Genomic DNA, 144179 nt, shown 5'->3' with positions numbered 1-144179 from the left:
TCCACTCATCTTTACCACCTCCTCTCCTATCCTATACCCCCCAGCCTAACGTCTCCTCCACTTCTCCTGTGTATGACCTCATCTCCTCCACCCCACCTCTCCTCTCCTCGCCTATCCTCTTTGAGAAAAGAGGATTACTTGGGATGCAGTTATTCTCTGTTTGGTTTGTCTGGAGGGTTTGGATACCTTCGGCTTGACACTTATTCTCCAGCAGTCTCCGTGGCATCTGGGGCATGATTAGGGTTTCTGCATAGTGTACCTTTTCCTGAACCTGTAGTCCAGTTTCCTGGCACCACTCTGGGTTTTCCCTCTGTGAGAGAGAGGAACTATGGGGGATGTAGTTCTCACTTACTGGCTTTTCTAAAACGGTCAGGGTGCTTTGGTTTGGACTAATGGTTTTAAATATTACAACTAGTGTTATGCACCTGATGGTGGCACTCCCAGGCCTTTGGTATGATAACCATGGGTTCATTTCATCACACTACAAAACATTAAAACATTAAAACCTTTTTCACTGCGTCCCTACTGTCATCAATTGCCACAATTGATGCTAGTGGTGCCAACATCTAAGAAAACAAAAAGAAATACTGTTGCATATTTAGAAGGTTTCAGAGGACAATAATAAACCAATATGTAATGGAAATGCCCAAAACAGCGAACATCTGGTAATGTCATTGAATAGAGCAGTAAGGAGAAGGAAAAATCATCTAATACATCTACAGTAGATCCAGCGATTCCCAGCGATTCCCTAGTGGAATGTTAAAATACAGAACAAGAAAGAAATGCAAGAAGAGACTGCTAAGAAAAGATTTTGAATTTGTTGTTTGATAGATAAGACACCAATCAGACAATTTCATTTAACAACTGAGAGGAGAGATACAAGATACATCATCCCATGTACAAATTGCATGCCATTGATTCAGTCACTCCACAAAACTGTACATATGTTACAGATCCACAACTCACAAAGGTAAAAGGGCAAATTTATGGACTGAATATGCATTGACAAAATCCTAGCAAATCAGCGCTGGCCTTGCAAATGCTAAACCAGAATTTGTGATGAATAAAAGGAAAACATCGTTCTTTAAATAGCATTTCAAACTGCAATGTTCACATAGCAAACTCTTGAGAGTTGCAAGCGGAAGTGTGCTGGAAGCGGGAATTATTTTTAATATTACAACAGAGTTTATCAGTGGTTTGCGACCTGCACGTGCAAAGTACTGAATGGTTATTGACTGCTCCTCACAGGAGGTAACCATTCGCAATCTAGAAGTGGTCCATGGTGTACCGCTTGCACTATGCGTTCAATAGTTTGGAGCAGCGGGTGTGCAGGCAGTGGTCTTGCGAGACTGCTGCATGCTTCACTGAAGTTTGTTTTTGAAAATCAGGATTTTTATGCATTGCAACCAATGTCCCTGCAGGCTGCACCGGTCAAAATGCAAACCTGTTTGCAAATGCAAATGTGGGTATTAAAGCCCTGCTGCCCTTTTCTGTCAGCTTCTGTACACCTATTCACTGTTGTGCCCAATGCTGTACACACCCTGCTACAGCCCAATGCATATGAATGAGTCAGTCTATGCGCTTCTTATTGTGCACTGCTCAGTAGTAGAAGGGGTCCCCTTTTGTACAAGTCAACATTTTGAAAGATGGTCACACCCCCTGCTTACGGTCTTTGTCCCTCCCCCTTGATAGGCTGAATATAAAGTGTTTTCTAATTTATATCAGTTTTGATTTGAAGTGGAAGAATGGGATAACACCCTCCCCCCGATCTCATCCAGACCATGGCCTAGGGGATCACGGCCCAGGCACCCCCCACAAGAGGAGTTTGCCTATTTACCAGATGACAAAGTACCCTGCTTCAAAAACATGCATATACAAAGACTATGCCCACTAGTATGCCCGGGTCAACCCAACGCCTGCAACATGGATCAGCTCGACTAGAACAACAGCCACAAGTATTCACATCATTAGAGATGCCATGACGACATAGCCAACAGACAAGAACACACGTGCCACCATGCACACTGGTCACTCACACACCAACCAACACGAAGAATATACTCAGTGCTATGATGTAGCGGACTGACATACCCACGGACATACATCATTGTTTTTTTCACATAGGCCTTCTACAGCACCGCAGAAATGCAAGACGCCTGAAGAGCTTGTGTATATGCTTGCTGATGCTTTTTTGCTACCTATCACTATGAAGATGCCACCATGTATATCTAATGATGCATATGACACTCTGTCACCCTGCGACCCCCACTGTATGGATTATGTGGCGGCACCCACGGACTAGGCCCAAGTAGGCCGCAAGCAAGAGTCCCCAGGCAGGAGCCTCGCAAACAAAAATCCTCTCAGAACGAAATACAAGTGCTGCCCATGCAGAACGAGCCCCAACGAGAGCCCGCAGCCAAGGCCACGATGTTGCAACTTGCATGCTGCGCGCACAGCGCCAAGGTTATACCTAAGGTGCCAAGCCCTCAGAGACAAAATCCAAAATCTAATGCTCATGATTATACTCCAGCTACGGTCTCCCCACACGTCACTAAGCCGACTGACAAGGTGCCAAGCCTATAAGACAGAGAACCGCCAGGGTCCCACGTCTGGGACACAATCTGCAACAACGAAGCGGCAAGTTGAACACCTACAGCGATGGGAAAGACCTGCTCACCAGCCCGTAAGCAGACCTGTCCATTGTCCGCACAAACAAATAGTTGCACATTGTTGCTAATGTCAGGTACACCGCAGGAGAACCAATCAGAATACAGGGGGGCTCATCACTGATGCTATTACTCTTAGCCAATCACCAAAGGTCCCCTTGTAACAATTCCAATGTAACAACTGTTAGGGACATCCCAAGTTACCACCTGACCCATCCTCATACACTAACATTTCTTCCCATAGGGGATCTATACTAACCCTACCACTCGGGGAACCAACCCGAAGTGGCGATAGGTTTTGTGATGATTTTCCCAGGTGACGCAAGTAGTAAAAAGGGCCTGCGAGCCCCGCTAACGACGAGAGACACTCAGGATGCATACGGACTGAGCGTATCCCTGCCGTTACTCTAATAAACAGCAGTAGTTGCCTTGCTCCTTGTGTGTGTCTCATACTCCTTTTGGGACGCGGGAGGAGTTGGGGCCTCCCCAGCACCGGAGGTCTGTGGACGGCTTTGCCGGCCCCCGGGAGATCACCCCGACAAGTTGGAGGCACTGCTGAGATCTGTTTGAGGTCTATTACCCTGAGAGCACCACTCCAAGACCTCTTGCAACGAGGAGACCCGGCAGCGCGGCCCCCTCTGCCGTTGCCCTCTTTTGAGGACTACAGGACCATCGCAGAACGGCCAGAAGACCGGACAGCGCAAACCGGATATTGGCCCTCGGGAGCCGACTTGAGAAGTATCCCGCCCGCGGTTGGCGAGTGTCCAGACGTGGTCCAGACGAGGGGAGGTGGTGAGCTGCTTTGGAGGGGTGCACACAGTCGTGCGGCCCTGCCACAAGAGGACTATGCCATATCAACAACTGCTGAACCACTACAGCAGACACAGCTAAGGAAGGTGACAATATTGGGTCACAACCCTTACACAGGAAGCCCACAGATGTTTTTGATGTGTCGCATCCTATCAGTAACACCTAATACTGTGGAGGAACCATGCATACAGGTAGCGATAGGTGACAAAAAATGTTCCTTCCTAGTTGACACTGGGGCCACTAGGTCCTGCATAAGGGAGGGTAAATTTAAGGTTTCAGGCGAAGCCATGCACACTCAAGGATTCTCTGAGGCTCAAGGGTTGGTTCCCTTCACTGATAACATCTCTTTATCTATAGGATATCACGACATGTCTCTCCCACTCCTGTACTCGAAGGAGTCACCAGTTAACATACTTGGGAGGGACATAATGAGCAGGTTGAATATGACCATCTCCTTCACGGAGAAGGGCATAATTTGCTCTAAACCAGGAATTAACATGCTCACAGCATGCCAAATAATGCAGGCTTACTGTGGCCAAACAGTGGCCCGGGCTGAGCCTGTAGATGCAGAGATCTTCCAATATGGGACAGACATGGCAATTGCATGGTTGCCTGGAATTGAGGGCAACATTTGGAGGAGGCCAGCAGCATACTTATTCAGACCAGAGACACCAGCAAGTGAAATTGAGGGGAAAATGATTTCAGTGAGCATCGAGAGCATTATGGCAACTGCTGACTACATTGCAGTACATGGCCAAGACAGGGAGAGGGGAGCTTCGAGAGCTGTAATAGCACTGGCAGAGGGATGCAGGCTTACACAGGTGTCTGATGAGGAGGTCTTCTCAGACGACAATGGAGAGGGAGAGATGGTGTTTGGGATGAGCATTAACATTTGGTTGAAGGTAACCTACAAGCAGGTGGCACAGAAAATGGCATTGGCACTCGAGGCACCTGCACCTACACCAGTGCCATTTTACGAGGAAGACATGGCAGCTGTACCAGCATCACTGTGGACCACTAGTCCATATGACGTTGGCTGCATCAAGAGCATTGGTGGCGTAAAAATAAAACTGAAAAAAGGAGCAAGGCTACCAAGAGTGAAACAATACCCACTATCAAAAGAGGCAGATGAGGGCATATATAAAACAATAACCGCCCTAATAAACAATGGTATACTAGTGATATGATATGGTATGATAGGTTATTTATAACGTGCTTAATACCCAGAGGTTTCTAAGCGCGGACCCGGGGATCGAACCTGTGTTGCTCCATGTCATCTTGCTTCCAAGGCGAACACGTTGATGCTGAGCTATCCTCCCGTGCCATAGGAGTCACCTTGCAACACTGCTGTGTACCCTGTACGCAAAGTGAAAGGAGGATCTTGGTGTTTTATCCAGGACCTAAGGCCATTGAACCACATTGTAGAGGCAGTGTACCCCATAGCAGCTAACCCGGCTACCATACTATGTGGGATCCCAGCAGAGGCATCACGGTTTACCGCGATTGACCTCAAAAATGCTTTTTTCTTGATACCTCTGCACCCAGACTCACAGGATCTGACAGGCTTTACATACCGCAACACAAAATGGAAACACACAAGGTTGCCCCAAGGGTACTGTGAGTCACCATTCGTCTTCAACAGAGTGATACAAATGGATTTGGGAAACATCGAGATGGAGAGCACGGTGCTGCAATACGTAGATGACATCATTTGCAGCACCACAGAAGAAAGGTGTAGGAAAGACTCAATTAAGATGCTCACTGTGTTGGCTGAAAAGGGGTACAAGGTAGACAAGGAAAAGCTACAGTACTGCCAAGAACAGGTAATGTACATTGGTCAGCTCATCTCACAGAATGGAAGGAGCATTGCACCACAAAGGGCACAAGCAATAACGAACACACCACAACCACAGACAGTGAGAGAACTGCAGCAGTTCCTGGGCCTATGCAACTACTGCAGGGCATGGGTTTTTGAATACAGCTCATACATAGGACCCCTGCTCGAGGCCCTCAGGGAGACACAGAAGGGGGACAAAAGGTTGGGGTGGACAAGAGAAATGAAAGAAGCATTTGATGAATTGAAACACGCCATCTCAACAGCACCAGTACTAGCCACTCCAAACTATGACCATCAATTTTTTATCTTCTCACATTGCGACTCAGCAGTAATGAAGGCAGTACTGACACAAAAGACAGGCATGGGACACAAGCCTGTAGCATTTTACAGCGGACACCTGGATCCTGTAATGTTAGGTCACTTCCCTTGCAAACAGAGTTTGGCCGCCGCAGCCTTTGCAGTGGAAAAATCATCATCCATAACGATGGGGTGCCCCACCACACTATTTGTGAACACGCCCTCTTTGCAATATTGAACAAGCCCAAATCAACATTGACCACACAGAGAGCATCAGGCTACAAAATACTTTTATCTAGGCCAGAATTAGCAATTGTAAGGTGCAGCAATGTAAACCCAGCCAGTTTTATAGCGGAGGTAGTTGAAGATGGTGACTACGCACATGATTGCACACAGGCCATCGAAATTTACTCCAGCACAAGAAAGGTCGAGGAAAATGCCCTAGGGGGGGGATAATGTACATTGATGGGTCCTCAACAATTGACCAGAGTGATGGGGCTAGAAGGACAGGAGCTGCAGTGGTTAGGATGACAGAGGATTGGATGTATGTCCCAGTAAAATGTGTACAGCTGCCGCAACATTACTCGGCCCAAGCGGCAGATCTAGTGGCCCTAATATTGGCACTAAAAGAGAGCTCTGATAAAAGAGTAACAATATATTCAGTCAGTGCATATGTCACATCAACGGTACACTCAGGATTAATAAAATGGCAACGAAGGGGGTTCAGAAGAGCTGATGGTACCCCAGTACAACATGCCCTACTACTTGCTGAACTGATTGAAGTAATTAATGACCCTAGGGAAATAGCCCTGGTGAAGTGTCAAACACACACTAACGGGGATGACCCTATCTCAAAAGGAAATGAAACAGCAGACGCACATGCCAAGCATGCTGCATACTTTGGTGAGATCTGGACCCTCCCAGAAAAACAAGAACATAAAGAGCGGGCGGGAGCAAAACAGATGCTAATGAAGGAGGGATACGTTCACATCCCTGAAACACAGATAATGGAATTACAGGCAGCAGCACCCATGGCGGAAAAGGAGATATGGGTCAAAAGAGGGTGCACAATGTCCCCCACAGATGAATTATGGTGCCAGAATAATACAGGCAATGTAGTGATGCCCCTAGCCCTATTGAAAATAGCCATGGCTCAACTACACCATCCAGCACACACAGGAAAGGAAGTGATTGCAGCACGAATAAAGGAGGCCTGGTTCTGTCCCGAGTTAACAAATTCCCATGTTGCAAACTTTATCAGCAAATTCCTAACATGTGAACAGTTCACAGCCGGTCAAACGCTGCAAGTGATAAAAGGGACTATACCCCGGCCAGATGGACCCCTCCTGCACCTGCACATTGACCACGTTGACATCATCAATGTATGTCAAGGACACTGATACATGATTGTAGTAGTATGCCCATTTTCAAGGTGGATAAAGGCTGGGCCCTGCTGTCATGCAGATGCCTTCAGAGCAGCAAGATTTCTAGTGAGGGAAGTTTTCCCGAAGTGGGGAGTTTGCGAAGTGCTGCGGTCAGACAATGGCCTGCACTTCGCAACCGAAATGTTCGAACGCATAACTGCACTACTTGGCATCAAACACAAGTTTGCATGCAACGGTCTTTGTGAACGCCTGAACGGCCTCCTGAAAGAAGAGATTGCAAAAATCCAACAGACAACTAAGAAAAGCTGGTTGTACTGCCTCCCCTTGGCTATGTTTGAGTTAAGGAATAGGCCAGGGTCAGATCACCACCTCACACCCCACGAGGTGGTGACTGGACGTCAGATGCGCCTTCCACTTACGCCACCATCAAGGGCCTTGACCGACTATGACAGCTCTGCAAATGTTCTTGCTGATGAAATGTATCAATGTGTGTCTTCCTTGATTACAAGTGTCACCTTTATCTCTCAACAGCTCAAGCGCACGCGGGGCGGGTCGAAAACAACTGGACAAGAAGAAACAGACGTGGAGCAAGGACAACAAGCTTTCTGGACTATTGCGGAAGGAGACCACGTTCTCCTCCGCAACTTCAACCGCAGGTGGAACAGCCACAGATTTACTGGGCCCCACCAGGTTGAAGAAGTAGCTCCTCGAGCTGTAAAGCTCCGTGATAAGAAAGTGTGGAACCACTTACATGACGTCAAGCCCTACAAAGACCAGACCCGCCCTTGCGTTGACGACAGGGCCAACACTGCAACAACCACAACAAAGGAAAACACAGCAGCAGCTACAACAAAAGATAATTGCGACACTGCCCCTGACCCCTCCCCAACCACAGACTATAACAACATTGGACATTTGCCCACAGCCCACCCCATGGTCACGCGATCCCAGGTCAAACAAAACTCTGCCCCAGCAAGCCCGCCCCTGCCACTACCCAAATAAAGGACATTGCCCAACAAATTGTTACATTGCACCACACTTGTAGATACATGCATGTTTTCTCTCTCTTTTTTGTTTCGCACATGCAGGTACTGCGCACAACTGTTTCTGTATAAGGAAAAGTGAAGAAACTAACATTGCGTTTTTCCCAGGGGTAAATGCTACCCACAGATGATAACATCCCTGAAGCTTTGTCACACCAATTTGTATGTGCTATAAAAAGACCAAAATATCTAAAGAAGAGAAGGACACGTGTGTATTACAACACGTTCATTTTGGCCATAGAACAATCATTCCCACATCTCCACGAGCACTTACTAGCTCTGAGAGATAGGTCGCTGAGATTAGCATGGGAACAGCTTTTCGCCTGGGCATTAAACGACTACCTGATAAGGAGAGCTTAACAACTAACAGCTTAACGCAATCTTTTAGAGATTTTCAGGCGGGCACCTGTAGCATCGCAAAGAATTTGCTGCAGGACCCCAGCAAAGTTAAGAGCAATATGCCGGTGATATTAGCTATTGTAATAAAAATTGTAGGAGTGTTGGTCATCACTGGTCTACTTGCTGCCTCTGTCTGGCAGACATACTATGCTTCTCGAATTATGGCTGTACCTAAAACTAATCTCCCCCCTCCCACAGCTGCAACAGGTACTGTGTCAGATGGTACAAGTAACACAAGAGGTAATGGGAATAGGGTTAAACGTAGCACATATGGAGATAATAATGGGATTGACACATATCTCACAGATTCAGCACACGTCACGAACAACATATGGTATCAGCACATGTCCAAAATTGGTAAGCAGACAACAAAGGACAACTGCTATGTGTGCTCGTTGATCCCATACGCTATGAGCGTGTGAAGGACATTTGTAGCTACTGAAGTACCGGCAAGGACAGTTGAATGCCTGATATATATGGCACTGTTCCAAACAAAAGGACAATTTAAAGGGACAGTGGTATCATTGCAATGGAAGACAAGAGACTCATACCCATATGAAAATAACTTCATCAAAACACTTAATATGTACAACAGCTCCCACCTACACACTCAAGGGTTCAGATACGTAACGGATGGCCCTGAAAAAGGAGAGACGAAGAAAGTAACATTACAATACCGGCCGTTTGATTGGTATGCAAGTGAAATTGCTGGTGAACAAGGTTGCTGGGAAAGAGCTCTCATTGTAATATATGGGAAGATATGCACAAATGAGGGATGGACAGATGGAGTGGTAGTGAGCAATATGATAACAAACGAAAATGCAAACTCAATAAACGAAACAAACCACAAGTGTTGGATAGAGTGGGTAAAAAGTGTACCACTGTTAACATGGCTGAAAAAAGATGAGGATCCAATAAATATACTACCGCAGACTGCACCAACACTGTGCTATCAACGCAACGGCGATGTTGATGTTGGGAATAACAACAACTGTAAAAGTACAATATTGATATCAGAGGGGGGTGCCAGCACAGCAGTTCTAATGGACCACTATTGGGCCTGCGGAGATAGAGCATACCACACATTACCTCCATCATGGAATGGCATATGCACTATGGTACGCATCAACGTACCATCTCTGGTTGTGCCTCGGAAATATGTCAACATGGCCAACTTCCCCAAGATGGACGAAGGAGAGAAACGGAGGAAAAGATCTTTGATGTTTAAAGAAGGTGACAAGAACGACGACACAAACATTCTGTCAAGAGTGAGAAGACAAGGAGAACCACTAACGGGAAACAATCTGTGGGGCAGATCGGAAACAGCTCTCACTGCCATTCCACCAGAACACAGACTATTTAGCAGAGCAGCAGTGTTCTTCTCATCAATAATACACCCAGGACTGCAGGCATATTTGAATGCAAAGTGGCTCCAGATAACACGATGGGAGCTAATGATGACAATTAATTCCACTGTCAATGGATTTAATGCAATAAAAGAAGAACTGAGTGCGGTACGTATGGTAGCTCTACAAAACAGATATTTGCTAGACCTCCTCAAGGCAATGGAAGGAGGAGTTTGTGCAAAAATTGGGCAATCATGTTTCACATTTATCCCTGCTAATGACGCAGACAACGGAACACTTACTGAAGCAGTATCACAACTTGCCCTGATGCACTCGAAAATGGTTGAAGAAAGTAAAGGAGTAAAGAAAGATGACAGCTGGTTCTCCTTTTTATGGTCATGGATGCCCTCATGGCTGTCAGATGGACTGAAATTGATAGTTGGCTGTTTATTAGTAGGAATGGCCTTGTTAATTGAAATGAGGGTTTGGAAGGCAAGAAAAGTATGTAAAACGGATGACATGAGGGAAATGGTCGGCATGTACGCCCTCCTACCAGCCGAAGACGACAAGCACATGGACATGATTATACAAGAAAGAGAAAGGTTGCGCAAACAGATACTTGAAAATCACCTAGACCCGCCATCTGTGAAGGTGGAGAACCCGAGGAACCAGAGGAGCTATGTTGGAAGATGGGTATATTGTAAACCAGGCAGTGGATGCATTAATATGTACTGTCTCATGATGCCCGCTCCCGGGGAGCCGGTTCAAGCCCTGTGTCCCCGAAAGCGGACATCCAGTCCCCAAGGAAGGACCCAGCAACCCCATATAGGGGCCCTTTGGACAGTGTCCTGGCGCCTATGGCGCCAGGCTCATAAAAGACATCAGTCCTGGCGCCATAGGCGCCAGGCTCATTATGGGAGTGCTTGGGTGCACTTACCTGATGCAGACCATGCTGCAGGATCCCGGCCTCCTTGAGGCCTGAAAGGAACTACTTTACCTGTGGGACTAATTTACCATCCGGGCGTGGTCAGGGAAGGATACATACCTGATTGGAGGAAGGATACATACCTGGAACGTCTTCCAAGGATATTTAAACCCCACCCTAACAGCCACACGTGCTTCGTGTTGATCTGCATCTAGCAGCTGGACGCTCACCGTGTCTGCACCTGCATCCTGACTTCTGCCACGCCTGCCAACATCCTGGATCACCTGCAAAGGAAGAGAAGAAGAGAACAGAAGATGGAAAAGTTCTTACCTGCTAAATCCGCATCCCGGAGACATCTCGCCGACAATCCTGAAAAGGAAGACTTTTATTTAAAAGCTCATCACGTCGATCGCTGCAGCGCCGCATTCCACTCACCTTTACAGGGCACCTCCATGTTCAGCAGCGATCATCCGGATTCGCAGTCACGCCCCAGCGCCTAGGGAGAAAAAGACAAGAACAAAAGGTGAGAGAGAGAAGGGAATAAGGAAAGCTAAATCTCCATGTTAAAGACTTACCTGTTGATTCATTCCCTCTTCATTTCGGGTCTGCGCCGCATCCTGGCATTTCCGGACCCCAGCCCCTAAGGGGAAAAAAACACATCAGCGTTAATGAGCGAATGAAAAGACATTACTAAAAAACGCTCATTAAAGACTTACCTGATTTCTACAAGGATTTCACCTCTCATCTCGGGTCGGTGCCTGTTCCCCGGCATTCCGTACCCCGGCCCCTATGGGGAAAAAGACACTAGCATTAGTACATTAATGCATGGACACAAGGGGAACCTCTTATCAAAAAACTTACCTGGAAGCCAAGCAAGTTTGGTTCTCACCAATCCGAAAATCCAGTGATGTTACTGGATACCAACACGCCCCTGCATCAGAAGCAGAATGGAGAGCTCGTCCTTCCAGACCCTAAGGTGAGACACTACGGGGAATCACAGAAGGGTTTCGAGGAGGGTGAGAGGGAAAAGCGGGAGGCCGATTGCATTACCCTGCAGACAGTTAATCCCCTATTTTCGCCTACAGAAGGATACTTCTTCGAGCCAGACAAACCAGATTTGGGGGCCCGGTCCAGTCCGTCTTCCGAACCCTGCGCATCACCTTAGAAGAGGTCACAGCAGCGCGAACCAGGCCAGCGCTTCCGTGGGAGTCAGGTGAGCGTTACATACTGGTCATTTGAAGATCATGTCAACCACTATGGACACCTGGCTGGAATGACGAAAGTATGGAGAGTAAAAGGAGAGAAGGAGAAGGATGATTTTGTGGTCGACAATTCGACCAGAGGGGGGACTGAAGTGGAAGAATGGGATAACACCCTCCCCCCGATCTCATCCAGACCATGGCCTAGGGGATCACGGCCCAGGCACCCCCCAGGAGAGGAGTTCGCCAATTTACCAGATGACAAAGTACCCTGCTTCAAAAACATGCATATACGAAGACTATGCCCACTAGTACGCCCGGGACAAGCCGACACCTGCAACATGCATCAGCTCGACTAGAACAACAGCCACAAGTATTCACATCGTTAGAGATGCCATGACGACATAGCCAACAGAAAAGAACACACGTGCCACCATGCACACTGGTCACTCACACACCAACCAACACAAAGAATATACTCAGTGCTATGACGTAGCGGACTGACATACCCACGGACATGCATCATTGTTTTTTTCACATAGGCCTTCTACAGCACCGCAGAAATGCAAGACGCCTGAAGAGCTTGTGTATATGCTTGCCTATGCTTTTTTGCTATCTATCACTATGAAGATGCCACCATGTATATCTAATGCTGCGTATGACACTCTGTCACCCTGCGACCCCCACGGTATGGATTATATACCGCCACCCACGGACTAGGCCCAAGTAGGCCACAAGCAAGAGTCCCCAGGCAGGAGCCTCACAAACGAAAATCCTCTCAGAATGAAATACAAGTGCTGACCATGAAGAACGAGCCCCAACGAGAGCCCGCAGCCAAGGCCACGATGTTGCAACCTGCATGCCGCGCGCCCAGCGCCAATGTTATACCTACAGGTGCCAAGCCCTCAGAGACAAATACAAAATCTAATGCTCATAATTCTACTCCAGCTACGGTCTCCCCACACATCACTAAGCCAAACTGACAAGGTGTCAAGCCTATGAGACAGAACCGCCAGGGTCCCACATCTGGGACACAATCTGCAACAACGAAGCGGCAAGTTGGACACCTACAGCAATGGGAAAGACCTGCTCACCAGCCCGTAAGCAGACCTGTCCATTGTCCGCACAAACACATAGTTGCACATTGTTGCTAATGTCAGGCACACCGCAAGCTGGGAACGATGATGGTCCCAGGCTTGGGGGCTCGCAGGAGAACCAATCAGAATACAGGGGGGCTCATCACTGATGCTATTACTCTTAGCCAATCACTAAAGGTCCCCTTGTAACAATTCCAATGTAACAACTATTAGGGACAACCCAGGTGTACCACCTGACCCGTCCTCATCCACTAACATTTCTTCCCATAGGGGATCTATACTCACCTTACCAATCGGGGAACCAACCCGAAGTGGCGATAGGTTTTATGATGATTTTCCCAGGTGATGCAAGTAGCGCGTCATACTGCTGTAAAAATGGCCTGCGAGCCCCACTAACGATGAGAGCCACTCCAGATGCATATGGCATGAGAGTATCCCTGCCGTTACTCTAATGAACAGCAGTAGTTGCCTTGCTCCTTGTGTGTGTCTCATATTCCTTTTGGGACGCGGGAGGAGTTGGGGCCTCCCCAGCCCCGGAGGTCCGCGGACGGCTCTGCCGGCCCCCGGGAGATCACCCTGACAGATTTAAAGTGAATATAAATTGTATATAAAATCTATATATAGATGGGAGCGGCTGGGAAAGGCTGGGAGTGGCGCTCAATGATGTTGCTCGGTCTAGCGCAGAGAGCGAAGTGAGCTCTGAAGACGGAATGTGAATCTAGGGTTTCATAGAGTGATGCAGTGATGATGTCACAGAGGGGTTCCGCCCCGCTGTGATAGGAAGCGGAAAATAATATCAAGCTATTTCGCTATCTTATTTATTATAAAAATGTATATACAAATTAGCATTTCTTAATGTAAAAATGTATATACAAAATTATATTAAAAAATCATATTTTTATTTCGAATTTTATATAACAAAAATATAAAAAGATGTTCTGATATATAACAATTAATATAAAAATAATATTAAAAAAATATTTTTATATATAATTGTATCTAAAAATTTATATTTTTTAAAATTAAAATATCAAATCATTTTTTATATCGATTTTGATGTAAAAATGTATATCAATCTTTTATGAACTGGCTTTCATACAGAGTATAATTAAAATGTGCTTACCAGAGCCTCTACAAAAGTTCAAACTATTGGCATTGAAATTACCAAAGTGTTTTCCCCGGAGACCATGAAAAAATCAAAGTATTGCCTTGATAATCCGGCAACCTACATGTGGCCCTGTGCCTCTCAGTGGCCCAATAAACAGCTGCGAAGCAACACTGCCGGGGGTATTTATCTACGACAAGACCTAGGGAATCCCAAGCATGTGGGGACTCATAGAGAGGTATTCTAGCCGCATCAGCAGAAAACACAGATACTCTTTATATTTAGCTGACTAGTATACAGGATGTTCTGTGCCAACTGTATGAACACAACCTCCATGAAAATACACAGAGCATTGTTACATTTTAGATGTTGCTATAAGGCTACAGGAAGCTAACTATTCACAATCTAAGGTGCCACTCTGTAATTCCTGCCAAGCATGCATGGAATCTGTGTGTGTTGATAAGAAAAAGTGGCAACAGGCCAGGGAAACAGCTTGGACACAGGAAACAGTTACAATTTGATTTGTTACAAAACCCATACATGAGTTCAGGAAATCTGTGGGTGTTGATAAGAAAAAGTGGCATTGGGCCCAGGGAAACAGCTTGAAACCAGGAAACAGCTGAAATTAGATTTGTTACAAACCCTGTACATGAGTTCATGAATTCTGTACTTGTTGATAATGAAACAACATTGAGCTTTCACCCTTTAAAAGGGGTTCTCTGACTCAAGCAGGGGTACTGTCAACCCAAGTGTCAGAACAACAGCCTAATGATCCCCTGCAGTGGCAACTAATAGACTTGGAAGCAGTGAGTGCAATTCAGCCCAGTTTGAGGTTGCTTTTGAGCTGGATTTGATCATAAGTCTGTAAACACTGCAAATCCTGCTGATTGGAAACTGGCCTTGCTGTTTAGTCAGTTTTATTTCAACAACAGCAAAAAGGTGAGTTTGGTGTCTATTTCAATACTTTAATGTATTGTTTTTGTGGTGTTTACAACTTATGCGGTTTTATTCAAGCTTGAAAAGGTTTATTTTTAACTGTATTTATCGATGGGCAGGCCCTTTCTGCGACAGGCTGTGCATTTTTAAACTAAAGAGCTATGTACTTTTAATGATGTATTTGAAAATGTATTGTTTACTTAGAATGCTCTGTGGTTTTGCATGTTGGCCAGGATAGCGCATAAATGTTGGTTTGCCGGATTCTATTTCTATGCATGGAGTGGATGTTCTGGAACTGTTTTTTATATTTTTACTACAGCACTTGGGAAGAAGTTGAAAATGTGGTTATTGGGTTTTGTAAATGTTTATGGCACTCCTATACAAACATTTAGACACTCACACAATCATTCAGACACTCGAACAATCTTTCAGACACTTCATTTTTAAAGCTTGGAACCTGCAGCCCTTATTACCATTCCCAACATTACATTAAACATTAAATAAACCCTGACTGCACTTTTGGTGCACTTGTCTTTTTTTGATGCAGCATATTTTAATGCGCACAATGCTTTGTATCAGCTTCACAGCGCTGATAAAGTTAATGAAGTATTTCATGCAATCTGATCTTGGTATTTGAATATTTAAGTTTCTGCCAAAGATCACTGCATGTTGCGCAAACAGTGCAGCCACGTTTTAATGGTACAAAGTACTATAGTTGATTAAATGTTAAGGGTGGCAAATACCAGGGTGTTATACAGGGCTCGAGATGTTTGCGGATGTGTACAATGCAAGCGAAGCACAGAGTGCTGGCACACATCTCTACATTTGAAAACTACAATGTGTACTTTTAAAACACAATTGCAATGTAGAAGTGTGTACTAGGACTTTTAAAATACAGTTCTAACTTTGGGTTTCTTTTATATCAACCTCTTATTCTTGGTACCATTGGGGAAAGCAGAAATCTTTTAAAGGGTTAAAAACAGCCACACACAAACTGGGCATTCCCAAATAGGAAAAGGAAGACTGACAACAAATAAGTCGTAATAATTACATTAAAATGGAGAAATGTACTAAAATTTTGTATTCAGGTGCCATTGTGCAGTACTACGCATATACAAGGAAAAATAAATATAATTAACTGAACTAAAAATAAAAAAACAAAAAATATTGAAGAATTTGGATCTAATATTACAAAAAATAGTAATACTGTAATATTATTAAAATGAAAGCGGTAAGAAGGTCTCAAGTGGACAGTTCGCACTAATGTCTGTTACTGGATGTTATGAATTTCAAGAGAATGGGTTAACCAGTATGAAATTGTACTAGGAAAATGTATTTCTATCCAAAAACATGGCAACCACTGCTATCTAATAGAAAGCAACGACGGCCACACGTGGTAACCAAGGTAACGTGAGAATACATTAGCTTTGCAAGTCGGCTACTCGAGATTGATACGAGAGCTGACACGCAGGCACACAGCCAGAGTACATCAAGCAACCTGACCATCAGCTAAGTTTACCACATACACAAGTGTGTGGGTACATACATGGGATTATTGTGAATAATTGACACAGGCCACAAGAAAATTTGATAATAGGATGGTCCGTGCGGTGGAAACGCAGGGTGGATTTTGCAAATAATAATAATGCGCTGGAAGAAGTACAAGAAGGATTAAAGGCTCAAACCAATGGGGAATCATTTACATGATGTTTCTTTGAATAAGACATGCTATACAAATGTGGACAAAATGAATAGAAAATATGATCCAGCACATTTGCACTTATGACCAATTATGCAGCCCATTCCAAAATATTTTAAGAAACGTTACGAATTGAGATTAAGGATGAATAGCACCTATGCGGCGGTGACACGCTGCATAGTATTCAACACATTACAGCATGTTGTCAGTGCTTTTTTGAGCATGGAAGTGTAATATGTTACAGGTGGGATTATCCCACGGATATGCAGCGCTAAGAACCAGAACAAGGATATATCCATTCCATGTTTGGTAAGATGTCATTATATGGTATGCACTTAAATAAAAAGGGAAAAAAGGGGAATATAACAGTAGTAAAGAGAAAAGAGTAAAGGGAACAGGGGGACATTGCTGAAGTAGGCTATGCCTTATACTCATTTTAAATGGAAATGTGAAACACAATACACCAATGAACACTATTTGTTTATACGGGATCGAACTTGGGGGTGTGTTGGTTTGGGGTTTCATTACTGGTTTTAATGCATTACCATAATATAAACGCATAACTGACACAATGTTTTCTGTTTGTTGTTTGTAATTTTTGTTTTTTGTACCTAACATAAAAAATCCTCCCTTTCACCACTCCTTCATCTCTGTCATGTTTCAAATGTACATAGATGTTGTTTCAAGAAAGTAATGCATGTTTGTTACAAAATTAATGCCCAGATTGACAAAGGCACGAGGTGCTGAAACACATCTAATCACAATGGGCCTATCCACAGAAGTGGAATCACAAAAATAAAAATCAGAATGATTTGAAAGAAGTGTGGTGCAGTCATTTTTGTGAGACAACCAAATTCTTTTATATAATCTTGACACATCCCAAGATGCAGTGGATTTGATTTTTTGCCAAAGATCACACCTTTGATGAAGTGATCTAGCTGCGATTCTTTTATATAAGCAGATTGAAATTTCAATTTCTTAGGGGCCCTGTATCTGTTTGTTACATTGGATTTAATATGTTGACGCTGACATTGCAACATGCTACATGGTGGAACAGTTGCAATATCATTGATGAATATTGTAAGGCACTAATGCTCACTGTGTAAAAGATGCTTTATTCTGAATCTATTGTATACACCAACAGATGGATGGCACAGCCGGCAGAGTCTCTGCATGTGGATTGTGGCAACCAACAACTGACAGCAATTGGATTTATGGTGAATGATTCATCTAACGCAACACACCCTAGGATGAGAGACTCAGAATGACCTATAGTGGCACTTAACATGGGTGAACGCGGATGGGGCAGTTCAAAGATGGAGATTGCGTTTTTTTGATTTCTCAATGGAGCTCGGTAATCAGTGCTGCAGGGATGTCTGGGCTTATGGAAGCTAGCCCATGGAACTGCCACAGGTTTTACTGCTCTGTTGTCACAAGGGGTTATTCATTTGAGACAGCACAGCAACCAGTGTTCAATCATGGTGCACTATAGATAGTGGTATTGAACCCCAACCACTGTTGCTGGGTTGTGTCGGATGCCGCAACAGTTTTTAAGTGTGAAGCATTGTCCTGTAGGTTTCAACCCCTCACTATTTCACAGCCCCCATGGCGTCTCTACCTTTAAATCATCTAGGTCACACAAGCGATGTACCTGTCCTAGCTGAGTGTCTGAGAGCTGGTTGTTTGAATCTACATGTTTATTCTTCGTTGCATTCAAACCTTTGCTCTCTTCATTGACCTGATTGTGCACAATCTTTATTCCTTTCTGTATTAAATATGTCCTTCTATATAAATAAAATATTTTGTTGAAAATCATAAAATGGGCTGGTACTTTATTGCATGTTTCTTTTTATTATGTATAATAACACCCATCGCTGGTTGATTTTTGAAAAGTTAGTCGATTCAGAGGTGTAACGGTAGGATGCACAGGGGCCCAAGAATCCGATACGGGCTAGAGAAACAGTTTCTATGCTTTTAATGACATGTTGTAAATTAAGACACAGAGTAGAACTATATTGCTTTTCCAGATGCTGGATTTTTTATTTTCACAATTTATGCTACAAGTTCTTAACAGCCTTGCATACCTGTCAACGTCCCTTTTGTCTCAATATATTGCCAACGACTTCATGCCCGGACATGTTCGCCCATAACAGCTGAACATAAAGACTCAAAATGGGTGTTATAAACAATACATTTTTATAAACATTTAAAACAACAATTTTTATTCAGGTTTTATACACAACAGTTATCAGATGTTGTACGACGATCTGGTCCGCTACAAAATGCGCGGTAGCAGCCACCAAATGGCATGTTCCTGCTGCATTTTTATTTTTAAAAAGCCAACCTTGTTGGGAATTTTAAGGCCTCATTCATTTCACTAGGCTGCAAACTAAGTTCAGAACTCTAAACTTTTACAAGTATGTAAACTTAAAAATTGGTGCATTTTGTGCAGACTTTTGCTTAGATGTAATTGTGCATGCGTACACATCCTCCCATAAATGTAAATGTTTTTTACAGCTTTGTGACATGGTCACACATTTGGGGCAGGCGGCTTATGGTTAAATGAAATAAAGCTTGTCTTCAGAGCTCACTTTGCTCTCGGCGCTCGACCAAGTAACATCGTCGAGCGCTGCTCCCAGCCGCTCCCATCTGTATAGATTGTATATAAAATGTATATTCACTTTATACCAAAACTGATATAAATTAGAAAACACTTTATTATAACACATATACATTTGATATAAAATCAATATCAAACATTTTTTATATCCTTTTTATAACCGATATATAATAAGTTGAACTCAAAGCCTAGCAAAAGGGGGAGAAACGTAGACCGGAAGCAGAGGGCGTGATCATCTGTCAAAATCTTGACTTGTGCAAAAGGGGCTCCCTTCTACTACTCTGCTCCTTTGGCCCGGCTAAAATGCATAAATCAGTTCTGGGCGAGTTATGCCACATCACTGTACAGACACAGTAATGTCCTGTGACATTGGCATGTGACAAAGCTGGCTCAACATCAGGTGGAAAGACTGTTGAAGATTAGTATGCAGTGCACATGGCATGTTAATACTGGAAGACGTTCTGGACTACTGGAAAATTATATTTCTTTGGCCACTACTGATCTATTGTTAGTTTTATCTGCTCGCTGTAGTCTTACACCAGCTATTTCCTAACTGCCTTTTCCCTTTAAACCCTATTTCCCTTAATTTTAAACCCACACATCTTCACCCTCCAACTTACCACACCGTACTCACACTACCCTCACTACCCTGGCACTATCTCTTGCTTCAAACCTATCTAGCCTACTAGTCTATGTCCTGGTATGCGTCTGTCTACCAGCCACTCACGCCACTCTCTCTTAGGACCTGCAATGCAGATCACGCTGCAATTGACATAAGAAGAAACAACCACATTAGGCTAATAACATCCTCTGTTGAGGTTTATGTGGAAAACGTGCAAATGGAATGAAATTTCATATATTTATGTTCTACATACTTAAAATGAATGTACAAATAATACAACATGGAGCATCTAACGAATCAAAACAATGACCTCTACTTGTGACTAAATACAACAGTCAACAGATCACTTGGACACACGCCACTTGAAACTCTCTTTCTTGGCAATCACTGAAACATGGACGGCATGATTATTCACCCATGCTCACTGTCCTCCACGCAGAGACTGCCTCTTTCTCCCACTCTCATTGAACCAGTAAGAGAGTTGGAGTACTTGGCCTACTAGTCAGCCAGGTAATCCCTTCTACCCATTTCCACCATGTGACTTTAAACCTAGCTCTCTTGCAAAGTGACTGCCGTTCAACTCCTAGCTCCCACCTCTCTGACTGTTCTTCTAATGGACAGACCTCCTGGTTCCCATGACTCTTCACTCCCTGCCTAGACATCCTTTTTACCTCTTGGCCTACTGAAACGCCTGTCACTTCCATGGAGGGATGTGGACCTTCCTGAAATGTCACCTGCCCACTGTCTCAAACATGACTCTGATAACTCTCTGGCCTACCTCCGCAATCAAACAAAAACGTTGAAAACATTGCCAGTTGCAATTAACTGGCAGAGGTGAGCTCTCTGCAGACTAAATCTAGATGGTTGAAAGCTCTCCTCTAGTAAAGCATGATCCATGACATTTTGATATATTAACAGAGCAGTCGGACAGGGGCACTAACAGCCTCATTCCGAGTTGGGTGGTAAACAGTAAAAGTGCTGTTAATAACGTTTATCAGCACTTTTAACAGACCAGTCAACTACAACTTTGCCGGAGATGTTAAGGATTTGCCTCCGGCTAAAAGCTGGAGGTAAATCTGCCCCCTACTGCCAAAAACAACCTTTATTACCATGAAAAGAAAACATCCAGACACTAATGCGCTGTGGTTCACAATTTATAGTAAATCAATTAACATGACTAAAATATCCTTCCATATCCTACATGTCCATTTCCTACAGTAACTGATTAGACAGCATGTGCCAATGTGTTGCCCATCTGGGCTTTGTTTAGGTAGTTAGATTCATTCCTATAGTTACAAACATAACATACAGTAGATATTTTCTACAGAAATCACATTCCTAATTTACATGTACAATGTATCTGTGTCAATCCTAATAATACATTCACTGTGCTAAATCCATAGCCTTTAAAGATAGTTATCCAGCTAGGATGCCTTACCATTTCCTCAAATTGACCTACGTTTTAAATAGTTTCCACCCTTGTTCTATCCTGTGGTCAATTTGTGCTGGCCAAAGCGTGCTGCCAAAGCCAATGTGTATTAATTAGAATATTTCATGATCTGCATGCTACATTCTGTCTCCTGATTAGGATTGCTTAAATGGCTCATGAAACTTTTAATCAGATTTCAATCACCCATGGTGGCGGTGCCTTGATCCTAAACAGGAGAAGCCGCTGCCTTTGGTGACTGAACTCCAATGAAATAGTTTCATGAGCCATATATGCCTATATATTTTTTCTTTTTTCTTTTTTGTCTCCTGGTTGGTGCCCATCCAGCTCAATTTCATTCCTTAGGGAGTGGGCACCCTGGCCTCCACCTCCATCTTTGGGTTGGGGGTGTAGCATGGTGCCCCCATTCATTCCTTCTTTCCAGGGTCCCTGGGGTCCTCCCCCGACTCCCCTCTTGCCTTAAGACTGGAAGTGAATGAAGTTAATTTTCTAGCAGTAGAAAGAAAAGAAAGGTTCAGTACTTTTTTACGCAACATATTTCCCCAGAAGATGTACATTGCATTCGAGAGAAAAAACAAAATCACATAGAAAATACATAACATTTCAGAACATTAATTCTTTTTCTTAACATTTCCAAACAATATGAATTAAACTACTCACCTATTATAAGTCTCCATACAGGGTTTTCACCATTTACTTCCACTCCTCGGATGATGCCTCTGCTCAACTTCCACTTGACTCCGCAATCAGTCATAAAGCTTTTCGGGGACAACTTTTCTACTGATTGATGGGGACCCATTTTTCTTCTGTCTGTTCTGTTTTTGGTATGCAGATCTTTTAGGCAACAGGTGATATTTTATCTACAATTTCAAAGGCACCACGCCAAGAAGTGGGAAATGTCCACTCTTTGGTCTGATTCCTTTGGAAATTGTACAGGTAAACCTTGTACCCTACCTCGTACTCCTTCTTGGTGGTCATTCCTTCAACCGACTTTTCTAAATTGCACGGAGCATAAGCAAAAGCATGCTGGAGGTGCTTCCTTAAATTTCCAACGTACTCATGAGTGGTGGATGTACCATTTTTTGTCTGGTCATAAGCTCAAATCGAGACATCTTTGTTGCAGAAGATGGTGTAGACCTAATAGCCAACAGGACAAGTGGTAATCGGATGTCCCTACTGTGTCCATAGTACGCCACAAACTTCTTCAAGATACTCACAATTGTCTTGTTGTATCTCTTGAACCCCCGTTTGATGCCAGGTGGTAGGCGATGTGGAGTTTTCTTTTTACCCCTAGAATCTCCCACATCTTTGCCATCACCCCACTTGTAAAATGACTTCCTCTATCAGACTCAATCCTTTGTGGGAGGCCAAACATAGAGAAGATGTGGTTGATCATTAGTGCGGCAGCTGTCTCCGCCTTACAATTTGTGGCTGGAAGATATTGTACCCACTTTGTAAACAAGCATGTTACAGTCAATATGTATTTGTTTCCTCTAGAGGAGCGAATCACTGGCCAATAAAATCGACAATAAAAGGCAGTGTCATTCCCCTTTTTTGTAGGGGAGCTCTGAATGCGAGTGAACTGGGTTGAAATTGAGCACACACAAGACACCCATTTAGGTAAATGTGTAGGCCCCGGCCCATGTGTGGCCAGTAGCCACCATCAGGCAAGATTTCTGATGTTGTGTTAAACACCCTATGAACAGCAGTGGACGTGTCATGGGCAAGGTTCAACATCAGACTTCGGAATGAGGTGGGAACCACCCACTGGTTACAGCCATATAGGCTCTCCTTACCAGCAAACTATCTTGAATCCAGACCATCTTGGAAAACTTCATCAACACCCAGAGATCCTCTTTACCCATATAATCCGACTCTGTTCGTGGAAAATTCACAGGTTATTCAATGTGTCCATAGACTTTTTCAATGATCCGGTCCTCTTTCTGTGCAGTGATTAAGTCTGCATCTGGGGTATCTTTACTCCACTGGGCAGTTAAAGTTCACTGTTAGTACAAGATTGTGACCTTGAGACAGCAGCAACTTGGATTTCTCCTCGCAGGGATTATGTTTCTATGGAATCCCCTTGCAGGTCTTCGGTTTTAGCCAGCTGGTCAGCCAGGTAATTGCCAGTCTTATCTGGCCTCTCTATTGTGGAATGGCCTCTTATTGTCTTCCAATAGATGGTCATCTCAGGGGAGGTCCCAGGATTATCAATTGACTGGATCAGTTTGGCATGCTTTAATGGTTTGTTGCTGGCAAAAAGCATGCCTCGATTCTTCCAGTTAATCAGGTGCTCCACAAACCCATTTCTGACATAATCAGAGTCAGTGATTATGACCAGTTCATTCAGTTGGTGGTGCCTGCAGTGAGGATGGATTGATGAACGGCCATCAACTCTGCAACCTGACTACTTTGGGGTATTATTTTGTAACCAGCAGAGGGTTCTGGGGTATCATTCACCCAGGCATTCCCAATGCAAGCCACTTGTTCTTTTTCCCCATGGTTATCAACATGATAGGAGCATACATCCACATACACTATGGGTATCCCCTGACATGTGTCTTCTTCATAGACCTTGTTTGGAGAAGTTAAGCACTCCTCCATGTTGGTGTTGGTCATTAGACTTTCGTCACTGAGACAGTGTTCTTGAACACAATCATGCAAGTCTACCAACCCTTGCACTAGAGGACTCTTCTTGTTTTGGCCATAGCTGACCTTCACATTAAAGTCTTGTATGGACATAATCAAGGAACTAATTCTGGAATTACTGATGTTCCCCACCCGAATTCTGTCACTTTGAAGATATTGCAGGGGTTGGTGAGGAGTCTCAGCAATAATGTGCTCACACTGGATGAATGGGTGGTAATGTTTTAATGCCCAAACTGAGGCCAGGAGTGCCTTCTCACAGTCATTGAATTTTTCCCCCACAGAGGACAAAGGGCCTCATTACACGGTAGGCGGTGGACCAAGGTGCTATTAGTACCTTGGTCCATGCCGGTAAAATACCGGCACTGCCTTGGAGGAAAGGGGAATTACCGCCCTATTCCAAGGTTGGCGGGGCGGTAATTCCCCCTTCCCCCATTGCCCTTCCCCATTCCCATTTTTGCCCCATAGGGCATAATGGGAATGGGGAAGGTGCTAATTACAGTACCGCAAATTGCGGTACCGTAATTAGCACCCTGGTCCCTTTGCGGGCTGGTTTTTAACGCCTGCTAAAAAGCAGGCGTTAAAGTACCAACCCGCAAAGGGACCTCGTAATCAGGCGGTAAGGATTAACGGTCACCGTGTAATGAGGCCCAAAGTTTTGCGTGCATACAGGGCTGCTTTCTTGATCTTGTCATGCATTTGGCACAACACCGCTGTTAGGCAAGTATCTGAGAACCCTGCCTCCAAGAAGAACTCCTTGTTCTTTATGGAGTAAGCCAAACAAGGAGCCTGGGAAAGGCTTCTTTTCAGTTGTTTAATTACCTCGGCTTGTTTCTGGAACACACTCCCACTTGACTCTGTCCTTTAATAAATGGACCAAGGGTCGAGTGACCTCTGCCTGCTCTTCAATGAACTTTTGACTTTAATTAGTGAACCCAAAACAGTTTCTTAATTCTCGCAGATTCGTAGAGTCTCTTGATTTCAATAAGGCTTCCACCATCTTTACCAGGGGATTAAGACCCTCAGGGGTGATCTCATGCCCTAAGAAGTTCACTCTGGTGTAACTGTGCCTTCTGAAAGGTCAAGTTTGCTCTGGCTTTCTGCAACTGGGGTAGAACATAGCAGATCTCTGCTATATGGTCTTCCACAGTTGAGCTCTTGATCAGAACATCATTTACATAGGGCATGTTCCTCCTTTTGCCCAAATCGGGCATTGCCTTATGTAGAAAGATGTTGAACTCATCGCTGGAGTTCATGTATCCAAAGTGGGTTTGGGTCCATGTGTATTGCTGCCCCCTGAAGGTAAACGCAAGCTTGCACTGGTGTTCCCAACTCACAGGTACTGTCCAGAAGCCATTGGTCAGGTCAATGACAGTTTACACCTTTGACCCTTGGATCTGTGCCAGCCCCTGATCGATGTAGGGAAGTGGCCATCTTGACACTTGGACCCGTTTGATCAGGTCTGCACATAGTCTTCATTGGCCGTTTTGTTTGAGTATTCCCAGTACCGGATTGTTGAAGGTACTGTGGATTGGAACAATTATCCTACAGTATTGGAAATTCTTAATAATATCCATGAATAACTCCATGGACATGAGAGTTAAGCTGTATCATTTCACAAATACTGGAGCCTTCTCAGGGTCCATGGGTATGGTGGTTGAATGAATGGATGTGCGTCCACAGTCAAATGAGTCGACTGAAAAGATATCTTGGAATTCCAGGAAGACCTGTTTCAGCTGTTTTTGCTCCTCAGTCTCACAGACATCAGCAAGATTGATAATTTCCTCGACCATCTGCTTGAAACCTGGAAAGACCTCAGGCTTGGCAATTTCAGCGGTATCCTCCAGTTGGGTGGAGAGATCTCTTTTGATGGTGTTGACCTGGATAGTAGGTTCCAGGGATTCAAGGAAGTGTTCCTTAACTTTGAACACTACCTCCTCCCTCATGATATCACAGGTCACCTCTTCCACCCCATAGAGGCAAAAAGAGTAAGCCAAAAAATACATTCTCCCCATGCCTAGTAAAAATAATTTCTGGAGGAATACCATTGCGGATTTCGAAACATTCGTTTGGTATTGGTCCCATGGCTTCATTACCTAAATCAATAGAATAATGTTGGGCATCAACTGCCATTCCAATAAAGGTGTCTGCAGCCAAAGTGATACTTCGAGGGTCGCTGTTATCCACCAAATGGTGTGGTGTTCTAGGTCTAATAGAGGTGTCGGATTTAAATACAAACCTTGTTATTGGAGGTGAGAATTTAAATTTATATAGGCGTCCTGATGTTTGAGGTTCTGTCCTCGCTTATTTTTGAGGGGAATGGTCTTCACACCTGTCCTGGGATGGTAACCTCTTCTCACACTTAAACATCAGTGGCATAAGGCTGTAATTGATTTGAATGGAATGCTTTTTCAGTGTTGACAAAGCACATGGAGTTATCCCCCAGTCGTGACCATGCCTTATTGTTAATGTCCAAATTGATTGCGAATCGATTGAGACTGTCTCTGCCCAGATGAAAGGCGAAAGGGGCATCTCTCACAAACCAATAATTATGCTCTATGCTTTTGTTGCCAATGGACATTTTTAGCGTACACCTGCAAGGCAGGAGATGTTTGGAATTTGGGGTTTCCAGACTTACTTCCCATTTGTCATTCAATTGAAATGTGGGAATGGTGTGCTCTTCCGGGAGTTTCCTGAATAATCCTTCACTGATGAAGCTCCTTCCATTATTCAGGCATACTCTGGTGAGTACAGGCTCCTCTCCCTCATTTATCTGAATGGGGAAAAACAACTGTTCAACCTTTTTTTTAATGGCCATCGGACTTTGAGCAGGTTCTTCATTGTCTGGGTTCACGGGACTAAAGGTTTCTTCTGATTTTGGACTGGTGTAAAATGTTAGGGTCTTCCTTTCCAGTGTAGCTTGCCACTTTAAACTGGGAGGAAGATTGATTTTCAAGAATGGAAAAGGGTTCCCATCACCAGTGTGTTCTCCCACAGAGATGACAGTGATGTCTGGGACTTTGCTATTTTTGAAACGGAATTCTACTTTCTCAGAAAGTCTATCAATTAAATCACAGGTACCATTCATGCTTACATAATTGGTACTCATTTTTAATTTTATAGGCTGGTTAGCATGGGTCCCGATGACCGTGTTTAGACATTTTATCAGAGGTGATAACCTCCTCAGTAGATTGTTACCCACTAAACAAGGTGTGCCCTCAGGAGTCACCACTAGCATCGGATGTTTTAATCAATGTTGCCAATTTTTATTTCTAGATCTGCAGTCCCTTCAACAGAAATACCATTGCTGTTGAAATCTTGAAGTTGTCTGGGAAGTGGTATGAGGGGAATTTGGTGACCCTCCCTCATCCTGAGTTTATTTGGTCAACTGCCTTTTTTTTACAGGAGGGTGGATTGGGATTCAGTGTACAAGAGAGCTGATAATTCACACTGACCCTACTGCTTCACCGGTGCAGAGAATCAGCCTTCTTTCTCCTCCAGGGTGCAAAGAAATTGAGAGTCATGTGCCAGCACGGTGGTCCATTTCTTAATATTGCACTCCGACACGTGCAACCTTGAGTGTTTTTCTGTGTCAGAGATCATAAATCTATAAAGAAAATGTTGCAACTGACAATGGGCACAGTTGGAGAATTCTCTTTCTCTCCTGGCTCTTTGCTGTCCCCCTTTGCCTAGAGTCAGTTCCCAGAACCTGTTTAGGGACAGGACACCTTGGTTACTATTCTGTCTGGCTGACATTTCTGGGGTAGAATAGTTTCCTGATCTGTGTGCGAGGTGTCTACCTGATTAGTCTGCGGGGTCTGTCATCCAGGTGGCCAGGACATCACCATCACTATTGGATCCAGTTCCTGGGGTTGGACCAGTGAGGGAGGATCACCTGGATGGGGGGTCCTTGAGGAGTGGAAGTGAGACACTAACTGGTGAGATGTGGTATCCCCCTTCTTATAACACCTTTTCCCCAACCTACCACGTAGGATACTCAAACACCCCAACCTACCATGTAGGATACTCAAACACACGACGCAAACACTTTTGCATATCACGAAGGATGATGGACTAACACCCGAGCCAATTACCTACCATGTCCCAACACAATGGTCAGGCAAAGTCACTGGAATTGCAAACACCTGACGGCCCTTTCCCTTCCCCACAGGGATAAAAGGTGGAGCACGAGAGCACAATAAGAGCAAGGCAGACTGCACGACGAGAGAGCTGAACTCAACACTGCAGTTCAAGAGGAGGAGAAAGATGGCACTAACTGAGAAGGTGACAAGTGAAGAAGCGACGTTGCCCTTTCTGACCAAGGCCCGTGAAACCTCCACAGAAGGAAACGTAATACCGCGAACAATAGCCAGCGTGTGCTGCAGCAGATGTCAATGGGACACAGGATCCTCCTCCACTGATAACTGGGCCAGGGAGAGATGCTTGTGTCTGTGGTACAAATCTTGACTCTAGTGAGAAGAAAAGCCAAGTGATTCATCACAGCGGGTGAGTCGAGGGGAGAGCCGATAAGAAACCGAACTGTGTTGAACAAAAGTAGCAAACGGCTAATTGAACTGTGAAAGTACAAAGAACTGTTGATACCAGAAGGGGGAAAACCTGCAACAGGGGAGTCAGTCACCACATGGGTGCTCACTCAGGAAACTCTGGGTGATTACCCAATAGTTTTTTTTTTCCATAACAACATTTCCATAACAACATTTTATTGGGTTTACATCAGTGAACATTACATTAAGTGCAAGAACAACAGATCAACGATTGTAAATTATGGTCGAGTGTCAGTGTCTCTTAGTAGGAGAGGTGAGTGATCATGTCCGTGGGCTGGACTGCCCTTGGCTGCTGCGGGGGTCCTTGGTGAGCTGGATTGCTGTGGCACGCAACTGGGGGTCAGTGAGGTACGTTGATTTGGAGCCATCTGGTTAATAGGGGTCTTCTGGTGAGAGCCGGATATCTGGCGGCGTAGTCCATGAATGGGTCCCATATATTCAGAGAGCCAGATCGGATTGGTGTGATTTTTTCAGCGACCGCTATGTCCCAGCATTTCGCCCACCAGAGTGCCACCGAGAGCCCTTCTTTGTCTTTCCAAACCCTGGCCATTGCGATTTTCGCCACTAGAAGTAGGTGAGAGCATAGCCAGGGGGTATATGGCCCGAGAGTGGGAGAGCGCCCTCGCCGGTGTCACCCAGAAGGATGATTCTGGGGTCCCAAGGGATGGATAGGCCAGAGATGTCTTTGATATGTTTGATTACCTCTCTCCAGTATCGTTCGGCTTTCGGGCAGGTCCATACCATGTGGAATAATGAGCCTGGGGTCGCATACCCGCACCAACATGACCCGGGGATGTTAGGGTGGGCCTTATTGATTTGAGCGGGGGTAATGTAATACCTATAACAAAGTTTGTAGCCCTCTTCCCTGTTTGTGATACATTGCGAGTTTTTATGCAGCCTAGTCCAAATTTTTCCCCAGATTTCAATGTCGATTTCTTTGCCCAGGTCCTTTTCCCATTCAAGCATGTATCTTTCTTTTATAGAAGGGTCCTCCTTATCTAGGAGTCGGTATAGGGTCGAGGTTCTGCCTTTGTTAGTGGGGGTCGAGAAAGATAGTTCCAGTGCGGTTAGGTCTCTGGAGCATTTCTCTCTGGTCGCTCTGTGGGATAGCCAGTGTCGGATTTGGGCGTAGCGGAATCTCTCTTGCTCATTCACCCCGAATTTCACTTTGCACCTTTCAAATGAGATGGGTGCGCCTGCCTCAAGGAAGTTGCTGGTTATTCGAAGGCCGCCCTCCCTCCATGATTGGAAGTTCTGTGGGGACATGCCTGGAGAGAATTCTGGGTTATTCCAGATGGGGGTTAGGGTTTAGGGGACCCAGAGAACAGCGAACACCCCATCTGCGGGCCGCAGCCTTCCAGCATTGAGCTGTAGTTCTATTCGCAATTAGGGGGCTGCCAGTGGCTAGGGATTTTAGGTTGGGCAGGTGTGGTAGAGCGGAGGGTGGGACCGGGCACCAGGCTTTTTCGAGGTTTGACCATTTCGGTATGTCTGATTCTTGGACCCAAGCGAATGCGTGGGATAGCTGCGCTGCTAGGGTATATCTAGCCAGGTCTGGGACTCTCAACCCGCCCTGTGCTATCCCTCTCATCATTATTCGTTTAGTGATGCTGGGTTTCTCCCCCCCCATACGAATTCTTGAATTTTCTTTTGTAAGGCTATTAGGGCTGGGCCGGGGATCTGAGTTGCTAGTGCTGTGCAGTGATATAGCCATCTAGGGATTAAGTTCATTTTGATGGCTGTAATTTGCCCAAACCAGGAGATTTCCTGCGGTTTCCATCTTTTAAGGTCCCTCTGGAGCTCTCTAATCAGTTGCGGTAAATTGTTGGAGTATAAGCGTAATGGGTCATTGGGGATCTGGACCCCAAGGTAGACAATTGGGCCTGGTGACCATGGAATCGGCATGAGGTATGAAGCCCGTTTGGTCCCGGTTGATCAGGAATGGTAGGGTTGGGCCTAGTCTAGCATCCAGAACTTTGGCGAAGATTTTGCCGTCGTTGGTGAGGAGTGAGATTGGGCGGTAAGAGGTGGCCAGCTCGGGGTCTTTCCCGGGTTTATGCAGCAAGACCGTGAGCGATTCCGCCATTGAGCCGGTGACTGATTTCGAGAATAGGAAGGAGTTGAATAGAGCTGCCATTTGGAGTGCTAGGATTCTGGCAAATTTTTTGTAGAAGTTTGCGGACAGGCCGTCGGGGCCCGGGGCCGTGTTTTTGAGATTTTTAATGACTTCCATGATTTCTTCGCTCGTGATGTGGAATTGTAAGGCTTCCAGCTGGGACGAGTCAATGGAGGGTGTTGTGCGCAGGTATTCTGGCAGATTGTCTAGTGTGGTAGGTTCCCCTGACATGATAGATTTGTGGTACTTGAGTAGTTCTTCGATTTTCTCTGCCTTGGTGTAGTGCAGGTTACCGTCTGCCCCCGTTAGTTTCAGGATGTTGTTTCGGGAGCGAAGCTTTTTCAGTTTTTGCGCTAGCACTTTATTTGCTTTATTACTTCTGCTGTAATAGAATTGCCTTGTATAAGCTAGCGATTTGGCCGTGCGATCGGCACAGTGCATTTCCAGTGCAATTTTCGCTTTCCTCAGGGCTATTTCTGTTTTCCTGGAGCTGTGGGATTTCAATTTGTTCCCTAGTTGTTTTACTTTGTCCTCCAGCCCGGCCAATACGATGTTTGAAATTCTTCTCTGTTCTGTTCCGGCGCTGATTAATGTGCCTCTGACGACTGCTTTCATGGCATCCCAGATGATATTGATGGGAGAATCCGCTGTCGTGATTTCTTTGAAGTAATTGGAGATGTTTTCTTCGATTTCTGCTCTTATGCATATATCTAATAACAGTGAGTCATTGATCTTCCAATGTCTTTGAACAGGGTGCTGTTGGCCTGAGATGGTTAAGGTAGCTGATACTGGGGCGTGGTCCGATATCATACCAGTGTGGATTTCTACATTGTTAAGACAGGGGAATATGACTCCTGAGATTAGTATGAGGTCTATTCTTGAAAATCCTTTGTGGACCGAGGAGTAATGGGTGTAGTCTCTCGCATTGTCGTTGAATAGCCTCCAGGTGTCGACCGTTTCAGTTTCTCTAAGCAGCTTGGCGATGGCCAGGGCATGCATAAAGTCTGCGGGAAGAGTCTTATCCATTTGTGGGTTTGGTATGCTGTTGAAATCCCCACCTATGATGAGGTGCCCTTCGCAGAATGCAGTGATGATGGACTTTAGGTTAGCAATGAAATTAGCTTGAGCTGTGTTAGGGCCGTAAATCGAGCCGATAGTGATCGGGAGTTCTTCGAGAAGGCCCTTAAGGAGGAGGAAGCGCCCATCCGGATCCCTCTTTATAGTAATCTTTGACAGTGGGATTTTGTCGCTTAGCAGGATTGCCACTCCTCTTTTCTTTTGCCCAGAAGAGGCGAAATATTTTCTTTTGTACCTGTTGAATCTGACCCGGCCCTTGTCTTCTTGCAGCAGGTGAGTTTCTTGGAGAAGTATGATATCTCCCGATAGTTGGCCCAGTCTTTATTCCACCGATTTGCGTTTGCGTTGTGAATTTAGGCCTTGGACGTTCCAGGTGAGGATTGTTATGTCATTGACAGCAGACATTGGTTTTTATGCTTGGCGTTAGATGTGCCTCTGTCCATGATTCTACACCGGGGTCGAGAGACTGATGATGAAGGCGGATTGTTGCGTTGAGCTTGTGGAGATGTTGTTGTTACGTCGTACTGTTGGGTTGAGTGTGAGGCCGGTGTCCGTGGGGGCCGGACCCTCCCCTCCATGGCCTGTGGTCAATGAACCCCATTTAAGCCCCCCCCAAAAACAAGAACACGTAGGAGAACTGTCATCCCACTGCCATCGGGGAACTGGTGGCACCAAAGCGCATGATAATGGCCAACTGGACCGCTGATAAGGAATAAGATGGAGCTCGAACGGTACTCCCGCACTGTCGGTGAGACTGAATGTGGTGTTCTTTGTGGGCTGCACCCCTCCGGGGCTCGCGTTAAAGGCTAGTGTGGGTCAGGTGGTGTCCCTCACCTCGTACATGGCTGGCCGCAAAGGCTGCGCGCTAGGGGCTCGCGAGCTGGGGAATTGCCAGGTTGTTGATAGTTGGTCATCCTGGTTTATTATCGTTCTTCGGGGGAACTTGGAGCCTGCGCCGTCTGCCCACTTTTGACCATTCCCCTGTTGAGGGTTTGTCCTGCTGCGGGCGATTCGGTTCTTCAGAGCCGGACTCTCCATCCGAGCCCCCCAGGCCCATGAAATTCGTTGCTTCTTTCGGTGAGCTGATTTGCTTTTGAGATCCGTTCCATTTGAACCTGACCGTGGCAGGAAATCCCCGGTATGGGTTTTGTTTCTCACGTAGCCATTCCGTTAATGGACGCATGATTTTTCGTTTTTGTAGCGTGTAGGGCGCTAAGTCCTGATAGAAAGAGATTGTGGCTCCCCGGAAGGTTATCTGTCGCATTTGTCTTGCCTCCCGCATGATTTCTTCTTTTAGCTGGAAGAAGTGGACCCTGACCAGAACGTCTGGAGGAAAGTTGGATTCCCGTCTTGGGGATGTTCTGTGTACTCGATCCAGCTCCAGGGAAGAGGTATCCGGGAGGGTGATTATGAACCTGAGGAGTTCAGAGATGTAGAGTTTTAGGTCTGCGTCTGTGATGGAGGTAGGTATGCCTCGCAAGCGAATGTTATTGCTCCTGGAGCGATTTTCTGCATCTTCCTGTTTTGCTTCTAGGAGGTTACATTTCGCCTTTAAGGCTGTAATCCGGTCCCTGTCCAGTTCCCCTTCGAATCTTTGGTCGCAGATCTCAGATTCCAATTCGGCCGTTCGATGTTCTATTTCGCCCACCCGCTTGCCCAAGATCGTGATTTTCTTTGTGACCTCTTCTGTGCTTTTGTGTATTTCTTTTGTTAGGGCTGATAGGAGGTCTTGTAGGTCAGATTTGGTAACCGATTGGGAGGGATCCAGGTTTGGCGTGGGGGCTACAGTCGTGGTAATGTTGGCGGGTTCTTCTGAGGAGTCCCCCTTTTTGGATCTATCGGCTGCTGAATTGGCCATCATGGAGACAATGTCCGCTTGCTTGGGTGCTTTGCTGTTTCTGGACATGTTGGTGCAGAGGTTGTCCGGACGGGAGCTTTAGTGTAGCCTTGTAAGAGCAGAGTCCGGGAGCTCCCGTCGCGTAGGCTTGTGAAGATAGAAAGGGTGGGAGGGGGAGATGAGGCGAGTAGAGCCGCCGTGTCCCCAAGGGGTGGATGGGACCGGCACGAGCGATCCAGGAGAGGCCTATGAGAGAGATGGACCGGGGCCCGGTTAGCTTGGGGACATATGGCCCAGGCAGTTCCACTCACCCCCCCCACTCCTCACCTCGTCTATTCTGCTTTGGCGGTGGTAGCGATGAAGGTTGAGACCTCGGGGTGGGCAGCAGGTCGGTGCAGCGGGCTCCTGCAGCGCTGGAGGTTCCTTGTTCTGGGTCCGCTGTGCCGTAAACGCGGTGGAGGGGAGCCTCGGGGCTCTGAAGTTCGAATGCGGAGGTCGGAGCAGAGAAGCCCCGAGAACGCTGTGTTTGCCCTTGCCTCCGCAGCGGGATGTATGCGGGGGGCAGGGCACCGAACCTGGACCCGGTTGCGTTTCGCTGGAGGGTTGCGTGATGTATCTTCCTCAGTTCGAGGCCCCCGGCGGATGCTAGGGCCGGTACCCGGCGCTGACAAGCGCAGGGGTGGGGAAGGTCCGTGAATGCTGTGGTCTTCGTGTGGGGAGGAAAGAGAAGGCTGCCCAGGGCTCCGGGGCCCAGATGAGAGGGCCTGTGCAGGGGGCACCTCGAGATCGATGATTCCCCCCCGCCTCTGCAGTGGGATGTATGCCGGTGCCACGGTGCTTCACGGTGGGTCCGTTGCAGCCGAAGCGCGGCGGGTGCTGCCCAGGGGATCAGGAGCTGCCACTGCTAGGCACGATGAGAAGGTGCTGAGAGAAAGTCTGACAGAGCGGGAGGTCGGGTCGGGATTGCTGGGCGGCTTCAGTTACATGAGTGCGCCTGCCCCTCCCCCCCATGGGGAGGCCTCCTTCGGCTGCGTTGATGCCGCCATCTTGGATTCGATCGGGACCCGAAGAGATAAACGAGCCGAATTGACCTACATCAGGCTTGAGGCGGGAACCCTTTTGGATGATAGGTGCGGCGAAGGTTCATGAGCAATCGCTGTTAGTTTCTTCCCATAACGGGGTCTGGAAGCGGCGTGGATTATGTTGGCGCCTCGGGCCGTGCAGGAGCTCCTAGGAAGCCGAACCAGTCATGGCGGCTCTGAGCCACGCCCCCCCCATTGTTAAAACTACCTTTGCCAGAAGGCCTTGGGAAAGGCGAGAAGGGGGTCAAAGTGGTCATAGAGGGGTCCAGTAAAATCCTGTGTACAGTTGAAAGTGTTTGACTGACAGATGATTGTGAAGGTAAGGGAAGTGAATCCCACATCGTAAGAAATGATTGAGAAAATGTGCGATTGATAAAGTTGGCAAGAGTGAACCCGAAGGAGGGGTGCCGATAAACAGGCGGTGAAGTCTAAAGTCTCGATATACAGGGCCTCATTACAACCCTAGCGTTAACCATGGCACTATTAGTGCCATGGTTGACGCCGGTGAATTACCAACTCTGCCATGGTGAATGGTGGAATTACAGCCCCATTCCAAAGTTGGCGGAGCGGTAATTCCCCATTCACCATGGCCCCTTCCCCATTCCCATTTTTGGCCCATAAGGCTTAATGGGAATGGGGAAGGCGCTAATTACGGCACTGTAAATTACGGTGCCGTAATTAGCTCCTAGGTACGTTTGCGGGTTGGTTTTTTAACGCCTGCTAAAAGCAAGCATTAAAGGTCATTCCGCAAAGGGACCTCGTAATCAGGCGTTAAGGGTTTAACGGCACCGACACCATTTATGGCATCGTTAACCCCTTAACGCCTGGGTTGTAATGAGGCCCACAGTGTGTGGACAAGAGTGAAGCCGGCAGAGGGATGTCCACATTGAACTGTTTAAAAAGACATTAAGATTTGTGAATGTCACAAAGGAAATTGTGTTGAAAGCAGTAGTGAACCCGATGGAGAGAAGCTGACCATCGAGAAAGGTCTGAGCCCGGAAGAGCGGTACCCAGGGCTGAAAAGGCATCACCCATCGTACAAGCAGAAAGGAACTTTTGTTTATTATTTTGAAACACATCAGGTCCTTGGAGGCAAGAGACTTAACCGCTGAAGGCCCTGATTGCTGATAGCGGAACTGTTGGCTTGTGCTGGGAAAGCTTGAGTGCGTGCTGTGCTCCAGAATCCTACCTTGTCCTGTGCTTAAAATGTGGGAAGGAAGACCCACAGTACCACATCCTGACTAATTATTTGTGAAACACTTCCTTCTTTCTTATGAACATTATCCCACACTGCGTTTTGTATTTAGTGCAAGGATTGGCAATAGGTTTTTTAGTATATGCCCTTTTATTTGACAAGATGCCACTCGCACTGCCTTATTATTGGTTGATGGTAAAAGCTTGCTCCCATCTTAGATTTAGGTTTAGATTAGGCGTTTTTCCAACCTACCTATAAAGTTTAATAAACACCCTTGAACTGTGATCACTTGTGTCTGGCTTTACTGTTGCCACCATGAGTTCTTTACAGTCAGTCTCCAGATCTTTTGCCAGATCTTTTGAGAACCATTTTTGTTTGGGAGGGATTCCCCTGTTTCTGAAAGAGAAGGTCTGCTTACCTGAGTCCTCCTGGGACAATTCTCTTTCCAATGGGATAATATTGAGCTATTCTACAAAGTGTGTTCTTCTTTGGCCACTGCTACTTACCCATTGCTCTTTGGGTTCTATCTTTCTGGGGGTAGAAGAGTCACTTTCAGGCTGAGAGGTCTCTATGGGTTCTATTTGGGTGATAAATGAATCTTCCTCTAGGACTTGGCATCTCCCCTCCACCCGGTCCCCCTCTCCAGGAACCTGTGGTTTGTCAGATGGTTCCTCCCTTCATTTTCCCCTGGGGCATCAGCCCTGGGCATTGGGGAATTCTGGGAAGTAGGGTTAGTTTGAGGGTTGGGCTGAGTCCTCAGCGTGCACCCCAGGTTGTCGGTCAGTTACTGGACATGTCGCTCCAGCCGCGAGACCTTTTCTGGATTTTAGGGAGGTCTCGAGTCATATCTCTGCTGCTCCCAAAACGGGTAACAGTCCCTTCTCTCTGAGTAGCTCTGGTGCTGGAAATTCCCCCCATAATTTTCCATCTTGAATCTCCCTTCTTCTGGGTTTAGGGATCTATCATCCTGGAATCTGGGAGAGAGAGGAGGATTATTTTGGAAGTTCTGGTTTGGAGGATATCTGGGGAAAAAGTTCAGGTTGGGAGGTGGAGTAATACTTCTCTCCTGAGGGAAGTTTGGAGGGAGGTTTCCCAGGGCATTAAATACCTGATTGTTTAACCCTGCAGGCTTACACAGGTGGCAGGGTCTGAGGGATCATTGTTCTGTTCCCCTGCCTGACTACCATTCGATTGGGCTGGGGGGTGGGGGGTGTCCTTTCTGCCATCCATTTTGCTTACTGGTAGGAGGGTTACTTTTTAGGCCCCCCTGTCTCCAGGTCCGAGGGAGGGGTCGTTCTCACCTCCACTACCTTTGCAGCAGCTTCTGGACCTCATAGATCCAAGTAGCTTGTCAATTATCCAATCCAGGGTCCTATGTTCGTGAAAGTCGCACAACAGCTGAGTAATTATGTATTTGGGGAGTGAATGGCAAATAGGTGGTCACAAACTGCTCACAAAATGTGCACTTTTGCTCCTGAACAAACTCTCTAGAACTGTTTTAAAATGGCTGCTTATAGGTGGACCATTTATAATGATCCTAGTCCTCCAGTCCTGCAAAGAATACAGTTTCATCATTGCTCCTTTCAAGCGGTCTGGGGAATTCCCTCCCTTCCCCTGAATGTACAGAGTTTTTTAGAATGCCCTTGCTAGGCTGAGGGTCTGGCTTTTCTCGTTCAGTGAAGCGGGTGAGATGGTCTCTTTCTAGTCTCATCTTCAGCCAAACTAAGTCCCTGACTTTCTCGTCAAAGGAAATTTCATGTTCTGAAGTACTTGCAGTATTACTTTTAGTCTCCCAGGACACACTGGTTTGGCCAGCTTCCATCCTGTATGGTAGAGGGGAAAACTCATCAGGATCAGACAATGCCCGGCCTTCTGGATCATTTGGGCTAAACCTGGGTAAGTCCAACTGCCTCATGCTCCCCTGTTCTTTTTTGGTGGCCTGCATGAGGTCAGTTCCCATGTGTACCTGTGTTGGGAAGAGGGGACATTCATCCCAAACCCCCAAGCACTTTCAGATGTGGCAGAGGCATGTAAGTGTGCAGCAGGGGCTCAGGGAGGTTAAAAGGGTATGGGGGAATCACCAGGGGTTATTATTTGGGGAGGGTGGCGTATGCTTTAGCGTTAAAATACTTTGGGACTTATACGCCATCTTACATATTAGCAGCCACATTGAAATTTATGCCTAGTTTCGCACTGCAGCCAGAGTCGCCGCCTGAGCCACAGACAAAGAAATAAGTGTATGCATGCAGGAATAGGCAATAGGTTGTAACATGGGCATCAGTGAGAAAGGCCAGAGCTGCAGAGATCCATAGACCTTTTATTGTTTGATGTTGCTAGCATTTGTATTCCAGTAGGAATATGCCCTGCAAGGCCACACGGCGGTTGAGACCTCTCTGTGTGAAAAGCAATCCCACGAAAAGGAGGGTACGAACCTCCAACCATCCCTTTCCCAGCTCTAAGTAATAGACCCAGATGCCCCATCCCAAGACCCCCAGCATTCCAAGGTACCAGTCAGTCCCAGACCACCAAACATAAAACTGTTGGACCCCCAATCGATCAAGAAAGATCTGAAAACAGGGACATGTTGCCATCGCCATAGGATATGGAATTGTGCTGTGAGGTGCTGTGAAGGGTAAAACAACATAGACAAAATGAGGGTGGTGAGCTTTGAAAGGGTGCCAACTTGGCTGTAATCAAGCTGTATCAGGTACACATCAGATTAGAAATAGAACCTGCATTGTTTTTCTTCACATAATCACTAACAGAGAGCCCATTGTGGAAGAAGATGGACAGAAGCAGCTGGGACCAACTGCATGGCATCCCTTATGGAGCAGGTAGCCTATGTATATGGTCTGAACCAACCAGCCATTCGGATTTGTACATTATGTAATTTACGTCACTGACAGTACATTATGTAATTTATGTCAGTGATGATGCTTTGTGCCTTCATAAAGTGTTGCTTGTACTAATTTTGCCAGAACGTTCTGTGGCAGAATAGTTCATTGCTGGCGCACTGCTTTTTTTGTGGGAATAAAACTTTGTTCTCATTGCAAGAGGTGTGCTGGGCCTTCCTTTTTCACTAGTGGGTTGCATCTGGTGTGAGCGTTGAGGGGTTTCTCTTCATTTTTGGTGACTCTGACGTTATCCCAGAGACCACCGCAAATACAGAGGCTTCCAGGCCACATCTCTGGAGGGCCGCGCCCACCTACTGTGACCACTCCCAAGCGTTCAACCAGCAGTGGTGTACAGGACCCGTTTTCACAGAATTCCTGTCTGTTCTTTGAAGCGGGGCACAGCTCCTAGGAGAGTGCAGGTCATTATTGGGACCCTGTGACGGAGGAGTACGGGTGAACAGGCAGATATAAGTACTCCTCTTACAAGCGATAACAACGGGGGCTGGTGTGAGTGGGGAATTGCAGCATGTGCATGTGAAGGGAGAGTATGTAAGGCCACGTGGCAGGTTTTTATATTTATTATTCTCATCGTTAAGTTGGTAACGAGGAAGAAAAGAGGAGTGTGGGATCATTTCCGAGTAGGTGGAGATGGTGGCACAATTTTTTAATGTGAGAAAGGGATGCAAAAAGTAGGAGCTCTGTATAATTAGAGACCTTGGATTTCTTTGCCCAATATATTCCGGGTGGGGGAAGGAGGCACAGTAGTGGTTGTTGTTTTAGCTTATTATTTTAGTTTATTCTTTTAGTGTATTGAATTAGTATTGTGAATTCGGTGGGGGCCCAGGTAGGGCCTGTGGAAGTAGTGTGGTGTGTTTAAAGGGTGTGAGGGAGCATGAAAGGAGGGGGCATGGACAAGGGGGCGACTGGGAGGTGGGAGCAGAGGACTGGTAGTGATGGTTGTAACAACACTCTGTGTGACGTGTAACTAGAGGTTTTTTTAACACACCTTTGTCAATATGGGTGTAATGACTCAGCTGGATTATATGTATGGTGCATTGCCATTATACAAGGACAAGATACAGACATACCACAACCAGTAGGTGGTAGAGTTCCAAGGGGTGTGCCCTGCCCTTGGCCAGAGCAGGGTACTGATGACAGAGAGATATTAAAACATATGAACATGTTCCTAACTGCTAAATATAAAGGTTAACAACTGCAGACATTAAAAGAGATTTTAGACTTGTGGAAAATAGTAGAGGATATAGAGGATACTATTGGGTTTATGCCGCGGCGCGGAGATAATACCACCTTGAATATATCTAACCCGACAGTACCAGAGGAAGTGCCGCAGCCAGCGCCAGTAGAGGGGCATTATACACTCATTGCCCATCCAGCCACAGGATACAATAACCCAACATATGTGCCCACGGTTGCCACTGCCCAACCCCCATATCTACCAACACCGAACAGCATTTCACCACGGTAGAGTGAATCTCAGTGGAGTTGGCCCGGCTGAGGGCAGTGAAGGAAGGGGAGTGTAACCAGGGGTGTGGTCTGGATGAGTGGAGGGCCGGAGATATTTTGTTGAGACTGAATAGCTCCACAATAAAAGATGTGCACATTGAGAGAGAGAAGGGTGACCACCATGGAGCGGAAGGCGGAAGCTATGGGATGGTGAGGTCAGACAGGGAAGTGAACAGAGAGCTGCGAGAGGGAGAATGGGATACTGTGGATGATTTTGAAAAATTGAGGGGGTGCCAGGAAGTGCCATAGGTATAACCTGAGTAGAGAGCTTGTGGGCACTGCGATTGAGGAGCCGATATGGGCGGTAGCCGTGGCAAGGAAAAAGGGAACTGATGGACGGAAAGTGAGGCGAGACATAGGCACGCAACTGCTGTTATTGCACAAGGACCCCGGGAGGGCACATTATGTGCCATGGGCACAAATGGACAAGAATAAACTGTTCAAAATGCACCCTCCCCCTACTGCTGTGGCCAGGAAGTGGATATACACCTTTGAAAAGCAGACATCAGGAAATCCCTTGGCGGTGGGAGACATGAAACGTTTACTTGTCGCAATTGTGGGAGATCAGGTGAGTGATGTGTGGGTTAAGGCCGGATATCCAGGGATGAAGTTAGATGACGATGCACATGATGGGGCCCTTTTCAACAATATCAGAGCAGAGGTGTGGGATGTGCTGCAGTGGGTATACCCGGAGACACCAGACTTTAAGTCCATAATGCAGTACACTATGGGGATGATGAGGCCCCCCGCGCAGTACATTTTAACGGCTCAGGAGATGTGGAGATCGGAGACGGGTGACAAGTGAGATCGATCAGTTCCTCTTTTCTATTATGTTATTAGAACTGGATAACCTAAGGAAGTACAGAAAGCGCTCAACAAGATAGTGGGGGTAGAGGCGAACGAGTGGGCTGAAATTCAGACCATCGTTCTATATAATTGTAAAAGGATTAAAGAACGGGAGAAGGAAACATCTCAGAGACTGCAGGCTGAGGAATCAAAACTAGTGCAGAAAAAATTTGCTAAAATAGCACTTGAAGGGGCGATAGCGGCAAGTACAGAGACCGACTCGGCGGAGCAGGTTGGAGCGCGCACAGATGTGAGGATAGCAGCGTTTTGGCCAGGTGGAGGACAGGGACAGTGAGGCGGTGGACCTCACCATCAGTATCCAGAATGGAAACAATGAAGTCAGCAGCGAGGAAAGGGAGGGCTCCTAGGGGGCAGAGGGGAGTTCAGTGGGATGGGGCCACAGGGTTGTATGGGGTCATCCCAGTGTTGGAGCTGTGGGAAATGGGGTCATTTTACAAGAGAGTGTAGAAGTGAGCAGGGAGCAGGTACAACCCACACAACCAACCCATCCCTGTACCGCCACAGCCATGTACCTTCCCACCCCTAATGTTTACTGCTATACCCTACGAAATACACCAAGCATACACTCAGTTGTCACCAAAACCCCCACACATGCAGGCACAAGCACCACCTAATGTACAACCTCAAGTGACCCAGCACAACAGCTTGTATGGAGGCCAAATGCCCACTCCCAATGCAGGGCTGAATGGGATGGTAGCACCTTACCAAGGGGTCAGTGTCATGGAAGGAAACCCCTTCACGTTCCCAGTTACTAATACGTATCCTGATTAGGACATCCCACAGAAAGCTCTTGCGTGCCCATTACTGTCCATGACTACCCACACTGACAAGAAACCTTTGATGGGTGCTGAGATAGGTAATAAGCAATTCACCATTATGGTCGACACAGGTGCCACTAAATCATGCATCAGTGAGGGAGATTTTCCATTATCAGGTGAAACTCTTGACACACAGGGATTCTCTGGGGCTGTTGCAACAGTTCCCTTCACAAAAGAGGTAGGTATCAAAATAGGTGGAAAAGTGGTGCATGCACCCTTATTGTATTCAGAGTCCTCCCCGATAAATTTGTTAGGACCTGGATTTGTTGAGCAGGCTGAACATGACCATTTCCTTCTCGGACTGTGAGGTGGTATGTACTAATCCAGGCATGTGTGCCTTAAGGGCCATGGTCATCATACAGGCAAAAGGAGGGGAGGTGGTTGTTTGCGGCATCCCCGTGGACCCGGACATGTTTGTGTATGGCATTGCAGTATTTATTGATGCAGTGCCTCAGATTGGCGAGGCGTGTTGGCAGGTAACATCAGTTTTCATCTTCCCAACTGTGGTGACCCCAGGGGGTGTGGCTGCCATGATACTTTCTCTATATTTGCCGGGCCTGGTTGTGTTGGCTTAAAGGATTGTCATGGTGGGCACAGACTCTGATGGGTGCGAGTGGCATACTGTGTTGCACATTGATCCAACGGTGCTCCTCAAAGAAGTGACAGATGCAGAATTGTTTGAAGATCAGGTTGATGATGGGAAGATTGTATTAGCAATTTGTATACCGTGTGACATTATGGTGCAATATCAAAGGTGCAGTGTTCCTTATGGGCCTTGTCACCCCACTCCCTTCAATGACAGTGACTTGGAGCAGGTCCCAGCGAGATTATGCACAACTAATGCTCATGATGTAGTGCTCTTGCAGAGGGTGGCACCAGTCCAAATAACACTGTAGCCAGGCACGGTGTTACCCTAAGCTAAACAGTACTCATTGTCCAAAGAGGTGGAAGAGGGCATTCAGGACACCACTGTGGCACTTCTGAATCAGGGAATAATAGTGCCATCTGCCTCCCATTTCAACATGACTATCTAGTTGATTAAAAAGGCAAAAGGGGAGGAGTTGGATGATGATAAATGACCTTCACCCTCTAAATGACATTGGGCCTCATTACATGTTTGCCGGTCCGGAAACAAGGGCGCTGATAAGCTTATCGGCACCCTTGTTTCCAGACCGGCAAACTACAATTCTGCCTACCGGAGCTGCTGTGCCTGACAGGTCTGACCCTGTCAGGCACAGCGGCCATAGTAGGCACACTTGTCATGGGAGCACCGGCACCGTTGCTAACGGTGCCGGTGCTCCGGTGCCCCCACTCCCAAAGAGTCCTGTAGGACTCTATGGGAATGGAGATTAACAAATGTACCAGAGCCTGACTTCTCAGCTGCCGGACTTGCAATAGCCTGGTGGCACTGGGAAGTCAGGTGCCGGTAAATTATTACGGGTCTGTTGGCAACCCACCGGTAGCACTGGCAGGGATACTACCAGACCCGTAATGAGACCCATTGTCCAGGGAGAAATTCCCATAGATCCAAACCATGCAACAATATTGTGCAGCATCCCGAAAGAGCCAACCCACTTCACTGTGGTGGACCTTAGAAACGCATTCTTCTCCATGCCTCTACACTCCAATTCACAGTACCTCACTGCATTTATGCATGGGGGAATGCATTTCGAGCACACAAGATTGCCTCAGGGGCACTGTGAGTCCCCCAGCATCTTCAACAGGATTCTACATGCAGACTTAGGGAATATTTCAAGAGCTCAAATGGGCTAGGCAGATCATTTCCAGTAAAAGCTGCCCAAATATGGAACGGATTGCCGAAGACAATCAGACTAGAGAGCCTACTATCTAGTCTTTATGGAAGCGCTGAATACAGCTATCTTTAAATAGCAATAGCAGATCCTTAGGATAATTAAACAGCACGCTGTTATCTCGTCTATTACTATGTTGTCCTTGTCTATATGTATGCGCCGTGATGTATGCAGGCTTCTGCTCAAAATAAATGAATAAATAAATAAATATCCAAGTGCCCATTACCATCATTCAGTATGTTGAGGATTTTCTAGTGTGTAGCGACAATGAACAGCAGTGCCGGAAGGATTCCATCCCCCTCTGGCCGTTGCTGGCATACAAGGGGTACAAGGTAGATAAGGTGAAGCCGCAATATTGTCCCCTAGAAGTGCTCTATTTAGGTCAGTTTATATCTGTTCATGGGTCGAAAATTATACCTGATGGTGCCGCTTCAGTGTGCAGCATTCCCCAGCCCAACACTGTCAAAGAGATGCAAACATTTCTAGGGTTGTGTAATTACTGTAAGGCATGGATTCTAGACTATGTGTGCAAACTAGGCCACTGTTACAGGGCCTTAAAGAGGCTAAAAGAATGACAGTAAGGTTGCATGGACGGAGGACATGCTCACCAACTTTAACACCCTAAAAGAAGTGATCTCCCCTCCCCCAGTGCTGGCAACCCCTGATACCACACGAGAGTTTTATCTATTTTTCCATTAAAATGCCAATTGATGACCACAGTACTGACACAAAAGAGCATGTCAGGCCTCAAGCCCTTGGCGTACTACAAAGGACTGCTATGTTATGTGATTCAGGGCCAGTTCCTATGCAAAACAAGCACTTGTTGCAGCTGCATTTGCAATTGAGAAAAGCTTCACAATTGTTATGGGGTGCTCTGTAACACTGTACGTGGAGCATGCGTGCTTGCCAATTTGGAGCGTTCCAAATCAACAATGGCTACACAGCGGGCATCCACATATAGGATCATCCTGTCCAGCATGAACATTCACATAGTGAGGTGCAAAACTGTAAATTCCACCACCTTTTTGACCGAACAGTACACTGAGGAAGACCATGCAAGGCACGATTGTGTAACCTTTGAGGGGGAGGACGATAAAATCCTGAAGGTAAGGGACAGCCGACTTGAGTGGGGGGGTTCTTTTCATTGATGTGTCAGCAACTATCGACCAGGGCATGGGTTTGAGGCATACTGGGGTGGCAGTGGTTTGCATAGTGGTTGGGGCATATGAGGTATTGCCACGAAAGAGGTTACCCATGCCACTATTCGCAGCAGAACTCAAGGGTGCTGTGTCACCATCTATTCTGCCTCGGCCTATGTCATCACCACGTTGCATGTAGGACTGGCACATTGGAAGAGCAGGGGATTTAGGAGGGCTGATGGGTCCACGGTATAACATGTGGAACTGCGAGATAAGCAGATTTATGCACTATCTCAACCCTCCTTGACAGCGGTGGTGAAATGCACCACCAATACAAACACAGATGAGGTCTCGCTTGGTAACGCTATTGCAGACACAGTGGCCAAGCAAGCAGCATATTTTCCGGTGCCAAGTGTTTCTTTCATTTTTTTTTAATTTCTGAGTACCCAGTGGTAGCGCAGAACAGAGAACAGCTGGCAGGCTCCTACAATTCCTTACTGATTGCACAAATAATTGAGTTGCAAAGACGGGCCCCACAGAAAGAGAAAGATTTGTGGTTCAAAAGGGGATGCAAGCAGTCCCCTACAGATTTATTGTGGTGAAAAGAAACATTGGGTAAAGCAGTTATGCCACACGAGTTGCTGTTGGTCTCATTCGACTAGCCATATTATCCTTCCCATGTATCAAAATAGCATATCACTACAGATATTCAGGAGGACTGGTTTGGACCAATCTACAGGACCCAATAACTAAAATGGGTATCAACTGTACTACTTGCCAGAAATACAGAACTGGCCTCACCCTAAGGACAATTAGAGGTACCCTGCCCCGCCCGACTGGGCCATTCCATGAGTTGTATAAATTGACTACGCAGATATGAGCATATGTTGTAATGGGTCTAGTTGTATGATAGTGGTAGTGTGTCCCTTTTCACTGTGGGTGGAGGCTTGTCCTTGTGCACACCCTGACGCAAGATGTGCAGCCAAGTTCTTGGTCCGAGAGGTTTTCCCTCCATAGGGCGAGTGCAAGTATTAACGACTGACAATGCCAGCTCTTCAAAGAGATCACAACATTATTGAGCATCAAGCATCAAATGTGTACAATTTATCACCATCAGGCTAACAGGGTTTTGGAGAGGATACATGGTCTTCTGAAAATCAAATTGTCCAAGCTTTGCAGCACATTAAAGAAAAACTGGGTGGACTGCCTTTCCCTTTCTCTATTTAGCATACGCACACAGCCTTGTAAGGATCATAATTTATTACCCCACGAGGTGGTAGCAGGGCGAAAAATGCACATGACCATATTTCCATTCAGAAGAGCATCTTGTGCTCACAGGACTGCGTCTATTTTAGGCGATGAATTTTGTAGCTACCTGTGTGCCCTAACGAAAGCCATAAAATGTATCTCTCAACAGATCACACCGCCAAGGACTGAAGAGACAACCAGCGTTGCATCTGATTCTTCAGCCACATCACCTCGTCTCTGAATTTTTCCCCTGGCAATCGTGTGTTTGTAAAGAACTTTGTCCGCTGGTGGAGCAAGCCTATATATAACGGTCCCATTGAGGTTGTGTATGCTACTCCCCTTGCAGTAAAGATTTGTGAGTTGTGGTACTGGGTGTTCCCCAGGCACCCCAGGCCACAACTCTGGCCCAAACTCAGTAAAGTACTAACAATACAGGTTAAGTGATATATGTAAAAAACTTTCCTCCTGGTGATAATTCTAAACAAACACATGCACCTGTGAATTTACCGTTGTTTTCTCCATGATGTGTTTTTAATTTCATTTTCTCGAAGTTCTACAACAAACTTGCATCTGTGATACATAAAAATGCTGCTACACATTGTTTGCACTGAAAGCTCTCGCTCCCTCTATCTCCCTCTCTCTTTCTCTGTCTCTCTCTCCCATTCAATGGATGTACACAGGTCCAATAACTCCATTTATAAAAAAAAAACATTCTTGTTGTCATGAATATTCTCTTATAACACTGTTTTCCTCCATGTATATTTGTGCTGTGCACTGTGTAGCTGGTCTATTTGCTATTTCTATGTTTGGACTATGAATTTATTTAGGGTGTCGTTTTATATGGTGCTATCATATAAAAAGGGTGGGGGATAGGGAACGCAACTAGTACTAACAGATGATTTACTAATGGCTCTTTGGGATCTTCAACACATGACAATGTTGCAAATGTGACTGCAAACGTGACTGAAACAAATAATACCATGGCCAAGGCACATGATACACAGCCTAATGCATTTGTCATTGATACACTTGTCAACCAGCAACGTGTGCGGAATTTTGCAAATGTGCTCATGTTATCATTATTTCCTAATGTGTTCTCTAACATAATTGTAAATGACACTCTCTTTCCTAGTGTTTCACATTTTGTGTCAGTCGAGGTTTTATAAGACAATTTAGAATGGCCAAATACGATCAATACAAAGGACTTGGGATGCACACAATAGAAGATGTGCACCACCCAGAGTTAAGGAATAGTTTGTACGAATCTGTTATGTGTGTTCCTTGATTCTACATGCATCAGGAGCCCCCAATGTATTAATGCCACAGAAAACTCTGATTGCGGAGGCTCAATGTTTACTTCATATGACCATGTGCAGATTGTGAAGCATTTCCCAGGCATGAAGTGTGCAACTATCAGTAATGGAGTAATGGATCCTGATCAAGTGGAAGGTGCCTAAAATCCCAAGAGTGTGCAGTGCCTGCAGAGATCATACCTAAAGTTGGAAGGTGTGAGGTTTGTGGCAAGCAGATGGCAAGAAACTACCATGAGCTGCATGGTAGGAGGACTAGTCCGATTCAGAGAAGACGTGATAGATAAAGTGAACAGTGTATGCAGCGGGTATTGGAATGATCAATTGGCAAAACTCACGTGGATCGAGGCAATGGAGAAACCAGTGAAAGTGAAAAAGCAGGAAAAATATGAACTGTGCTTTTCCAATGAAGGGAGTGTCTTTGTGGGGACCAATAGTAGGTGCAAGAATACATTATACATCCCAAATCTCAAGAGAGGGACAACAGCTGTGATGGATAAATATTGGGTGTGCAGCCAATAGGCATTTCTGAACCTCCCGTCATCGACAAGGGGCACCTGCTCGCTGGCCTCATTACACTCGGCACTTCTGGTGGTCCCTGAAGAACATTTGATAGTGGGACTAGGTGGTTTGTCGGTTCCAACAACTACACCAGGGTCCGGCATCCTCATCACAGTGCTACCGCAGAAGCCCATATTCCGTATCTTGCCAGAGAAGGAGAAAAAATAAATATTACAGAGGAGGGGAAGATCGAATTATCTATGCAAGATTCCTCACAAATACTCAAAGTAACATCAGATAATTACTGACTCTACAGCAAAGAAGAAACCTTTTTTGCATCACTGTTGCTACCGGGAGTGCAGACCACTGCAAATGCCAAGTGCCTTCAAATTGTGCGATGGGAAGGGATCCTGCAGGCCAATGATACTGAACAAGGCTTCAACACAATCAAGATGGAAATCCGCGCAAACCGGCGGATGACATTGCAGAATCGCCACATACTGGACCTCCTCACAGCCCTGGAAGGAGGGGTCTGTAAAAAGTTTGGCGATTCATGTTGCTCTTATGTACCTCGTAATGATGCAGAAAATTGGTCCCGCCCTAACATAATAGGGGTCATGCATGTCCCCGACACGCACATGCAGACAGAAGCTAGGATACAGGAGAGTGATTGGTATGATAACATGTTTTCATGGGCACCATCGTGGATGGGGACTATCATGAATATTTTGGTTCCAGTGATCGTGTTCATGATCTTCTGCACCTGCCAGCTGGGGCTTCAATGCTGTGTGAAAGCAGTGCCTAGCAGTGCAATGATGATGGTCTCAATTGGGGTATGAGCGGCACCTCGTGGTGCAAATGACAGTGCAGTTCAGACTGACAACCCAAACAAGCCACGCATGGTTGCAATAGAGCAACACCTTGACCCCCGAGGCACCACCACAGTTCCAACACCTGACCCTGTGAATTATACAGAACACTGGGTAGATTTAGCAGGGGATGCAGATATATATATATATATATATATATATATATATATATATATATATATATGACATGTACCCCCGAGCAATATACATAAGCAGGCAAAGGTTTACTGTCTGTATGCAGAGTGTGGCTACCAAAGGATGGATCTCTGCCACACATGGAAGCTGAAAGATTGGAAAGGGAAAGGAAAGAAGGATAAAAGAGGATGAGAAAATTACACAAGAGATTTTGTTAATGTTGTAGTAACGAAAGGGGGGACGTTCATCTCAAACCCCTAAGTGCAACCCCTAAGTGCTTTTGGATGCATCAGAAGCCAGGAAGTGTGAAGTAGGGGCTCAGGGAGGTCACAGGGGGATGGGAGTGTGGAGAGGGTGGTGTATGCTTTAGCTTTAAAATATATTGAGACTTAGACGCCATCTTACATATTAGCAGCCATATTGAAATTGAGGCCTAGATTGTCACTGCGGCCAGAGTCGCAGCCTGAGCTACAGACATGGAAATAAGTGTATGCATGCAGGAATAGGGAATAGGTTGTAACATGGTCACTGGTTAGAAAGCGCAGAGATTTATAGACCTTTAATTGTCTACGGTTGCTAGCATTTGTATCTCAGAAGGAATGCACCCTGCAAGGCCACAAGGGGGCTGAGAGCTCTTTGCAAAAAAAAGCGATCCTGTGAGAAGGTGGGCATGAGCCTTCAGCCTTCTCTGTCCCAGCTCTAAGTGATAGCACCCAGATGCCCCCATCCCAAGACCCCCAGCATTCCAAGGTACCAGTCAGTCCCAGACCACCAACCATAAAACTGTTGGACCCCCAATCGATCAAGAAAGATCAGAAAGCAGGGACCAATTGCCATCACCATAGGGTATGCGATTTGTGCTGCGAGGTGGCGTGAGGGGTAAAACAACATAGCCAAAACGAGGCCGGGGAGATTTGGACAGGCGCAGATGTGTCTGAAATTTAGCTGTAATCTGTTAGGCGCAATGACCTTTAAGTATCCTCTTAGCCCTTATCTGCAGTACACAGTGCACATCAGGTTAGAGATAGAGCCTGCATTGCTTTTCTTCACTTAATCACTAATTAAGTGTAGCTTCATGCATGATGATGTGCAAGGAGAAGCCCACATGGAAGACGGGAAGAAGGGGCTGGAAAAATAGCCTGGCATCCCTTATGGAGCAGGTAGCCTATGTATAGGGTCTGAACCAACAAGCCATTTGGATTTGTACATTATGTAATTTACATCACTGATGATGCTGTGTCCCTTCATAAAGTGCTGCACATACTGATTTTGCCAGAGCGTTCAATGGCAGCCGAGTTCTTTGCTGGCACATTTTATATGTGGATTTAAACCGTTGTTCTCTTTGCAAGAGGAGTGCTGGCCCTTTTTCCCTAGTGGGTTACATTTTTTCTAGTGTTAGTTTTGAGGGGTTTCTCTACACCTTGGAGGTTGCAAATGACTGGCCTGAGGCTCCTGATCTGAGGAATGCCTCATCTTGATGAGTGGTTCTTCTCCCATATCCTGATTGGTCAGGGTGCCTCATAGCCTGTTTGTGTTTCCTAATTTCCTCATTTAATTTTTCATTCTTGCCTTTCTCTGTCCAGATTTCCCTCTGATACTCAGAGAGCTGGCATTTCAATTCTGACACTAAGGCCTGATTTATCTCAAGCACCCTGCTCTGAGCTATCAACCTATGTTTTGTTTGCTGCACCTCATGCTGAAGTGATTCATTCTTCCTCAGTGATGCTTGTACGTTGCGTGCATATTCAAGGTACTTTTCCTTTAGGAGACTAATCTCCTTCTCTTGCACACCCCTACAAGGCGCTACCTCTTCAACTTCTTTTTGTCTCACACACTCTACTAGCTCATTCCTTTCTTCTCTCACTTTGGTGAGTTCCTGGGACCCAGTCTTTCCCTTTTCTGTATCCATCCTTAATTGGTTTACTTTTTGTAACATGACACTATTGTCCTGCTGTAAGCTTTCTTCTTCTTTCAACAGTTGCATTTTCTGTTGTTTTAAAGCCTTTAAATCTTGTTGCAACTCGTCAAATTTGTAGACTTGGGGACAAATATGACCCACAGGGCACTAAACATGAAGGCAGAGAAACGACGAATGTGCCTCACTTTTAGGTCCATCACTACAATCCTTGATGTATTGCAGGTGTGAGAAGCGTTGGTCTCTCAGACAACCGTTCGGACCATACCGACTCAATGATTTGGACAATATGGAAATGACATCGATTGAGAAAGTCGACGAACTGCAAACCCATACATCACTGACATCACGCCACATTATGCATGAAGTACACATTCATCCATTGATGAAGTTACACAAACATGCACTAGTTTATTGTATATAGGCACAAAGCAGATTCTTATTACCCACGTAGCCAGAGGACAGCTTCATATACATATTGTATACATATTGTTATACACATATCTTTCACCAAAGCTGAAACCGGAAGATGCAAAGTATTGATATATTTAGCTTGCACATGCTTGACTACTACTAACAAAGAGAAGCCATGGGGAATGATATGGTCTCTGAAACGAGTGGCAAAGGAGAGAGAGGCTTTGAGTACATAGAAAAGCGGAAATGATCGCCGCAGCCAGAGGCAAGCAGAAACGAGGCACTGTGCCAAGGACAAGTGGAGATGGGAAAGTTCCAGTTACCAAGACAATGAGCCACCTGCAGAAACTTTGACTAAAATTCTCATAATTACAAGCAGGACAACTTCATTTTGTGGTCTCTACACATGTGACCCTGCAGAACAAGACAATGGGCCTCATAATGACCCAGGAGCTGGACCATGGTGCTATTAGCACCATGGTCCATGCCGGTCTCCGGCATGGTGGATGGCGGAATTACCACCCCCATCACAAGGTTGGCGGGGGCGGTAATTCCCCATTCAGCATTTGCCCTTCCCCATTCCCATTTCGCCCCATATGGCATAATGGGGATGGGGAAGGCGCTAATTACGGCACCGTAAATTACGGTTGCCGTAATTAGCTCCAAGGTCCCTTAGCGGGTTGGATTTTAACGCCTGCAAAAAGCAGGCGTTAAAGCCTCCAACCCGCTAAGGGACCTTGTAATCAGGCGCGAATGGTTTAACGGCGCCGTCGCTCTTTACGGCGCCGTTAAACCATTAGCGCCAGGGTCGTAATGAGGCCCCATGCCAAATCAACTAAGGTAGACGAAGATGACTATTGCCATCGAACGAGATGGGGAAAAAGCTACAATTGTTGCCAACAAGCTGCTAACTGAATGCACTCTCCCTGGTCTAGGTGATCAGAGATGGCAACATTAGAGAACACTTTGCAACTCCATGTACATTCCCATTGCCTTGAAAAGGTACACTCAGGGCCTCATTACGACCCAGGCGGCAAGTTACCGCCTGGGCCGTGACTTTTCCACCATGGCATAAACTACGTTTACGCCATGGTGGTTGGCGGACTTACCGCCCCATTCCGACCTTGGCGGGGCGGTAAGTCCCCAATCCCCATTTACCCTTCCCCATTCCCATTTTTGCCCCATAGGGCATAATGGGAGTGGGGAAGGCGTTAATTACGCCACCGTAAATTACGGTGGCGTAATTAACTCCATGATCCCTTAGCGCCATGGATTTTAACACCTGCTAAAAGCAGGTGTTAAGTCCGCCATGGCGCTAAGGGACCTCGTACTCAGGCGGTAAGGGTCGGCGCTGTCAACGCCGCCGTTAAACCCTTACCGCCTGAGTGGTAATGAGGCCCTCAGTCTGGTAATTGTCCAGGGTCACAGAAATGAGGGGACACTTTCTGCCTGATTCATATTCACCTTTCACGTAGGGATATAATTTGTTGCAAGGGCCAATGGTCTCTCTGCGACCCTGCAACATTGTAGATTCATACTAGTAGAGATGGTAGTGGGAGGAGCCACTAGATATGGCTTTCCAATTTTAGCACCAACCCTTATATCTTCTATATGTAGCCTAAGAAAACTGACCAATGTAAATGTGTGTTAGGTTTCTGGGATGAAACCTGAATTTGTGATATCACACCAGGATAAAGCCGTGTGACATGTGGTTAGAAGACGAGAGCTCCAGGGGACACTTGTTTTTCTGGTGTGATCCCTGTCATTTTGTTTGCTAATAAAAGACAGTAAGTTTGCCCCATGGCTGAGTCTTCTGTTCTTAAGGCGGGAGTCTTTGATGGGCTCAAGTGTTCTCTGATGATAATTGGTGTGACTGCTAGAGAACCCAGGTCAAACCTATACAAAGTGGTAGCAGAGGAGGGTCGCTAGGATTTTTCAGAGAGAAACCATCCCATCCAGCCACATGCCTGAGGGGCTGTGTGGCAAACCGTGGTAATCGATTGACAGGTATGGGAGTATGAGGTTCCGGGCTCACCTGTGAAGTCTTCTGTGAGGATTTCATCTTCGTGGTTTTGTTATCCTTTTTCTGTGTAGTGTGGGTCTCATGAAGGAAAGGGCGAGCAACCTCTGATGCCACCCTGCCCAGTAGACAAAGCACCAGGCAGGCTGACCCCAGGGAGACCAACCAATACAGGAAAAAAAAAACAATGAAGGGGAAAGAAACCCACTGTGGTAATGGAGGCAGTAGTCCAATGCAAGTTGCCAGGAAGGTAGAGAGAGCCTTGATGGAAAGAACAGGGACTCAGAAGGTGAACAGGGAGGAGAGAGGAATAGGGTCCAGGAAGGAAGTACCAGGAAGGAGGACAGGATTCTAGAAGACGGGAGGCAAGGAAGCGTTGAGCGAGGAAAACACTGACCGTAGGAAAGGCAGTGAAACCAAGCGTTGCGATGCGAGGTTCACTGAGTCTCTGGCTGCTAAGAAGCTCCCACTGTGTCCCGTGAATAGGGGACACTAGCGGTGTCATGTTGGAAGGAAACATGGCCACCATTACTGAAACATACACTCGCAGTGGCCATGTTGGTAGGAAAAATGGCTGCTGCCAGTGACCTTTCCATGCCCTCCAGAAGGGTCGGGACCCAAGGGACATGACATCAATCCCTAAAATCATGCGTGTGTAAAGAAGAGGTCAAAAGGAGCATTGGAGGAAAATTCCTGCCCGCTTCCCATGGGACGCCTATCTGACCGGTTGGCAGAGTGGCAGGTTGTGGGAGAGTCGATGTCCGAAAGACCACAGCAGATCATGGAGTGTAAGTATACATCAGCTATATGGCAAATGTGGGGAGGGAGTGTCCATTTGGTGTTTTTGTTGAAGTTTTTGTTTGATGTGAGGAGACCTGTTTGTTAGTGGTCAGTTTGGGCGGTCAGCTTAGACAGTCAACTTATCTTTTGGATATGATGTGATATTTTATTATTATATCGCGCTCGTACACAAATGTTTCAGAGCATGAGGGAGAACAAAAAATGATCTTACTAGGCCCAGTGATATTGAGTACTCGCAAGTGCATGGGAGCGGGAAATGGGAAAAGAGAATGGAAGGGGGGAGAAGTGGAAAGTGCGCTGCATAGGAAAAAGAGATAAATTATAAGAAAGAAAGAAAGAAAGAAAGAAAGAAAGAAAGAAAGAAAGAAAGAAAGAAAGAAAGAAAGAAAGAAAGAAGGAAAGAAAGAAAGAAAGAAGAAAAGGCAAAACAAACAGTGGTAGTGCAGCCAGCAGGTGGCAAGTGCAGACAAAAAAGGGGTGGCAACTGTATGGTTACAGATACTGACCACTAGTGCAACGGGCAGTGCAGTAGGGTGGCAGGATGAGCAGGGATCTAGGCCCGGAAACAGAGTGTAGGCCAGGTGCATGGTGCCGAGAGGGAGCAGATCAGCAGGGGAGAGGAGGGGCGAAGGCAGAAGAGGAAGGTCTTGAGGTGCTTTTGGAACCAGAGATGGTTCTCCTCAAGTTTCAGAGTGGCAGGGAGGCTGTTCCAGAGGGAGGCCCCAGCTGAAGACAGAGATCTACCCCCAGCTCGTTTCTTTAAAAAACGACTGACCATGAGTGAGTTAGAGGTAGAGGAATGAAGAGCTAGAGAGGGGAGATATTTAAGGAGGGATAGCTGAAGGTATTTTGGACCCAGGCCCCAGAAAGCCTTGTGGACAATGCAGAGGGTTTTGAATTTGATCCTTGCATCAACTGACAGCCAGTAGAGAGATTTCAGTGCTGGAGAGATACAATCCCTGGTCTTGAGGCCAAGGACAAGTCTTGCAGTTCTGTTCTGGATTAGTTGCGAAGGGCGGAGAGTAGAGGCAGGTAGATTTACAAAGAGGCTGTTACAATAGTCCAACCTAGAGGGAACCAGGGCTTGGGAGACATGGAGCTTCTGGGGGAAGGAGAGGAAAGGCAGCGTACCTCTGAGGAGGTGCAGTATGAAGTTTGACTTTTTAGAAACATCAGAGATGTGGGCAGAGAAAGGAAGTGTGGAATCAAAGATGACCCTGAGGTTCTTGGCCTCACAGGTGGGGGTAGGAGGAGGGCCAAAGAAGGCTGACCAGACAGTAAGGGAAAAGGAGGGTGAAGATGTGCCAATGAGGAGGATCTCCGTCTTCATGGCATGCAGGAAGAAAACAACGTTTTGGAAAAAAAGAGAAAAAATATATAATTGTTTCCCTGTGAGTTAGGCAAGTTAGCTTGGTTCATGGATGATTATTTAATGGTTTATGTGGGCATATTGTCTAGTGGAAGAAGCTACATTATATCACGGAAGGTGGATTCCTGATTTACCTCACAGCGGTGCATTTCTGTAAGGCAACGCTAAAGAAAAGGGACCACAAAATGTATTGGATTGCCCTATTAGGAGACAGGAATATCTCCTCTACGGTAGTGGTGACGTCACTGGTGAGGTCCTTTGATAGGACTTGGAGTATACAGAAGGTGGCAGAACTTGATGGGTAGGTTGTCGGTCATGTCTGAAAATCATTGTTGTGACATTTGGGCGAAGCTTCAGAAGCTTTCGAGTGGAGTCCTGATTTCAGACTTTAGGGTCGTAGAGACGCAGAAGGGTGGTGTGCAGAGCATGCCTGTGTTTTTGGTGGTGAGAGGGAGGCTAAGAAATGTTTTTTATATTGTATTGATAAAAACTGGATGTATCGAAATCCTGATTTGAGGTAAAGTAATTATTGATAAAGTGTTACATAAGGTGATGAAAATGAGGGTTAGACCTCTTCAGTCCCTCCTGCGGTATGAAGACAGAATATGCAAGTATAGTGCGTAATGGACTTGCGATACAGAGTTCAAGTTGGCAAAGCCATGGCCAAAAGACTGACATTTTTCCAAATGTGTGCAGCAACAAGTGACCACTTATTTGCAGGCAGTTTATAAGGGGAGTAAAATAAGTAAATGATCGGCCATATTAGAGTCATGGCAAATGTTTCAGCACGAGGCAGGGTACTCGGTTTGGCAGCATTGGATGCTGAGACAACAGGACGCGGGGGACGAACAGTCCCCATCTACCCCTCCTCCTCCTTAAACAGCTGACGTAGACACAGCATCCGAAAGCAAGGGATTTTATCCGATGAAGGAATTAAAAGCAGCAGTAGGATACACCAATCCCACTTTCGCACCTGATGGCACTAAGCAGGCGAGTAGAACTGCGCAGGACAGCAGCAGCAAATGTAGGGAGCGCAGCAAGGTGCAAACAAAGTTAAAGGAGAATGACCTGGGGAAAACAGAGCTTACTGAAAGCCAAGAATTGGTAGTACCTAATGAATGCAGAGGCAGACAGATATTGCTCAAACTGGACAGGAAAACAGCAAGTGAGATGGGAACGCAGGAAAGGAATTACCTAGTAGCAAAAACCCAGAGCAGGAAACTAAAGAATGGGCTGAGATAATGGAGGAAGTGCATAGAAGGGAAGGGTTATAGAAGGAGGAGAGTGAAAGACTGGGAAAGGAAAGGGAGAAAGAGGAAGCACGAGGCAGAGAGGAAAGGGAGAGAAGAAAACAAAGAGAGCTAGAAGACATTGAAGAAGAAAAAAAGAAGAAGAGCAGGAAAGGCAACTGCAGATAAGGAAGGAGAAAAGGAGGTTAGAAGTCAAGCAGCACATTAAAGAACACTGATGCTGGGAAAGAGAGGAGTGCAGAATCAAAAAAGAAAGAGACAAGAACATTGAAAGTGGTAAACATTAAGATGAACTTGCCACGTTTAGTTGATGAGGATGGGGAAGGTATACAAAGAAGGATAGGGTAACTCTATGAGAGCAGTAGGAACAGCATGGTTGCCCCACAGGCAGAGAGGAGTGCTGAACCCTTGGTAAGGGGGGAACACAGAGTTACAGATTGAACAAATGGGAAGCAGCGGGAAGACAAAACATTAAGGAGACTTACCTTTGAGGAAGACAGAGAAGGGGACAGTGAAAGTAATTTTGGTACCATGGGGTGCAACGAGGATTCACAGGGGAGCGAAGACAAGGAGGAGAGAAGACACTCTCGATGCTCTAGAGAAGCAGGCCCAGAAAGAGACACAATAGGGGGAGGCTAAGAGAATATGGGTAGAGGAGAGGAGGACAATGAAGGGCAACTACCACACTCCAAGGGTTGGTTGTGTAGCACAGACAATATCACTCCGTATGCGCAGAGGCTCAGGGCCCGGCCAGGATTGACAACAGAGATGGAAAGAATGTTCACCACTGCTAAAGACATGAGGAGAAAGGATGAAGGGACGGCACTGACACAGTTCCCATTACTGGAGAAGGGTGGGGGACAACCTCAATATATTCCATGGCAGCAAAAGGACAAAGACAATTTAAGAGATTGAAAGACTGACAGCATGGACAACAATAGCGGTAGGGGACATGACGAGTTTACTCTCAGCTATTCTTGAGGAGGTAGCTATGTATGGAAAAGAGCAGGATAGCCTGGAGTGACAGCACAAAACATGGCACATGCTGGTGTGCCGTTCAATAACTGCCGAGCTCCAAGGGTTCAATACCAAGACACTTTGGACATAAGCACGATTATGGCATGCAAAATTCATCAGGATGAAAATCCACTTCAATATATTCACCAGATTCAAGAGAAATTGCGTCTTGAGACGAGAGAAACGTGGAACAAAACAGTGGGGTTATTTTATCTCATACTATGTCAAGGTTTACCCAATCAAGTGCAAAAGCAGCTTAAGAAACAAGTGCAAATGGAAGCTAAGCTGTTGTCAGAAATTCAGCTAACTATAGGGCACTGTTGCAGGCTAATGCAAGAGAATGCAAGAAAGACGCGTGAGTAGAGGAAACAAGAAAAAGCAAAGTTAGTGCAGAAGAAATGATCTAAGTATACAAAGGAAAGGGGCATTGTTGATGAGCGTTGGAGGAGTAGTTGCTCGGCAGGCGCAGAACTGACCACAGATGACAGAGGGAGGTTTTGCAGGCCAAGGGGATATGAACCAGTAGCCAAGAGGACGAGGAGGGATTCCCCAGGGAAGGGGGTTTGGACAACCAATGCAGCAGAATGTAGGAGGGTTTCATGGGGGACAGCAAACACTGATGAGGGGTCCCGCATAATGCTGGGTGTGCGGACAAATTGCCTGCATATTGTGAGAATGTAGATACAGGGGTGGGATGCCTCAGAATGGGGGAATGCAGCAACATCCCATATAACAGGTGGAGCAGACTATTATGCCCAAGATCATACGCAAGCTCAGATGTACGCACCAGAATAGATGCGTACCCAAGACATGCAAACACAGCAGCATCAGTCCCTGAGACATCCATTAGAGAGCAGGTACTCATGTAGCATTTACAACCAGCACAGCAGGCACCGGCTTAGCAAAATAATATAACAACGACACATGCATGGTCCATGATGCCAGCTCCTGTGCGAAAACTGGGAGGCTGGGAGCTGAGGTTGCAGTTGTAGGGGGCAATCCATTTACAAGTATTGGAATGTCATTATATCCACGAGAGGACAGCCCACAGACAAACCTGATGTGTTCAGGCCTATCTGTTACACCCAATCCGGCTGAGGAACCACAAATAGGGATGACTATAGGTGACAAGACTTTTTCTTTTCTCATGGATACAGGGGTGACTAGATTCTGCAAAAGGGAGGGGGTATACCCAATGTCAGACATTGCCACATAATGTGCACAGCGATTCTCGGGGTCACGGATTTGGTTCCTTGTACTGATGAATTACCACTTTCTGTGTGAGAACATGACTTGACCATGACACTGTTATATTCCTGACAGCCACCAGTGAATATAATGAGTAGAGAAATGTTGAGCCGACATAACATGACCATTTAATTCACAGACCAATGGATAGTGTGCTGAACGCCAGGGAGTCATTACATGAATTTGAGGGAACTCCTCCAAGCTTATTGTGGCCTGACGGTACAGAGGGGGTGCCAGCAGACAGTTAACTTTTTTCATATAACGTAGAAGTGATAATTGCATGGCTCCCAGGGATACAGGGCAGACTTTTACGAATACCCAATGAGTTTCATAAGCATTACACATTGGGTGGAATAAATTACAGGGAAGTGCTGCAGAGAAAGGCTCAGTTGCAAAAACCACCTCCACTATTTCGCGAGGAAGGCTTGGGGCAGTGACAATTTGCATGATAAAGTGCATGATTACAGTGTTTTATGGACCAATAGTACCTATGAAGTGCTTCTGTTAAAAAGGATAGGAGCAGTCAAGATAAAGCTTAAACCATTGGCTATTTTACCAAGGGCAAGACAGTATCCCCTATTGAGGGAAGCAGACAAGGGCATATATGAGACGATCACCACATTAGTGAAGCAAGGCATTCTGGTACCCTCAGAATCACAGTGTAACACTGCAGTGTAACCGGTGAAAAATGCGACAGGGAGATCATGGCATTTCATACAGGATTTGCGCCCTTTGAACGAAATTGTTGAGGCAAAATTCCCATTAATTTTGAAACCAGGGACAATTTTGTAAAGCATCCCAATGGAAGCTACGCACTTCACTGCAATAGGCTTGAAGAATGCCTTCTTTCTATACCACTCCATGACAAGTCACAGGACTTAACGTCCTTCCTATATAGAAAACGGAAATGGAAATACACGAGACTCCCACAAGGGTACTAAGAGTCGCCTTCCATCTTTAATAGGGTCCTTCAAATTGATCTAGGCAACATCCAGAAAGTGAGCACAGTTATACAATATGTGGACGACATTTTAATTTGTAGCAAGTCAGAGGAACAGTGTCGAAATTACTTGGTATACTTGCTGACAGTGTTGATGGAAAAGGGTTACAAGGTGGACAAGGTAAAATTACAATACTGCCAAAGGGAAGTTGTATACATAGGGCAGCTGATATCACATGAAGGGAGAAACTAGACTCCAGAAAGGGCTGAGGCGATTTGGGGAATACTGATGCCAAAGACAGTGAAAGAAATGCAGAAGTTTTTGGGCCTTTGCAATTATTGACTATAGCACATATTTGAGACCTTTGTTGAGGGGGCTCAGGGAGGCACTGAGTGGGAATGGTAAATTGGTATGGACACATGTAATGACTGAATTCTTTGATAGGTTGAAGAAATCAATATGCACAGCTCCAATGCTAGGGATCCCAGACTATCACGACAAATGTTATTTGTTCTCACACTTCAATGGATTAGTGATGACTGCGGCACTCATGCAGAAGACTACCCTAGAGCACAGGCCATTGGCCTATTATAGCAGACGTTAAGACCAATTAATGAGTGGACTTTACCCTTGTGAGTAAGCTCTGACTGCTGCTGCATTCGCGGTAGAGAGGTCTGTGAGTATCATTTTGGGTTGCAGCACCACACTTTATGTGGAGCACGCCTTCTTTGCAATTCTCGAAAAAACCCACAGCATGTCCAAAGCTTCTGGATATGACGTAATTACCATGAACCCAGCAATCATGGGAGCGACTGTTAATCCAGCGACATTTTTAGCTGAGCCAGTAGAAGAAGGAGACTATGTACACGACTCTACTACATACATGGAACAGTATGACGACCTCCCCAAGGTGGGTTCGAAGCCAATTGAGGGGGGAGAAGTGCTTCATATTGACGGATAATCGACAATAGACCAAGCAACAAGGAAAAGACATGTGGGGACGGCAGTGGTGAGACTAAAATCAGATGGCACAACGCAAATAATAGCAAGTGCCAGATTGCCTTCACATTTTTCGCAAGCAGCAGAATTAGTGGCTCTGATAATGGCATTAGAAGCGCACAGGGGCCAGGAAAGGTCAGTGTATTCAGATTTGGCCTACGTGACATCTACAATACACTCTGGGCTGTCACGATGGCAGTGGAGGGGCTTCCAATGTAGGGCTTCCAATGTAGTGATGGCATATCAGTGCAGCACACACCCCGATTGGGCAGGCTCATAGCTGCGCTTCACTTCCCACCTGTAACAGAGTTCGTAAAGTGTATGGCCCATATGATGGGGAGGGACACATTCTCCTGGGGCAATGAAGCAGCCTACGCAGAAGTAAAGCATTCAGCATATTTTTCAGGAATGACAGACTTCGATACCCCATCAAACACACACATCATGTACGTACTACGATTCTAAATGAAGGCTATAAAACGTTATCATCCACACAGATAGTGGAGTTTCAGGGAAGTGCTCCGACAGAGGGAAAGGACTTAGGGTGAGAAGGGGATGTTCAATATCTCCTACAGATGCTTTGTGGCAACAGGAAAGCACAGGCAAGTTAGTACTCACAATGACATTATTGCAGATTGCACTCATGTAACTGCATTATCTTACGCATATGGGTAAAACTAACTTTGGGGAAGATTGGTTCTGTTCTAATATGGTGGTGCATATAGCAGCGTTTAAGGAGAACTATGTTACCTGTAAAAAGTCCACTGCAGGACATACTTTACGAGTAGTGAGAAGAGCCATACCCCACCCAATCGGGCCGTTGCAACATCTCCACTTCGACTATGTCGATATGATCCAGGTGTGCCAGGGCTATGGCTACGTGATAGTGGTTGTGTGCCCTTTTTCCCGATAGATCTAAGCTGGTCCTTGTTCACACCCCAATGCCCTGAGGGCTGAAAGATTCCTCGTTAGAGAGTTATTCCCACGATGGGAGGTGTGTGAGGTCCCGCGGTCAGACAATGGGCCTCATTTTGAGAATTAGACTTTTAAGCACATCACAAACCTACTGGGGATACAGCACACATTCTCATGTGTCTATCAACCACAAGAGAATGGAGTGTGTTAGCACCTCAACGGCCCACTCAAAGAATGAATTCTAAAAATAAAAGCCACCTTAAAAAAGAGATGGCTTTACTGTTTATCCTTAGCTCTGCACGGCGCAATCAGCGCAGATCTGACTGACCACCACTTAACACCCCATGAGGTTGTGACAGGACTGTGCATGTGACTACCTCTGGCTCCTCCCACCAGAGCACTGACAAATGCAAATACAACCTCTGATGTGTTTGGAAATGTAATGTACGAATATGTGGCTTATTTGATGTCTAGTGCATATTGTATTTCTCGCCAACTGCAGGCGCAGGGGGAGAGGTTGAAAAACAATGAGGAAGATTTTATCCCAGCTGCCGATGAAAAACTCCTTAAGCAACCACTACTTTATCCGGGGGACAGAGTCCTACACTGGAATTTTGTAAGGCCCTGGTTAAAACCCAGATTTGAGAGGCCCTACACAGTAGAGAAAGCCACAGACCATGCAGTAAAGTAAATGGGAAAAAAGCATGGAACTACATCAGCGATGTTAAGCCTTACTAAGGTGAGAACGTCTTCTTGTGTAAGAGAAGACAATTTGATGCAAGAAGAAAACAAAGACAAAGAAGAAGAACAACACCTGCGGATAACACGGTCCAGAACAAGAGAGTTAAGGAAGGACAATCACACATCTAGACTAGGCACATGTTCTTTTCCTTACAATAGGTATTCATCGAGAAAGTAAGAACTGTCGAAGCCATATAGAGTTCAATAGACGTAACCAATTTCAGGAATGCTTTAGCTGGTTTGTGATACGGACAGAAACTAAATTAATGATTCCTTCACAATTGTTTTTCATGCCTTTCTGCTTTATGTAGCCCAGATATACCCACAGTTGACCTGTGGAAATCTGTCTATCCTTACTCTTCTTGGTGATTTGAGAATCTGTACAGTGTGTGAGCGATTGTTTCTCGCAGCACTCACCTACTAGCCGTAGAGCTTAATCTAACATACACTAACACAACAATAATGCATTTTTCGGGCTTTTCAGGCGAGTTGCACAAACCCTTGGATGAATGCAAAAAATAACAACATGGGAAATGTAATTCGTAATATTGTGATAATGTTTTCTGCCTTCTGCTGTCTCTACCTCTTTACACTTCTTGTTCTACGAACATTATTGTTTTCCCAAGCACAGGCTTGGACCCTCACTAACGTAACCCTGATGCATGCTGTTATGCAAGCCATATCTACGCAGGCAATAAGCACTGCTAAAGAAGTAGAGAGAGTTAGACGCAGTGCAGAAGTAGATTTCAACCAGGTAAATTCCTACATAGCTGAATTGGCCGTGTATCAAACAACATGTGGTCCAGCCACACGGCCAAAGTGGGGAAACAAACAACAAAGAGAGCTGTTATGTTTGCTCTCTCATCCCCCATGCCATGAGTGTATCTAGAACATTAGTGGCAACTGAAATTCAAGTGGCAAGAGCATAATGCCTCATGTATTTATCGCTATGCACCACAAGTGGATGATTTAAAGGGAAGTGTGCCACACTAAGGTGAATGTCCAAGAAGACGTTTGCATACAAAGATACGTACATAAAGACTCAGGAAATGTTGGATGATTACTGGAATCAAGATAAAAGTAAAGACAGTGACCCACAAAGAGTTACCCTGTCCCAAGGAAGGACCCACAGAAATAGGAGGAATGCCAGGGTGCTGGGAAAGACAGCAGATGCTGGTGTATGGACAAGTATACACAGCAGACAGATGGAAAGAAGGAGTGGTTGGGAGCAAAGCACTTGCTCTCCTAATGGTTCCAGTAGAAGTAGTACTGCAAGAAAGTGACAAGTGTCTCAAGGAATGGGAAGCATATTCCAAACTGCTCACATGGGTAAAAAACAAAGCTGGTCCCATGCCCATAATTCTGCTTAAGGAAGAAGCTTTATGTTTCCAGACTGAAGGCGAAGTAGAGATTGGAGAAAATAAAGGATGCAAGCGGATTCCGAAGATACCAGGCATGAAGGTCAGAATCTCAGTGCTCGTGGACCACTATGGGGTTGCCAGTTGAAGGCATACTTGCAGCTGCCACCCAACTCGGGAGGAGTATATTCACTTGTAACACGCCAGCATAGGTAATGCCGCAAAAGGATATACAAGTTGAAGGGTTCCCTAAAATGGATACCAGCAAATGGAAAGAGAGCTGTACGGTTGACCAGAGTGAAACGCATGAACTATGACTCATCAGACATGGAAAATGCTTTGGATGTGATACCACAAGAGCACAGGTTGCTCAGCAGAACTGAGATGTTTTTCACATCTATCGGTCCAGCAGTACAGACAAGCACAAATGCTAAATGGCTCCAGATTATGTGTTGGGAGCTGATGCAGGCAATAAACTCAACCGTCAAGAGGTTCCATGCAATCAAAGTCGGGCTGTGAGCAGTTAGGCTAATGGCCCTCCAGAATAGATTTGTTATAGATTTCCTCACAGCCATGGAAAGAGGCGTTTGCAGCAAGATCTCGTCTTCTTGCTGTACATTCATTCCTGGCAATGACGAAGGCAATGGGACGCTGACAGAGGGCATCACCCAGGTCTCTGAACTGCACATGAAGATAGAGGCAGGAATGAAAAATGGAGGAAAGGACAAAGGTTGGCTGTCTTATATATTCTCCTGGTTACCAGCATGGATGGCCTACAGAATGAAAGCACTAGTAGCAGCTTTAATATTAGTATTGCTGACATTTTGTGTCACCAGGATAATCGTCTTGCAGTCTAGAAAGACAACTAAGAAGACTTTAGGGAAGAAAGTGCTGATAGACTTAGAGACTGAAGAAGATGAAGAGACAAAAACACGGAATACACTGAAATCACAATTGACGCAGTGTCCTCTGTTCCCAACAGGTACAGTGCTCCAGTACCCATACAACACTTGTGATGGGTTTGGTGCAACTCCGATGGGGACTGAAGCTAAGTGACGTGGAGCCTGGATGACCATCCAAAATACTATGGACATCTTGGAGGGATAGCACAGGTTTGACTCCCGAAATTGCAGACAAACCCAGGAAATTGTATGGATAGTGCGGTCATCAGGTCAACCAGATGGGGGATTATAGAAGGCGGAACAAATCTGACCATCATGCCCTCAACATGCAAAAAAACAACACATATGTCTCACTCTTAGGCCCATCACCATGATCCTTGATGTATTGCAGGTGTGAGAAGCGTTATTCTCTCAGACAACCGTTCAGACCACACCCAATCGATAATTTGGTCGATATGGAAATGACATCTATCAAGCAAGGCGAGTTACTGCAAAACCAAACATTAATGACATCATCACTGACATAACGACATAGCTGCATTACTTATGAAGTACAAATTCATCCATACATGAAGTTACATGAACATGCACTAGTTTATTGCATATAGGTACGAAGCATATGCTTATGACCCATGTAGGTAGGGGACAACTACACATACGTATCTTAATACTCATATCTTTTGCCAAAGCTGAAACTACAAGATCCAAAGTATTCATATATTTAGCTTGCACATGCTTGACTGCTGCTAACATTGGGAAGCCACAGGGAATGATATGGAAGATATAGGTCTCTGAAACAAGTGGCAAAGGAGAGACAGACTTTGAGCACATGGAAAAGCTGACTTGATCACTGTAGCCAGACACAAGCAGAAATGAGGGACTCAGCCAAGGACAAGTGGAGACAGGAACATTTCAGTTACCAAGAGAATGAGCCACCTGCAAAAATGCAGGCTAAAATTCTCATAATTACAAGCAGGGCAACTTAATTTCGTGGTCTCCACACACGTGACCCAGCAAACGTGACAATGCCCATTCAAACAAGATAGATGAAGAGGACGGTTCCCATCGAACCAGAGAGGAAAAGGCATAATTGTTGTCCACAAGCTGATAACTGAATGCACTCTCCCAGGCTTAGGTGATCAGAGATGGCAACATTAGGGAACACTTTGTACCTCCATGTTCATTGCCATTGCTGTGAAAAGGAACACTCAGTCTGGTAACAGTCCAGGGTGCCAGAGATGGCAGGACACATTCTGCCCAATCCAGATTCAACTTTCACATGGGGATATCATTTGTTGCAACGGCCAATGCTCTCTCTGCGACCGTGCAACATTGTAGATTGATTCTAGCAGAGGTGGTTCTAGGAGGAGCCACTAGATATGACTATCCAATTCTATAACTAACCCATACATCCTCTATATGTAGCCTACCCAAACTGACCAATGTAAATGCATGATAGGTTTCTGGGATGGAACCTGAATTTGTGACGTCACACCGGGATAACACAGGATGACACATGTTTAGAAGAGGAGCGCTCTGGAAGATACTTGTTTTTCTGATGTGAGCCCTGTCAGTGTGTTTGCTAATAAAAGACAGTGGGGGTTATTACGAGTTTGGAGGTAGCCATGGTGCAAATAGCACCATGGCTGCCTCCAAACCCGTTTCCGGGTCCATGGTGTCGGAATGGGTATTTACCGGGACATTCCAACCTATGCGGACCCGGGAAGTCCCCATTCCGAAAACTATTCCCCATTCGCATTGAGCCCCCATAGGGCTCAATGGGAATGGGGAAGGAGCTAATAACGGACCCGCAAATTGCGGGCCCGTTATTAGCTCCCTGGTCCCTTTACGGGTCCCGCTAAGGGACCTCGGAATGCAGCGGTAGGGGGTTAACGCACCGGCATCCTTACCGGTGCCATTAACCCCCTACTGCTGTACTCGGAATGAGGGCCAGTAACTTTGCCCCATGGTTGAGTCTTACATTCTTGTGGTGGGGAGTCTTTGATGGGCCCAAGCGTTCCCTACTGATAATTGGGGTGACTGCCCGAGAGCCCCGGCCATACCTATGCAAATTCATTCTGGGGGGGGTCAACCCCTTTTATAATTAATTGGTCATATTTCAGTTCCTTGATAATTTGCTTGAAGCCACTATTTCCTCCAGCAATGCACTGCTATGAACAGTCTGAACATTCAATTTACCTTGAATGTGGTTTACAGTTTCTGCACACTCACTATAGGTTTCTTATAGTGTAGCAAACTCTGTTTCTTGCTTTGCACTGGCTTGAAAATGGGTTTTTAACTAATGTTTCAGTTCTTCTATGAGACTTTCATGCTTCACCTCCAGAATTTGGCTCTCTTGCTCTTAGGGATCAACCTCCCCTCAGATGTCTCAATGCAAGATAACAGACCTTTCCACCAATGCATAAGGAGACAATAGAACTCATAGATGACAAGTTCTTCCTACCAATGTACCCCTTGGTTGTTCAAATGTGACAATCCAAGGTGTCAATTGATAGAAAGACAGGGGACTCAACCTCGCCTCCACTGGCTGCAAAGCAAAAACACAAGGTTAGCACTGCAGTAGCAATCACAATAAATTGGACTACTTGAATAAGGACTGAGGCGAACCTTTGGATAGTAGCAGTCTATTTATGTCAGGCAGTAGGCAGTGCAGGCCGATGGGTCTGTGATTTTCCGTTCCAGGGTAACACCTGGAACAGTATTACCAATTAGAATAATGCTAAGTATGGGAACAGTAGTGAACAGAAGGAAGTTTCCTTAAACGGTTTGAGTCCAGTAGTAATTCAAATGCAGAATCCAGATAAGTGCAGGAAAGAGGAATAATAATAAAATGAAACCAATTCTACCCCAACAGCACGAGGACACCTAACGAAGGTGCACCAGCAGTCTCTAGTATGTGCAGGTGAGTAGAGAAAAATCCACATGTAGAGCAGTTTGTGTGGTGGCAGAGGAGTCCGAAAACAATCCATGAAGCAAGCAGGGTTGGTGTTATGCGAACAGCATCTTTCTTGGGCATATGGAGATACAGTCAGTTGAGGCAGGTAAAGGTTGTCTTTATGCGGGTAGAGTCTTGCGTGGAATGTAGAGAAAACACAGTCCGTTTAAGCAGGAAATGTATCTGGCATTAGGTGGGCGTGATGGTACCAATGGGAAATCGAGGTGGCAGTCTGTCAGAAAAGCAAAAGGGTTGGAAATAGAGCGGGAGCGTGGAGCAGAACAAGGGCTAAGGCAAATGCAGTCCAGAAGAAGAAATGGGTCAGAACGTTGGTACACAAGAACGGAACAGGATACTGAGGAACGAAAACCAGCAACTTCATTCAGAAGTACTGTTTCTCGGAAAAGGGTGTGTTTTATTTCAGTCTAGCCACGTGAATCGCCTTCCTGTGTGAATCACACTGCGAAGCAGATGACCTTGCTTCCATAGTTTCCATGGTAACGCATAGCTTGCCAGCTCCTCTCATTTGCCTCTGTCCACCCTCCATGAATGAACAGCTTGATGAGGAGATGTTTCCTGGCAACCCACAAATCTATGGTAGTCATTTTAAAATGGCTATTTTGCAAATTTTGTAGAACGTACTTTGCGCAGGAGCACAAATCACCCTGTTCCCACTTATTTTCCACTCACAATGCCAGATAAAAATGTAATTCTTACGCAATCTTAATTTTTCACCTATACACCTCCCTGTAACTCAGGGGTCAAGTCCTCACAGCACTTTAACAAAGCAAAGACGACTTTCCCTCCACCGTTATACAATTACATCAAACTGAATAGTCTGCCTCAATACGCTTGTTATGAGTCAAAAGTAGCCAGCCAAATCTCAACACAAGCCCCCAATTTGTAACAGGTTATTGAGAGGCCACCCTCAACACCAGGAGTTCCTTCCCTTCCCAATGAAGGTGTCACACAACCAACTGTTAAATGGATTCTTTGTTCAGCCCTATTTCAGATTCATATAATGCCCCTTGGATCCCTCCTCTTGTGCTACTAGTGAGCCAAGAACCAAGCCGGTGTACAGAAAATATATTTATTTTTATTTGAATTATAAGTAATGGAGATCACTGTAAAACTACACACGCTACCTTCTCTGTGGCTCACAATTCAACTTCTTTTTACATAAATAAATCACACAAGTTGGTTGGGAAAACACAAATCACAATACTTCACTTCATACAGATTTCAATACAAGGAATAATCAATGCTAGAACAAAATCAATTTACATATGTAGTGCTGTGCAATTTCAATTTTCCTTCCTGCTCAAAAGGGCAAGCAGTTTGGTTTACAGTGTTGGATACATGAGTTCTCACTTTTGCAAACCACTTCTTCCCCCAACCGCCAAAACAAAGCCTCATTTACATGCAGCACTCTTCTTATCCAAGGCCAGGTCTAGGGAGGGGGACAGTTTAGAAGTTTGTTTTTTCAGACCCCCCTCACTTAAAGGCACATGTTAGGCAAGTTGGACAGAAATATGTGGATGATTAGTAATTTGGGATTTTCAGACGTCCCTCCACTTAAAGGCCTGTGTTGGGGAAGTTGGACAGTAAAATGGGGATGATTTAGGAATTTTGGATTTTCAGACCCCCTTCACTTAAAATACTATGTTGGGGAAGTTGGCAGTTTAGGGATTTTTTTTTAATTTAGGGACAAGGACACCCCTTTTCCTTAAATAAGTCAGGGTCAACAGGACAAATAGGATTACCCAATTACATTACAGGATATATGTTTCAGCGTACACTGAGACTGAGCTTTGTTAATTTAGAATGTTAACAAAAATCACCCCGGGTCTTTTGCTAAATGGGAATGAATTACATTTATATTCAGTGAAATAGGCTAAGGATCTACACAGTTTGGCCCCCACCCACTAATGGAAAAGAACCCCCCAATGAAAGGGAATAGTTTCATTTAATAGATCCCCCGCTGACACACTTTTTCACCTTTTATACAAAAATCATACTAGTTATGAACATGCAGTGCTCTCCAAATACCTAATTTTACCCTCTACAAGCTCGCCAATTCATACATTCTAGACATTTTCAGAGCAGCCAGAAACCCATTTTACAATTCCCTAAGTTGCATATGGATACATTTTATTTCAACAAAATCGCCTTGATATTATCTTAAAAATGACACATATATGGATGCAGTGCAACTTGTGGTAGCTGAAAAATGCATCAGTTATGATAGACCATTTAAACTAAAGGGTAATCTTTATATGTATGCAAATTATTGCTCTCCTGGACTGGTTTGTTTTTAGGAGTGGTGTAGAAGGCCTTGTCCTCTTTGTTGTTTGAAGTTGGTGGGCTGCATGTCGTAAATAGTTGGAATACATCGGCTATACAGAGATCTCCCACTGTAGATAATGAGCCCGGCCGACCATCTGATGTCATGAGGCCATGTTGACATCTGACATGCTGTCCTGTTATCTAAAGTTGACCACCATTTCAACCTGAAAATCTTCTATTTTCTTATATTCATTTCGGAGTTCAGCTTCCCTTGATTGCTGCACCTGTTTACACAGCTCCTCCCTACATTCTACTCATGCACTGGCTAGGCCATACGCCCTGCTAAGAATGCCTTCAGAGACAACAGGTCTGGCAATGGGGGACATTTTTTAACACCATTAAGGGCAGGCCACGTTTATGATAGTTGTAAATAGCTGGGATGCAAGAGCTTCCAAAGAACGATCTTTCCAGATCGATCTAGAGGCCAACAGGCTTACAGTAGGGGAAGCCATTTGCGAATTCTGCCCAGAGACCCACAGATTGTCTGTGAATGAACTTACATTTTGCATTTCCTAACATCAGCCTTCTTTCTTTGAAATACTGTGTATTTTACTGATCATTTGTTTTGCTTTGGTGGATTTCGTCTTTCTTTTCACACAGCATTGTTTTTTAAATATGGCAGCTGAAAGTACAGGGCTGTTTTTTCAGTCATTGATAAAATGCATGTTTAATTATCTGCTGTTCGTTTTTATGCTGAAAAGTGGGTCTGAGTTGTTATAGTGCACCACCTTTGATGATTGGCAGTTTCAGTAAAAATGCTGCATTTATCTCTGTTCTAGAAATGTGATGTGCCATTCCAATCTGCAGTATGATTACCTTTTTTATAGCTTTCTCTGGATTTCAATAGCAGGAAGACACCCACACAGTCTGCCTTAATAGGCCCATTTCCAGTGTGAAGGCTGGCCGATAATTTTTCCAGTGACCCCTTCAGTTCTGTTTGTTTGGGCCTATGATTAAATGCCACAGCAAATTATAACTTTAATTGCTTTTCTATAACATGCTTAATACCAAAGAGGTTTCTAAGCACAGATGTGGGATTCGAACATGTGCTGCTCTGCAGTGTTTTGCTTCTAAGAAAAGCATGTTGACACTAAGCTATACTACCCATGAAACAATACTATACATTTGTCGTGTTGTGAGCATAGCAACATGTGTGTGGATTAGCCCCACGCATTTTCCTGAGGTTCGTCTACCTTCATTCCATTTTATTAAAAATGGCAAAAAGTTCCAGTGAGCCCATGCCTACCATGTGGATGGTCAAAATCCCCACAGTTCAACTGTATTTATTTAGAGAATATTTTTCTAATTTCAACCATTTTTTAGGCATTTCAGATGCCTTTCACCTTACCCCCAATGATCTGCACAACCCTGAAAGTAGTTGATGAAAATAATTGTTGTGAAAAAGCAAAACTCACCTTATTAACAAGCCTCCTTTTTTTCACTCAAAAGAGTTTCACTAGGGATATTACCCAATTTCTAATAATGTTTTGGTATCATAGATGAAATGAGAAAAAATATATCATTGGGAACATTTCCAAATTAGTAACACAAATAGTGAAAAATGACGAGAAGTGCACTTAAAATAAAACAAAAAATTCAAAGGTAATTGAAGCCAAACCAAAATTATCAATCATTTAAGAGTATATTGTTGGTGCATTACCAAAATAATAAAACAATTAGTGACCAGAGGGTAGTCGGTATGGCTAAGGATTCTTGGCTTTAGCACAAATGGAGCAATGGGTCTTAAAATGTCTCTCGGGCCTTTTGGGAAGGACTAGGGGAACAGAACAACAATGTACTTTGTGCATCCAGAGTGCATCCCTTTTCCTTCTTTGAAACTGTCTGTTCTCTCCATTCATATACACGGTGGGTTGTATTTTGTAGGGTTGCTAGAACTGCCTGTTGTGAAATAAATAAAGAAGATATGCATCATAAAACATTGACTGGACAGTCCCTTTTATCGTTGGGTAGGTTTGGAATTTTCGCTGTGTTGCAACAAAGCAACGATCCATGTTTTTTTGGAGATAAGCCTGCTGTTCCGTCCGTGTTACCAAAATTGAAAAAACGTATTAAATTTGATATTGAATCATGGTCCGGGCTCCTTGAAAACTGATTTGCCTTGTAGATACATACATTTAATACATTAGGGATACTTGTTCATTTGGGTAACACATGTTGGCAAAACTAAGCCTGCTATAGTCGAAAGACAAATGGCCTCATTCCAAGTTGGGTAGTGTGTGTTTTGTTTAGTGTAGTTTAGTTTAGTTTATTTGCTTGTATAGCATGCTGAACCTGGAGGTAACTAAGCGCTTGACTTGAATTTGTTACAGACATGGTATACAGACACATATGCAGGTGAAATTAGAAATAATATACAGGTACAGAGAATTTACAATGATAATAGCACAGGAATACAATGTTTGTAGGTGGGGCAAGGAACAATTTACAAAAGTACAGAATTTACAATGATAATAGCAACGGATTACTGTCATACACAATTTACAAAATATACAGGATGTACATGCTCACGGTATTAGTTGACTGATGTATTAAGTAGTTGGGATCATGGAGCAAAGCCAGGTTTTGACTTTGAAGCGGAAGGCTGGGAAGGAGGGTTAGTCTGTAAGCACTGTGGGGATGGAGTTCCATGTTTTTGCAGACAGTACTGGGAAGCTGGTTCCTGAGATTTGGAGTCTGTATTTTTGGATGATGAGGCAGTGGGAATAGTTGGCTGTGGTAGGTCTAGTGGTAGTCTTTTTGCAGAATTTATCAACTAGGTATTTGGGAGCGGTGTTGTTGAGACATTTGTGTGTAATCATGAGAGTTCTGAAGGTAATTCTGTCTTTTATGGGGAGCCATTTGACATTCCGTCTGGGAGATTTGGTCAGAGCGTGGAATGTTAAGGGCTGCGTGGAAGGCATTATTTTGCAGGATTTGGAGTTTGTGGAGGTTTTGCTTGTATGTGTGCAGATAGAGGGAATTACAATAATCTAATGTTGATAGTATAATACAACTCTGGGTGGATAAAAAAGGTCTACAGGTAGTTATTCATTTTGCGGTTTAGGCCAAGGATGATGCAATAGCATTAACTTGTCTGGATAGTGAGAGGGTTGAGTCGAGGTAAACTCCCAACGTTTTGGCCACTTTGGAGACCTTAATGAGGTTACCATCGATGTTGAAGGACTTGTAATGTGTGTTGAGTTTATTGAGGCATTGTCTGGAGCCGATGAATAAGAGCTCAGTTTTGTCATTGTTTAGACAAAGACTGTGCTTGGCCATACAGTCTTGTATTTTGCTGTAAATTTCATTTAGGCGGGTGGAGTCCTTCTCGTAAGAGCCTGAAAGCATGATGAGGATCTGAGTATCATCAGCGTAGTTAGTATAGGGGACTGCCATGTCATCAAGGCGGTCGAATAACATCTTAGTAAAGATATTATACAGTGTGGGGGAGACACAGGAGCCTTGAGGGACTTCACAAGTGATGGGAGATGGCTCAGCTGAGGCAGTGGCTGTGAAAACCCTCATGAATCTGTCAGGGAGGAAGGATTGAATCTATTTGGCTGCATTGGGCGAAAAGGCGGCTGATGTGGTTAGGTGAGAAGTTAGAATACTGTTGTCAACCAAGTCGAAGGCAGCAGAGAAATCCGAGAGTAAGAGAAGGGAGGGTGGCCCTTATCTTTGGCCTCGTCCATCTGGATCTTCAACGTCCATCTGGATCTTCAAATCTAGCAGGGCTGTCTTGGTGCCGTGTCTAGGTCTGAAACTTGATTGGCATAGGCCTAGCAGGTTGTGAGTTTCAAGGTGGTTCTGAATTTGAATATATGCTGCTTTATCTAGGATTTTTAGCATAAATGGGACGGTGGTAGTTGGGCGGTAGTTTGTAGGAATATTTGGGTCGAGTGATGGTTTGTTGATAAGGGGTTTGACCCATGCGTCTTAAAGATTCTTGGGTACAGAGCAGGAGGCAAAAGAGGAGTTGATAAATGCTGTGACGAAAGGGGAAAATTCTTTAGCTCTTTCTTTGATGATGGAAGCTGGACAAATGTCCCCTTGGCTTTTGGAGGGTTTGAGTCCGGCTATTATGGTTTCCACCTCTTTATTGGTGACAGAGGAGAATTCAAATAATTTGATGTTTTTGGCTGAAGGCGTTCGGGTTTGGTTGGAGATGGTTATGCCTTTGGTAGCTAAGTTACTATAGTTTCTATTTTGGCCTGGAGTAGACCTATTTTATCTAATAGTGTTTTCTGGATGTTGGCGCACCAAGAAGAATCTTTGTTGCAGGGAGATTGAGGAGGTACGGCCGATTACAACTCTTTGAGTATAGTGAAGAGTTCTTTGGCATTTCAGTTGGTATTTTGGATCCTGCTGTTAAAGGTATCGCGTTTGGTTTTGATGATGTTTTTATTTGTAAGTAGAAGCAGCAGTATTGAATAATACCTTATTTTGAGGCGAGGGGTGCAATTGGATTCAGCTAGTCTTTTTAGATTGCTGCAAAACCTTTAGGTAGGATGTGAACCATTTGTTTAGGTGATTGGGTTGTTTGGCTTTTCTGGTTTTGAGGGGGGCTATTTGATCTAGTGCTGGGAGCAGGTTTTTATTGAACAAGTTTAATAAGGCAGCTGGTTCTGATTCAGGGAGGAATGGAGGTTGATGATGGGTTGGATGAGAGGGAGTGGGTTCTCTTTGGTGATAAGCCGGTTGTTTCCGGTGGAGGCAGGTGGTGCTAGAGGGTTTATAGTCAAAATGTCGAAAAAAAAATGTCGACAAACAAAAATGTCGAAAAAAAATGTCGAAAACAATAATGTCGACATCCTATACTTATAATGTAAAAAGTCATTTTTTCGAAAAAAAAATGTCGACAAAAAAATGTCACTTAAAACTATCAACACCTCACCCAACACCCCCCTGCGACCCCCCCCCCACACCCCCCACCAGCACCCTCCCACCCCTCATACTCAACACATTCTAATTATATATTTATTTATTTATTTTTTCAATAAATAAATAACCAAAAAGAGTATCATTTACTATTGTGGGGGGGTCCCCCCCAACCCCCCCTCACCCAACACCCCCCTGCCACCCCCCCACACCCTCCCCAACCACCCTCCCACCCCTCATACTCAACACATTCTAATTATATATTTATTTATTTATTTTTTCAATAAATAAATAACCAAAAAAAGTATAATTTACTATTGGGGGGGGTCCCCCCCAACCCCCCCTCACCCTGCCACCCCCCTGCCACCCCCCCACACCCCCTCCAACCACCCTCCCACCCCTCATACTCAACACATTCTAATTATATATTTATTTATTTATTTAATCTTACAATAAATACAAAATTTCGAAAAAATATCGAAAAATGTCGACATTTTTGTTTGTCGACATTATTGTTTTTCGACATTTATTTGTCGACATTTTGACTGTCGACATTTTGACTGTCGACATTATGACTGCACACCGTGCTAGAGCAGTGGTGGGGAGAGGTTGAAGGGAGGTCTCTAGTTCAAAGTGAATGATGTGATGGTCTGACCAAGCACAAGATGTGTTTGACAGTATTTTAGGGTTGCAGTTTAAATCAACAACCCAGTCAAGGGTTCTTCGTTTATTGTGAGTGGGCCCTGATATGAGTTGTTTAAAGCCTAGTTCTTGAAGGGATTGTTCTAATGCTGAGGCATGTGGGTCTAAGGGGTCTTTGTAACCCAGGTTTAAGTCACCTAGGAGTAGGATTTTGGATTTGTGTTTGGAGTGGTGTGAATGTAAATTGGTGATATTGTCTTCAAAGGTGTAAACGTGGTGGTAATGTAATTATTGCCACTCTACTGCACCACCAAATTCTGAGTTGTAAGGTTAAAGTGGAGCAAAGTCCGCCAGCACTTGGCTAGAGATGTTTCCTCCACATTACAGCCCAAAAATGAAGGGTTTATCACAGGCAGAATTACCACCAATAATACACGCACCAAAACCCCAATGTTGTCCTATGGAATTCATCTATGGGTACTAAGGCTGTTTTAGTTCAATGTATAACTTATTAACCTCACAAAAAATTGCAGTGACGGCAAATTAATTTGGTAGTAGTTCTGCTGGAAACTTAAAAGGAGTCACACCACAGTCAATTGTTTTTTTTCTTGTGTTTACCACCCCACCTACTTATATTTATGGGTTTCAGTCCCGAAACTTGACTTTGTCAAAAAATACCTGGTTTTAAGTGGAGGTAATTACTAGCACACAAATGCAGCAATAGTAGTAATATTTCCCATGAGATATCACCACATGTGTTAATACTGCATGACCTCAATCTAGTCTACTCTAAAATCATGTGAAACAAAAAGATGATGGGTGGAAGGTTTAGAACTAATCAGAATCACTGGCATAGCTCTAGGCAACCATCCAGACAATCATTGTTCAGCCTGTAAATCCATTTCAGAAGGATTAAACCATATGCAAATAAGGCTTGCTCCCAGCCAAAAGCAGTAGTCCAGTCTGAATGATTAGGTCATATCCCTTCTTGAGGAGACCACCCAGGGGGATGGCTCTCTAAAAAATAACAAAATTGATGACAGATATGTTGAATTCAGCAAGCTAAACAATCAAAGTTAAGTTAAATTTCCACCAATGCATAATAAATAATTAGGGGAAGATATGGCAAGTTTCCTTGATAATACTTAATTTTCACAACTCGTATTTGTAACAAATAATTAAAATTGTATGATCCTGGGCATATCACCTTCTCTTTGTACCCCCGTCCACTTAAGTGTCAACAATAAGTGTGCATCAACTATCGAACACATTAAGAAGTGCTTAGCTAAGACTAAACAGTTTTGCATTCGTATAGACATTGAGAAGATGGTCTGTGAGAAGTGGGGGAATGAGGAGCCATGAGGTAAATGCTCCAGGAAGATGCTGGAGGTAAATCCTCTACTTCAAAGGTAAAAATCACAGTTTTACTTCAGAAGCGCAATTGCAACTTGCCATAAATCCACCAAAATCCCCATGGAGTCCTTATAACTCTAAAAATGGGGACTAAAACTGCGTTAACTCCACTTGCAATTCCAACGGTAAATCGTTTTCATACAAAGCCTAATTATTATTTTGGCCTTGAAGTGAAGCGAAAATGTTGGAGGTAAATTCTTTACTTCAAGGGGAAAAATCGGCAGATGTACCACAGCCTAGTTAGCATTTCCAGTAAAATCCACCAAAATCCCCCTGGTAAACCGTGGAACTGAGTGGCCTTAACAGTACCGGTTTTGTCCAGAATTCATCAAACTCGTAATGAGGCCCATTACACGTGTTCTTCACAGTTTTGTTCCCGTTGTAATTACTGTTTATTATTTGCACTGTTCAAGTTAATTTGAGTCCTGCAGGCTTTCCGTAGGAAATAAACCATAGGGAGGAAAATGCAGGGAAACAATGGTTTGTCATGTTGCAACAGACTGTTACATGTATGTGTATGGGTGTAAAGATTTGTTTTTTTCATGCGTGGGAACCAAATACCGTTTCTAACCGGGCGCTGTGTCCAGACCTGCTTGTCGCTCTCTCTCATCTTTGGCAGGGTGTGCGCCTGACAAGATGCTGGGGGACATCCTTGATTGATTGGCTGTGCAGAGCATCTGTGGAGCTCCTACCGAGGACCAGAATGGCAGAGAGTTTAGTGATGTTTTGATCGCTGGAGGGCGTTAAGCTACACTATTCTTCCTAAAGTAGGCCATAGGTTTATAAGTGCTGAGGAGGCAACATTTCAGAATGTACTTTGGCAGGATAGTGTTATATTAATATACAGGCCGATTCATGGAATTAATGTGCGCCGAAAATCTCTGCACAAGCATGCGAAAGCGTGCGAATCGCAGTGCAAGTGCGAAAATCACAGCGAAAGGTGCGCACATCGATTCATGGAAGTCCGTGCGCGTGTAAATCCATGGATGTGCGCTAAAATCCTGCGTGGCACACGCAGGTGCACACGGCATAAAACAGCGTGCGCTACGTGCACAGCGAAAGCGCACATAGCGCGGCGCACACAGCAAAAGTAGGCGTAACACGGGGCGTAACACGCAGAAGGGGGAACAACGTGTGAAAATGTGGGCGTTACAGGGGAAGTACAGGAGGCAAATGCGCGGAACGCCCACACGCGCGCTTTCAGCACGCATTCATGGAATCGAACAGGGCTAACGCGTGCGCCAAAAAAGATGAGCTAATCCGGAAACACGTAAGCCAGCAGGCGTACGCGGACCCGGGCAGCATAAAAGTGCACGCAAACAACAAACAAGCTCAGACGCTACGATGAATATACCGTTCCTCGCAGCAGTGGTCGTGGGATACCGCTGGAGGAGGAGGAGGATAGTCAGGGCCAGAATTTTTACACCAAGGACCAGCCTTTTTGGGATGCCTGATGACCAGGTGTATGGGAGATACAGGTTTCCACCTCACATAATACTCGACCTGGTAAGTGACTGGGAGGATGACCTCACATCACCCACCCTGTGCTCCCAAGCACTGAGCCCCTTGGAAAAGGTGCTCAATATACTGCACTTCTTGGCCACTGGTTCACTTCAGCGGACAAGTTCCATAGTGGGGGGTGTCACAGGCCGCAGAGTCACGCTGCCTACACCAGGTGTTGGCCATCATGACTGCACGCCCATCAGTCCGCAGGTACATATACCTGCCCAGAACACCTGCAGAAAGGCAGGCTGCTGTCCAGGATTTTTACGGGGTGGCACACTTCCCCAAAGTGCTAGGTGGCATTGATTGCACCCATTTGGCTCTACGTCCTCCCAGGGCAACTGAGCACTTCTATAGAAACCGCAAGCACTGGCATTCCATCAACATGCAGGTAGAATGTGATGCCAAGGGAATTATCACCTCAGTAAATGCCAACCAGGGTCCACCCATGACAATTTCATTTACAGAATGTCAACCCTAAACCGGGACCTAGAAGCTGGGCGGCATGGAGATACATGGCAGCTTGGTGAGTATAAATGCCACTGCACATGCATGCATGTCAGATACTGAGTAATGTCACAACCCCACTAATGATACCCATCATCACCTCCCCAGGGGACAGTGCCTACCCTCTGAGCACCCACAGGATGACGCCAATTCGGAACCCCACCACACCACCCAAGGTAAGATACAACACAGCCCATATTGCAACCCGGTGCATAGTGGAGTGCACATTCGGAGTGCTCAAGTCACACTTTTGCTCCCTTGACCGCTCTGGTGGGCAGCTGCTATACGCTCCCCCAGTAGTGTGCAGGATCAAAGTGGCAGCATGTGTCCTGCACAATGTTGCAACATGCTGGGGCCTGCGGTGGACATGGTGATGCCCCCACATCCCCAACCACATGCACGACTGCTGTGCATGGGAGCGGAAAGGGCACGTAGTGAGACAGCCCGTACGCAGCTGGTGGCTAATTACTTCACCTAAAATCACACACCTGTGGAGTGCACACAGCCCTGGCACGTACCAGCTGACAATCAATGATGATGACATAAGGGACAGTCAACTGTCACAACCATATCAGCCTGAGATTGGTCACCTGGAAGTGTCACATTGTGTGCATCCCTACCTACCGAAAGACAACCAATGCTGTGTCACAAAAAGAAACACATTTATGCAGCATGAATGACAACCCCCTTGCAAAATACAACATGAAAATAGTGCCATGTCACCCAACCCCTCCCCATCTCCGCCACCCAACACACCATGGCATGTCATGCAATGTGAAAGCAAACAAAGGAATGCACAACACCTGACACGAGTGTCACAAAGTGCACTGTCCCAAATGGAAACAGGCCACAGACAATATTCTCCCAGTAATCAATAACAAACAACACACATGACCAAATACTTACCAGCAACACAATACAGCAACACAGCATGAAACATTGCCAAAATATGACAGTACAGACTCAAAGTAGTGCAAGTCTTACAACCTGAATAAGCCAGCACATCAACCCCTTCCACCTGCAGAGTGTTGCTGTCAGTCAAATGTGTCAGTGTACTGCATACAACATGAACTGCATCTGCAAAGGAGACGGCCTTGTGAAGACATGAAGAAGGTACCTGCGAATAAGGAGGAAGACATGGATGCACAAGCACATATCAATACACCATGCAGTGTTCAATACAACAACAATACCCAGTAGGGATGTCCACACAGTATTGACTACAGACTGCCCACACAGCTCATGGGAGCCCAATGTCACTGTGTAAGTCACTGTCACTTGGTCACACCCTTTACAAGCCCATGCAAATGGGAAGCAGGAGGGGTGTGTGTGTCAGGAAACCAAGCATCTAATCCAAACACAGGACAACCCTGCATGTGCCCAGTCGGAATACACAGTGGATGCCCACGGGAGCCACACAAGGCAACACACTGTAAAATAAATAAATAAATAAACAAAATCAAAAATGGCCATGTGGGGGTGATGGGGGGGTCAGCCAGGAGGTTCGGGGACAGGGTGCACAACAACACCCACCTGCGTGGACGTTGCGAAAAAAAATACCTCCATGGGCTCATGGCCTGCACGGCTATGCCATTGTGGGAGAACTGCTGTCGCTCTCTTCACCCTCTGCTGCTGCATTAGGAGGTGGTGGTGCTATGGGAGGTAGCCCACACAATGCCCTGGTATGGTCCTCCATGCCAGCAAGCATGCAGGTTTGGAAGGTCTGATCCTGGAGGATGATAGTGCGGAGATCCGCATGCAGCACCTCACGGGTTTCCTGCATTTCTGCACGCATGGCCTTGCGTGATGCCCGGACCTCCTCACGGGTAGCCTGCAGCTCAGCTGAGAGCAAACATGTGAGCTGCTCCAGCTGCTGTTCTGCCCTAAAATTTCGGGAAGCCTCAAGTTCAACCAGAGTCTCCCTGAGGTTATGGAGTTCTACCCTCAGGGCTTCCCTGTGGCCCTGTGACTCTATTGATATGGCTTCGCGCAGAGTCTCCAGTGCCGCCTGTCAGTCCCTGTTGGACGCCAACATGTCTTCCCTGTGTGATTGGCAAATGGAGTCTGTTGCCTGCTGTTGTTGCTCCATCTGCCTTTCATGGGGGAGAATGGATGTGGCCACCCTCTCCATTGCCTGAGCCATCATTTCAACCGATGCTCCCTGTTGTGCTGCTATACTGTAAATGGAGTTTTCCCATACAGTATTGCCTGGTGGCGTACGGCCACCACGTTGGCGGGCACCACACCTGTTTGAGGCAAGGCGATCTGCACCTTACTGTGCCGGCACTGCCTGAGGCTGAAGGACTGCACTCCCCCTCTGATCTGCTGGCCCAGGAACAGGATCAGATGTTGTGGAGTGTGACCCTGCATCCATTACCGTCAAAGGCGGACCTACCAACACTGACATCCCCAACAGAATCCCTGCCAGAAACACTCACCTGCGACAGCACATAAGTCTCATCATCCGATTCAGCACCTGAATAGAGGTCTGGGGAGGTACACTCAGAGACACCCCTGGACAGTATGGTCTGCAGTAAGAAAGGGTTTTCACCCACCACCACACCACGTCCTCCACTGGTGCCCGGTCGTGGCTGAGAGTCCTCCTGGGTCTGCACCATCTCCTCAACCTCAACAGCATCAAATGCGTCATCACCTGCACAAAACATGAAAGACAACAAATAGAAACAGGCATGAGCACCACAGCACACACATATGCATGACAAGCCAGAGATCCAGTACATGATTTACACATGTCCCACGTGACAATAACCCTGGCATGCATGCACTGTCAATGAGTTGGAAGGGGAGGCAAAAAGCAGACACTGAGGACACCAAGATGGAAAAGCAACACATTTGCTGCATCCTGGGTAGCACTGGCATCACACATTAGCCTGTGAGTGGCATGTCCAATACACATACATGACACATGCCAGCATACAGAAGGCATGTAGCATAGCCATGGTACATTTGACAAGTACAGCCATATGTCAGTGAATGAGTACTGTCACCCATCCATGTGAGATGGACATGATGAGATGAAAAATGCCAAATAGTGTGACAAAATATGCATGTGCCACACACTGCAACACATCCAGTGTACAATGATACAGTTATTGCAGGCAGATGCACACATCAATGGTTTGTCACTTCAACATGACATGAAACAACTATCATGTTCCACATTCCAACAGGCCCCAAAAATTAATGTGAGCAGGCCAATACTCAATCAGCCTGAATGTTCTGATCATTCACATAACAAGGTAACAAATGTGGGCCAATGTGGGGTGTAATCAATGACAGAAGCATGTCACATATGTGGCATTAGGGCTGAAAAATGTGGTGCAACAATGGGAGAATTGAAACAATCAGCCTGAATGAACACTGAAAAATTCAAAACAATGTTGTTGGAAGATGACAGTTCAAGGGCAACTGCAGTAATGTGGCGCTAATCGGCTACTGTGGTCAGAAGGGATACTGTCATTCCCAAATCCAGGGCCGGTTAATGTTTTGGAGGAAGCACATGGGTGACCCATACCACTCAGGAGTACACACCCTCACCTGGTACTCATTCAGAACCTGTCACCCAAGCAACATACACATGGATTACACACACATGCATGGGCACTCACCGGACAATGCGTCGTAATCTGGTAGGTCTCCCATGCCTTGGATCTGTTCCTCTGTGATGAAGGTTCCAGCAACAGACTCATGTTCAGTGTGTTTGTTGTCCTCTGGTGGAGACCCACCGCCAGTCACCAGAGTAGAGGCATGAGTTGAGGCCAGCTTGTTCTTTGCTCTGCGTTTCAGGTCATTCCACCGATTGTAGCAATCATCAGCTGTGTGCCTCACAAATCCAAGGGCACTAATGATGTCTGCGATGGTCTGCCAGTGTGTCCTACGTTGACCAGATGTGGTCTTGCACCATGCAGTCACCACCATTTTGCGGCTATGTGCCGACACATAGGCCACAAGTGCATCAAGTTCGGCATCATTAAAGCTAGGCTTCCTTGATGTGCCGGAGTGTGTAGCCGTGTCTGGGGTCTCAGCCTGTAGTGCCAGAGCACCCTTCTTCTTCTTTTTCAAAGGTGGTGCGGATCTGGAGTAGCTTACGCTGCTCTGGTCAGTAGGGGCAGAAGCGCAGTTGGACTGGGTACTAGAAGTGTGCGAAGGCACAATGACCATAGGTCTTGGAGCAGGCATTGGCTGCAGGGTAATGTTGGCAGGGCCAACGTCGGTTTGATGGACCGGGACCGACACTGTCCCAGCTGGGAGCCTCAGAGCTGATGTGGCTAGAGCTGCAGCTGCCCCTGCAGCCTCCCCACCCTGCCTACTTGGGGCAGCTGATGACATTGCTGCCCCAGATCCACGTGGCCTGGTGACAGCAACCTTCCCCGCCACACGTGGCTTAGACTTGCTGACCTGGAAGTCAGCCTGGGAGTCATCCTGTGCCGGTTCAGGTGCCAAAATGAGCCGGTCCAACAAGGGCTGAGCTGGGATGGTGTCAGCTATGTTTCCCACAACCATTGGGGGGGCATGGGTGTCCTCCACACACGGGATCTAGAGGCACCCTGCAAATCCTGGCCACGTCCCCTACCACGCTCACCACGCCCACCTTTTGGAGGTCGGCCACCTTTGCCTCCCTGACTGCTTGGTCGCCTCCCAACCATGGCACTGATGTTGTGCGTATGGGAGTAGCAGTAAACAATTGTCCTGGGCAATTTCAGTGAAAGAGGTAGGGTACTAGATGGAATTCGTACCCTAGTGCTCTGGCAAGGCTGTATGTGACCCCTGGGGGAAGATGACAGGTCACACAACGCACAGGCCCCCCAAAAACAAAAGCACACGTGCACGCAACCCCTGGTAGACCACATGCGTGGAAAAATAAACCTGCACTACGCTGTGGCACCCAGAAACACAAAAATAAGCGTATGCGTGTTACACGCAGCCTACAATGACCTCTGAAGGGGTACGTGACACACGGAGGCAACCACAGTTGGAAAATACGTGCGCGACTCACTGTCAGCCTTGAAAAAGAACGTGAACAAGACGCGCATGTGCGCGCAGGCAACACCCACGCCAAAAGAAGAAAAGAACGCAGTCTGAGAAAACAGGGCGCACGAACTGGAAACGTTGTGAAGTAATCGCGTGTGAACCGACAAGAAGTACAAGATACAACAGCTCACTCTCCACAAAAAGCACATACAAGGAAATAGCATGATACTCGTACCTTTTAAACCAGCCCACATTTGAAACATCACTTACGCACTTACGTGTCAAGGCCCTTTCCTCCATTAGCATGGTGACGTGCAGTTTTCTCACGTGCTGATTCACGATGCACCCGTTGTCATCCGCCGTCACGGCCATTGCCGTAACTGGTGGTTGTATCCACGTTGGAGCTGGAGACACAGAGGTAGAGTGTTTTAGTCCTTTCTCTGTGTTCTTGCTACCAGTCCCAGTTACGTGACGCAGCGGCGCTGGAAGTATTTAAACTCCCCGCTTCCGGGTGGTCGCTGCGTTGCAACCCACTTTGGACACTTCCTGTTTCTGGGTTTCCTCGCTCCGATCCTCTGCCGGATCTGCAAGAGGGTTTTCTGTTTGCGCGAAGAGGAAGTTTGCGCGCCGACAATGAAGGACAGACCAGGATCACACACATCACAGATTGCAACGCCAAAAGCTTTAAGGATGTCCGCTGAGGATCAGGTTCAAGAACTGTGGAAGGCTTTTCAAGTAATGTCTCAAGAGCTACAAGGAGTGAAGACCGAGAATGCTCTGCTTAAACAGGTGGTATCAGCTAGAGAACCTGCCCCCCTGGAATTACCACCCATGGCACTGTCCTCGGGGAAATTCGATGGATCTCCCAAAGAGGTGAAGGAGTTTCTGGAAGCCTGCATGGTTTATTTCACTTTTAGGCCTCGCACTTTCGCTACAGATCAAGCCCGGTGGGTTTTCTTAATTTCAAATATGACAGGAAACGCCCTGTCTTGGGCTGCACCATTGGTGACTAGTGGAAACGCCATTTTGCAGGATTTTCCAGGGTTTCAGAATTTGCTGAAACAGACTTTTGAACGACCAGAACTGTTCTTTACCGCCTGCGAAGATTTACTGGATTTCAAACAAGGTTCTCTAGATGTATTATCTTACATCTCCTCTTTCAAAACCTTGGCAGCTGGAGCGGGGTGGCCTGAGACAGCACAATATGCCATATTCAGGAGAGGATTGAAGGAAGAAATCAAAGATGAACTGGCCAGGTCTCCTCGTTCACCCACTTTTTCAGTCCTACTAGCGGCGGCTCTTCACATAGAGTATTGTTTACAGGAAAGAAGGGCGGAGCGTCGCAAACAAAGAAGCCCTGGTTATCCTTCAGAACCCTCTGCACACTCACTCCCTGGGCGCTCTACTGCTGCTTCTTCCGAAGAACCAATGCAGATCGGCGCTACCAGAGCACCGTTATCAGCTGCTGAAAGACGTTGCAGAAGAGAAAAGGGATTATGGGCCTTCTGTGGTTCAGACCAACATCTTCTCAAGGACTGCACAGAATTACCAAACAAGAGGTTGAGAAACGAATACCCTCAGCGTCAGTAGGGAAAAACAACCGGGGGTCTCCCAACATTTCTCACCGTCCCTATGTCTCTCTTTCAGTTGCATCTTCCGAGTCTAAAGAGGACTCCAGACTCATGGTGATTCCTGTTCATCTTGACCTAGAGAACAGACAAGTGAAGACCCTAGCCCTACTGGATTGTGGAGCGGCGGGTAACTTTGTTGACACCCTGTGGGCAGACAAGGTGGGTTTCCGCCAGATACCACGTAAGGAAGGTCAGAAGGTTGAAGGAGTAGATGGGACACCATTGTCTTCTGGTCCTATTACCCATACTACGGAAGAACTTTCTTTGACGATAGACCAACACAAGGAAACCTTATGTTTTGACATCATCAGGGCTGCCCATTTTCCCATTATATTGGGCATCACATGGCTTCGCAGACATAATCCTTTGATAAACTGGTCTGAGAATCAGCTAAGCTTAAATTCCCCCTACTGTGCTACCAACTGTTTTCGGTTAGAGAGTAGGAGAGATCTACAGCCAGTCAAGATTTTTCCCAACAATCACGTGGGAGTCCATGCATTGCCCAGTTTTTTCTCAGGATTTTCTGAAGTTTTTCAGGAGTGCCTTCATGCCAGATTGCCGCCTCATCGGCCAGAGGACTGTACCATCGACGTAGAAACCAATGCCCTGGTTCCGTTTGGTCGAATGTTGTCTCTCACACAAACGGAGAAACAGGTTCTTCGGAAATACTTAGATACAAATTTGGAGAATGGTCTGATACAACCTTCAAAATCCCCTGCAGGACCCCTTTATTTTTCATTAAGAAGAGAGACTCCACTGATCTTAGACCCTGTATAGACTACCGGGGTTTGAATAAGGTTACCATTCGTGATTTGTATCCGATGCCCCTCATCACTGACATCATTGAGGCTGTACAAGGGGATAAAGTATTTACCAAGCTTGATCTCCAAAACGCATACCATCTGCTACGGATTGCCCAAGGAGACGAATGGAAGACTGCATTCCATACACCTCTTGGCCTGTTTGAATATAAGGTAATGCCGTTTGGTTTGGTGAATGCACCAGCGGTATTCCAGAGATTTATGGACCGGATGTTCTCCGACATGCTTTTGATATCAGTCATCATTTATCTGGATGATATCTTGATTTTTTCATCTAACCTGGAGGATCACATCGAACAAGTCAAGCAAGTTCTTTATAACCTGCAAAAGAACAATCTTCTGGTTAAGGCAGAAAAATGCAAATTTGCTGTTCCTTTGGTGCACTATTTGGGATATGTACTGTCTGAGGAAGGGATCGCCATGGACCCAGTCAAGGTACACGCCATTCTCAACTGGTCAGCCGCTACTTCTGTTCGGGAAGTACAGCGGTTCTTGGGTCTCTCGAATTATTATAGGAGATTCATTCCGAACTTTTCAGAAGTTGTGTATCCCATTACCCGACTGCTCAAAAAGGAGGCCTACCCGTTTTCCTGGTCCACTGAGGCGGAGGAGAGCTTTTGTCATCTGAAAAGCCTTTTTTGCTCAGCCCCGATTCTACAACATCCGAATCATACTCTACCATTTATTCTTGAGACGGACGCTTCTGCCATTGCTGTTGGGGTCGTTTTGCTTCAGAACTTCCAGGATGTAGAACACCCGGTCGCCTACCTATCTAAGACTCTCTCCTCCAGTCAACTCAATTATTCTGTTCTTGAAAAGGAGTTACTGGCGATGAAAATGGCTTGTGAAGAATGGCGGCACCTCCTCATGGGTGCCCGTCATCAGTTCCTTATTCACACAGATCACAAGAATCTGAAAGCCTTCAAAGAGATGGAATGTTCAAACTCCAGACAGCCAAGATGGGCTTATCTGTTTTCACAGTATGACTTCCAGATCACATACATTCTGGGGTCGCTCAATCGACTAGCGGACGCCTTGTCTCATAAGGACTCCCATACTGAAACAGTGTCTGTCAAGACTAAGCCCCTGTTCCACCGAAACGAGATTCTAGCAGCGGTGGGTTCTTTTCTTCAATAGGTGAAGGCTGCTGTCACGCAAGAATTGCCTCAAATCTCCTTCTTTTCCGATTCCCCCTTTCAAGTAAAGGATGGATGGGTGTTTTATAAGAAGAAGTGGTATATCCCAGAAGGACTGCTACGCAGGAAGATTCTGAGATGGTGTCATGACTCACGCATGGTGGGACACAGAAGTGTAGATGGTACCTTAGAACTCATCTCAAGGTCGTTTCTCTGGCCCAACATAAGAAAGGAGGTCTCGGAATACGTGAAATCTTGTCCAATTTGTGCCAAGGCCAGGTATGCCTTGGGCAAACCTCTAGGACTCCTCACCCAGGTGGAAAAACCGACTCGCCCATGGGGACTCATCTCCACGGACTTTATTGTGGATCTTCCGGAGTCCGAGTCATGTACTTGTATCATGGTGACGGTGGATGCTTTTTCCAAATTGGCACATTTCTCGCCCCTTCCGAGATTACCTACCGCAACTAGGATGGAGGAGACCTTTGCCCGAGACATTTTCAAGTTACATGATCTCCCCGACAAGATAATTACTGGTCAGTACATTTCAAAATTCTGGACAGCCTTGTGTAACCGATTAGGGGTAGAAAGAGCCCTTTCTTCCGGTTTCCATCCGCAATCAAATGGCCAAACTGAGCGTCTCAACGCCACTCTCGAACAATATCTGAGATGTTTCATTTCTCAACACCAAGACAATTGTGTCTCTTTACTTCCCACGGCAGAGCTCTCCTACAATAATCCCAAACACTCCGACACAGGCCTTACTCCGTTTTTTTGTACTTAAGGAGTTCACACGAGATTTCTAATACCAGATGTACCCCGTTTTTCCAACTCGCCAGCAGCTGAAGATGTTTTGAGAAGTATCCAAGAGGCACAGACCAACGCATTGCAATGATTGGAAGATAGCAGACGAAGAAATAAGGTTGGAGCTGACAAGCACTGTAGAGAATGCCCTTCATGGAAGCCAATAGATAAGGTGTGGTTGTCTACAAAGTACCTTCCCCGATGGACAAGACCTTCCAAACTGTCTCCACGCTTCTTGGGGCCTTTTTCCATTCTCTCAAAGATCAATCCTGTGACCTATTGTCTTCAACTCATCCCTTCTCTTAAACGCATTCACCCTGTTTTTCATTCCTCTCTCCTCAAAACTTACTATCCAGATCCCCACCACAGGTCTCTCTCCCGACAAATTCCTGTGCCTACATTCACTCAAGATGAGTATGAGGTTTCTGCGGTTAGAGATTCTAGGTTTTGTCGTGGTAGATTGGAATACCTTTTGTCATGGAAGGGTTACCCGGAGTCTGAGGACTCCTGGGAACCGGCTTCCCAGATACATGCCCCCGGTTACTTGCCAGATTCCACCGCTTGCACCCGGGGAAGCCGGTGTGTTTGCGGTCCAGGGAGGGGCATACTGTCATCCGCCGTCACGGCCATTGCCGTAACTGGCGGTTGGAGTGTTTTAGTCCTTTCTCTGTGTTCTTGCTACCAGTCCCAGTTACGTGATGCAGTGCCGCTGGAAGTATTTAAACTCCCAGCCTCCGGGTGGTCGCTGCATTGCAACCCACTTTGGACACTTCCTGTTTCCGGGTTTCCTCGCTCCGATCCTCTACCCGATCTGCCAGAGGGTTTTCTGTTTTCCCTGTGTTCCTGTTTCCTTCCTCGGAACGTCACTATTTCCTTCCGCTACTCCGGGCGGTACTCCGGTGTGCCTATTTTCAATTTCTCTCTCTCTCTTCTAATTCCGGAATCCTTCCGTTTCTCTCTTCCTGTTGGCTCCTTCGAGCTGGCTTGCTGCACACCTATTTTTCCTCTTTCTGGAACCATTACCATTTATTCTAACTGCCACAAGGAGCCTCCGTCTCTCCTGACTCGACCATTGGACTTCTTCTACTCAGCAATCCGCCTCGCTTCATTGCTCCCTTCAGCGACTACTCTGGCATCAGATTGAAGACTCTACGATGCTTTACAGGGTTTTTTCCCTTTTGGGTTTTTCCCTGATTCCGGCTTGGTTCCAGAAAGGGAGTCACGGGACAGCTGCTTATCCAGCAGTCACTGTGGCTTCCCTCCGTGACAAGCACATTCATCATAAGAAAGAAAGAGACTATCTTGCACGACGACGTCTACAAGAAACCGCCAACTCAGACATCTTAGGTGAGGAGAGTGTGCTTGTGGGGGAGAAATTGCACCACACATCACACCCGTGTTGTGGGCAACACCCGCGCACATAACGTCACTGACGCGCTTACGCGCTAAAGGCCTTTCCTTGGATTTCATGCTGACGTGCAATTTCTTCACGTGCCAAATCACTCAGTTTCAAGCTGGCCACGCGAAAGCACACGGAAGACCACGCTCCTGCCCAAAAGGCCATTTTCCTGCCCCCAAAAGCCCTGAGCATGCTCCCACCTTCCATCTGCTGATGCCTGCCTGCCTGCTGCCCACGAGCCCTGCTATTTGCTGCCTGCACGTCTGCCAGGGGTGCAGTTGCTGTGACCACCCCTGGTGGAACCGAAGACTCCCGACTGGGATACCATCGCTCCACAGCCCAGCCCCAGGACCCAGTTGCCCACCCCAGCTGCCTCTGGGTTTGCCATGTCGGGCACAACACCATCTGGCACCACTGGCAACCCCCAGCCAGAAAGGCAGAGGGCCACCAGCTTCAGTGCCAGGGAAGTTGGTGTCCTGGTGGAGCAAGTCCTGGGGCAGTATGATGCCCTCATAGGAAGTTTGCGCGCCGACAATGAAGGACAGACCAGGATCGGGATGGACATCGTGACTGCCATCAACGAGGAGGGGGTGGCAGTCCGCGACATCAAACATGTCCGGAAGCGCTGGGAGGACTTCAGGTCCAGGACCCTCGACAAGGCCCAGCGCCTCTTGAAGGCAGCGGATGCCAAGGGGCACCGGGGCTAGCTGTCAGACCACCAAATGAGGGTCCTGGAACACACACGCCCAGCGCTCCACATCCAGGTCCTTGAGAGGCAGACTCGTCTGGAGTCGAGCGGTAAGTGTACATGCATACTGATTGGACGCTGTGCGTGTTGTGGTGTGCCAGTAGTGTGCAGGTTACACATGTGTTTTTGTAGGGCCATGTATGGATGTTTATGTACAGGGGCGTGAGGCTGACACATGTGAGTCCTCTCATGTGTGAGACACATGGATGGTGTATGTGTTGGTAAGCATGTAGGCCAAATGCAGGTGTGGGAGCACACAAGTTTGCATTACTGTGTATGTACATTGGCATGGTTGTGGTGTCACAAATGGATGGTGGTTCCAGCTGCATGTATCTGCACTGTGTACATGTGCATGTGTGTGTATTTGACAAGTGTGCAACCGTGATGCAACATGGATGCATTTAGCACTGACATGTAGAAGGCTGAATGCCAGATGTGACATGGATGGCGATCTCATCACTGTGACAGTTGGTGGACATGTACACATGCATGTAAGTGTGGTGGCGTGTGTGCATGTGTTGTGCACTCCCCGTGTTTCATGTGACGTCAGGCTCACCTTTGGATGCTCATGCTGTTGTATGTGTATGGATGGTGCTGCCTGGTGCAATATTGCTGTGGAATTGCTCATGTGTTTGAGTAGAAATTACATGTGTGTTGGGGAGGGTGATGCCATGTCTGAAGTTTGACACTGCCACTCATGTACAACTGTCATGTGTGTATCAGTCCATTGTTCAGTGCCCTGATGCCTGTGTTTTATCTCTCCCTGTCTGCAGCATCAACTGATGAAGAGTGCGGAGAGGGTGCTGTGGAGCAAAGCGGCAGGGATCGCACCACCAGCGGGAGATGCAAGGCCCGGCTCCCCTCCCAGATTGTCATCTCGTCGGGGAGTGAGGAGTCTGGTGCCGCGTCCCAGGCCGCAGCTGCCGAGGGTAGGTCCAAGAGGCGGAGATCGGAGATGGACTCCTCGGCAGCAGAAGGGGTAGCTGAGACCCCACAGGGTTCGACGGAGGAAGATGGCACAGAGTCATCCAGTTTGGTGAGGGGTTTGGTGGAGGAGGAGGCCGCAGAAGGGACACACACAGGGTCTGGAGGTGGGGATTCCACTGGTGCTAGTGCTGCAGTGCAGGGGCAGGGACAGGAGGCAGCACAGGCCACCGCGGAGGTGCCTGTGTGTAATCCTGTCCCTGATACTGCGACTGCATCATCTGGCACCAGCAGGGATGCCTACGTCCAGACCCGTTTTCAGGGAGGGGATGAGCGCACAACAACTGGCCTTCCTCTCCTGTCCTGGCTGAGATAGCGTTAAGTCAATGGGGCATGCGAGGTGACCTGCAGTCTTTTCGTAAACAGAGTGCACATCATCTCGGATGCCTCTTTGACCGCATTGACCTACTGGGACGGGTCACCAGTGCTGGATTCCTCCGTGTGCTGGACCTTCTTGCGACCCCGTCCTCACCTGAACCCCCTACGCGCCAGTCGTCCTCCATGCCATCTTCCCACCCATGGATCGTCTGGGTACCCTGTGGAGCTGCCTCTGACCCAGCGGCCAGGCTGGTGGAGGACACATCCCTGCCACAGTCAGGAGTCAGACGTCCAGCAGGGGTGGCCACCACGACAACTGCACCCTAGCTAGAGGAGGACGTGCAGGCAGCAAGAGCCAGGGCGCAGGCACAGGCACAGCAGCAGCAGCAACAAGGTGGGAGCAATGACGGCTCGGGGCCTTCAACATCGTAGGGGCAGGCATCGGCCAGAGGGCAGGAGGACCCAGGATTGGAAGTGTCTTCCGTGTGGCAGCGGTTGGGCCAGGCCATAGGTGAGGAGCGGCGGCGGGCGGAAGAGGCACGGCTCACAATGGTCAAGGCGGGGAACTCCATGCGGAGGGCACTGAGGCGGGCCGAGTGCCTTGAGGCAATTCGCAGGGAGTTGGAGTCCAACATGTCATCGTCCCTGCGAACACTCGGGGCCATGGAAGAGGACCGCCTCCAGGACATTGAGCGGGAGTTCGGTAGTTTCTTAGGTAGGTTTCATTTCTTTCGTTGGGCTCATTGACCCTTGACTATGTATTGTACATAGTTGGACATTGGATTTATTGTAATTTTTATTTGGATTTGACCATGGATTTATGGATTTTTCTTATTGACAATGGATTGTACATAGTTGGACAATGGATTATTCTGAACATTTTCTTTGGATTTCACCATGAATTAATGAATTTTTCTTTTTACATTTCCTTTGGATTTACTTTGGTGGAGGGAGAGTTTGGACTATTTTTCCTTTGGATTTCTTTGGATTGGTTATACTTTTCATTTACTCATCTTTCGCACATGCTTTTCATTTCATGTTTGCTATTTTGTCATGCTTTCATTTCATTGCTTTTTTGTTCATAATACATTTTGATATTTTACTTCTGTGTGTGTGTAATTCGCTCATTGGGTTCATGCATGTGAAAATGTGGGTTTACACAATCAATGCCAACCTGTGTGTGTGTGTGACGGACATGTGTTGGTGTACATAGTTGAGTTTTGGTTTGTGTCTTGAGATAGGCATGTCAGTGTGGGGTGGATTGGGAAATCATTGCGTCTCAAGAATGGGTTGGCGTGCTGTGGTATTTTGGTGTAGAAGTGGGCCATGATTGTGCATCTTTATGTCATGCAGGGGGGGACATGAGTGGGGGCCTGCTGGCAGGTGCCCCTCACTGCTGGGGGGTGGGGGTGCAGGGGGACATGGGTGGGACATGAGTGGGGGCCTGCTGGCAGGTGCCCCTCACTGTTGGGGGGTGGGGGTGCTGGGGGTGCTGGGGGACATGAGTGGGGGCCTGCTGGCAGGTGCCCCTCACTGCTGGGGGGTGGGGTTGCTGGGGGACATGAGTGGGACATATGTGGGGGCCTGCTGGCAGGTGCCCCTCACTGCTGGGGGGTGGGGGTGCAGAGGGACATGAGTGGGGGCCTGCTGGCAAGTGCCCCTCACTGGTAGGGGTGGGGGTGCTGGGGGTGCTGGCAGACATGAGTGGGGGCCTGCTGGCAGGTGCCCCTCACTGCTGGGGGGGGCTGGGGACATGAGTGGGACATGAGTGGGGGCCTGCTGGTGGGTGTCCCTCACTGCTGGGGGGTGGGGGTGCAGGGGGACATGAGTGGGACATGAGTGGGGGCTTGCTGGCAGGTGCCCCTCATTGCTGGGGTGGGGGTGCTGGGGGTGCTGGGGGACATGAGTGGGGGCCTGCTGGCAGGTGCCCCTCACTGCTGCAGGGTTGGGGGTGCTGGGGGACATGAGTGGGGGCCTGCTGGCATGTGCCCCTCACTGCTGTGGGGTGGGGGTACAGGGGGACATGAGTGGGGGCCTGATGGCAGGTGCCCCTCACTGCTGGGGGGTGGGGGTGCAGGGGGACATGAGTGGGGGCCTGCTGGCAGGTGTCCCTCACTGCTGGGGGGTGGGGGTGCTGGGGGACATGAGTGGGGGCTTGCTGGCAGGCGCCCCTCACTGCTGGGGGTGGGGGTGCAGGGGGACATGAGTGGGGGCCTGCTGGCAGGTGCCCCTCACTGCTGGGGGTGGGGGTGTTGGGGGTGCTGGGGGGTATGAGTGGGGGCCTGCTGGCAGGTGCCCCTCACTGCTGGGGGGTGGGGGTGCTGGGGACATGAGTGGGGGCCTGCTGGCAGGTGCCTCTCACTGATGTGGGGTGGGGGTGCTGGGGGACATGAGTGGGGGCCTGCTGGCAGGTGCCCCTCACTGCTGGGGTGTGGGGGTGCTGGGGGACATGAGTGGGGGCCTGCTGGCTGGTGCACCTCACTGCTGGGGGGTGGGGGTGCTGGGGGACATGAGTGGGGGCCTGTTGGCTGGTGCCCCTCACTGCTGGGGGGTGGGGGTGCAGGGGGACATGAGTTGGTGATCACTAGTGAAAGGTGACATGTGGCCTGGCTGGGAGGCATGCCCATAGTGGATGGGCTGCCTGCGGGTCATGACCAGGGGTGCAGGGTAGTCCGCTGTGGTGTGGGCTGCCTGCAGGGGCCGTGGAGGGGGGAGAGTACACACCTGGCAGGAGCCACACTGCCAATTCACGTGTGGGACTCCCCGGACACCCCACTGGATACACGTACCCTGTTCGCACAGGGCCAATCACGTGTGAAACTCCCCACGCACCCCACTGGATACACGTACCCCGCTCGCACAGGGACATTCGTTTGTGAAACTCCCCGCGAACCCCAGTGATACACATACCCTGCTCGCACAGAGCCAATCGCGTGTGAAACTTCCCACGCACCCCAGTTATGCATGTACCCCGCTCGCACAGGCCCAATCGCGTGTGAAACTTCCCACGCACCCCAGTAATACACATACCCCGCTCGCACTGGGCCCATCGCGTGTGAAAATTCATGCGCACCCCACTGGATACACGTACCCCGCTCGCACAGGGCCAATCGCGTGTGAATCTCCCCGCGAACCCCCGAAATACACGTACCCCACTCGCACAGGGACAATCGTGTGTGAAACTCCCCGCGAACCCCAGTGATACACGTACCTCGCTCGCACTGTCCCACGCACCCTACTGGATACATGTACCCCGCTCGCACAGGGCCAATCGCGTGTGAATCTCCCCGCGAACCCCCGAAATACACATACCTCGCTCGCACAGGGACAATCGTGTGGGAAACTCCCTGCGAACCCCAGTGATACACGTACAACTGCTCGCACAGGGCCAATCGCGTGTCGGGAGTTTTACAGGCGTTTTCGTGTTTGGGGGGCTGTAGGCTGGTCGAATGGCCTGTGCGCCATGTACAGGATTTGTGCGCTGTGCATGGCGCACGGGGAGGGGTTGGGGGCATAACTGGCGCTGCTGCAGGGTCGCTGCACCACTCTGCACCACGGCTGGTTTTGGATGTTTAAATCCATGAATACGCTGTGCGCGGAAATGGATTTTAGCGCACGTGGCTGGCGCAGACTGTCGCATGCGCACACTGTGCGCCAGCCACGTGCGCCACTTGTGCACTGGATTCTATGAATTACCCCGATAGTGTCTCTGTTGTCTGCATCGTAGATGAATCCCGGTCCAGTGAAGGGCCACACGCAGGGCCTTATTGTATGAACATCAATTCGTTCAATGCTATTTTGCACAGCATTTGCAGAGAGAGAAAACAGTGACTGGGTGAAAAAAAAACATTGCTGCACTTCATTTTTGCACCGAAGCAATTTCTGCCTTGCTGCACAATGAGGGTACAAAAGGGTACTGCACCAATGCAAAGTTGAATTATATGCATTTATTTAGTGTTATGGCTTATCAGCAATCTTACACTATTTAGCAAAAGTTAAATACAAACCATAAAAGATACATATCGATTATACGGTACATGATTGAAAAATAATAATACATATTTGTAATACAATTCATAATTTGGAAAAATGATAACCATCAGCTACCTAATATATAGTTTATGATACAAGGACACAATTGCTAAAATAATGGAAACTTGTTTACTCATGATCTTATTTCTGCTCATCAATTCAAGCTTAATTGATAAGGACCAGAGGTTGTGTTACAGTCTCTGTACCCTGGTGTTATGCTCCCTCTCAGCTGTGCGTTTTTGCGTTTGCCCACCTTCCCTCTTATTGCCGCACATAAGAGCATTAGCAGCACACACATAATGCTACCGCCTTTTCAAGCATTCATAATGCACAATCGACAGCAGTTACCTACCATTTGCTTTCTGTGTTAATAAAGCAACATTATATTTACTAGTCTTACTATCCTGGTCCAGCCGTGTCCCGCCATGTGAGGTTGCCATTATAAACCTATTTAATAAGTCCTCTAATGATTTTGTATAGGTATATTTCATTCTCAGACTCCCCATTAGCAGTGCTAAGTTTACCTTTTCAATAGGATACCATTATGTGTATTGAAAGATACCCCGCATTTCTCATAACCAGCAACAAGACAATAATCAGAAAACTACAATGATTTTCCGGAAAGCTGCATACTTTACAGGTTTTCAGAGTTCCATTTGGCATATATGTTAATGAATGCAATGGCAACTCAAATCTCTCCTGTAAACAAGTGGTTTTACTGAACACTTGAATAATAGTACCCAACAATATTAGGGAAGAGGATGTTGCAAGCGATCATGAATGTCCTGCAAAATAAGTGTGTGTATGCAGATTCATATTTTCAGACTCTTTTTAAACTGCCCCATAAACAACTGTATGTCAGATGCAGGCTCCAGATAAGATTTTGATGTTGGAGTGTTTTACTCCTTTTTCTTTCCCAATGCCAACCAGGGTCAATTTATGGCGAGTGGGAATGTATTTTATCTCTAGAACAGATACATTCATTTAATTCAACATCTTTCTACCCAGTAATTCATGCCATCTAAAAAAGAATTCCCTTTCCTTTAAAGCTACTGCTCTAATCAGGCAGTAATTTTATTAGCTCTCCTTCTGGTGTCACAGCTTTGTTGGTACCACTGATCTGAAAATATCAGTCGAATTCAGTGGGTGGAAGCAGAGGGTAGGTTTTTATGTGTCTTTTGTTTTCTAGTTTCTGTTCTGCTTACTTGTACTCCCCATTGTTTTGTTGGGAGTATTTGTCAATTTTTAGGGAGTAAAAGTGGCTGACCTACACTTTTTTGTAGGGATGAGTGTTGTAACTGATGTGTGTCTTGGGCAATGGAATGTTGATGATAAACAGTGACATGGGAAGTCCGATTCTAGGCCAAGACCGGAGGCGAGCATTATGCTTCAACTTCTTTTATTCCTACTCTTCAGCAGTTTTAAATCTTCAAACATTTCTCTTATTTATTTTTTTAAATCAATATTAGGGACTACAAGTCCCTGTTAGTCCTTTCTGTCTTTTAGTTCTTCCCCGGTCTTCCTTCTTTGTGTACCTATTCTTTCACTTCCTGCCTAGGCCCCTTCCTCTTCTTTTTCTGCTCTTCAGACAGATAAGTTCACCCTAACCTGCAAAGAAGTTCATGTTACTATGTGTGTGCTGTGGATGTATATAAACAATTTATTTCAACATGTAGGATTAGTTAATGTCATGTAGTCTGCAAGAAAGCATGTTGTGACTGTGCTGTGCGCATTTATATCATTCTAGGGATTATTTTGCATGGAGCGCGCACGCGAAACAGCGCAAGTTTCATCACCTCTGGGGGCCTTGTCCCTTTTCAAGCATATCATAGCTTCTGTCCACTTTTGGACGAAGAGGCAAGCCAGGGCGTATCTGCGCATGTGCAGATGACTTAGGCCATGTGCGCAGAAGCCTCTGATACTGACAGCGATTGGGAAGCTCTACCCGCTCTGAGATCATCTGTCCTTCACTCACTCAGAATACCAGAGTTTCCTGCGATCACTCCATAAGTTCGGAACGCGAGGATTCGACAAGCGCTCTACTTTAGGCCGTGTCATTCAGCTTGCGAGTTCAGGTATTGGCAAAGAGAGCTCATTTTCATCACTTTGCCACAAGTACTTGACGCTAACTCTTCTACATTGAATATGGAAGAATATACATGGAGTGAGGAGAGCCAGGAGGATGCAGAAGCAGAAACAGAGAGCAAACTAACCCACAGTTTCCAGAAAGTGCTGGGAGACTCATTAATGGAGGCTGTGGCTCAAGGGGTTAAACCCCTACAGGAGGGATTAGATACTCTGGAAACTCTTCTAGGGAACAACAGCAATAGCACCCAGCGTGACAAAGTAAAAGACACTCCCACAATAGTCACAGAAGGAGAGGGGGACAAACAGGGAAGTGCTCAGACCCAGAAGAGAAATCTCTCTTCTACTCTCCTGGGCCATAATGTCTGGGGCAGAAAAGGAGCCCCAGAGACTGCTGATGCATTTGGGAAGCTGAAAGAAGCATTCCTCAAGAAATCAGCCGTACCAAGCCTCCTACCCCCTGTCCCAGGGGATGATAATATGGGGGATACCAATGATACACAAGACACCAACACCCCATTGATAGACGATAGGCCTAGCATGAAGGAGGAGGAGGAACCCATACTGAGTAAAATGAAAGCCAGGAAAGAGAAACATGTTGAGGAACCAGATACATAGGTATCAGACATCTGAGGTCCACAGATTGGCAGATGTCAGCTAGAATGGCCTGGTATATGGCACAGAGGGTAAGGAAACCTCTAGAAAAGGAAACAAGGCTCTGTAAGAGCTCTGAATGTCCATGACCAGAGTTATCATGAAAGGAGACTGAGACGCCGGAGCTGGACCCTCACACGATAAGGTTCGTCACCAAGACATCAAAATATCTGCACATAGGAAAGGACAGATCATGGAAAAGCTGTCAAGAGAAGATCTTGGATTTGACATGCCCGATTGCTAAGAGATTGAACCTGGCTGCAAGATCCAGGAACACCGGCTAACTAGTAGATCTAGACGTGCTAGCCAACTGGGCTCAGTAGGCTGTCTGCCTGCAAGGAAATGCAAACTCTGCTCTGCCCTCCAAAAGACGTAGGAGCTTACTGCTCAAAATTGATGCCAAGCTGGGAGCCTTAGTGTTGTATGAAACAGGAAAGGCAGCTCAGGGACTCCTGTTCAGCGAGGGATTCGCCAAAGATATTGGCAACTTCATCAGGACATATACGGCTCTGGAAAAAGCCCAGTTCTTTTTAAAGAAAATCTTTCAAAAGAGAGTTTTGCAGTGACCGGTCATTACAGAGGTCATCCGGCCAGTCACCAAGGCTCGCACAGAAGACATCAGGGTACAAGAGTCCAATACTGGGAGTCACACCAGCATGATTCATTCCTCCCAGCATGATCGAGGAACACGAGAGGCTGGGAAGAGATTAAAGCAGATTCCAGGGAGCACAACCAAGTGCAATGCCTCCCCAGTTCTTGTCCTCCAGTGGGGGGGGAGGACAAAAGCATGTATACACAGGAAGTGCAAGGTAACCAGTGATGCCTGGGTGCTGCAAATAGTGACAGGCTTCCGTCTAGAGTTTACAGTGGTGCCCACGCAAACACGCACCCCTACCCGCATTCATACATCCTTCAAGGAATCCCAGCAACTAGAAAGCGAGTTACAGCAAATCAGAGAGAAGAGAGAGATAGAGTGCAGCAACTTGGGAACCCAATCCTTCATCAGCAATATGTTCCTAGTCCACAGAAAGGACAAAGTAAGACCTGATATAAACTCAGTAATGGTAATGTTAATGTTTATTTATAAACGACCTATACACAGCTAAATGTTTCAAAGTGCTCAAGGAGGGTAGGAACATGGGGAAAAACAACAGTCGCTCAGAGCCCTTGAAATTCTGAGACGATAATAGTCTGCACAGGCTGAGTAAGTGCCTATAATACATTTACCAGTTGAGACACAGCAAATAGGCCTGACAACAATTCTGCAGTTTTACCAAGTGCAATTAAGGGGCGAAGACAAGGGAGAATGGACAGACGATCTTCAGGCATGGTGCATTCAGATCGTGCAAGTGCACAGACAGTCGCAGGTAAGGGGAGGTCCAAGTACACCCAGTCGGTGGAGAGTGGGGTAAGTGCAGAGAGAGACACTCTCTAGGGTTATTTCTCAGTGCAGTGAGGGAGGGTGGGGTGCAAGGCCCTGAGGCAAGTGTGAGAGAAGACTGACGGGGGTGCACAGGACCTGTGAGACTCTGAGGTACACCAGGCGGCCAGTCAGCAAGCTGTAAGGAAGAGGAGGGAGAATGGGAAAGAGCAAAGTGCTAGGTTAGCAGGGTAGAGGGAGAGAGAAGGAAGAACTCAATGCATGGATTGTGTACAGACACTTCAAGATGGAGGGTATCTACCTCCTTAGGGACATTCTCAGAAAAGATGATTGGCTGGCCCGTATAGACCTAAAAGACCCACACCTTACAATTTTGGTAGTATAGGAGCACATGCCATTACTAACATTCAGATGGGGATATCAAATTTGGCAATTCAGGACTCTGCCATTCGGTCTTTCCTCAGTGCCATGTCCCTCTTCCAAATGGATGAGACATCTGACAGCGGAGATGAGAGACAGAGGGATCAGGACGATAGACTATCTAGATGATATTCTGATTTTGGTGGAAAACAGAGAAGACCTGCCAGAACAGACCCAGTGGGTGAGGGACCTGCTAGCCCTCATATTCCTTAACAATCAATAGAAATCCTACTTGAAGCCGAGCAAAAGGATGGACTTCCTGGGATTCGTTGTAGACACCAGGAATGTGTTCTTAGAACTCTTGTCAAGGAAGATAAGAGACATCAAGAAAGAGATCAGTGTATGTCTCAAGAGAACAGATATGTCTCTGAGGATGCTAGCAAGGATCCAAGGATTATTGGCCTCCACCATTGAAGCCATATTTCTATGGCTGTTACATTACAGGGCCGTCCAGAGCCTAAAGACTAGGCCTCTGCATCAGGGTCTGAATTATCATCCGCTGATTCCCTTAAACCAGGAGGGGAGGAAGGAGCTGTAATAGTGGCTCTGGAACAGGGAAGCATGGAACGGTCATGCCATTTTCAGAGACGTACCAGAACTAGTTATAGAATCGTATGGCAACAGAGAAGGCTGTTGAACCAGATGTGGGACCGTAGAAACAGGTGGAAAATGGGCCCAAGAGAATTAGACCTGCATGTCAATTTTCTCGAACTGTTAGCTGGGTCGTTCACCATCAAAACATTTACAAGGGACAAAGTAAACTGCTACATTTTACTGATGATGGACAATGCGTCAGCAGTATGCTACATAAATCATTTAGGGGCACAAGGTCCAGATTTCTGGCAGAGTTAGCGAAAGACTTCTGGCACAATTGCCCTAGAACACAGAATATCGGTCATGGCAGAGTACCTCCCAGGCGAATTGAATGTAGTAGCGGACTGGGACTCCCGGTACCTGAAAGATACCAGTGACTGGATGCTGGACAGGGCAGTCTTCCAGAAGTCAGCAAGCATCTGGGGACCCAGGGACAGCGATACATTTGCCTCTGGGCTGAACACCAGACTACCGGATTCTTTCAGTTGGAGGTTACATCCGGATGCGCTAGGTACAGGCACGTTCCTACACAGCTGGCAAGGGGATCTCCAGTACAACCTTTCCACCGTTCATAATGTTGAGCAAGACATTGGCGAAGATTTCCAGGGAGAAGGCTGAGGTAGTGATTGTAGCCCCCACCTGGAAGTCACAAGCATGGTTTCCAGATCTGATGGAACTTTCCTCAGATTTTCCACAAGCTCTCCGTCACACCCAATGCCTTCCCAAAGACCCAACTGGGAATTATTACCCTCTGAGAGTAATAGGGACCCTACCTCTGTTGGCCTGCAATGTGTCAGGAAATCCTGGAGCCTTCCGGGCACTTCGGGCAGGCTGCACAGCTTATCAAAGAATCAGGGCCGTGCTCTACCCTCAGCAGCTATTACGCTGTGTGGGAGGTCTGGTGTCAGCGACAGAGTCTTCATCCAGTTTCTGCATCTATGGTAGGTTTACTTAATTTCCTGGCTTCAGTAGTGGCAGGTGGTAAAGCATTTAGGATGTTGGGAGTCTACAGATCGACCATATCAGTTGGTCATAGCCTGATTGAGGGGAAAATGGTGGGTGATCATGCAGCCGTAGTTGGACTCATCAAGGGAGTGAGATTTTGTGCTGCTTCACCCCTGAAATATGCATATATATTATGTCAACATGGGTCTACATTTCCTCAACAGAGGACCACCGATCAAATATTGGTCGCTAGCACAAATGTCAGAAAAGCTGGGATGCTGCTATGTCTAGTCACTTGTAAAAGAGTTTTGGATGCTAATGCACTAGAGATAGAGTTAAAGATTTACAGGCCGGATGGAGCAACATTTACCATTGCAAAAAGGACAAAACACTCCTCAATCTCGTACCCGTACATGCCTGGACAGCCACAGATTTGTGTAGCATCGTGCATTTAAGACAATGAGAGCAGGACTGGCAAGATGAGGCTGGCTGGCGAGATGCAACTATTGAAGTGTGCAGGAAACCCTTTAAGGTGCAGGCAGCGACCACCATAGCTAGGTGGGTGCCAATGGTCATGTCACAAGCAGGCATTGATATGTCCAAGTTTGGAGCACATTCTGTCAGGGGAGCTATGGCTTCAACAGTATTCGTTTCAGAGGTCAGTTTGCAGGATATCCTGAGGGTGGCAGATTAGATGAATGATTGTATCTTTAAAGCATTTAATTCAAGCCAATAACATCAGTGGTGGCTACAGTAGTTCACAGGTTTGAACAAGCATAATGCTTGCTTCCGGTCTTGACATGGAATGAAGATTACCCAGGTTTACAGCTCAGGGAGTCTTGATTCTATTAAAGACATGGAGGCCAGCATTATTTCCACCAAGCATATGCACAGTTATCTGGATTACTTGTTAGATTGTCTGTATGATGTCAAGTGCAGTGCATACACCCGCAATGATCCTATTCTTTCTAAAAAAGGGCTAACAAGTTGAAATCTGTAATGAAGAGATCAGTCAGTCATCGGTGGACCCTGGAGAGATCATGATTGTTTTAAGGACAGGACCATGGGGCAAGTTCGTTGGGATTCACCTCAAGTTGCCTAGATGAGACATTGCTTCATTGGGTGTCATTATAAGTATCAAAGAAGAGGATGGGACCTAGGCAGGAAGTGAGAGAATAGGTAAAGGAATTCAGGGGAAGAACAACAAGAAAGAAAGGACTAACAGGGACTTGTAGTTCCCTGATATTGTTTAAATAAAATAAGAGAAAAGTTTGAAGATATTAAACTGCTGAAAAGTAAGAATAAAAGAGGTTGAAACATAATGCTCACCTCCGTGTCTTTAATAGATTCAAGACTCCCTGAGCGGTACACCTGGGTAATCTTCATGATCATACTCAGTGGGGAAGCAATTCTAATGCAATTATTCTCCTGACTCAAATTATAAGGGGCTTGTTTGCCTTGTCCATGAATTACTTAATTCTAGTGGGTGGCACATTACATTTTGGTGCCATGTTTTCAGGCACACTTATTTTGGTTTCTATTGTTCTGTCTTTAAAATAATGCAATAATCTAAATTTGTTACTGGCCACACAAGTTATGATAAGCAGTATTTGTTCTTTATGACTGGCTATTCATAACGTGCTTACCCATAGGTTTCTAAGCACGGACCGGGGATCGAACCTGTGTTGCTCTGTGTCTTCTTGCTTCCAAGGTGAGCACATTACCCTTGAGCTATCCTGCCGAGTCTTTGTGGGGCATTTTCAGATGAGAGCTGTTTTTTCCCCCAGTGGCATAAAACATTGCTTCTGAGCAGTGTTGCCACTCGACAAATGAATAAACACAACGAAACTCTTCGTAGCATTCAGTGCTTTCCTTTGGAACATACATGTATGTGTATCTGCACAGTAGCACTTCTGGTATGTCCTGTAGCAGATCTTGAAGTATTGGATTGCTTTTTGAGCTCCTTTTGAACCTCCTATAAAGCATACGTTTTTCTCAGACTATTTCAAATTAATGCTTTAAGATGCACATGATATGCTGATTTTTTAAGAACTGCAGTGGTTGAGAAAAGGTAAAATCCCTTCCATGCGCCCTTCACAGATGACAACTCACTAACTACGGATGCTCAAAAAGTATCTCCCCCAGTCAGTTTTGCACATGGAAAGGAATGTGCAGAAATAAACAAGCAATTTCCACAATTGAAGAAAAATAATTCGCAAAGCAGATACAACTTCTTTTGATTGCTGCTGTTATCCACGGCAAGGTAAGAACCCCTTGGCCGCCTTCCCCGCCTACCAGTCTCTCTCCCCTCCACCTGACTGGACCCTGCGGCGAACACCATCCCAGGCCTAATGACCTGGATGCCCTGGCCGCAGGCACGCCATTGCTGCAGTTATCCACAGCAAGGTAAGAACACCTTGGCCCCACCACCATAGATTTGCCCAAAAAGCACTTTTTGCTTTTAAAATCATTGAATGCACATCCCGCGCGTGGGTTCCCCCTCCAGGCCCGCCCGCTTCCTGGTTTCCTTCCCCGCCTCACAGTCGGACTGGAGCCTTCAACGAACACCATCACAGGCCTAATGACCTGGATGACCTGGCCGCAGCCACGCCATTGCTGCTGTTAATCCACGGCAAGGTAAGAGCTCGTTCGTCCCACCACCATAGATGCACTTTTGTGCTTTTAAAATCATGTAATGTGCACTAGGCGCGTGGCTTCCCCCTCCAGGCCCACCCGCTTCCCGGTTTCCTTTCCCGCCTCACAGTCCTCCTCCCCCCCACCTGACTGGACTCTCCAACTAACACCATCCCAGGCCTAATGACCTGGATGCACTGGCCGCAACCACGCCATTGCAGCTGTTATGCATGGCAAGGTAAGAACCACTTGGCCCCACCACCATAGATTTGCCCAAAAAGCACTTTTTGCTTTTAAAATCATTGAATGCACACCCCGCGCATGGGTTCCCCCTCCAGGCCTGTCCACTTCCTGGTTTCCTTCCCCGCTTCACAGTCGGACTGGAGCCTCCGATGAACACCATCACAGGGCTAATGACCTGGATGCCCTGGCCGCAGCCACGCCATTGCTGCTGTTAATCTACGGCAAGGTAAGAGCCCCTTCGTCCCACCACCATAGATTTGCCCAAAAAGCACTTCTGTGCTTTTAAAAATCATGTAATGCGCACTCTCGTGTGGGTTCCCCCTCCAAGCCCATCCTCTTCCTGGTTTTCTTCCCCGCCTCGCAGTCCTCCTCCCTACCTGACTGGTCTATTATGCCCTCCTAAGGCACACCCAGGGCAGCCCTCTGCCCTGAAGCCCCTGCGGCTTAGGGCCACAAGGCAAAGGGCGGCTCCCACAGGGGCGGCTCCAGAAAGTGTCTGCAGGTGTCAGCAGGGGAAGCCAGTGAAGCCAGCGACCAGCCGTCAACCAGCAGCAACCAAAAAAGTAAGTGTGGCATGTGTGGGGAGTAGAGCAATTAATCTACTCCTGAAAACCCTGCCACTCAACATTACCTAACCTCAGAACTGTGAATTTAAGCAATGCCACACCTATTTATAACTGTGAACATTAGCCAAGCTTCAGATCTAGATAGAATTGTGATGTTCTAACTAAGGATTGTGATTGTTAAGTTGCCAAACATTTAGTTAGAATTGTGATCATTGGTCTGCGCCGGACCCAGACAGGATGGTGAATGTTAGCAATGCCGCACTTAGTTGGAATTGTGAACATTAACCTATGCCAGACCCTGACAGGATTGTGAATGTCAGCAATGTCGCACTTAGCTGGAATTGTGAACATTAGCCTGCCAAGACCCATACTAGATTATTAATGTCAGCAATGCTGCATTTAGTTGGAATTGTGAACATTAGCCCATGCCAGACCCAGACAGGATTGTGAATGTCAGCAATGCTGCACCCAGTTGGAATTGTAAACATTAGCGTACCCAGACCCATACTAGATTGTGAGTGTTAGCAATGCCGCACTTGGTTAGAATTGTGAACATTAGCCTGCCCCAGACAAGATTATGAATGTTAGCAATGCTGCACATAATTAGAATTGTGAACATTAGCCTGCATCGCATCTAGATAGGATTGTGATTGTCAGCAATGCCGCACTTAGATTTAAATCAGAAGCCTGCGTCACTTATAGAGAGGATTGTGAATGTTAGCAATGCCGCACTTAGTTAGAATTGTGAACATTAGCCTACGCCAGAACCAGACAGGATTATGAATGTAAGAAATGCAGCACTTGGTTAAAATTGTGAACAGTAGCCTGCCCAGACCCATACTAGATTGTGTGTGTTAACAATGCTGCACTTGGTTAGAATCGTGAACATTAGGCTGCGCCAGACCCATACAGGATTGTGAATGTTAGCAATGCCACACTTAGTTAGAATTGTGAACATTAGCCTACACCAGACACAGAGAGGATTGCGAATGTCAGCAATGCCACAGTTAGTTGGAATTATGAACACTAGCCTACCCAGACCCATACTAGATCAGGGCCGTCATTTCCCCAAAATGCCATGGGTGGTGGAAGTGACATCACAGTGCCACGCCCCGTAGAGTGACACCACAGGCAAGGGCGGGCACCCCCACGACCACACACACACACGCCAGCAAAAGAAATTAACCCACCCAGCAGGCAGCGCACACACTGCGCACGCACCCGTCCTCAGCCCGGGGCCTGTGGCGGCGCCACGGCCGCAGGCGAGGGCGGGCACCCACGACCAGACACACACGCCGGCAAAAAAAATGAACCCACCCAGCAGGCAGTGCAATGCACACACACCCACCCACCCCCCACCTCAGTCACAGACTCACAGACTCACCGTGTTGAGCAGCTTGGAAGAAGTTGGCCTGGGCACCAAGAGCTGAGAAACCACCGAGCTGCTGACAAAATGGAGGACTACAAGCACGTGGCACCGCTTGATGGCCATGTCACCTCTTCTTCTGATTGGAGGATGCCAGAGGTCGCAAGAGAGTGACAGCGGTCGCTGGCCAATCGGCAGCGGTCGCTCTTGGGACCTCTGGTGACCCATAAATGACGTCCCTGCACTAGATTGTGAGTGTTAGCATGAGTTGCGAACTTTAGCCTGCCCAGACCCATTCTAGATTGTACATGTTTGAAATGCCACACTTAGTTAGATTTGTAAACATTTTCCTGCGTCTCCTCTGGGTAGGATTGTGAATGCTAGCAATGCTGCACAATTAGATTTGTGAACATTAACCTGCGCCACACCCAGAAAGGATTGTGAATGTTGGCAATGCCACACTTCCGCACTTAGTTAGAATTGTGAACATTGGCCTGCCCAGACCCATACTAGATTGCGATTGTTAGCAATACTGCACATTGTTAGAATTTTGAACATTAGCCTGTGCCAGACCCGGAAAGGATTGTGAATATTGGCAATGCCGCACTCAGTTAGAATTGTGAACATTAGACTGCGCCAGACCCTAACAGAATTGTGATCGTTAGCCCGAGTCGCTCTTAGATAGAAAAGCAAATGTTAGCTTGTCCCACAACTGGGAGGAGCAGTGAACATTAGCCTGAATGGCATCTGGATAGAAATGCGAATGTAAATGTTAACATTTGTATCACTGTGTACCCTGCTTTCCTGTTCCCCATGCTGTTGCTATATATCTGTATCCCCCGTCCTGTTGCTGTAAGCCCAGCCCCCTGTCTCTATGGGTCTGTGTGTTGCTCTGTCGACTGCCATCCTGTTCACATCCCTGGTCTCGGGCACTTTAACGATAACCATCATATCACATCACTATGCTTACTCTCTACTATAAACCATCATTCAACTAGAACACAGCTATACCCCTGATTAATTCGGCCTAGCTGTTCACATACAAATACGACCCCATGAACACCTCATTACCCTAATAAAATGTAGCTAACCAAGCACATTCCGGCCTAGTTGCTCACATATGCATCCTTCAGGCCTAACACAGCCAGAGCCCAGTCTGGGTGCCCACCCACCAGACTGCACACATCCAACTGATATCTTCAGCACCACACCTAATGCAAGGATGCAGATACCATCCAGCAATTACATCAGCTGCACACATATCTGGTGCACCGACGCACCATACAACACTACCTCTCTCTACTGACCAGAACTACGGTTCCCGAGGGCATTCAAACAACAAGCGCTTTGAGGTCATACCAGTGATATATACAGCGCTATATAAATGCAAAGTAACAGAACATAACATAACATGAATGACTAGTACCTGCCATTTCCTCTAGTGGGATGTCCCCAATTATTTCTGACAGACTTGTTTCTGTCATTTGCTCGGTGGCGGCATTTTAAAGTATTTGGGACAAACTGGTGCCACACCTGCTACTTCTTCTGGGGGGTTGTACTCAATTATTTCTGACAGACTAGTTTTTTGACTTGCTCCATAGGGGCATCTTCAATTATTTGTGACAGACTGGTACTGCTACCTGCCAATTCCACTGGAGGGATGTTCTCAATTATTTTGAACAGGCTGGTTTTCTGACACTTCCTCTGTGGTGGAGGCTCCATCAAATATCTGATAGACTTGTACCACTACCTGATACTTGTTCTGAAGGGATGTGTCCAATTCACTATGACAGACTAGTTGCTGGTGCAACTACTTCTGTGAAGATGTCCTCCATTTCAGACACTCTGGCTTCAGCCGCACTCTCTCTCCCCAAAAATTGAATCCTTTTTGATGTTTCCATTGAGGAACCAAGCTTAACACTTGTGCTTGAAGAAGACAGGAAGTCAACCTCCACTGTTGTCCCAGCATTGCCACGTGACTTTTTGATGGTCTGATTTGTAAACATGCCTTCGATATGTTTGTTTTCTCAGATTTTAATCCCTTTTTTTCTTTTCTCTTAGTTTTTCAGCTCTTCCTTTTTTAGAACAATTTCTATCCTAAAAAATCATGTATTTAATTGAGGGACCTCCTTTTGTCACAGTCAGTCCAGGTAACTTACCATCACAACTTGGATTATAATAAGCAAGTGTCTTCCCCTTTATTCTGGGTATTGATTTGGGGTAATCCACATGACAACCTTTTGAGAGACATAATCTCAGATATTTTACAGCATAGGGGGGTCAAAAATATGGTGAAAATCCCACATGAAAACAAACTGCATTTAAGTCAATGGATACCCCTCAGTGGTTTGAGATGCCAGAGCTATTAGAGCAACCCTCCAAAGGGAAGGTGAAAGCTCTTTTAATCAATAGGTTCAATGAAAGTAGAAATGATACAGAAATGGGTAAATCTGCAAATAGATCTCAACTCATAATTTCTTCTCCAAATACACTGGAGCCTTAACTGGAATGGGGCCCGCATTAGTCACAAACCATGCATTTGGTGCTAATGAGATTTAGTCTCATTTAGATCAACTCTGTGGTCTGCATTTAGAAGGGGCTTGGCCCTGACTCTGATGGTGCCCCTTCTGCTTTACAGCTTTGGAAATCTTGGGCCACATACACCTTCTTTGTCAAGCCTATAACTGTATAACAAAGAAAACTATAATAACCATATTAAGAGGGTTACATGTGATAATGTCCCCCGAAAAAAATGTCGCCATGAAAGAATGGCGCAGTTTTTATGTGGAGACATTATCATAAGGAACATGCAGAGGACACCCCTGCAACTCCTGTTCTCATTTACCATGCATATTTTCCCCATATATAATGTCACCTGTGCCGTTTCCTGGCGACCATATGTATGGCAACATTATATACGGGGACAATATTACCTGATACCATTAAGAGATAGAGGATTTTCACAGTTGAAACCAGCCCTCATCCTTTGCCTTTTTTTGAAAGACTGTGCTATCTCTTGGGTATTGTTTTTTATTTATGAAGAGGGTGTTGGGCCTAAGGAAAATCATCTTTAAGGATTCTGGCAGGGCTTAGTGAAACCATGTCAAATACTTTACCAATTTTATTTTTTCAATAAGTGATGGATTTATGTATCTGATTATGTCTTATTTCATATTTAATCTTGCTTTTTAATTTGTGTTTCAGAAATTATATTACTAGAGGCAAAGGTGCTTTTGGTCAAATTGTTTTATCTGAAGATATTATTTCTTAGGCAATGTATTTTATAGAGTGTATGTGTGATTGTTTTATGATAGTATTTTGCTATTGCGAGTTTTTGATTGTCTCATTACAATTGAATAAACTTAAACTTGACTTGACTTGATGCTGCAACATTCCTGCAGGGAAGGGAAAAAATACAGAGAGCAGAGTGCATACATCTGTCCACTCAGATATGCTTCAAAGAATCTTCTGCTTCCCAGCACCCACTACTATAATTTGACTTCTTACATAGTGCATTATGCCAGCCTCCCAATGCTTCTAAGTGCTGTAGTAACAGGTGAACTTATTGTTCCAGTCATTAGTGGTCAATGTATCAACCTTTAAAGTGCAAAATGTAGGCTGTGAGAGTCATGCACTTAAGTAGTGTACTACACACTCAGGCAGTAGCAGTAAGTGGCATTGGGGAACATTTAGCTCTGGGGTCTAGGATTGGACATAACCTTATGAGCTGCCTATGTGAGGAGACAGGAATGAGACTCGGATACAAGGGAGTCATGGGTTCGGTCAAAGAGTTTTATTAAAATAAAAGGGGTCGGGGAAATTCCTCTCTGTCTTTGCACTATAGGTTATTCCCTACCTAAAACCAAAACTAAGGGTCTGTTGATGATAAAATGTCCAAAACCAAACTGTCCCATGTCCAAAGTACTATTCTGGCCCTCACACTCTAATAAAATAAACTCTACATTGAAATAGGTAATGTCTTTGGCCTTGAGTCACTTACAAATATTCAAAAGGAAAGAAATATGTAACTCTAAAGAAAAGGTTCCAGAAGGATAGAGTTGCATGTTTCAGAAGGTGGTTCCCTTCCCCTGGATTTCTTTAACCTCTGTTGTATATTCAAAGATAACAGTTTGTTGAGTTTCTCTTCATCCACAATACTACTGATACACAAAGCAACTTGGCTCTTTGGGGAACATTACAAGGTAGGAGGTAGCCATGCTGCTATTAGCGGCACGGCTACCCCCTTACTGTGTACTGGGTCTGGCTTCCTCGAATGAGGAATTACCAGGCCATTCTGACCTTGGAGGGCCCGGTAATTCCTCATTCGAGGAACCCTTCCCCTTTTCCATTTGAGCCCCCATAGGGCTTCATTGGAATGGGGAGGGTGCTAACAAAGGGCCAGATAATAACGTAAAACCAGGCGTCCTAAGCGGGTTCCCGAGAGCAGACTCGAAATGAGGCAGTAAGGGGTTGATGGCTCCGGCACCATTACCGGTGCCGTTAACCCCTTACCGCCTCACTCGGAATGACCCCCTTTGTCTTTATTCTGTTAGGATACCTGGTGTACTCCCCTTCCAGGTTTTCACTCCTTCTCTTTGTTTTCACACCACCTTCCGCTAGTCCTGGTACATCCTTCTCAGGATCCCCTTCAGGGATGCACTTCATATGCACTGCTCGGTTTGTCCTTGCATGGTGTATTTCCCTACCAGGAATTTCTTTTGTGAACACACTTGTACTTGCCTGGTAGACTCTCCTGCCAGTGCTATCTTAAACAATCTTGTAACTGCTAGTATGCTCTCCTGCCAGGGCTCTCTTAAACACACTTCTAACGGCCTGGTATGCTTCCCTGCCAGGGCTTTCTTAAACATACTTGTAACTGCCTGGTATGCCTCTCTTGCCTGAGCTTTCTTTAAACACACTTGTAACTGCCTGGTATACTCTCCTGCAAGGACTTCTTTCACGTGGGCACTGCACCCATTTTCAAATGTAATATCTTCTTTTCGCTAATTTATATAATTTTCGTATCTGCCTGGTACATTATCCTGCTAGTGCTTTTCCTAACTGTGTATTGCATACACTGACATTCCTGAAGGTTTCTTACTCTGCACTTGTTTTCCCTTTCAATTATATGTTCACAGGTAACTACTTTTCAAATGCCTTATTTGCTTTCTTTGCAATTATTTGCCTTTGGCACATCTGCCAATATGCCCCGGTGTCCCTGATTCCCTTCTGCAGACTCAATGATTGTTGCTGGCCTGCTTCGTTCCTTCCGCAGTAAGCCGGTTCTCCCCATTTCAAAGCTTTCATTGTTCCACTTCTCTGTGTTTCAGCAGTTTCTGCTGGGCTGGTCTGCTTCGTGTCAGGCTCTGGTAAGGCAAACGCTGGACCTTCACACCTGCAAATGCCCAGGAGCATTGCGTTGGCTTCTGGTGTTCTTGCATTGTGTCTTCTCTCACGGGCAACTTTTTCTTCTCTGAGCTGGATGGCTCCAGAGAACTCCTTGTAGCCCCACAGTCTACCGATACTCAATGATAAAAGCCTCTTTCTCCAGCTGCGCTCTCCAGTCAGTGATTGCTGCTGTTTAAATCACTCGGTTATTGGTATGCGCTCCCAACCACTAGAGCGCAGCTTGTTCTCTTGGTCTTTTCTGCTCTGCATCACTCGGGTCATCTTCCTCATCCCAGTATTCTTGAAGTTATGGGAATTGGAGTCCATTCTGGATGTTTTACATCGAAAGTCTGGGTGAGTGCTTTCAGAAATCATTAAGGGCAAGTTACTTCTGAATAACTAGCAGGCAAGAGTCTGATGTGATATTGTCATGTGTTTTGGAGGGTAATTCTGTGCTTGATTTTTCCCATACAGATCTTGTTAAAAGGTCTTCACTACCTTTCCTAAGGGGATGAGGGAAGGTGGAACAATGTGAAGGAAGACCTAGGCTAACTTGCCTGCGGTGTGGGCCGCACACCCTTAGATCCCAATTGGATTTCAAAAAAAGTTTAATATTTTGTTGGTTCACATTAACGACTCATTAATTCTTTGAACTTGGTAGTTTATTTAAAGTAATTGTAAGCAATCACTTTTCTGATGGGCAACATAACCCAAAATGGCCAATGCATTTCGGACTCAACAGTCCTTCATCGGGGCCTATCTAATCAAACAAATTGTGGCCAAACAATAGATGTCGGTAACAATTAAACCAATTATGTAAAAGACAGCATAAACAAATGCAAAAAACCAAAAACCAAAAAAGCATACCATATTACATCACATAAAATGGAAAATCAACAAGGTCCCACATACACAGAAACATAAACACGACAAAAAATGATAAAAGAAAAAGAGTCAACAAGTTAGTAGATAACAATATTACAATTTAACATCACATTTTTCAGCCTCTTATTAATATACTTTCTCTGTTCCCAGCTTCCCGTTCTGTTGTTAATGTTTTACTGCACCTTATGTGTATACGGTCATACTGGCAAGTGATATCATTGCTGTGGTGCCTGATGTTAATAGTATTCCAATCAAGCGGGTAGGGTGTGAGTTTACAAATCAATTGCTAATAACTCGATGACAAACCCTGTGCTTTATCCCACGGTGACCACGTTAAACATGCATGCAGAATGCTGTTGTGTCAATGTCAAAAATGGCTGACCTTAGCCAGTAAATCGCTAGCGTGTTCAAACTTAAAAGTTTGCCTTTCAATGTACAGCTCCACCGCTTTGCATTAAATTCACAAGTTGACCTGTGTTGAAGAATAACATTCATTAAAGCGTGCTGCTAGCCTGCTTTATCGCCGTGCACTTAACATATATAATACCGTCTGCACGATAATCTGTCATCAAACCCCTACCTTGTGTGGAATGTTTCAGCACAGGATACGTGTCTCGCTGAGTCACGATTCTGTGCCAGACCGCTTTGCTAAGTAAATGATCGGTTCTGTTCAGAGTGAGGCTGCGGTTACCACGGCAATGCCTCCTACAAGATGGTGGCTTGTCCATGTGTATGCCGCCATGGTGGAACAATGTGCCATTAAGGCATTGGCCCTCATTTCGAGGTTGGTGGTAGTCGTGGCGCTATTTGCGCCATGACTGCCACCAATAACGGGTCCGGCACCGGTCTAGTTCAATGGGGACTTACCGGTGTAGTCCGACCTTTGCAGGACCGGTGAGTCCCCATTGAAAATGCCATTCCCCATTCCCATTTGAGCCCCCATAGGGCTCAATGGGAATTGGGAGGGCGCAAATAATAGGCTCGCGAATGTCAAGCCCGTTATTTGCGCCCTGGTCCCTTAGAGGATCCCGTCCATAATGGCTGGTCAGACCAGCCGTTACTGGCAGGACCCGCTTAGGGACCTTGTAGTAGGGCGGTATCCCTTACCGCCCACATTATAATGACCCCCATTGAGTAGGGATGAGGTATCCTCAAGAGAGGAAAGAGAATATGGTGCCCTGTTACTCCCCCAGAGGATTTCTCCCCATGTGATCCTAACTCATATAGCAAGACCCAGGGTAAGGATCAGGTAGAAGCTGCCGGGCCCTGGCCACATGGGGACAGATCACCACCAGGAAAGGAGTGATGACACCATCGGATTCATCACATACCCTTCCCCTAATGCTGCTGGTTCTCCCAGCACCTATTGGGAAATGGGAAAGGAAGCCTACTTTTCCCTGTGCTCTTCCTTTATGGTGTTCTACTGTGAAACAATATGGCTGCATATCTAAGAACCAGCATATGACCCGGGCATTGGTGTCTTTGCTGAGGCTCATCCATGTTAATGGAGAGTGATCTGTGACCAATTTAAACTTACTTCAAGTAAGGTATGATATGGCATTTATGATATGATATGGCATTTATAACGTGCCTATACACAAGTGTAGTATTTAAAATATGACACTGTCCACTTTCAGCCAAGGCCTCCAATTCAATAGTAGAATAGTTATTTTCTCTGGGATACAGTTTTCAACCGATAAAAACAGTTGGGTGTTCGTTCTATGCCATCATGATCTTGTGAAAGGACAGCCCCCAACCCGACATGTGAAGCGCCCGCCTGTAAAAGGAACTCTTTGTTGAAGTCTGCCAGCTTCAACAATGGTTCACTGCACCAAATATTTTTGAGTTTGCCAAAAACATTTGATGCAATGTCTTTATCTCTCCACTTTATCTTTTGGGGTTCTTCATTCTTAGGTTTATCAGTGAGACAACACTTGATGGAAGAATAACTAGGGATGAAGCGTCTATAGTACCCCACTGAACCAAAAAAAGGCTCTTAGATTTATATTGGGTCTGGGCACTGGCGTTTCTTGGACAGCTTTCACCTTTTCACTTTGAGGCTGTGCCAGTACATAACCAATGGAAAATCGAAGATACTTTTTCTTTCCCTACTATCTTAAACAGCTTTGAACTAAGGTGTGCCCATGCTAGTCTGTCTCCCCTGCTTTAACTTATCCTCACTTATCCTCATTCAATGTATTTCTTGCCTCTTGTGCAAACATCTTTGCACCCCTTTTTGCATTGCATTATGTGCCCTTTGGCAAATTCGAATCCTGGTGTGTTTTGTCAATCTTTGCACCCCTTTTTGCAATGCATTTTGTGCCCTTTTGCAAATTGAATCCTGGTGTATTTTGTAAAATCTGTGCACCCCATTTTGTATTGAATTCGGTGTCCTTTTGCAAATTTGAATCCTGGTTTGTTTTGTAACATCTTTGCACTCCTTTTATATTGCATTCTGTGCCCTTTTGCAAATTTGAATCCTGGTGTGTTTTGTAACATCTATGCTCTTCTTTTTGCATTGCATTATGTGTCCTTGTGCAAATTTGAATCCTGGTGTGTATTGTAACATCTTTGCACCCCTTTTTGGATTGCATTTTGTGCCCTTTTGAAAATGCCAATTCTGGTGTATTTTGTAACATCTTTGCACCCCTTTTTGCATTGCATTGTGTGCCCTTTTGCAAATTTCAATCCTGGTCTATTTTGTAACATCTTTGCATCTCTTTTTGCATTGCATTGTGTACCCTTTTGAAAATTCGTATCCTGGTGTATTGTTTAGCATCCTTGCACCCCTTTTTGCATTGCGTCTTGTGTCCCTTTGCAAATTTGAATCCTGGTGTGAATTGTAAAATCTTTGTAACCCTTTTTGCATTGCATTGTTTGCCCTTTTGCAAATTCGAATTCTAGTGTGTTTTGTAACATGTTTGCACCCCATTTTGCATAGTTTTTTAAGCCTTTTTGTAAGTTCGATTCCTGGTGTGTTTATAACATCTTTGCGCCCATTTTTGCATTGCATTGTGTGTCTTTTTGCAAATTTGAATCCTGGTGTGTTTTGTAACATCTTTGCTCCCCTTTTTGCATTGCACTCTGGTTCATTATGCAAATTTGAATCCTGGTGTGTTTTGTAACATGTTTGCACCCCATTTTGCATTGTATTTTATGCTTTTTGTAAATTCGATTCCTGGTGTGTTTTATAACATCTTTGCAGCCCTTTTTGGATTGAACTTTGTGCCCTTTTGCAAATTGGAATCCTGGTGTATTTTGTGACATTGTTGCACCCCTTTTTTTGCATTGTGCACCATTTTGTAAATTTGAATCCTGGTGTATTTTTTAACATCCTTACACCCCTTTTTGCATTGCATTCTGTGCCCCTTTGCAAATTTGAATCCTGGTGTTAGTTGTAACAGCTTTGTTACCCTTTTTGCACTGCATTTTGTGCCCTTTTGCAAATTCGAGTCTTAGGGTGTGAGTGGAGGAAGGGGGCACATAAGACCCCCCCACTTATTCCCATGCTTCCCGAGTGGGCCCAGTCATGGCTGCCTCAGGTCCAGGGCCCCGGCCCTGGGGCACTCATGTGGGAACACCCCCGGGAACCATCACCCCTTTTGTGCAAACACGTCCATGGGCGCTGCCAGATTCATATGCAAACCTTTATACAGCGAGATCAGGACTCCATTTTGTAACACATAGACTCCATTTGTAAATAGCAAAAGGCCATTCAGATTTCACGCCATCCTGCGGCTCTCTCCCTGTCAAGCACGCGGCCAGCGCGACTCTCCCCCCACCACCTCCTCTCTGCCGTCCACATAACTGCCTGGTTCCCATGAGAAGGCCGGCAGCAAAAACGCAACAAAATCCATACTGTATCACTTGCTGTCCAACTCCCTCCAGTGATTCAGATGCAGCACAAGGGGGGAGGACGGCTAGAGTCAGGGCTATCTGTCTCCGTAAAACTGCCTTGCACCCCTCAGACCTGAGCCATAGAAATCTAATCTTCCTGTACCTCAGAGCAGAGTCAACAACGAAAGGGACCCTTAAATCAGTAAATGTGTTTTCCCTCCCAGCTGGTACGTGCAAAAGGAGGCCCTCTCATTGTGTGAAGAGTTCATATAAACCCGCAGACACCTTAAGCAAGTTGATGGGCAGTGCAGTGTAAATATATATATGTGTGTTCTCAGAAGTTCTTATGCTAATCCGTTATAGTGATGGTAGAGTGTATGCTGACATATAACACTGAAATATGTATACGATTAATCGTATCCCCATAACAAGTAAACAGATCTTAGATCCATGCAAGCTCGCACAATGCTACCTCACTGTCGATAATGTAGAATATAATTGCCTGCATATCATTAGACAATTTCATGTGAACCTTCAGTCATATTTACCCATTTATGTCGTGTGATTAAGTGTCAGCTGTCCCTCTCTTACCACCCCCTGTCTTAGTGTTATGATATTGCTCAACTTGTATGAAGAGTGAACAATGCTATATGTATATTTCTCCCCAAATAAGGCTAAAAATGCATGTGAGATAGAAACCCACAACGTGCAAATGCAAAAGACCCCAGCCATTATGTGGCATGAGATTAAAAGCTATGAAAGGGGGGCCAAAGCCCATCCATGAACACCCTTGCCTAATATTGAGTTATGTTGTTTGAACACCTGGTCATTGAAATCCCTGTAAAGGAAAGACACATCTAAGATGAAATATATTTCTTGTAGTCCAGTCACGGCAACCGTATACTCTATCCTCCGCTTGTCAATATTAAACAAGAACCCCCAACCTAGTATTTGAATGTGTTTGAACATGAACATGATATCCTTGGTAGAAACATAAAATTGATGTTCAGTAATGGAGATTCTTGCCTTGCTTTTACATGTGTAACCTACTAACCTTGCTGCTGGACGAAATGGTCAAACGTGTGAATGGATGGGAATGTGTGGCCACAAGGGCAAAATGTAATAGAGACAGGACACTGATGTATCAACCCATCGGATGTCGGATAGATGAGCCCAGCCAAACTCTTGACCCCACTCATCACATCATGACGTCAACGCACCACGCGCCAGTGGTCCAATCAGCCATCACTGACCCTATAGCACCCATAGGTGCCTTCTCTTAGTGACCAATCCCAATCCAATATGTGCCCCTTAGGCCTCCGCCTTACTGATGGATCATCGTGTGTATAAAAATGAAATGTAACATGTTTTCTGCAGAGCACTCTTGGCGTGAGCAGAGTAGATTCTGTTTGCCTTAACTTTGGATAAACAGCCTTTAATCGTACTCTCACTTGGTCTTGGTCTTAATCCCCCCTGGGATGTACCTTTATTGACTCTGTTGGACAATTCACCAGCAAGCCTGTGGGGCTTCTCACCTTCATTGGTGACCCCAACGTGATAGCGTTCTTTCCCGTCCTTCTGGCACGAGACGCCCCCTGCTCTGACCCTGAGCGCGCTCCCTCAAGAGCTGCCCGCCAACGGCAACCGGTACACCTAGACGTGCGCACGCAGTAGGGCAAGCCGGTACGGGAATCCCTCTTAACAAAACCCATGCGTACCACTCGCCGGGGCCGGGCGTGATCTTTAAGCGAGGAGCAGCGCCCTGCCGATTGGGTCCAGAGGGTCTCGGATCAAGACGGACATGTGAGTATTAAGTGCGAGTGATATTAAAGGCACGGGTGGGAGTCCGATTAGGAGGGTTTGGGGTAAAAAGAACATAACTTGGGTAACAATGAGGGAGTGCACAGGTGAATCCAAGGGGGTATGATAAAAGGTTCTGGAGCCTGGCGTCTTTTCCTATCTTTCTTTCTGCTCTCCTTCTATGGCCATTAGGACAAAAAATTAAACAAAAGAGGACAAGGAGTTAAAAGGGGTCCTATCTCTGTGGGGAGTAGAAGGCGGCGCCACATAGTGCTATCTCGACTAGTCCAGGACATACAGGTGTAAGAAATTAAAGTGGAAAGAAAAAGAAGTATTGAGGGGTCATTAGGCAGACCCGGAGCATTTAGTAGAAATGCTTTTTCTGATCTTTATCTTATTTGTTTCCCTCTTTGCCCCTCCTAAGTGGGAGGACTGGTGCAAGGTAGGGGAAAGGGTATAGTTGGGAAAAAAGGAGGGAGAGGGTAAAAAGAGAGGGATATTGAAGACATTGGGGAGTGTTATGTTTATATCTATGTTTTTTGTTGTCTATGTCAAACGTTAAACGTCTATTCTGTATGTGAAATGACTATTTTTGGTGTATGATGTGCAAAACAGACTTGTTGATTTGAGAAGAGAGTTACATGGTCAATAACGTGGTGTAAAAAAAAGGTGTCTAAGCAGTTGAAAAATATAACACAGAGTAAGTTGAGTATATGAGAAGTGACTAAGTACAGGGGAGAACCCCTAGGTAAGGTGTAGTGAGGGTGAAGTACCATGGGGGCAGAAACACCCCTTGCTCCTATTTGTAGAACGCTACCAGGGTATGCAGACAAAAAAAGGAAATCACGAGCAGTGGGTCCCAGAATTAAAAGGGGAGGGACTACCCCAGGTATGGCCAGAAGGGGGGTCGTTTGACAAGGAAGTTTTGGACATGGTTGCCACTTGTTTATTTATCAAGTATAAAGGGAAGCAGCTGGACAATAGGAGAGAAATATTGGATCTGTTGCGCTTATTTGAGGAAGTGCCCCCAGGTAAGGATAGCGAGCAGAGTGCCCCTCCCCGGACAACAGGTGGCAGCACAGGGCTGCCCACTTTAGATCGAAAGGACATAGAAGTAACACGTGTCTATCCCTTGTTATCAAAACCAGTACCTGCAGAAGGGTATAGTGACCCCGTGTATGTAGCACAGCCCACAGCCCCGCCTGTACACAAGCCATCCGCCACTGCACCACCCCCCTACGAGAGCCAAAATATAACACAGCCCCTGGACACCTCAACAGTGGACATCGGAAAGTTAGCTCAAGCTTTAGAACCACAACTCACAATGGCCTGCACAGAACTGTCCCGCATAAGAGCATTGGGAGAAGGAGGAGGGACTTCTACCCCACGGGCGGATAGAGAAGATACTCCCCATCTGAATGTAGGAACAGGGGAAGATGGATGGAAGAAGGGCGAGATCTTGTTCAGAATAAATGACACCCCAACGCGAATAATATAAATAAATAGTGCAGATAGCAACGGGAAACAGAAGAAGGAGGGGCAGCGTCGGACAGAGAGAAAGAGTGCTGGAGTGACATATTGAAGAAGAGGAGGAGGGAAGAAGGTTAGGAAATGCCACTGGCCATGCATCATTCAGAGAGGGGTTGTCTCCGGCAGAAGAATGGACAGGGAGGCTGAGAAACAGGACAGGGCGTAGAACAGTAATTGGAAAGAAAGGAAAGAAGATGAGTACTAAGAAAGGGGGAAAAAATTTGCAGCTGCCCCTGATACACCGGGGGGCAGGAAGGCCAAACTACATACCATGGGCTCAAATGGATAAGGCCAACTTGCTCAAACAGTTACCCCCACTATCCAGAGGCGCCAGCAGGTAGATATATGCGTTCGAGAAACACATGGCAGGAGTGCCCTTGCCAGTGGGGGATGTTAAAAGCTTGCTTGTGTCTGCAGTGGGAGATCAGGCTAACAGGGTCTGGGCAAAGGCGGGGTTCCCGGGGATAACATTAGACTGTGACCGCCATGATGGGCCCTTGTTTAACACGGTGCGAGCACGCGTGTGAGATGCATTGAGGGAAACATTCCCAGACACTCCCGATTTGCAGTCAGTGATGCAATGTACCATGAATGATGAGGAAGATGCGATGTCTTTCATTCTCCGGGCGCAGAATATGTGGACAGCGAAAACGGGTACGGCCTGGAACCAATCAACGTCCCTGTTTTACTTCATCATTAAAAGGGGACTCCCAAAGGAAGTGCAAAAGGCCCTTGATAAAATAGCTGGGATAGAAGCCAAGGAGTGGCCTGAAATTCAAAGCATCATAGTGCACCACTGCAAGATGATCAAAGAGAAAGAGAAGGAGTTAGCACAGCGGCGGTTGGCAGACGAGGCTATATCAGTACAGAGCAAGCTGTTGAAGGTCAGTGCAGCCACAGCCACGAGTGCGGCAGGAAGGGAGAGGGAGGAAGAAGACGGTCAGATGGGAATACCAAATCAGATGGTGGCCGATTGGACAGGTAATGGTCAGGAGAAATGGACAGGGGAAAACCAATATGAGGGACAGAATTGGCAATCGAGAGGGGGGCGAGGCAACCAAGGGGGATTTAGGGGGTCGAGAGGAGGAGGTGCAGGATATGGAGGCCACAAAAGTGATGGGTGGAAGGTTTCGAATGAATCTAAACCACTGGCAATTGCTCTGGGCAACCTTCCACACCACCGTTTTTTAGCCCATCTACGCCATTGCAAAAGGGGACCAGCCATGTGCAAATCAGTCAGCAGCTGCCGCCACCGAAGGTAGCAGCCCAGCCCGAACTGCTAGGCCAGGTCCCCTCTGCACAGAAAACCAAGCAACCCCAGACATGTTTCGGCCTTGTTGGACCTCCTCAGTGAGGTGCAGCCTGGTTCCCTGTGGCGCAGCGAGAAAGGGACCCACGTCTGGGCATACCCTCTCTCACAAGGAGAAACAAACTGACCACAAAAGTGATGGGTGGAAGGTTTCGAATGAATCTAAACCACTGGCAATTGCTCTGGGCAACCTTCCACACAACCGTTTTGGATATGGAGGGCCACAAGGGGGAATGCAAGGACAATGTTGGCAGTGCGGGAGGTGGGGACATTTTATGCGGGAATTTAGAAGCAGACCAAACAGCTCATACATAAACGGACACCCACACCCAGGAAGCCCGTGTGGGCTGCCAATGGGCGGCAGTAGAAGAGACATCCAACCTGACCCTAGGTACATGAATGAGTGTCCCATGCCCCCGAAGGACACATCCTCACACCCCCCGGTGTCATAATCATGCCACCCATGTGCATAACCAGACTTATGTCACTACTGCTAATGGGGCCCCAGCAGCACCATGCCGGGGAACCGCAGTGGTGGCGGGGAATGTTTTTGATGTAGATGAACTCCCCTGGCATTCAGCATAGGACATCCCACAGAGAGCACTTGCGTGTCCAGTACTGTCGATAACTCGTGATGCAGCAGAGGAACCACTCGTGGGGGCAGCGATAGGAAACAAAGGGCCTCATTACGACCCAGGCGGTAAGTTACCGCCTGGGTCGTACCCTTACCACCATGGCGTAAACTATGTTTACGCCATGGTGGTTGGCGGATTTACCACCCCATTCCAAGGTGAGTGGGGCGGTAAATCCCCATTTCCCATTTTACCCTTCCCCATTCCCATTTTTGCACCATAGGGCATAATGGGAATGGGGAAAGGCGCTAATTACGCCACCGTAAATTACGGTGGCGTAATTAGCACCAAGGTCCCTTTGCGGCATGGGTTTTAACACCTGCAAAAAGCAGGCGTTAAAATCACCATCCCGCAAAGGGACCTTGGAATCAGGCGTTAAGGGTCGGCGCCGTTTACGGCGCCGTAAACCCCTTAATGCCTGGGTCCTAATGAGGGCCAAACAATTCATTTTCATGGTGGATTCAGGGGCGGAAAAATCATGCCTTAAGGAAGGCAGATTTCTGCTCTCTAATCAGACTTTGGAAACGGAGGGGTTCTCTGGGGCGGTGGTCGAGGTACCATACACAGAAGAACTAAACATAACAGTGGGGGGGGGAGACTGTACGTGCCCCCCTCCTATATTACGAGGAATCACCCATCAACTTGTTGGGAAGGGACCATCTAAGCAAACTCAATATGTCCATCTCGTTTACAGAGAGAGGTATAATATCCTCCACGCCAGGCATATCTACAATTCGTGCAATGTAAGTAATACACACACAAGCAGACTTCCGACAAACATTAGGCATGCCAGTGAATCCCGACATGTTCATATAGGGGCTGAGATTTATTAACACGAGTGGTGCCAGAGCTGAAAAATAATAAATAGAGAGTGCCTTCAGAGTTCATATTTCCCCCAGTGCAGACCCAGAAATAGTGCCAGATCCATCGTGTTCCTAGACATACATGCCATGCAAGTATACGCACAGAGGATAGCTGGAATATCAATGGACATGCAGGGATGTCAGTGGAGAACAGTACTCTGCATTGATGCCAATAAGGCCCTGCGAGATTTAACCGATGAGGAACGTTTTAGTGACACAGAAGACACTGGGGAAATAGTAATGGAAATTGCAATCCCTTGTGACGTCATGATTCAAAGGCGAGAGGTGCAGTTACCCCTTGTAGCAATAATCAAAGCCCCACCAGCTTACTTTGAAGAAGACATGTCCCTAGTGCCACAGCAATTATGGACAACCGGCCCACACAATGTAGGCCTACTGCATGAGGTGACACCTGTGAAGATTAAACTCAAACCTGGTGCTATCCTGCCCCGGGTGAAGCTTTACCCCATATCAAGGGAGGCTGAGGAGGGAATAAAATACATAATTTATGCATTAATAGTACAGGGCATAATAGGTCCTTCAAGCTCACCGTGTAACACCTGCTTCTATCCAATTAAGAAAGCAAAGGGATGGGCATGGAGGATGATCCAGGACCTACGCCACCTCAATGACGTAGTCCAGAAAGATTTCCCTCTTGCTCCAAATCGGGCCTCAATACTATGCAGCATTCCGACAGAAGCCACTCACTTCACGGTGGTGGACCTGAAGAATGCATTCTTTTCAATTCCACTTGAACAAGGGTCTTGGTACTTGACAGCATTCACGTTAGGGGGAAAAAGGTATGAACATTGCCGACTACCCAAGGATACTGTGAGAGTCCCAGCATATTTAATAGAATATTGCATGAAGACCTTGGGAACATACACACAGCGAGCCCCATAATTCAGTACGTAGATGATCTGTTGGTCTGCGGGAAAAATTAGAGTGAGTGCAGAAAAGATTCAATCACCCTATTGATGCACCTGGCCCAGAAAGGGTACAAGGTAGACAGGCAGAAGCTGCAATATTGCCTAACAGAAGTATTGTACCTAGGACAGTTGATTTCCAAAGATGGTAAAAGAATCATCCCAGATAGAGCAGCAGCCATAAAGGCAGTGAAAGAGCCAAGTACGGTAAAGGAGATGGAGAAGTTTCTCGGCATGTGTAACTACTGCCGCGCATGGATACTAGACTATGCATCATACACAAAGCCCCTGCTACAGGCACTCAAGGAAGCACAGAGGGAGAACACTAAATTACAATGGACACAAGAAATGCACATAGCCTTTTACACCCTCAAGGAGTTGATATCCACTGCACCAGTTCTCGCAACCCCAAACTATGAACAGGAATTTTATCTTTTCTCACACTGTAACAGCACACTGATGACTGCTGTGTTAACACAAAAGACGTCACTAGGCCACAAACCCCTGGCATTCTATAGTGGAACACTTGACTCAGTGATGCAAGGACACTTTGCTTGTGAACATGCTCTCACAGCCGCCGCGTTCGCGATAGAGAAAAGCTCTACTATCCTGATGGGATGCTCCATCACGTTATACGTAGAGCACTCACTGTTCGGCATACTTGAGAGATCAAAAAGTACACTAACCACCCAAAGGGCTACAGCGTATGAACTAATTATCTCCAGTGCTAACATTCACATAGTGCGATGCAATAGTGTAAACCCAGCCACGTTCATCACAGAGACATGCACGGTAGAAGACATGCACCAACACAATTGCGCCACGTATACAGGGAATGATGAAGACACACAAAAGTAACATGAAACTGCATTGCCAGATGTGATATGTCAATGCTTATACCAAACCTGAGACCCTTCCTATAGCATGAGATGTGATATCCAACTCCTTCCCATTCCAATCCTGAGACCCTTCCGATAGCATGAGATGTGATGTCTCAATGCTTCTAATACCAAACCTGAGATCCTTCCTATAACATGAGATGTGATATCCAACTCCTTCCCATTCCAATCCTGAGACCCTTCCTATAGCATGAGGCTTCTCTGCCTCCATAGATTGTGGTATAGGGGAAAAACACATAGGAGCAGCAGTAGTACGGGTGGAGGATGGGGAGTTTGAAGTGATTGTGCAAAAGGGATTACCCCCACATTTTTCAGCCCAAGCAGCAGAGCTAGTAGCACTGATAGAAGCATTGCATGCAGCAAAAGGATGTATGGTAACGATTTACACAGACTCTGCATACATGACAACCACGGTACACGGGGGACTAGCGCGCCGGGGAAGAAGGGGATTCAGGAGAGCTGATGAGTCCCCAGTACAACACGCAGCACTACTACGCGACCTGATTGATGCCCTGAAAGAGCCCCCACTTGTCGCGGTCATGAAATGTCAGGCCCACACTCGAGGTGATGACGTCATCTCATTATGGAACATGGCAGCGGATGCTGCTGCAAAAGAAGCCTCCTACCCACCTAAAAGCCCAACAGGTGAGTACATACTGCAGAAGACAATAGAAGAAACACAGCCAGAGGGTTTTAACTCTTTGCCAGTTTCTCAAATAATTGAGCTTCAACATGATGCATCTGGCGAAGAAAAGGAAATGTGGGTAAGAAGGGGGTGTAGTCAGTCGCCCACTGATTTACTATGGAGGCAAAATACCACCGGCAAAGTAGTGATGCCAACGAAATTGTTGGAAGTGGCATTTAAGCAGCTGCACTTCCCAGCCCACAACGCAAAACAACACATCATTGCAGATATTCAGGAAAATTGGTTTGCCCCCGGATTACAAGAGCATGTCGCAAAGCTAATAGTAGAATGCATTACGTGTCAGACGTATAATTCTGGCATGACACTGCGAACTCTCAGAGGAACATTACCAAAACCGAAAGGGCCCTTTAGAGTATTACACATAGATTACGTCGACATGGGATAGCAGTGTAATGGAGCCAGATACCTGATCGTCATTGTGTGCCCATTCTCTCGGTGGGTGGAAGCAGGACCCTGCGCCCGCCCAGATGCATGATGTGCAGCCAGGTTCCTAGTGAGGGAGGTGTTCCCTCGCTGGGGCATTTGTGACATCATCCGTTCCGACAACGGAACAGATTTTGTGAATGACATGTTCAAACACATTACAGCTATGTTAGGTATAACATACAAGCTCTGCACGATTTATCATCCGCAATCGAACGGCATTGTAGAAAAAATGAATGGCCTACTTAAAAGTAGGCTGTCTAAACTGTGCCATACTCTGAAAAAGAACTGGGTGTATTGCTTACCCCTAGTGCTTTTTGAAATGAGGAACCAACCCAGCAAGGACCACCACCGGTCACAGCACGAAATTGTGACAGGTAGAAGAATGCACACAGCTCATTCACCCCTGCGCAGACAGTCAGATGCTCACCAAACCGCCACGGTTTTAGGTGAAGAGTTTCATGAATATCTCAGAAACTTGACGAAAGCTGCATGTGCAATAGCAAAACAAATAGCCCCTGCCTCCACACACAATGCACCAACAGACACAGCAGTGCACACAACAGAAAACACAGATTGCCAGCTGATGACGGGGACATGGTATACGTGAGAAGTTTCGTGAGGAGGTGGAATGGGCCAAGGTTTCATGGTCCGTATAAAGTAATCTTCTGTACGCCCACAGCTGTCAACGTGGAGGGGTTGCGGTATTGGGTGCATCTGACAGATGTGCGGAGGGCCCGTGTAGAGATAGAGAACCAGAGCGCCCAAGAAAAGGTAGGAGAGGATAGCACTCAAATGTAATATTTGGGTGGGGTAAGAAACTGATGTCCCACTGACAATATAGGGAAAAATCAGGGATGATAAGAAATGTAAATATTGGTGCAAATACAGTAACAATCTTTGATGATGAAATTCGTGAAAAAAAAGTAATGAAATTAACGCTATGTTGTGATTTGAAAATATGGTGTACAATGACAATGTATGACTAACACCTTTTATCCTTCAGCAGTAAAATGTGGTATAAGTACCGCATCCGCTTCCCTCCCTTTCCCCTCCCCAGACGTACGATGTGGGAGGAGGAACGGACAGACATCATTGAAACCACGAGTAAAGAGATTATGCGTTATGATGATAACAGGCAACGTTACGGGTGATATAATGATGCTAAGAAACTCAAATTTTTACATTCGTGGGTATGAATAACAAACATATTACTATGCATGATTAACAAATGCTTATATTTCATTTATTAGGAAACTCGCCAGGCATGGACAAGCCTCCAACGACAACTAGTAATAGTGTAGATAGGGGTAGACGGAGGAGAGAGATGTGTCCTAGCTATTCGTATGAATGTATGTTGTTTTTATGTGCCGTGGTGTTCTTTTCAGTATTATTTGGCCTGTTTCTATATTGGGTCATAGTGAACATATCAATTGATGCTGGCCAGGGGGGAGCAGGCATGGAGACAATAAGGGAAGGGACCCCCCTGATTTGGGATGGGGCGAGTTTGATAGGGGGTCATTGGACACCAGAGCACGAGCAGATCTATACAGTCTGTACCACTGAAGCGCATAACACAACGCCATCCCAAAAGGTGAATGATTCTCATTTGAATGTATAAACAATGAACGATAAAACACTGTCAGAGTTAACATGGGTACAGAACCATCCATATCCTACCACCATGGCGATAGAAGGAATAAACAGACACACAGACCCACCTACTAAAGGAGGGGATAATGAAGGGGGGATGCAGTTAAGGAGTGATGACAACATTCACACTGTCATAAAAAGGAAACAAGGGTGGGGGCAGAGGAAAAGATATTAAAAAGAAAACGTAGGGACGCTGAAACAGAAGGGTGGAAAGAGGAATACAAATTTGATCTTGACACAGTTGATAATCCTCAACACCCCCATCAAGCAAACAAATGGTATGCCGACATGAGCCACACAGCCCAGCAAACGACTAATGAGAGCTGCTACGTCTGTTCCCTTATTCCCCACGCCACAGGAACCCCCAAGGTGTTATTGCAACAAGAAATACCAGTTGCAGAGGCCCAATATCTTGTACATCTTACGGGGTGCAGAATCAAAAATACCTTTCAAGCACACACAGTTTCTTTTGAACTTTTACAGAATGAATGAACATGCTACTCCCGGCCGCAGGATGTAATCTGCATAAAGGAACCTTTTTTCGTAATAAAAGGTACGTTGCACGCCGACAACAAGTGGCAGAAGGAGGAGGTCCTGTGCAAAGCGGAAGCACTTTGAGCCCTCGTGGAGGACAAACTTTGGTACAGATGGGTACAGAGAACATGCACTCCCACATGGACTGAACATTTAAGCAAACTCACATGGGTCCCCACCATCGAAAGGCCCTTTAAGCTACGAAAAAACATTTATTATGAGCTGTGCTTCCATGGAGAAGGAAAAAGGGAAATGGGAAGAAACAAAAACTGCAGCAAGTCACTCATAATCCCTGGCATGAAGAAAGGCACTGCAGCTTTGATGGACACATACTGGGTTTGCGACAACATGGCCTACCTGCATTTCCCACAGTCATGGAAGGGAACCTGCTCCCTGGCAACACTGCACTCCGCACGAATGGTAATCCCAGAAAGCCACATCAATGGGAAAAGTAAACTAACAGCAAATGCAGATGCATTTTCCCCAGCACCATTTCAAAGAGTGCCTGCAGACGTCCTAAACAAGGAAGGGGAGCAAGGTACATACAGGAGGAGAAGAAGGTCGTCCAATTATATCTCCACCAAGTCATCTGAACGGCTGGCTCAGATCCCGGACAAATACAGGTTATTCAGTTCAGTGGAAACATTTTTTGCATCCCTTGTTCCGAGCATCCAGGCGAGAGCAAATGCCAAGTGGTTGCAGATCACAAGGAGGGAACAGATCCAGCTGGCCAACGATACTGAAGAAGGGTTCAACGTCATCAAGGTGGAACTCCGGGCCTTGCGATTGATGACAATGCAGAATCGATATTTATTGGATTTGTTGACAGCAATCGATGGAGGTGTTTGCCGAAAAATCGGGAGCGCATGCTGCACATTTGTACCTTCTGCAGACACCGAGAATGGCTCCCTTTGACAAGTAATAGCTGCGGTGCATCACCTTGGTGAGTGGATGAAGGACGAAGGAGGGGCACAGCCCAGCACTTGGTTCAACAATCTGTTCTCATGGGTGCCCTCATGGCTTGGAATGACTGTAAAACTCCTCATGCCCCTCATCGTCTTTTTGCTCTTAATATTTTGTGTGTGCCAATTAAGACTTTGATGCTGTGCAAATGCAGTACCGAACGGCGCACTAATGATGGTGACAATGGGACGTGCAAATGGTGTGGCACAGATAAAACACGAGGCAGAAGTATAAACTGGGCATGCCTGAGGCCCCAAATACAGAATGACAGCAATATATAACACAGGGCACATAGTTGATAGCCTATACCACACAACTATAAAAGAACCCCGTGAGTTATGTTGGTACAAGGAAGTATGGGTAGACTTAGAAGGGGACGGAGGGTGTATGTATCTGAGCTGCACCCCTGACGAGTATGCTAGACGGGGACACAGCCTCCGAGCGGTATGCAGTGTATGGATGCCAATAAAAGGGACCCCTGCATGGGACAAAGCAGTGGCAGAGGAAGAAGAGCATAAGAGGTTGGGACAGTTACATTATTTGTTACTTAAGTATCGAAAGGGGGGAAATGAGAAGAGGAAGGGGACACATAAACCCCCCCTTATTCAAATGCTTCCCGAGTGGGCCCAGTCATGGCTGCCTCAGGTCCAGGGCTCCAGCCCTGGGGCATTCATGTGGGAACCCCTCCAGGAACCATCACCCCTTTCGTGCAAACAAGTCCATGGGCGCTGCCATATTCATGTGCAAACCTTTATACAGCGAGATCAGGACTCCATTTTGTAACACACAGATTCCATTTGTAAATAGCAAAAGGCCATTCAGATTTCACCCCAGCCTGCGGCTCTTTCCCTGTGAAGCATGCAGCCAGCGCGACTCTCCCCCACCACCTCCTCTCTGCCATCCACATAACTGCCTGGTTCCCATGAGAAGGCCGGCAGCAGAAACGCAACCAAATCCACACTGTATCACTTGCCGTCCAACTCCCTCCAGTGATTCAGATGCAGCACAAGGGGGAGGACAGCTAGAGTCAGTGCTATCTGTCTCCGTAAACCTGCCTTGCACCCCTCAGATCTGAGCCGTAGAAACCTAATATTCATGTACCCCAGAGCAGAGTCAACAATGAAAGGGACCCTTAATTCAGTAAATGTGTTTTACCTCCTGGCTGGTACATGCAAAAGGAGGCCCTCTCATTGTGTGAAGAGTTCATATAAACCCGCTGACACCTTAAGCAAGTTGATGGGCAGTGCATTGTAAATATATAAACGTTTGTTATCAGAAGTTCTTATGCTAATCCGTTATAGTGATGGTAGAGTGTATGCTGACATGTAACACTGAAATATGTATACGATTAATTGTATCCCCATAACAAGTAAACAGACCTTAGATCCATGCAAGCTCGCACAATACTACCTCACTGTCGATAATGTAGAATGTAATTGCCTGCATATCATTATACAATTTCATGTAATCCTTCAATCATATTTAGCCGTTTATGTCGTGTGATTAAGTGTCAACTGTCCCTCTCTTGCCACCCCGTCTTAGTGTTATGATATTGCTCAACTTGTATGAAAAGTGAACAATGCTATATGTATATTTCTCCCCAAATAAGACTAATAACACATATGAGGCAGAAACCCACTACGTGCAAATGCAAAAGACCCAGCCATTATGTGGCATGAGATTAAAAGCTATGAAAGGGGGGCCTAAGCCCATCCATGAATACCTTGGCCTAATATTGAGTTATGTTGTTTGAACACCTGGTCATTGAAACCTGGTCACTGAAATTCTGTTTGCCCTAACTTTAGATAAACAGCCTTTAATCGTACTCTCACTTGGTCTTGGTCTTATTCCCTCCGGGGATGTACCTTTATTGACTCTGTTGGACAATTCACCAGCAGGCCTTTGGGGCCTCTCACCTTCAGGTGTTTTGTAACATGGTCAGACCAGGCGTTAAGGAAGGGACCCGCTAAGGGACCTCGTAGTAGGGCGGTAAGGGATTACAGGCACCGGTTTCTTTACCGGTGCCCGGTATCCCTTACCACCCTACTCGGAATGAGGGCCTATGTGTTACAACTGACCTCTGCAATTGTATTTGCTCTCCCCTCTTGCTTCACCACTCTTTTTAACTGCTTACTCTCTGTTCTCTCCTCCTCTCGTTTTCTCCCTTTTCCTATCTCCTCCCCTCCTCCCCTTACTTTCTTCTATGCACTTACTCTATCAGAATTGTCCCTGGGCCTAGTATGAAAGCAACCTTGTCTGTCTCCTCTCCCTCCCCGTAATCCCCCCCTTCAGCACTAGCTTAAATGCTGTCTAGCCTAGTACGATAGTCACTTGTTTTGTCCCCCCCCACTTTCTGTACCTTTCTCCCTCCCCTTTTGTTTTTCTCCGGCTCTACCAGAAATGTCGTCAGGCCTAGTAAGGTAGTTGCCTGTATCAATTTCCTTCCCACTCTCCCCCTCCCTTCCTTTTCTAGTTCTTAGCTCTTGCACTATCTGAAATGTCGCCAGGCTGAGTACGATAGTTAATTTCACATCCTTACTTTTCATGGCCTGTAATAATGTCATTGTATTTTCACTTGTACTCTCCCTTGCCTTGAAGTGCTTTGAAACATATTGGGCCTCATTACGAGGTGGACAGTAAGGGCTTACCAGCACCGGTAAGGGCACCGGTGCCGGTAATCCCTTACAGAACTACTACGAGGTCCCTTAGCGGGTCCCTTCCTTAATGCCTGGTTTTACCAGGCGTTATGGAAGGGACCCGTTAAGGGACTTTAGAGCTAATAACGGTAACGCAATTTGCGGTACCGTTATTAGCACCTTCCCCTTCCCATTGAGCCCTATGGGGGCTGAAATGGGAATGGGGAATGGCTTTTTCAATGGGGACTTACCGATCCCGCAAACGTCGGAATAGTCCGGTAAGTCCCCATTGAACGGGACCGGACACAGTACCGGTATTGGAAGTAGTCATGGCGCTAATTGCGCCATGACTACCTCCAACCTCGTAATGAGGGCCATTGTGTATAAGCGCTATATAAATAAACTATCATATCATATCATATTATATCATATCATATCATTGATCACCTCTTTCTCCTGGTCAGACCATTCTCAACTCTCACCTGGGTCCTCTTGGCCTTCTGACCACACTTCCCCCAGTCCTGCCAACCTCGTTCACGAACATCCGTCCGAAGAAACGAGTGTCAGCTGCTGCCTTTGCATCTACTTCATCCCCCTCTCTCCCACTACAGACTCTACCTCTGACTCGGCTCTCAGCAACCTCCATCTTGCTATTACCAATAACCCTTGACATTCTTGCCCCAGTCATGAGGATCTGCCTGAAACATGCCTTCAAGCGCAACACCTGGTACGCTTGAAACGCAAGTGCAGAGCTGCAGAACAGAAGTGGCACACCTCGGGCTCACCCGCTGACAAACAGGCCTGTTGCCTGCTCAAAAGACCATGCAGACTCTCCATCCGCACCAAGAAAAGGGCCCACATCCAGGCTTGTGTCTCTGGTGCATCCAACAACATGGCTGAACTCTTTTAAAATCTTCAGAGAACAAGCCAACCTTTCTGCAGTTTCCTCTTCACTTCTTTTTTCCCAGGCCCTCTGCAATGCACTGACCACACACTTCATTACTAAAACTCCGGACAGCCTGAGCACCCTTGCGACCCTCTACCCATCCCTTCTCCCACCGCCCTGCCTTATTTGCCTCCCATCCTCCCTCTGCCTTTCTCTCCTCCGTTTCTCGTATCACACCTAATGAGGTCACCAGAGTTGTCCGCCCCATGAAGGTTTCCCCGAAACAGGTTTCCCCTGCTCCTCAAGAACCATTAAGGACAATATTGGCTCTCTTGCCCCTGCACGTGCTGATTTCTGCAACTACCATTTTGCTACGGGATCTTTCCCCTCCTCCCTAAGGCACTCCCCTGTGCTGCCCCTCCTGAAAAAACCTTCTGCAGACACATCATGTCCAGCCAACTATCACCCTATATCTATTGCCCTCTTCCTTGGGAAACTCTTGGAGAAGCTGGTCTTCCCTCAACTGACCCAGCACACTGAACTTGTTGGTTGCCTCCAAGACCATCAATCTGGATTCCGAGCATCCAGAGGCATGGAAACTGCTCTTCTGTACACCCATCTTTATCCCAACTCTCGAGCTGTTCTCATTCTACTTGATCCCTCCTATGCATTTGATACGGTCAACCACTCCATCCTCATGAAACAGCTCTGTGATACGTAGGTATCTTGGAGCGGGTACTGGACTAGCTGACCTCCTTCCTCACTGACCGTCCATCCCAGGTTATTCTTGGGTCTTTCTCCTCCCTTTTCTCTATGTCCACCTGCAGTATCCCCCGGGGCTCCAACCTTTCTCCTTATCTTGCTCCACTCGCACACATCATCTCTACCTTCTCCTCTAACTTTCAGTGTTATTCAGATGACACACAACTCTTCTTCAAACGTCCTTCTTACCCTCTCCTTACTTCCTCCATCATTCCTGACTGCCTATCTGCCATCCAGTCCTGGTGTATTTCCAATGATCTCTTCCTCAAAGTCAGCAAGACTGAGATCCTTCCTATTGGGACTCCTGCTCCCTCTTTCTTCCCCTCTCTCTGGCCATCTTCTATGGGCTCTCCCCTTCTCCTTCATCTTAAGTCAGAGACCCCTTCAACTCCTCTCTTTCCTTCCTCCCTCACATTCAGGACCTTGCCAAGAAGGCCCACTTTCAACTCCACCTCCTCAAAAGATTTCTTCCTTTGCTCACTTTCACCCAGAAGCTCAATGTCTCTAGAGCTCTGGTTCTCTCTAGGCTAGACTACTACAATATCCTTTTCCTTAATCTACCATGTTCTTGCCTCCGACCCCTCCTGCTAATCCAGAATAGGGCTGTGAGACCTATCCTTGGCCTCAAGCCCAGGGACTGCATCTCTAAGCACTAAAAAATCTCAACTGTCTCCAGGTTGCTGCAAGGAACACAATTAATTCCCTCAGCATCATCCACAACGCTGTCTATGGCCGGAGTCCAGGCTATCTACAACTTGCTCTCACTAAATACACTCCCTCCAGATCTTTACGTTCCTCCATAACCAACTCTCTTTGTGTCAAGCACTTCGCTAAACAGCAAGCTGGTGACTGATCTCTCTCCTATGGAACAGCCTCCCCCATCCTTTTTGTATTGAGCCGGCTCTCCTCAAATTGCTGAATCTCCTGAAGACTTTCCTTTTCACCTCCTCCTTCCCTCTCTCCTTTGCTAAACCTCACAGTTACTGCGATTGGTGACCAGGGCCCTTGTGTGTCCTCTTGGGCCCTGGCCTTCCACACAAAATCACCTTCAGCCTCCGCCCATTCCCAGTACTTGCCTTGGCACCTACTGGCCAATGCCACCACAGGCCTGCACTTATTTATTTAGTGACAGCTGACCACTCACCTAGGCACTAGCAGCTGCTCATTTCCTGGCACTTCTGTAATGGTACATCTTGTACTTACCCCCATAAACCCCCACTCCCTAATCCCTTCTCTCTCTCTCTCTCTCTCTCTCTCTCTCTCTCTCTCTCTCTCTCTCTGTGCACTTGCATGTTCTGAATGCTAACAAATACTAGTAGGTCAGCCTCTATCTTTCATTGTTATGTTTGATTTTAATTTCCGTGTTCCATCCCTGTTGCCCTGTGGGTGCCTTGAAACTCAATTTACTTGATATATAAGCGCCTTACAAATGCACAATAAAATAAATAAATAAACAGCGGACTGAGTCAGGCGACACTTTTTTGACTGGCTGTGAGCCCAGGTTTCCTCAAATCTCAGATAACTAGGTATAGGTGGTGTAGGTGTTCTTCCCATGTGCCACTATGGTTGATGATATCCTTGAGATAAGCCCTGCAGTAAGAGGAGTAAGGCCGGGGGACTTGGTACATTAACCTTTGAAAGGTGGCAGGAACCCCCATTTAGTCCAAAAGGTAATAAAAGATTATTTACATATAATAGATGTCAAAGTGATTCAAAAATTATGTTGGCCCACACATGAATGCAGTATGAATAGCCCACTCAATAGGGAGTGTCATTTCCAGTGCAAAGCTGAATATAAATGTTTTTCTAGAGCTCAAGGTAAATAAGTATGTAGTTAATAAAGTAGGCACTGTGTGATTTCTTTTAGAAAGTGGAGTGGTTTGCTAGAAAAATAAGTGTTTGCAAAAATGTCTATACTCCAAGTGGCATTCATATACAATAATGGACTCTGGCAAATATGCTGAAGGGAGGAAGGGAAGTGAAGTGGGAGAATGGAAGACCAGGCTCCCGCCCTGCCCCTCTCGCGCTTGGCCTAGAGGATCACGGCCCAGACACCCGCCACGAGAAGAGTTTGCCTATCTACCGGACGACCAAATACCCTGGTACAGGAACATACGGATGTGTCCATCTGCCTGCCCAGCAGTCCGCCCTGTCCATGCCGACACCTGCGGCACGGATCAACTTGAGTAAAACTACACGTCGTTAGAGATGCCATGACGACCTAGCCAACGGTCAGCACACCTGTGCAAATATACACACCGGACACTCCCGCACCAACCTACACGAAGAATATACTCAGTGCTATGACGTAGGCGGCAGACATACTCACGGACGTGCATCTTTATTATTTTCCACATAGGCTCTCAAAATGCAGAAACGCAAGACGCATCATGAACTTATATAAAAAGGCTTGCTCACGCTTCTTTCAAGAGCCATGTACCATAATGAAGAATGTAACAGGGACACGATACTGAGGATAAAGCAATATGATACCGTAACCTAAAGCACCCTGCATCAAACGGTTCCACCTATGCACCAGGCCCAAGTAGGCCGCAGGCAAAAGCTTCCATGGACACTGAATGAGCAAGAACTAGGTTGCTGACCCTGCAAAATAAGCCCGACGAAGGCACCCCGCCAAGGGCACGATGTTGCAATCTCGCACGCTGCAAGCCAACGCCAAGGTTGCACCTGCAAGATAACCCAGGCACACAGTAGGAAAAACAATATTAATTGTGTTGAATTTTGCCTCAAACACGGTCCCACCTCACGTGATAAAGCCAAACCTGACAAGATGCCAAGCCCAGAAGGAAAGAGACGCCTGAATCCCACGTTCCAAGACACAGGCAGATACAATTAAAAGACTCATTGGACATCTGCAGCAGTGGGAGTATTCGACCTCCCAACATATGAATAAACCCTCACATTGTTTACACCTACCCATATTAAAACATTGTTGCAAATGACAGGTGCACCGCGAGCTGGGAACAGCGATAGTCCCAGTCTGGGAGGCTCGCGAGCGGACCAATTAGAACACGGGTTCTTATCACTGACGCCATTCACATTGACCAATCCTCAGAGGACTTCATGTAACAATTTTCATGTATCAAATTGAAGGGACAGCCCAGGTATACCACCTGACTAACCCTCAGCCACTAACACCGTTCTCTATATGTGCACTATACTAACCCTACCACTCGAGTAACCAATCCAGAGTGGAAATAGGTTTTTTATTAAATCTTGTAAGATGACGCAAGTAGCGCGTCACACTAAGGTAAAAAGGGCCTGCGAGCCCCACGATTGTGTGTGTGTCAGGACGGACGCGTACGCTCATTGACCCATCCCTGCCGTTTTGTCTAATAAACAGCAGAGTCACCTTGCTTCTTGCGTGTGTCTCATACTCTATCTCTTTTGGGATATACGGGAGGAGTTGGGGCCTCCCTGCCTGGAGGTCTGCGGACGGCCCGGCCGACCCCGGCAGAATTTCCCCCCCGACAAGTTGGAGGCACTGCTGAGATCTGTTTAAGATCTGCTTTTTTATTTTTTATTTTTTTCCAGGTACTCCCGTTGCGAGGAGGCCCGGCGGCGCGGCCCCCTCTGCCGTTGCCCCCTTCTGAGGACTACAGGACCATCGCGGAACTGCGAGAAGACCGGACAGCGCAATCCAGATATGGGCCTTCGGGAGCCGGTTGAGAAGTATCCCGCCCGCGGTTGGCGAGTGTCCAGACGTGGTCCAGACGAGGGGAGGTGGCGAGCCGCTTGGAGGGGTGCACGCAGTCGAGCGGCCCCGCATCAAGAGAACTTGGTGAGCATGCCACGCCCAACAAGCAATGTGAAATTGTGAGGGAGGGGGGAGGAATTAAATACGGGAGGTGGGAGGTGTTGCACAGGTGCGCGGCGAAGGTTTTGACAATTTAGTGTTGGCAATGAAATTAATGGTAGCCAAACGAGTGCGAGAGCAGTCGGTTACGTTACGCGAGAGAGGGGGCGGAGCACGAAAACATCACGTGCGGCCGCTCGTAGACACTGATTGGCCTAGGTCGCGACTACGTGTAAGGGTGTGTGTGTGTGGTTTCCTACGATTTGGCATTTATTGATCAATGAGTAGATGAGGATCCCTATTTTTCGAGCAAGAAACTCGATAGGTAGATGACGTTTCTCTGTAGGCGGTAGCTAGTCAGTTGCCCAATACGGAAGATAATTGGCTGGTTAAGCCCTCCTGTCGAGGGGCGTATCACACGCGAGGCGACGCAGCGTGCGCAGTCCGATTATATTATTGATTACCTTGTTCCAGGAGTGACAGGAAGACAGCTGTGAGGTTCACGGGGGTAGATTGCAAGTGTATTTTGAACTTAAAGAATATATGAAGAACTTACCAGTAGCTCGAAGAGATCGGTGACGTCACCAATAGGGCTTTCATAGGATATCCCGAGCACAAGGCATCTTTCCTTCTGAGAGTGGTGGGGATGAGAACTGTGGTAAGGGAGTGGAAACGGAGATAAACGGTAATGAATTGATCAAGGAAAGGCGAAACGGGCGACGTGGCGGCGCACGGAGAACGCCGGCCACGGCAAGTGTAGAAGAAGGAGGAGGAGCAAGTGAAAATAGGACGACTGTATAAGAACGTCATAAGGGGTACGCAGCCGCAGGGGGCTACGTGCGCCTCGGCCGCAGGGGGCCGTAAGGGTGTCGTGTAAAGGAAGAAAGAAAGAAGAAAATATACAAATGTAAATACTATATTTTAATAATTTTCCTTAGCGGACTATCGCAAGTCCCCAAACTTACGGGGCCAGGTAACGATATAAGGCTGTATATTGTAAACTGCTAGTGAGATAACCGCTACCAAATAGGGGAAGGGTAACAAGTGGAGCGCTACTATGTCACACGGGACAGGATCGGGAGGGTGGGGGAACACCCTCACTACCCCACTACAACACATATGTACCACACTGTCACCCCATAGGGAGAAACTGATTAAGTATAGCATAGAATGGACACAGGGGACGGACAACAAAATGATAACACCATGGCCGCCTAATGGTAGCTTCGATCCATATGCCCAACATTCACTATTAAACCATCTGCATAATACATACAAAGGGAAGAAGTTGGCAAACCACGTGGAGGTGTTTAACTTATGGAGGATGTTCCAAGGGTCCCGACCAGGACCAAATGGAATGTTCACTGTGGGGGAAATACCGGAAGAAAAAGAGATTAAGGAGGAAGGAGAGGATGCGAAAAAGGGGAGTGAAGACCCAAAGAACACGGGGAACGGACAAGAGGGAGGAGAAAAGAATAATAAATCAAATGAAATAAAAAAGAAACCGAGCAACGATATACCCCTAGCAAAGGAAGTGAAAACAGAGGGAGGGGGGTTGTACCCTTTAAGGGAGTTAGGAGAGATAGGAAGAGGTCAGCTAAGGGCTGCTGAGGGGTACTCGAACCCGGCATACAGCCCTCCACCATATGTGGCTCATAGGAAGATGCCAGCAGGGGAGGGGAGGACTGGAGAAGAACAAACTGTGGAAATAGGAAATGATGAGTGGGTAGCTGCACAGATACTATTAAAATTACGAGGTTCATTAACAGGAGAAGAGAAGGAGATAGTAAGGAAAACAGACGAGGATAATACCAGGGAAAGTGAAATGAGGGGGGAAGAGCTGTTACGACAAAAGGAAGAGATTTTGGAGGAACGACTAGCAGAATTAAGGGATGAGCAGAATGAATTGATGAAACAGCTCGAAAGGGAGGAAATAGAGAGAGCGAGGAAAAGGAAAGAAGGTAAGAACGAATTGGAAAAAATAAGGGAACGAACTGAGGAGCAAAGGAGAGAAGCTGAAAGGGTAAAAGCAGCAGCAGAAAGGGTATCAAGAGCTGTGCTGCGAGAAAAGAAAAGGGAAGAAGAAGAGAAAGAAAGAGAAATGGCAATGTGGAAGAGGAGATTACTATCAGAAACGACTAAGAAATACGAAGAAGGGAGGGTGATAGAGAGTGTATTAAAAAGGGAAAGGGTGAAATGGGAAAGGAAGAAAGAGGATGAAAGAATACTGGAACAGATGAGTAGTGAAGTAATGGAGGAATTAAAAAGGAAAAGGGAGGAAAATGGTAGGGAGATGGAGGAGAGAAATGAAGGAGAAAGAGAAGATAGGAGAAGGGAGAGTAAAGTATGGGGGGATGTATATAGAGACACAGAAGTAGCAACAACATCAGCGCAAAGGGGAGCAGTTGATAAAGGAGAACAAGGAGAACTGGACCTAATAGACTTACAAACAGTAACAGTCAAGGGGAAAAAGACCGAGTGGGGGGTGCCGTTTATGACTGACTTTTGTAGTGAGGAAGAAGAAGGAGTGGAGAAGGAAGGAAGAAACAGTGAAAGGGAAAGCCTAGATAAACTATACATCACCCGGACCAACACACACTCACCATGGATCCGTAGGAGAAAGGATGAGCTGGAGAAAAGTGAGGAGGGAGAGCAAGGAATAGCGGAAAGACAGACACATGAGGCCGCATCGTCCCCATCACACCCTCTCCCATCGCACCCTACATGCTCAACCACCTCACGCTCGTTACGCACAATAAAACTTGCGCCCTTCACAGACAAACTGACACCCTATGCGTATCGGCTTAGGGACCTCCCCAGACGCAGGCAGGAAAGACGAATACACATGCCCACACTAAATACAGGAAATGATGGAAGAAGGGGAAAAGATGGAGAAGAAAGAGTTACGAGCAGGGGAATTACAGATGAAATTGACGATGTAGAAGAAAGGGAAGAGGAGGAAGGGTGTGAGGACTCGATCTTATGGAACACAAAGGGTAAAACGAGACATAACTTAATGCCACTTCTGGAGAGAGGAGGGGCTAGACCACAGTATGTCCCTTGGAAGCATACAGACAAAGAAAATATAAAATGCAGGCTCCCATCATTAAGTGGAGGTGCGGGTAAGTGGATATATGAAATGGAAAAACACACCGCAGGACAGAAACTGGCAGTGGGAGATGTAAAGGGCCTTCTAATATCGATATTAGGGGATGCAGCAGATGACATTTGGAGTAGAGCGGGATTCCCTGGGGTAACAATAACAAACACATCGCATGATGGGGCACCATTCTCAAACTACAGACATGCACTATGGCAGGCACTGAGGGTACAGTACCCAGACACATCAGACATAGGAGCAATTACCTCCCGCAAGATGCGTGAGAACGAAGATCCTGTTGATTATATCCAGGAAATCCAAGAGAAGTGGCGCATGGAAACTAGAGAACAATGGGACAAAACACCAGCAATATTTTATCATATACTAGTACAAGGGCTCCCAGAAGGAGTTCAGAAACAACTAAAGAAAGTAGTGGGAATGGAAGCAAAAGCATGGCCAGAAATACAACTGACTATAGTGCATCATTGCAGGACATGGCAAGGGAAAATGAAACAAAAGGAAGCAGACAGGAAAACAGAAGAGGCTAAACTAGTACAGAAAAAGCTTACTAAATACACAATGGAAGGGGCACTAATAACTACGCCTACAACAGTGACCCAAAGCCCCACACAAGTAGTGGCTGCACAAGATTCCTCCCAAATACCACCTTCACAGACTATAACACAACAGGTGCCGCCACTCCAACCATACACGACCAACATGGGAAGAGGATACCCAATGCAAGGAGCTGGGTATTATAATTATAACAGGGGGAGAGGAGGAATTATGAGAGGGAGAGGATACGGATATAACACCCAACAGCAGGTGGGAGGACTTAGAAATTCCTACCCCACAGGGCAACCAGTATACCAGGACAACACAGGGAGCTTTCCATGGCAGAGTAGGGAACCACCGGTGTGTTGGAGTTGTGGATTAGTAGGGCACATGTCACGCACGTGTAGAGTTAGACCAGGAACACCATCATGGAGTGAACAGGGACAACCAAGGCCCTCACAGGAACAGCAGGGCATACAGCAGCAGCAGACGTTGCAACAGGGACATGAACAGCAACAACTAATAACACAACAGCCACAGACATATTCACTGCCACAACAACAGGTAGCGACAACACAACAACCCCAAGCACAACAAACACAACTGGGTAGGGTGACGATTTTGGGAAACAACCCTTACACAGGAAATGGCCAATCGTTGTACCCTCAATAGGACAGCCCACAGACTGCCTTGGTGTGTCCTATCCTGTCAGTAACACCTAATAGTGCAGAGGAACCACGCATAGAGGTAACGATAGGTGACAAAAAATTATCATTCCTTGTTGACACCGGGGCGACCCGGTCTTGCATAAGGGAAGGTAAATTTAAGATGTCGGGCGAAGCCATGAACACCCAAGGATTCTCTGGGGCTAGAGGGTTGGTTCCTTTTACCGATAACATTCCCTTATCTATTGGAGATTATGACCTGTCAGTTCCACTTCTATATCATAGTGCCTCACCAGTAAATATACTGGGGAGAGACATAATGAACAGGTTGAATATGACGATCTCCTTTACTGAGGACGGCATAATTTGCTCTACTCCAGGGATTAACATGCTCACAGCACGACAGATTATGCAAGCATATTGCGGACAGACAGCGATTAGGGCGGAGCCAGTAGATGGCGAACTATTCCAGTACGGGACAGATATGGCATTTGCATGGATGCCAGGGATAGAAGGAAAAATCTGGAGGAGGCCAGCAGCCTATCTGTTCAGACCAGAAACACCTGTTAATGAACCAGAAGGAAAGGTGGTCCCAGTGGACATTGAGAGCATTATAGCAACAGCTGATTACATTGCTGTACATGCCCAAGACAGAGAAGGAAGAGCATGGAGGGCAGTGATAGCGCTAGCAGAAGGATGTAGGCTCACCCAGGTGTCAGATGAGGAGCTGTTCTCAGAAGAAAAGGAGGAAGGTGAAATGGTGTTTATGATGAGTGTGGAAATATGGCTAAGAGTGGCGTACAAAGAAGTAGCACAGAAAATTGCAATGGCACTTGAGGCACCCGCATGCACCCCAGTCCCCTTCTTTAAGGAGGATATGTCAAAGGTACCCACATCATTGTGGACTACTAGCCCCTATGACGTGGGGTGCATAAAAAGCATAGGGGGAGTAAGGATAAAATTGAAAAAAGGTGCAATACTCCCCAGAGTGAAACAGTACCCACTATCAAAAGAGGCAGATGAGGGCATATATGAAACCATAACGGCCCTTATAAATAATGGCATATTGGTCCCCTCAGAATCACCATGTAACACGGCTGTATACCCAGTGCGCAAGGCTAAAGGGGGGTCTTGGCGCTTCATACAGGATCTCAGGCCCTTGAACAACACAGTAGAAGCAGAATATCCCATAGCAGCAAACCCGGCCACAATATTGTGTGGCATTCCAGCAGAAGCATCACGATTTACAGTGATCGACCTTAAAAATGCTTTTTTCTCAATACCATTGCACCCAGACTCACAAGATCTGACAAGCTTCACTTACAGAAACACAAAGTGGAAGCACACCAGACTGCCACAAGGGTATTGCGAATCACCCTCAATTTTCAACAGAGTAATACAGATGGATTTGGGTAACATTGAAGTGGAAAGCACAGTGTTGCAGTATGTGGATGACATAATAATTTGCAGTAAAAACGAAAGAACATGCAGAGAGGACTCCTTAAAGATGTTGACAACATTGGCTGAGAAAGGTTACAAGGTAGACATGGAAAAGCTACAGTACTGTCAAGAACAGGTACTTTACATTGGTCAGCTTATATCTCAACATGGAAGAAAGATTGCACCACAAAGAGCACAGGCCATTTCAAACACTCCAATGCCACAAACAGTGAGGGAACTGCAGCAGTTCCTGGGGCTGTGTAACTACTGTAGAGCATGGGTATTTGATTACAGTTCATACATAGGACCCCTGCTTGAGGCGTTAAGGGAAGCTAATAAAGGGGAGAAAAAGCTGGGGTGGACGATGGAAATGAAAGAGGCTTTTGATGAATTGAAAGATGCGATATCAACTGCTCCGGTACTGGCATCCCCAGACTATGAGCGACAATTTTTTATATTTTCACATTGCGACTCAGCGGTAATGAAAGCAGTATTGGCTCAAAAAACAAGTATGGGCTACAAACCAGTAGCATTTTACAGTGGCCACTTAGATCCTGTGATGTTGGGTCATTTCCTTTGCGAACAAGGTCTCGCCGCAGCTGCTTTTGCGGTAGAAAAAGCATCAGCAATAACCATGGGGTGCCCAACTACACTGTTTGTGGAACATGCACTATTTGCAATATTGAATAAACCTAAGTCCACCCTAACCACGCAGAGGGCATCAGGTTATGAGATCATCCTATCTAGAGCTGAACTATCAATTGTTAGATGTAGCACGGTCAACCCTGCAAGGTTCCTGGCAGAAGTACTTGAGGAAGGAGATTATGCCCACGATTGTACGTAAATAACTGAAATGTACTCATGTACTAGAAAGGTTGAAGAAAACGCACTAGAGGGAGGTGAGCTCCTGTTCATTGATGGGTCATCAACTATCGACCAAAGAGATGGTATAAGGAGGACTGGGGCAGCACTGGTAAAAATGATAGAGGTACCGGTGTGTGTGGCCATGAAATGT

The sequence above is a fragment of the Ambystoma mexicanum genome, chromosome 1p (assembly GCF_040938575.1).
Source record: "Ambystoma mexicanum isolate Mex_15411 chromosome 1p, UKY_AmexF1_1, whole genome shotgun sequence".
Taxonomy (NCBI): domain Eukaryota; kingdom Metazoa; phylum Chordata; class Amphibia; order Caudata; family Ambystomatidae; genus Ambystoma; species Ambystoma mexicanum.
The sequence above is the reverse complement of the archived record's forward strand: the minus strand, read 5'-3'. Positions refer to the sequence as shown.